The sequence below is a fragment of the Onychostruthus taczanowskii genome, unplaced genomic scaffold, assembly GCF_017590055.1.
Source record: "Onychostruthus taczanowskii isolate IOZ18803 unplaced genomic scaffold, ASM1759005v1 scaffold3, whole genome shotgun sequence".
NCBI lineage: Eukaryota > Metazoa > Chordata > Aves > Passeriformes > Passeridae > Onychostruthus > Onychostruthus taczanowskii.
In genome coordinates, this window is record NW_024500349.1 from 11,194,964 (window position 1) to 11,306,188 (window position 111,225).

At 40.2% G+C, this 111,225-nt stretch overlaps 1 protein-coding gene across 2 annotated transcripts; it reads right to left on the minus strand.

The window, feature by feature from the left end:
- Positions 1-23,761: 23,761 nt before the first annotated feature.
- ZNF438 (zinc finger protein 438) lies at positions 23,762-74,580 on the minus strand. Of its 2 annotated transcripts, XM_041408870.1 has the most exons (7): positions 74,465-74,580; positions 72,236-72,317; positions 71,693-71,745; positions 43,425-43,485; positions 33,288-33,392; positions 27,132-28,971; positions 23,762-25,558 (listed from the first exon to the last, which is right to left on the minus strand). In XM_041408870.1, exons 4-7 carry the CDS (start codon positions 43,450-43,452, stop codon positions 24,946-24,948), a joined length of 2,586 nt encoding a protein of 861 aa, XP_041264804.1. In that variant the 5' UTR covers positions 43,453-43,485; positions 71,693-71,745; positions 72,236-72,317; positions 74,465-74,580; the 3' UTR covers positions 23,762-24,945. The 2 variants fall into 2 exon arrangements, with proteins under 2 accessions (XP_041264804.1, XP_041264805.1); XM_041408871.1 differs by lacking the exons at positions 33,288-33,392; positions 43,425-43,485 and adding an exon at positions 47,829-47,831 and having other exon boundaries at positions 71,692-71,745.
- Between the last annotated feature and the right edge of the window lie 36,645 nt (positions 74,581-111,225).

Below are 111,225 nucleotides of genomic sequence, written 5' to 3' on the forward strand. Positions count from 1 at the left end.
TTTTCCACAGCTTTCCCCCTGTTGTTTGTAAAGGAAAAAAATCTGTGGAACAAGATCAAGAGTCATAAAGTGCCAGGAAATGAGTGGTCTTGTGGCCCAGCTTACAGGAAAGTGAGTGGCTCATGTTCCCAAGCTGGGATAGCTGCCTTGGTTGCTGACATCTTTCTAGTGCCAGGATCTGGCTGCTGCAGTAGAAGGACGCAGCAATGTGGGCTCTGTGGCAAAGCACTGGATGAAAAGTTTCTTCCTAATGTTAAAATTGACATCCACCCTTTAGTCCCATAGGTGCAGAGAGAAGAGTTCTACCCAGTTACATAGTTCAACCAACTGGAAATGCAACCTTCTTAATCTTACATCCAATACAGTTTTCAAATTATAATTATACAAGCATTGGAGTCCTTAGGACATGGTGGTTTTCTGTTTGGTACCAATAATCAGCTCTGCAGGGAGAAAATCACCAAAATTTTAAAAAACCTCTTGACCCAAACTGTTTTGGAGAACTTTTGGAAACTTTTTGGAACTGTGACCAGACAAGTCCAGACAAGAGGAATTTGTGCCTGCTCTGCTACAGAGGTTGAGCCATGACATCTCACTGGTACAGCAGTGCTGTTGGGAGAGGGGCCTGCTCCCTTCCATGGGGACATTGCAGCAGCAGTGTCTGTGCACAGGGATGTGTGGGAGCTAAAGGCACAGAGGTGAAAAGGTGAAAGCTTTACACAGATGTGTGTAAAGCTTTCACCAGGCTCTTCTGGACAGCATGGTGTGTCCTCTTTTGTGCACTGGATGTGTCATTTCTCTAGCTAAGTAGCAGCTCTGGGGACAGAACTGCCTTCCTGCATGCATGTGCTGTAAACAGCATGCTGAATATTTGTCTGCACCTTATCTAGAAACAGGCAAAAAGAAGAAGAGTATAGCATATTTTGGCAGCAACTTATGCCACGTGGGCAAGAATATGCCAGTTGTAGGAAAGCCATCCTATTGTTTTTTTCCACCTCCACTCTAGCTGAATCCAGGTCACCAGTGCAACCGCCAATAGATGTATGCTTGGGCACTGTGGAAGGAGAGGGTTAGCAAGGGTCCTGGGGTGCCAAAAGGCTCCTAGTACCTCCTTTATTGACTTGTTCAGTCCAGAGGCTTCCTCTTTTGCAACCATCTTCTCTCTTCTAACATAGAGAGGGCCAATTTCCATATGCATTAACATTCCAGGGGCATCACAGGAGCAGCAAATCCTTTGAAGGGTAGAGAAGCTCTTTCTAGCTATTTGCCCTTGGAGCCGATTCCAAAGCAAATCTGCATCTGAACAACTGTTCAGTGACTAATGCATGAATTGTACCTTGACCAGTTGCAATATTGCACTCAGGATTTTTTTTATATTCTGTTTCCACTGAACCAAATAGGATTTAAAGAAGCGCGGTAAGATTTAGTGAAACGAGGGCTGTGTTTGGAGCCAGGGCTCAAGTGTTTTCCCTTCCTTTATGGTCTATTCAGATATAGGGAACACACTTTAAAAAATAGAATTTCTCACTCCCATGCACAAGGGAGCCAGCGTAGGTGGGAAGAAAAGGTCACTGCCTGCTCAGCCCTTGCCCCATTGCACCATTTCCCTGCTGGCATTGCTCTCAGCCATTCCACAAGCATTAACAGCCTTTTACTGGATTACTCTACTTTCTATCCTGCTACACCTTTGATCTCCACTACACCTTGAAATATTACATTTAAAATGTAAAATTAAAAAAAGAACTAATTCCATTAACTCAAAATAGGTCTCTAATTGACCTCTTAATGTGGTGTATTTAACATGACACCATACCATTTTCATATGTAAATGGGATGATTCTTAATAATTCAGTGCTTCTATTTTCATTCTATAGAATACATCTTCAAGGGAGTCAGGAGAACATTGTGAATTTCTGTCATTTATCACTCTGCCACAAAAATTTAACTGCAGCTGCCAACATGAAACAGTGCATTTTACACCTGCCTTCCTATGCTTTGCTCCTGTGGTGCACAACTCCAAAACCTGTGTGCTTTTCTTATAATAAACATATTGGAAACTTGAATGTGAATATACTTTTTCCTAATCTGTTCAGTAGTAGGAAGAGGAAGGTGCTGACAAACAGCATTTCCCATCGCAGGATTCAGCTCAGACTCACAGCTATTCTGAGGAATAAAATGTGCACAGAGCAGAACTTGTTAATTTGATTCCATTTCGGGCTCGTATGCAGCATCTCCCCGTGCCACCTCCCTCTCCCCAGCCAGCCCATCCCCTCCACCCCCCAGATGACACTTCACATTTAACCTAAACCCTCTCAGATTAAGCGGGCATGTAATTTACTCCCATTGCAGTTGCGGAGATGATGTAAAGGAGAGTTTGTTTAAACAGTGTTAAGCCTGGAAACCCGCAGGAAAAAACCCTGGTCTGGGCTGTCAGCAAAGCCTTTAATGTGTATTCAGTCTTGCATTCATCTGGGATCTGTGTATGGTATTGATTGATGTTTTATTACTGTTTGGTAGATAAAAATATTGAACTTAAGAACAACTCAATTGCGGGAAGGGCTTTATATAGTCATCACAACATGCTTCTGCTGCTGCTCTGAGTGTAGGAGGCAGGGTAGTTTTCTACCACTTAACATGTAAAGTCTAACATATTTTAAGAATATGATCAAACTGCAGCTTTAGAAATCACTTTAAACATAAAAAACAACCAAAGAAATAAATCCATAGTCTTTTGACAATTTCCCTCAGCTAAACTATTCCAATATGCTATTTTTACTTTTATTATTTCTTTCTGCCTTTGGCAGCACAGGTCTTTTCAACCAGATAGGGTATAATGGACCATGAAAGCAGGATACATCCTCAGAACCCAAATGTCAGCAGCAGTTAAGGTGAACTGCTTCATTCTGAGGTGCAACGAGTTACTTTGTGCTTCACTGGAAACCTCAGCACTGGTGGGAGAGAGGGGCTGGGAAAGGAGGTGGTTCTTCACCGAGATGGATTGTGACAACCCTCAGGCCACTGGTGCCTCCTCGTTCTGTGAAACAACAGCTTTGTTAGAGAAGTACAAGGGAAGGTATCACTGCCAGGTTTGCACTGTTTCCCCCTCTCACAGACTGTGTATTTTACACAGCTGACAGTGCATTTGTTACAGACTACCTTCAGATGTGTGCCAACAGGACATACTGGAAATTGTGCACCCAGACCAGAGGATTTCTTAACCATAGGCCTCTGACATCTGCTGCACACTTGTTACACGGCTGGAACATGAACAGAGCTTTTAATTTTGCTCTTTGATTTTTGCATTCCTGTTTTTAAATGCTGTTTGTGTAATTTATGCCTTGCAAGCCCACAGAAGTTTGGTGGAAAGGAACTTCTTTATTTGAACTCTCTGAAGTGCAATATTTCTCTTGGCTTAATTTTTCCCTCCTTCTAAGCTTATGAATTATCATCTGACAAATTGGATCTGTTCTTTTCCAGCAAGTTATTTGAACACATACTTGTAGCTGTTTTTAAGAACAGTACAGCTTTCAGATAACTTCATTGTTATTTTATGTGCCAGATGTGGTTTGTTTTCCACAGTTGGAGTATTGGAAAAATGTTGCATAACCACAAACATCCATCTATTCTTTTACAAATAGAAATTAAAATCTACAGATAAAAGGTAAGTGGATCATGCAGAACCCAACACTGCCTTATTTCACTTGTCTCTTTGTGCTGAAATAGTTCGGGCTTGCAGTCACCTCCCTGCCAAAATACAAGCTCGTCACTCGTCTTCCCTGTGCCTGGGCTTCCCCAGCCATCCTGCTTCTCTGCACTCCAGTGACTGCATTTGACTTAACATGCCCACTGACCAGAAGCATCGAAAGAAATCCTTCTTTACTCAAACCTTCAAAGCAAGTTCAGTAAGCCTTTTGGTTACTCTCCACTGACTGTGTCACCCACATTAGCAGATTTACTTTTGATATTTAAAGTTTCATTAAAAGCTGGGATGTGCCCTGAATTTTATCCATACTCTGTGCAGCCTCTGTTTATTTCTTTCTTTCGGGAGTTGTTACACAGAGGAATACTAGTGTCTCTAACTTTTTATCAAGTGCCTTGAATACCACTTCTGGGGGCTGTAGGATGAACCCATGGAAGGGTTCCCCTAGCTTTGCAGTCAGATTGTACACTGTGAGACTCTCTCTCCCTTCAAAGTAGGTTAAATGCAAACAAACACATTTAGCTCAGTGGGGATCCAACAGGGCAGCCAACACGTGCATCCAGCTGCGAGCTCTGTGAGGTCTGGGTGACACTGACTTTCTTCAAAGGAAAACACAGAAACAAAATGATTTTACAAGTTCCATGAAAGCTGCCTTTGCAGATGATGACTGGAGAAACAGAGGTACCAGTCTGGCAGAAAGCTAAATTTACTCCCAAGCTCCACGAAGGCAGCAACTCATCTTTCTTTGGGAATTGATTGTCCGTGTGTGCAGCACTTGTCACTGTGTGTTCCCTTTGCAGAGTGTCCTGTCCAGGGCAGGCACAGGGTGGAAAGGCTGCCATGGTCCATGCTTCAGCTGAGGACAAGGGGAGGTAGCCCAGTGCAACATGCAAAGCCAGACAGTGCATAAATTACAATTACTGATGAGCCAAATCTGCAGAAACCTTCAAAGCAGCATGCTTGAAACGTTGCTCATATTTTAACATTTTAATTAAGTAGATGTTTTATGTATTCATGCTGTAAGTACTTTATGATCACTGACTCTGCAATCTTCTGGACTTCAGACCTCAAAGATGTAGAAAAGGGTACACCCCACATACAGGAGAAAAAGAGTTTCTTCAGATGACAGAACTCAATATTTTTCAGGTTTATTTTTAGTTTTATAGATAGAATTGATCAGGAATTGGCAGACCAAGTCATTATGGCTTCAAAAAGTTTAAATGTATGCCACCTTGGCATTAGAAAAATACTTAGGTACATATGCAGCATTTTCTGTTTTCAAGGTGCCACAAATGTTAATTAACAAATGAATTTTGCTTGCCTTAGCTAGAAATGTCCCCTGTCACTCTTGGACTTTCCTCCAAAGCCAACAGCAAAGGCCTTTATCATAACTGCTGCAGCAGCACTGGGCACAGATCATGCCTTGACTAAGGGGATATGATGCAATAAAAAGCTTTATAGATAATGAAACCGTCTCCCGAAAGGAGTGCATTGAGGGGAGACTGGACGCTATTACAGGAAGTTATGCATTACCCAGCCCATCCTTCCAGCAGGCAGGACTTTGCAGGCAGCTCTCTGCCCACCCCAGCACAAACCCAAGCAGTTTCCATGCTGCTCACTGAAAAATCCCAAAGGGATTTCACCATGAGGGCACCTGCCCCTCAGAGGGTTGCTGGCATGGGCCTGCAGGGTGGGAGTGGAAAGCCTTGCACTCTGCTGATTTCCATACCCTGAATCTGATTACCCAGGGATTGAAAGGCTTGGAGTGCTTCACAGCCAAGTGCCATAGGTGGTCTTTCTTTGGGGAATATACAGCCTGAAAAATTCATGGGGTGGAGCTGTTGTGAAGGTAGGTTCTCAAACAAGCAGGTTCATTTTAGCAATGCTCCAATGTAACAGCTCCCAGTTCCTTGGTTTCTAAACTATGTTTCATCAGTAATTCTGAGTTGTCCTATGGGAGATAGCAAAGTACAGGAATCATGTCTTGAAAAGAAACAAGAGCTTCAAATCCCTTTATTTATCAAAGATATTCTTGGTGACAATGTAATGAAAGACTAGAAGGAATCAAAATCACAGAATAAACTGAGCTGGAAGAGACCCAGAAGGATCATCAAAGTCCAACTCCTGACCTTGCACAGAACAGCCCCAAGAGTGACACCCTCTCAATGTGCCTGAGAGCATTGTCCAAAAGCTTCTTGAGAGTTTCTTGAGCTCTCACAGGCTCAGTGCTGTGATAACTTCCCTGGGGAGCTGTTCCAATGCCCAGTGACCCTCTGGGTAAAGGACTTTTTTATAATATTCAACCTAAACCTCCTGTGAAAACTTCAGGCCATTCCCTTGGATCCTGTTACTGGTCACCAGAGAGGAGAGAAGAAAACAGTTCTGTCCCTTCTTTTCCCCCTCACAAGGACGTTGTAACTGCAGTGAGGTCTCCCCGCAGTGTCCTCTCCCCCAGGATGAACAGATGAAGTGATCTCAGCTGCTCCTCACACAGCTTCCCCTCAAGGCCATTCACCATCTTTGTTGCCCTCATTTGGTTGCTTTCTCACAGCTTTATATCCTTCTTACACTGTGGCACCCAGAGCTGTCCCCAGCACTCGAGGTGAGGCTGCCCCAGGGCAGAGCAGAGCAGGACAATCCCCTCCCTTGCCCTGCTGGCCGTGCTGTGCCTGATCCCCCCAGGACAGGGCTGGCCCTCCTGGCTGCCAGGGCACTGCTGGCTCAGGTTCAACTTTCTGTACACCCAGGTCCTTTTCCAAGGAGCTGCTCTCCAGCCTCTCATTCCCCAGCCTCTACATCCAGGTTTTCCCCATGTCAGGTGCAGAATCCAGCACTTTGCCTTGTTGGACTTCATGTGGTTCATGAGTGCACAGACCTCTAACCTGTGGAGCTCTCTCTGCAGGGCCTCCCTGCCTTAAAGGGAGTCAACAACTCCTCCCAGTTTTGTGTAAACTGCAAACTTCCAGTCCCATGTCCAAGTCATTGATGAAGATGTTGAAGAGCACAAGGATGGAGCCCTGTGGAGCCTCACTAGTGACAGGTCACTGGTCTGATGTCACCCCATTCACTCTAATCCCTTGTGCCCAACCCACAGGCCAGCTGCTCACCCACTGCATGACATGGGGAGCACAAGGACATTCGTATCACATACAAGCAACAGAGGTGTGCCAAAAATGAGGGAGGGCAGAGTCTTTGGCTGTAGAAAACTCAAAAGTGAGGCTGGGAGCTGCAGAGGTGCATCCTTAGGAAGGTGCGTGGCAAAGTCAGAGTAGAGGAAAATTATTTCAGTGGAACCAGTTTTGGTAAGAGGATTGGCAGACTCAAGGTGAGGCAGAGAAGAAAGAAGATGGAGAAACAGTTTGTACTAAACTGGATCACGAGGTAACATTCTACAAGAAATAATTCTGTTTGTTCATTTCTTTTTGTCTGCTTTATAATTCTATGCCAGCATATCATATAGGTAAATCTTATTTTCCCAATTATTCCTGTTGGCTCTGCATCACTGTAATTGAAGAGTTCTGCTCTTCTCTCAGCATGAGCTCACCGAGAACAAATTGCTCTTACAGAGGAGCTGATGTGTGAGCACATGCTGGGAGGACCTGACAGCACGTGGGGCAGCTCAGCCACTGGCACAGAACCAGCTCTCAGTGAGCAGGGAGCATGCAGGCCTCTTCTAATTACATGACTTCTTAATGTCAGTATCTCTGGGGGGGGAAAAAAACGTGCCTTCAACAGGACATTTCTTCCCCTGCTCTCAAAACACTCTCCAGAGGTGGTGGTATCTAGTCACAGGTAGAACTGGACACTGAGAAATTCAGCAATGTCTGTCCATCCAGATCTAATCACTGCAACTTTTCAGGAATGTTAGATGGGAAGAGGAGGGAATCAAAAGACTGTTGCCCATAGCATCTGCCAACAAACCTGCTTCTTATTTTTACCATCCCATATTTGGAAAACACATTAACACCACACAATATCTCATTGTAGAAAACATTTCTAAGATTCAATTTCATTATTCTGATTCATATCACTGCTGCAATCATGCTGGTCAATGAGTTCTTTGATTCTGATGTTAACTGCCAGTATCTCACTAATTGACTCAATAGAGAGAATTACAGTCACTGGTCAGTGTAATGGAACACTGAATAACCACAACTGTTTCAATCTTTAAAAAAAAGAAGCCTTTAAGGAGCTGAGATAAAGCACAGGATTAAAGGAACAGGCTAATAAAATTATTATAGACTAGATCTGCATTTTCATTCTGACCAGCACTTTGCAGTCAAACACAACACCTTGTGTGTCGTGTATGACAACACTTAATTTTAAAGAAAAGTTCCACTGAGCAGGTAAGCACTACATTGAATTAAAAGGTACCTCTCATTTCCTATAAGATTTTAAATTAATAACCTAGGGAAAATAATTGCCTGACTGCTGAGAAATGATACATAAAGCAAAGTCATAAACGCATTATATGCTCTGTGTATGTATTTAATGTTCCCTCGTTACCCCTGATTACAGCTTGCCATATCAACAAAACACCTGGTCTGGTATTTTTCTTACATTGAAACCTCTTGGCCAGTTGGAATTTTTATCTCAAAAGCAGCTGAAACCTTTGTTTACCATCTCACAGAACATCTTGTTACAGTCTCGTGCTGAAGATCTTTTTCAATGACACGCTTGACGGGACTAACGTGCATGTTCACCAGCTTTCACCTTCGCTATTAATAACAGCACAGTTCCTACCTGAAATGTCTTCTATAATTGTGTAATTACACAGCTCATTTATCCAATTGTTAAGCCAAGAGTCTGATTAAATATTAACAACAGCTTGGTTCTCCTAGTGTCATTAGCTGGAAAGCAACCCTGTAATCTCAGGTAACCCATGATGGTAATTATCCTTCACAGTTCCCCTCAGCTGAAAATCCAGCACAATCAGAGCAGATGAGATTGCCCGGCAGAAAACACATCACCCCTCTGGTCCTCCTCAACACTGCCTGAGCCCTGTCCTGTGTTTGTGGACTTCCCATGACCAAAAACCAGGTACAGAGCGCTGCAGAGGGTGGCACTGGCTGGATTTACTTCTTTAATCCCATGCTGCATGTGAAGAAATTGCAGCCTGATTTCCAAAGTAAATTGTTGCTTTACATCAAAGAAGGGGAAGTTTGGTTTGGCCCAGATATTCCTTCCCATGGAAAACAAGGGCAAAAGTAGAGCATCCCAGTTTGTGACGAGCTGTGAGTGAAGCTCTTGTCCATGGTCTTGCATCAGAGGGGCACATGCCCAGGGAATATCCCAAATTATAGATGACCTAAAAGGAAATGCATAAACCAGGAGCAAGCTGCACTTCCAATGCATTCTGCATGGGAGTATCACAAGGCCCTTTAAAATAAAATGTTGCAGAAAAGAGCATCAAAATGCTATGAACAACCCACAGCAATGGCAGGCAGATGTTTAGCTGTGCCCCCTGAGGAGAGCCCTACGCGCTGCTGCTGTCCCAGCCCTCCCCAAACCCCTGGGGACCCGCCTGAGCCTCTGCCTCTGCCTCTGGGATGGGGACCACATCGTGGGGACATTTGAAACGCCCTGAGCAACGGGCACGGGGGATGCACAGGTGTGGACATTGCTGAAACCGATCCAGAAGATCCAGATTTTCCCAGCTGCTGCGGCAGCGTTTACAGACGACTGCCTGGAGCAGCAGGGCTTTCCCCCCATTAACATCTTATTAGGATGAAAGGCGCAGTTTATACTCCCAGAGTTATTGCTTCCAGCCTGTCTGCAGACTCAGGTGAAGCCGTGCATCTGGTTCAGGTTTTCAGCCTTTCCGTTGCAGTGGGGAGGACGGGATCATAATTCCTGTGTGAGGAGAGCAGGGCTGGAGGTGGCTGGGCCGGGGGGGGCTGCCACCTATCGAGCTGGGCCACCAACACTCTGCTGGCATGAGCTGTGCACAGCCCCCCGTGGATCCCCTTTCCCGGGGCAGGGAGGCACAGCAGGACCGCTCCGGCACCCCGGGATATCGGGCACAGCCACCCGGAATGTCAGGCACAGCCACCCCGGGATATCAGGCACGGCCACCCCGGAATGTCAGGCATGGCCACCCCGGAATGTCAGGCATGGCCACCCCGGAATGTCGGGCACGGCCACCCCGGGATGTCAGGCACTGCCACCCCGGGATGTCGGGCACGGCCACCCCGGGATGTCGGGCACGGCCACCCCGGGATGTCAGGCACTGCCACCCCGGGATGTCAGGCACTGGCACCCCGGGATGTCGGGCACGGCCACCCCGGGATATCAGGCACGGCCACCCCGGAATGTCAGGCATGGCCACCCCGGAATGTCGGGCACACCACCCCGGAATGTCAGGCACGGCCACCCCGGGATGTCGCGCACAGCCATCCCGGGATGTCGGGCACAACCACCCCGGGATGTCAGGCACTGCCACCCCGGGATGTCGGGCACAGCCACCGCAGCCGGGAAGGGGCGGGTTTGGCTCTCGGGGTGCTCCGGGAGCTCTCCCAGCTCCAGGCAGGGCTGCTCCGGAGCGGGGCACGCACAGGGGCCGTGCAGCAGCTCCCTGATCCACAGCTGCTGCTGCTCCGGCTCCCAGCACGGCTCTGCCCGGTGATGAACGTGAAATAAGATTTGCAGGATCAGAGTCAGAAATCAATAAGCTCCATCAGCTAGGATCTAGCAGCTGTCTGAAACAACAGGTTACAGCAGCTGATAAATACTTTAAGGTGGAGGAAATGAATTAAAAATAAGACCAAAACATGATCATAAATCATGCTCTCCAGCTGCTAACACTACATGGGGAACAAAACCCAAGAAATAACCACATTCAGGTATATCCCTTGAAACACAGGTAGTACAACCTCTCCAAGGATGGATAGATACTTTATAGGGAGGACAAGTTATGCTACAAGTGACCAAATAGCTCCTTTTTTAAGTTTCAGCTGCCAGGTTCTTGTCATTCAGAAAGCTGAATTATCAATTCATATATTCCTTCTGAAATCCACTTCAGAAAATCCACCCCTCTGCATTAATCTTTCTCCTATACTTACACCAATTGTGTAAATAAAGGATTCAGTGAAATACTATAGATCCTCAAGACTCTCAGCCTCAGCAGGGATTTTTTGGAAGCAGAGAAAATGTTTGGGCTCACCTTATCAGCATACATCTTGCAGGTGGGACATGCTTTAGGAGATGCTCTTGTCTGAGAAGCATTGAGGAACCCTCCATGGCCTGTAGCATATCAGCTGAGGCTTCCTTCTCCATCATTTTCTTCTGCAGCCAAAGCTATTAAAAATGGGTTTTAAGCTAGCACATATTAAATATAGACAAGGAAGACAGAAGACCAAAGAGTCTGAGAGGCAGGGGTGGCCAGTGAGGCAAGCCTGGAGATATCAGAGCAACCTCCATCCTGTAGGACCAAAGTGGGAATTTCCCAACTCCTCCAGCCTGGGCTAGGACAAACCACTGGGACCTGGCTCTGCCAAGGCAGGCTGGGGAGATGCCAGGAGATTCCCTCTCTCTGGAAGTGTTGCCTCCAATCCTGTGAGGGGGAGACCCAGCACTCTGTGAGAACTGACTTGTCATTCATGTGTCACAGCAGCCAGGTACCTGAGTGGCACAGGTCACACACAGGGGGACACTCTGCATTCACCTGTGGACAGCAGATGTGGAGCTGCAGGCTCATGTGCTGCTGTCCCACTGGAATCCCAGAGAGAGTCGGGGCAGATCTGCAATTGTAGCCTTTGGGGATGAAAAGCACAAGAAATATTGGCAAGGGCACTTGTTTGCAGCTCTGCTCAGTGCTTTAGCAAGCTCCTAAGGACTGCAAAGATCGTCTCAGGAAAGGAGGCTCTGACATGGCCACCATTCCTGCAGATGTTTCTGGCTCAATACAGTCTTTGTGCCTTATGCCAAATAAACCACTTAAAATGATGTTGTTGGTATTTAAACATTTGTAACAATTGATCATCAGAAAACATCCAATAGGCCTCTGATGAAGAGTCAAAGAGGTCACATGTGAAGCTAGATTTTTGCAGCACATCACTCACTGCCTTCTGTACTGCTGCAAGTAGCTCTACTGAAAAATAAAACCACCTGGAGGAACAAATTTGTTCAGCTGAGGCTGATCAGAATAAAAGGGTTTGTTTGTTTTTTTTTCCTTCTGGCCTTGCACAGACATTTTACAAACAAAGGCTTTTTTCCAAAACAGCGTATGGATCTTCAGTGACACTGATACTGTGTGCCAGGGCCTGCCTGTCCTCTGGGGGTGCAGAGGATCACAGATCGTGGTTGCTGCTCTGCAGCAGGACTGCCCAATTCCCCAGAAAGATGTGAGCTGCCTTTGAGAGGCCCAAAGCAGCACCTGTTCCAGCAGCACGTTAGTTCCAGCCAGCAGAGCTGTGTGATCTCGGGGAGCCACCTGCAAGAGCCCACACAAAAACGCTCCCCAGAAACCTTCCAGCCTCATAAACCTCTCACAGACCCCCAAAGGCCATAAATTCTGCAGGGTCTCTCACAACTGTTTCAAAACATTTAATGTTTTCCTTCTGCTCTGTGGTTTCACTGCCCACAGTGGGATCTCTGCACCCACCTGATATTGAGCCTGGAAGAGTTTTGCTCCATATGCCAAAAACTGCTGTGGAATGGAGTTAATTGTCTTAGCTGATGGCTGTCTAGATAAGACATTGAACCCACTTCCTTATAACATGATTTATTTCAAATTAGACTGGGAAAAAAAGCAATTGAGGTAAGTATTTGAATCTCGGTTTTGAATTTCGGTTTCTAATGCCAGGCTTTAAGATAGTGGTGGAACAGTTTAATGGCATCAGCTCTGAACTGAAGAACTTGAGTGTGGGACAAATATAATATTTCTCTCATAAACATAAAAATGCTGTTTAAAAACCAGCACCCCAAACAAGGAGAAGCAGCTTGTAAGGAAAATGCCTCATCCTGTCACCTCAGCAGGAGTAAACACTGAATGAGTTACTGAAAACAAAACTGATTAAAAATGCAAAGTTCACTTGTACAGGAAAGAAAGTGTAGGAATGTGAACAAACCCAGCTGGGCCATGAGAACAAAACTGAGAAAGGGGAATGGCAATGCAAAGCTGTAAGTGCCTGAAAAACCACCTGAAAAAGATTTTGTTGCACAGAAACTGGGAATGACCCCCTTGTTTCTGCTGCCAGACATCTATCAAACACAGAACATCGGTATGTGAGCCAGAACTACATCATACAGAGGGAAACCCAGGTAATCTCAACAATTATAGCTGGTTTGGTCCATTCTCAATATTGAACTGTGATTTGGGAGCGTTTATGAAGTCAAAAGAGAAAGACATGAAGGTTGCTCTATACACCCCAAAGTTGTCAACCCTCAACCTCATCTCCCAGCATTCCTCAGTGAGATGAGCGACCTTTTGTAAGTGGGGTGCACTGGGTGTAAATAACCTGAACCTCAGTGAGGGGGTGCCACACAGGAGCCAGGCACTGAACCAGGCACTTCTGTCGTGGGCAGGAGCAGCCCCAGAGGAAGACAGCCTTGGGCTGTGCTGAGAGAGGAGCCATCAGGAAAGACAAGCTACCACCATTTTCAAAGGATCAGAATTTCAAGTTATTTTATTGAATATCATTTATTAACGAGGTAGGAGAATCCTTATGGAATTCATGGATCTGACAGAAGTTAACTGGTTTAAATAAGGGAGATTGGAATACCATGCATGAGACCTAGATGACTTTGTGGGTTTAAATTTTAGGAACAGATTAAACTTGACTGCACCAAATGTTCATCACACACCTGGAGACTCCTGTGTGGAATTGTAGCTTTCACATGGGGACTTACTTGGTTTGACATCTAAAGGGGAGAGCCTTAGCTCACAAGAGGATTACAAGCTACCAGCACAGTGAGGCAGTATGGAAGGAGATCAAACTCTAGGACCTGAGAAGTTTATTCCTGTTGCTCTGAGCTGCATGCACAGCCACTCATGTTTCTCCTGCAAGGGGCTGGAAAAGCCTCATAGTTCCTTGCTGCCTGCAGCTCCTGTGGGAGCTGCCATGCCCTCCCAGCACGGCAGAGCTCCCAGGGATGTTTGGCAGCCCCTCTCTCCTTGAGTGCCAGCTCAGGGCACTCACACCTAACCTGGTGCACGAGAGACAAAGAAATGAAATCATGTGAACCCTTGTGCTGTCTCCAAAACTTGGCCATCCTTGCAGCAGGGCAGTGAAAGAGATGCTCTGCTGTTCCTAGCTTGCCACCATCTCCAGAATCCTTCCCCCCTGCTGCAGCTGGCCCAGGGCTCAGTGGAGAAGGAGAGATCCGTGTGCTCCTGGCTCCTGCCCCTCAACCACAGTGCTCGAGGGCTGAAGTATCATAATGCACCAAGCTGAGCTTCACATCAATTATTTTAACATTAAGCCTGTACCAGATTTCACTAGCAAAGCATTTCATGTGAGACAAAAATATTCAGTTTCCAGCAGTGAGTCATGTTTTTCTTATTTGGGCATTGATGGAGCCTGTGATGGGAAGTGCTGAGGAGCGAGAGGCTCGGTGTGCTTGTACCTCTGCCCTTCCCTGGACACACATCTCCCCAAAGGAAAAGGGATTCCACTCTATGTCCATGGGTGCACTTCACTCAGTGGTGCCCACCACTTGGTTAAAAAATATACAGGTTTTTGTTAATTTCTAATACCTTTTCAAAGTTTCTGGTACAATGAAAGACTAAAAGGGATTTTGGTGGAAAGGACTTCTATATGCAGAGAAGAGGAGGGTACAGATAGAAGGACAACAAAAAATACTGCTTAACACAGCTTAGCACTTGAGAGTACCAAACTGCTGTTACATTTTCGTGGCTATTTCTGAAAGTACATTACAATCTTACTCTATTTGAAATCCCTGAAAACACCTCCAGACCTGCTTGTCTTCATTAATTTTCTTATACTGTGTATGAAATATCAATCAATAACCAATGCTACAAATGAGAAACTCTGTGTGAGGGAGTTAAAAACCAAAGCAAACCATGTGGTCTTTGAGTTTCAAAGTAAGAAATTTCTGTGGCCACCTGTGGCTAGTCAGTTTTCACTTATTAATTTCTATTTGGCATTAGATGCTCCTGTTCTTTGCAGAGACTGAGATTTTTTTTTACTCAAATGACAATGAGGAAATTTTTCTGCTTTCTGCAATGAGCAGCCAAACCCCACTGCAGTCAACAGGAGCCCAGGGAGCACAGTGAACCTGCACTTGGTGAGGGTCTTGGTGAGGGGATGGTGCCATGTCTGAAAGAGAACACAGGATGCATGGAAAAGCTCCTCACTGACTTTAACCTGAACTGGGGAACCAAATACACTTTCCTTTTAATTTCCTTCTAAAACACTCTTTTCCTTTTAATCCCTTGCAATGATTTTAAAAATACGTTAAAAGTTGTATGTAAAATACCTTTTTAGTTATCTTGCCTTCACTCTTAATAAATATCTAGCTCTAGAAATATTTTAAAATTTCTTCAGGTCCTCTTATGCTTTTATTGCCCTGGTTTGGTACCTTCTGCAAAATGCGATTTGGTGGGTGAGTTCAGACCAGTCTATTCCAGCTTATATTGTAATTGCATACAGCAATTAACATCTTTCTCCATAACTAAGTAAATAAAACTATTCCTTGGATTTCCTCATCTTAGACTTCTTGTCAGACTCACTCTTCGTCCCCTAATTACTTATAACCAACCAGTGAGGACATTCACTGAAATCCAAGTAAGATTCTTGTACTGATATTTGTCTTTAGTTTTGATTGCTGTAGTCAGCACTAGGAACAGGACTTTTATTGGTTCACACTCAATTTTCTCATGAATTAATTAGAAGAGATAAGATACATTGCTCCATAATTCACTTATTTCTCCCTTCTCATCATATCCTCCCATAACCTTGCCCTGTGCTGTGGCTGTTGACCAGCAGGCAACAACACACGCCAGAAGGGGCTGGTTGTCACACGTCACACCACAGGTGTCCATCCTGCAAAGGCTTGCAGTCACAATACTATTAGCTGCCACAGAAATTCCCAGAATATCTAACTTTTAGTGTTTGCAGGGTGTGCTGGAAGGGCCTCGCGGTCCCCTCCGCAGCAGCCCTGGCTGCAGGCAGTGGTCTCTGCCCACGCTGGCACCCTGTGCCAGCTGAACAGCAGAGTGAACCCAGCCCTGGGCAGCCACTGCCGCCAGGGAAAGGCAAGGGATGGACTGGGAGGCACAGGACGGGCTGGGCCTGGCTTACCTGGGAGCTGGCAAGCCCAGGGGCTTGGTGACCTTGGTCCCTCCTGAACAAATCCTGCTCTTGAGACACATCTGCCTTTGAGGCTGTGAAAATGTTTCACTTTATTAATATTCCACCAGCTGAGTTATGGAGCAGCTCAAAGCTCTGCCACCCAATTACAGTTCTGGCCATTAATGCAGCAGGTTATTAAAGCCAAGTTAGAGAAGGAAGGGGGCTGCATTTGCCACCCTGCTTTATTTCTCAGAGCTTGGTGTTTAGAAATAAACTAATCACTTCCACTGGACAGCAAGCAAGGCACTCTCTGCTCTGTTGTCTGAGTCTTCAGAAGCATTTGGATACATTTAGAGGTTTATTAGCAAGGGTTTGCCTGTTCAGAGCAGGACGCTGGGTGGCTGTGCTGAGCGATACTCATGTATCAAATCTAACAGCGATGTAAGGAGCAGAAACTTGAAAGGTGAAAAGGTAAATGATGAGAGACTTGGAGCTTCATTTTAATGCCTTTTCTTTTACTGAAGACTTCTGTTGCCAAACACTGGAGGTTCAATCAATTTTCAGACTTAGCAGTGATTAAAGTCCTACCATCTATTCTCCATGGAAAAGTACTACTACGGCATTATGGCAAAGAAAGGAAGAAAGGATGTTGCAATCAGATGCTGCACAGAGAACTCAACAGTGGTTCCAAGTTAACTTCATACCTGCACCTCTCTCTTGCCTCCGGGAGAACTTCTCCGTTTCCCTTAACACAAAGAAGATCTAATCTTTTCTTTTGGTTCAAAAGTTACTCTCAATTATATTGCAATTTCATGAGAGTAGCTGAACAGCAAGACCACTCTACTGTGAATTTTATGTGAAAGTAGTTACTCGCACTCAGAGATCCTGCATGCATTGGGGATTTTTGTTGAGTTTTTCTCGAAGCTTTGTTTCTCTCTGCTTACAGTTTACTTTCTTTTTCCTGTCTTAATTTTTTCAGCCTGGTGTTTGTCAAAATCGCTGCCATATTTCAGGGACTCTGAAAAGATATTGAGTAACAAACCCCTAAATCTTCTTTTGAGTGAGAATGAATCCTAAAAACTTCATGAACTGGAAAGCTTTAGAACAGAGAATGCTTCCCTATGCCTCAATCAACCATATCTCCTAGAACAAAACCTTATTCAGTGCTGAGTAAACAATAATGTACTTCCCCTCTTAAATCTAACCTGTTGATTTATCATCTTATTTTCCTTAAGACACAACTGCAAAAGCAGAATTATTTTTCACAGCTGACAGTGGGAATGCAGAGCCCAGAAGTCAGAGAGCCCCAGAGACCTGACAGTCTTCTTGAACTGCCTGAAAAATGCCTGAAAAATGCAATTCATCTGAACAATGCAGAGAGAAGGCAGAAAAAAGGATGAGCCTAATTGGTTCTGACTATTAAAGTCAGATCTCAAGTTTTCTCTACAGATGTGTACTAGAGCAACCACTATTAGTGTACCCAGATCCCTTTTAAAAGGGCTAATTTGATCAAATGCTACAATAATTTAAGAATATGGCACTGTTAGGAGATCTGCATATGATACTTGACAGTAAAAACCATCAAATGTTTGTCATTGACACCAAATGAACCATTTGGAAGACGGTACCAGCATGGGGCCAAAGGGAGAAGTCTGGCATACAATGAGCCTTCAGAATAGAGTTTGCTGAGCACTAACTCAAACCCAGATTTTATTTATTATGCACAAAATTGACACAAGACAAAAGCTCAAAACAAACAGAGTTCCTACCATGAAGGTGTGGGAGCAGTTTATTACCAAGTATGGATGAAATGAGGTTGGTGTCAGCAAATCCCTCGTGCTGCACACAGTGCTCAGTGTTTCCAAACCAAACCCTTGGCTGCAAGGAGGAGCTTTTGTTGAGCAGCGTTTCCAGACTGGCCAAGCCTCACCCAGGGCTCCCATCACACCTGAGGGAACAGGAGCTGCAGCACTTTCCCTGTGTCCTCTGCCTGCACGTGGAGCTTTCAGATGGATCCTCTAAGGCCTGCAGCTTTCTCATTTTTTTTCAATCTCTCACCTTACATAAGCACTTCATTTATCAGAAAGAAAGGGGGGGAAATCCATTCTGTGTTGAAATTGACTGCCACCTGCATTGCTTCCTAATGTAAGCAAATCCCAGTGGAAAGGTTTAGCACCAGACTTTTCTGCTAGACCAGTAAATCACTCTGAGAAATATCATTTCAACCTTACAAGTGGTGTTAACCAGCAGGAGTGGCACATTTTTTAAAAAGAGATTCCAACAGTGCAACAATTAATCCAGTTTCCTGGAAGAACTTGTGTGACCTCTGAGTATTTCAGGGTTCAGAGCAGCCATACATATATTAGCAATACAATAATAACACTGTTACTGCATTTTAATAAAAATAATTAGAATATATTGTCCAGTGTGACATTAACACACAAGTTTGAAGCATTACAGAGATTTAATCCTTTTATAATTTTGTGTGTGATTGCATGTACATGCCTGTATAGGTGCTGGAAACGCTGCTCTTAAAAGACATGAGACTATTATTAACCTGTGCAGACATTGCAGTTGTCTCCTGGAGAGCTGGTAGCCCATCCATTTATCAGCCCAGCTGTCTCACAAGGTAAAAATAAAATGGTGCTTTCAGTTTAACAGGCTGCAATCAACTCAAGGAGCAGGGCTGGGCTCTGCTGTACTGGGCTTGGGAGTCTAAAAAGTGGATTAGGAGAGTAGCACGTAAAACAGCATAAACCCCCTAAATTCTACCCCAGAAAACTTTGTCTCCAAATATTAATAAAAGTGATTAAAAATAAGTGAGATTTCAAACAGTCTGTACTATTTCTCTATTTTACAGTTCACTGCAATTTCTTTTAATTACCTTGCAATTTAATTCAGTTGAATCCTAGAGCCAGTTCCCCTTAAAAAAAAGTCTTCTTGCAAACTTTGATTAGCTCCAGAGAAAAGAGAGCAGATGACTTTAAATGGCACAAAGGTGGATTTATTGGCAAGTGTGTCAGGTCTGCACTTAGCGAGGAGTTGGCAGATAGCAGAATATGGCTGGACAGGATTCAAACTCCAAGGACTTGGAGCTGAAAAAGGATTTATTTGAATAGCAAAGTATAGGAGTGTATTTGCTGCAGTCAAAATTATTAGAAGCTTTTAAGCAAAAACATGAAGAAATTAAACTTCCTGTGAAAGGCAAGCAACTGCATTCCTTCAAAGGTATTGTCATGGGGACATTTCTTTCTTTCCTCCCTCACTGTGTCACTTACTGCTCTAGCAATAGGAAGGTATATGGATCTCCTTGATCAGGTGTATGTTCAAAAGCCAGATTGAATCTGAACCTGCACAAAATTACTGAGTATTCAGCAAATAAAATGCTTTATTTTTATATTAAATCAACTGTAGAAAAATAAAAACCCAAAAACCTAGTATATCCACTGCATGTGAAGAGTAGGGAGCCTGTGGTCCCAGAAAAAGCAGAGTCAAAGGAGCGTGAGCTGCTTCACAGGACAGACAAGAGCCTTGGCCATGGTCTGAAGCAACAAAGCCAGGGGGTTGTGCTGAGAGAAGCTCACACTTACTGAAGGACTGCCAGCTGAAACTAGAACTTTATTTGGGGTTGTGGGGATTTTTTTTTTGTCTCAAATGTCACATTAAAAAAAAAAAAAAAAAACTAGAACTTTATTTGGGGTTGTGGGGATTTTTTTTTGTCTCAAATGTCACATTTAAAAAAAAAAAAAGTAAAAAAATTGCTTGTGATAGTGAAGTGTCAGCTGACACACTGGAGCCTTGATTACACTCATGACCCTCACACTGGCAATGGACCAGTGGGAACTGCAACAGAAGTGGCTTCCAAAAAGCAAAACCATTGCTCTGCTCCTGGGCTGGAGCTGAGCCCTGCTTTGGGCAGGACGCTGGCCTGGCATCCCCTGCAACCTGTTTTCCTGAAACATTCTGCAAAGGAGTGTCCAGAGCTACTCAGTCCCAGGCTTTGGATGATGAAAAAGAGGGGCAGGGTGAGGCAAGGCAAGGTGAGATCTCAGGCAGTGTCTCTGAACTGCTGCTTTATGCCATCATATCTGTGTGAGACACTTTTATGGAACTTCTCTGATTCCATTATTCAATTCTAACCAGGTGACAGGACATTCTAGGCTTTTACAATGACACATAAATAACCCAAATCACATTCAGCAGCTGCTTTTTCTTATAGCAACACTTAACTTTTTTTACTCTACTACTTATCAGTGTTGCATCTGCAGGAAACTCAGTGAACCATTTTCCTACTTTTTTAAGCACAGATGCAGCTTTTGATTTCATTTTTATGGACTAAAGCTAAAAGATGTTTTCCTCAGAAAGCTGAACGACCACATTGCACATCTGGCAGCAGCTGGTCTCAGCCAGCACGTGGCTCACCTAACTACCAGCATGAAACTGAGACACCAAAAGGAGGGGACACTGGCAAAGGAATCTGTGCCATTTGGAAAAGCTCATGCCTAAGGAAGCTGAGGGTGCTCCACACTGAAGTACCCCACATGGAAGCAGGGTCTGGAACGATGTAACAAAGGGGGTGGAATGCAGAAGTTTAAGGCTTCAGGACTCTTCCACCAAAGCCAGTCATACAGAAGCTTGAACTTACATTCGAAACATTGTGCCAACCTCCATCATCACTCCTTCCCTCACACATTTCCTTCCCTTTCCTCCACTGAAATCTGCTCTAAGGCCCCTAGAAAGTGCTTGAGTATCTTCATGGCTTGGACACAATCTGGACTGTATAACAGCAGAAATATTTAGCAGAAAAATTCAAAAGAGAAGGCATGGACATTTTTTAATTCTTATTTCCATTGGTCAAGAGAAGTAACTCTAGATAAGAACAAACTGTTTGCATCAGTAGAAGATGTGTAAACATCACCTACAGCAGTGTAAGTGTGCAGAGCGAGCCTCATGTGGAACACTTTGCTCACGTATCTCTTTCCTACAGAACTTGCTTTTTCTGGGTTCATCTCTTATTCCAGATGAAAATGGGAAGTTTCTGCAAAGTAACTTCAGAATGATGTTTCTGGGTTTGTCAGCAGCAAAGATCATAATTTATCCCATCATTTCTAATGCTTACACAGAAAAGTCAGTAAAATTATTAAAAAAATGAAAGGGAGAAAGCTTCCTTTGTACTTGACAGCATCAGCAGTATCATATTTTACACCACCTCTGGTACCACCACGTCCAAAAAACTGCCTAACAAAGCACAAATAGAGACATATGTTATTGCCATTTTCAGGATTTCTTGAAGGTTTGTCAATAAGGTATTAGAAATTCACCCACGTCTGAAAACCAAGTTATTTTTACACTGAAATTTCTAGTTTCTGAGAACTTGAGAACTGCAGAATGGTCAGACTCATAGAGTCATACACTGAACCCCAAACCTTGTTTCCCCACATTGTGCATAATATATGTGTGTGTATATGTATATATATATATATATATGTATAATGCTACCAAGACTATTGAGTCCATGGAACATTTCTGCTTGTTTAGAAAAAAGGAGGCACATTTTTCACTGAAACTTGCTTGCAGACTCAGGTCTTCTTCAGTACTCCTCACCCACAAAAATTATGGCAATTTAATAAAAAGTGGAGAAAATCCTGTAATGTGACAGATCAGCTATAAAAGTGCACACTGAAATGAGAACAACCTTTAAGCCATTAGACTTTTCTTCATGAGACCAGATTTTTTCTGTGTCATACTCAGCACACAGATATTTTCATTTTTCAGAGCTATATGGAATTTGACAAGTAAACCTACTACACTTAATAGCATTTTAATCTTTATGCATAACAATCCCAAACCTACATTGCACAGGTTTGATAACACAAACTGACAGCTGAATTTGAAGTATACGTCTCATTCCAAAACAGATGCACGTGTAGGTGGATGTGTTGTAGAAATACAATGTACTACATGGCTGAGCCTAGATAAGCTGGTGATCCTCAAACATCAGCATCACCTGCATGAAATGGGCAGAAATCTGCTCCTTTAAATACCTGTTCATCCTTCTTATGCCACTTTCTTCAAAGAGCTCAGTGAATAGTAGATGAAATAAGTATCTAATGAGGTATGACAGCAACTCCGATTGAGCTAAAAAGCAGCAAGCTGAATTCTAATAAATAAATGAAGCAAAACATTTACTGCCAGCAACTATGTCAAGTTAGACATAGGAAACTGTAGCTCTGCAGCTGGAGAAGGGCAATACTCTGCAAGCCAGAAAAGTGATGGAAGTCCTCCAGCTTTGGTTATTTATGGTGTGATGATGAAGGAACAACTTTCCATGTGAGGAATGGCTTTAAAGTTGAACAGTGGAGCTGAAAGAGAGACTTAATGAAAAATCAGAGGGGAACAAAACTACAGCTACAAAAACAATAACATTCGGTTTAACAATTTAAAAACATAATTTGTGTGCAAAACCAGATGTTAACTTGTCCAGCTTCAAGGTAAACAGCAAAGTGTATTTATAACAATCCTTCTGCTGGACAGCAAACACGTACTACTAAAAGTTGCAGTATATAAGGCTCACTTCGGGCCTTCAAATCTTATCAAAATGAACACAAATGCCAAACAAACACATTTTAAACAAAGGACACATCTGTATTTAATGCAAAGCTATTTTCAAAAAATACCAATCTTTCATAATCTACCATAAGTGTAATAGCCTGAAACATAAGAATGCTTTCAGGCTCATAAAAAAAAAGGCTTCTAATTTTAAACATTTATGAGGACACTGAGAAGTGGCTTAGAACCATGCTTTAAAACATGTTTTCAGGTTTTGAACCACTGAAAGCTGAGACCCCTTTACCCATTTGGCCTGGAGAAAGGGAGAGAAGTACAAAAATATGAGAAGACTGCACATGAAAATTTTGACTAAAGAAAATGCAACTGACTCCCTCATTCTAGTCCCTTCCTCCCACCAGCACTGACTTCCCTCTCCAGGGAAAGTGCACCTCTTCCCTGGTGACCACCCCAAACAAATCATCTACATCACTGGCTCTGATGCACCACTATTTTTAACAAATACCTTTTGAAAGTAATTTTAAAGGGCCACTCTGCCATGGCTGCTGCTGTTCCTGAACAGAAGGGACTCTGTCTCAGTACTGAATTTATGTCAGCTCATTTTAAACTATACCTTGGGATGGGTGATTTAATGTTCACTCTAAAAAAATATCATGATCAAAACTTTTAAATGGCTTTTCCCAACTCATAAAATGCATGTTTTATGCTGGGAATGAACTTCCCTTTGCCACAGTGTAACTATGGGAAGGAGGGATTGTTCTCACATTTCTGTTTCATGGAAAACACCCTGCTGTTTGATTTTTGAAGTTAAAGGATTAAGTTGCAGAGGCAAAAAATGCTGCTAAATGCAACACACTCTACTAAGTTAAATACAGCCTCAGTCTGATGTGAAACACTGACTTTAAAAACAGCTGTTCCTGTCCAAATATGCCAGTGAAAATAAATATGAATATATTGTAACATTACGAATAATGTATAATATATCGTAACATTAAAAAATGAATGTGTCAAGAATAAGAACAATTACTACTTTTAAGGTAATTCAGCATAAAAAACCCAATATATGAAAGCAAAGAAACAGCTACAAATCTGAATTTATAGCAACAGATTTGAAAGTTTTGAAAATCCATGGGAAAATACAGTTCTATGGGCATTTTCTTTTTGTCTTTTGTTATTCTTGATTCCTACCTTACAGTTCAACTTCAGGGCAAAGCACCACACCACAAGAAATCACATTCAAAACTATTAGGTCATCAAAACTGCCTTTACTGTTAAAAACAAAACACATACACAAAATATTGCAACAGCTTGTGGAATCCCACTCAGAAAGCTCAACACTTTTAGACCTCTTCTCATGTTTTCATGACCATAATTTTTGCAAAACAGTGAGAAGCAACCCAGGCCATTTTAGGCATGACTCTTTTATCACTGCAATCCCTCAATTACAGCTGATCACAAGAAGGAATGAATAAAGTGGTACTGTAGGGACAGTGCTGCTGTATTTTTCTTGTCCTCTGATGTGCTCTGACTTCTGCTGGAGAATGATGTGGTGATTTCTTAGACTTGCCTCCATGATTGCTCCCAAAATAATTCAGAGGAACATAAGGCTTTAAGCAGTTTAAACTTCAATTTCAAATTGGATTCAATGGTTTCAATGACCTTTTCACCAAAACCAAGCTCCAGAACTCCACCCTCTTACAGGACCTGCCCCCTTGGAGATGTGCTGGGCTCCATCTCAATGGGTGGCAACAAATCTTCAACCCGAAAAGGTACAGGCATAAAAAATACATGTGAGGTTTTTACTCCTAAAATACAAATACCTTTGCTGTTACCAGGACAGAAAAGAACACCAAAAACACCTGCAAGCAATGAACATTTTTGAAGACACTGAAATCAAGAAAACAAGAATCAGAAGTTCTTAAATTATAGACTATAAAGCTCCTGAGTGCTAGCTGCATGTATGCACATTTAAGTGATGGAGAGAACTGCATGGAAATATGCATTTACCACAAAATCTGGGAGCACAATTGGGACCTGACTTCCAGTCAGGTTTTTAATTGGATTTAAGACTAAGATTTCTTCATATAAATTGATTTATTTCTGTGTGTACAGTATAATTTAACTTGCAAATATATTTCATTGAGGTTAATAATTAGTATTGAGTATTTGCTGTTATAAAGTTCCTTAAGCATGAATTTTAAGTACAAAGATTCATAATCAGCTTCCATGTACCCATCTGGAATGATACAGAATAAACACATTTTCTAGTCACCAAAATAAGGGTTAATATGGCTTTTTAAAAAATCCCCAACAAACCCAACTAACAAACCTTTTAAGTGATACATCTGCTGAGTTAGTTTAGCAAGACAGTGAAAGAACAATTTGGTAAGGTAGTTCATGTTTTTCAGAGCATGGTAGAGTTGAGCTTCAATATTCACCATTATCAGAAAGTTCAATAATTCCTTGTTTTGATACCAAAGTAAAAATTGTCCATAAAGTGGAAGGGTCTTCACAATTATGATGAGTCTGCCAATGATTACAAAGATCCTCTTTTCTTCCAAATAACTGTTTGCATAAAATGCAGTTATAGCCTGCTTTTGACCAAAATTCTATTTTTTTTCTTTGTGGGCCAAACCCCACATTTTGCATCTCCTTAGAGGCTTCACTACTTCCTGACTGGCTTGGTTCACTTTTAGGTACAATATTGGCATTATTTTGATGGTGGAAGTACATCTGTCTCTTTGGTTTTGGAACATTATACAGCTCCTCCTGATGGGCACTGCACTTTGCTAAATGTCTCCTCTCACTGTGCTGTTTCCACACGTGGGTTGTGTGTTTGACCAGCTTCCCCTTTGTTCCTCTGCTTCCTTGCAAAACCCCTTCCTTCACTCTTCCCTGAATCTCTTCTCCATGACAGCACAATAAGTGAAACTTCATCTCACCAAAAGACTCTGCAATAAACTGGCATCGACCACATTTGACCTGTAATTTCACTCCTCCCGGGTTATGGAACAGGTCCTCAAAATTGCACTTATTTCCCCTGTTAAAAAAAGGAAATACAAACTATTTAAATATTAGCCAGGCAGAGAAGAGGGATGGCAATTTCTGTCCTTACAAGTTCCAAGAAGAGATGACAGTCATTAAACACTTTTAATTAAAAAAGGGCATTCTTTCTACAGTATCTAATTCATATGGAAGAGGAAAAAGAAAAAGAAAGTAAATAAATACTAGTAAGGCTGATTAGGAAAAAACTGAAACCAAATGACACTTCTGAGTTTAAGAATTGCTTCGAAAATTAGCTTTGGTGCAAATAACCCTTTTAACAACACCATCCTTTAATACAAGACTGATAATTTTTGTTAAAGTTCCTGATTCAGGGGAGGTCAATCCAAATATTTCTAGTGCTGTGCTAGAAAAGTGAAAATTGCTATTACCTGTAATGTACAAGTAAGAGAAACCTACTTGTTAACAGTGAGTGATCTAAGTCAATTTGAGGCAAAACCACCTCCCTTTCCAAGATGGAAGCTGTGAAATTTCTAAGTTTCTTGTCTTTTTTTTCTACAAGTTGGTAACATAGTTTAGAAAAGTTTAAATACTAATAGGCAATTGGACAGCCCCTCCCCTTGATTTAGGACAGTTCTGTAGTATAAAGGATACACAGGCAGTCCCTGGTTAACACAATCAAAACAAGATCTCCTCAGACATCTTCTGATAACATGTGCAAGAAGGACTTTATAGCACTGTGCATTTATACATATTAGAGAGATTACCCAACAAAACAGATAAACTGAATCATTCACTGTATGACAGCTACTAAGACTGACAGAAAAGGACTGGTATTTCTTAGTCTCAAGACTGTAAAAGTTTCTGACTGATGCTCCTGAGAGTGGAGCTATGAAAAGTAAAATGAGTAGAATGGAACTGCAGTGAGGAGCTACATTGAAGCCCCGAGTGTTCTTCAGTGAAAATAAATGCACTGGAACAAACAAAAAAGGCAACATTTATACTATATCAAGAGATTTCACCTCAAAATAATAATACAGAGGTAAAAGTATGTTCTATCCATCTTAATACACTGCATGTTAACTTTTCTATTCGGCTGAGTGATTGCAAAAGCAGCAGTAAACTCATGACAGATTAGCTCACAGCATTCCCTAAAAGGAAGTGGCATAATGACATTTAACAGGGAAAGCACACTACAGGCTAATACTGAAATATGAATTGTTTTTTGCTTACTGCAATTGGTTCCCTTACCTTCTAGGGAAAACCCCAAAGTGGGTGGGACAGAAGATGAAGCACTAACCATGAGAAACCAACTGACCCAAATATGGCAGTATATTGGGTGTTACTAGAATATATGCAAAATTATTTTGGATATTCAAGTGTCAATAATGATTTATAGACAATCAGCTAATGATTTAGCTGATTTATAGTAAATCAGCTAAAATATACTGGTTGGTCTAATGGATTGACTAGATTCAAGTGGAATATTTAAACAATTAGGAATCTCAGTGGAAAAATGCAACAGTTTTCATAATGGTGAGGTTTATTAATTTCCACTGACAAATGTGAAATCCAGTTTTCATTAGCATTTAATTAGTGAAAACTCTCACCTCTCTGCAGCTTCTTCTGCCTCTTTTACATTCCTGTCTCTCTTCTTTAAAGTATCTTGCACCAGTTGCTCGCTAGTGTAGGGCTCTGTGCTGATAACAACCCTGTGGACTTCTCTGAGGTGGCCAAAGTACACTTTTGCATGGCCAAAAACTTTAGCACAGAATTCACAGCACACCAGCTTTTTGGATTTGCCTTCGTTGTGATGAAGCTTCATATGTGTGCTCAGGCTCCCAGAATGGATATATGCCTTCCTGCAGATCCTGCAGCTGTAGGGCCGCCTGCTCGTGTGCGTGTTCATGTGGTCCTGGAGATGGTGCTTGAACTGGAACGTATGGTTACAAACATGGCATCTGTGCAGCGCCTTCGGGACGGCTGAGCAGGTATTTCTGCTCAGATCACTTGATTTAGCTGATGTAGGGTCACTGTGCTTGGAGCTTACATACTTATTGGTGAGTGACCCATTTAACAATAAGTCCTGCTCGCGAGACGGCGTCTCTACGACTGCTGCAGGAGTCAGCGGTGCGAACGCCTGCACAACCACCACCGGTTTTGGTCTGATACTGCGGTATTTTTTCACTGCTTCTGCTTTATTGTCTTCAGGTGTCTGAATATCAACCTTTGCCCTCTCTCTTCCTTCTCTAAACTTATTAATGATGCATTTCCTTCGCTTGGCCTGAAAAGCCAATAAATCTTCCGGGGCTCTTTTTTTCCTGCCTCTTCTTTTAGGAGTTGCACTGCTCAATTTTTTAAGACTGTCGACATCATCCTCTTTGCTGGGTGGAGAGAAGGTATTTTCTCGAACGGATTGTTTGGGAACTTGCGTAAATGATACCCCTAATTGCTTATCAAAGGCTTTGGTTTTCAAACATGGTATCTTTTCACATTCAGATTTTAGCGAATGACCAGCTATGTCCATAACATTAATATTCTGCTTCGATTTACAGAACACTGAATTTTTCATTCTGGAGTAAGGCAAAATAGGAAGTTGTCCTTTTGGTGCTGATGGAGCCATCTGAATTGTACTGCCAAAAACTGTTGATGACAAAACAGCAACAGGACTTGTAGAATTTGTGGGTTTTTCCTTTAGTTTCTCAGATGTCAGGAGTGACTCTCTTGTGGTTTCTGATGCTGTCTTCACAGAATGTAGACTTAGTTTCATGGGATTAGTTGTACTTGATATCTTTGATGGAGAATCTTCAACTACAGATGGTCCAGAAATATTATCACTAGCAATTTTAGTTTTGTTCATTACAAGAGATCTAGATTCCACACGATTGCTTTTATTCAGTAATGTGGCAACTCCAATTTCAGCTGAGTCACAGTCCGCTATCATCACCTGCTCAGCTGAATCTGAACTAGAATGAGCTTCAGGACACTCTTCAGGTGGAGTAGTCACGGGGGAAGTCTGTGATGAGATCAGGGCTTTGGCAGGAATCTTGTGACATGCACTCAGACCAGAGATTTGTGCTGGTTTTCTGTCACTCAGCAATTTATTCCTTACAGATTGGTACCTGGGGATGGGCAGCTTTAGGTTTTCAGAGGGGGCCACAGTTGACTGCTGAACTTGCTGCGTTAGGGCAGGCGCAACACACGGCACAGCCAGCAGGGAAAACGTGCCCTTGTGAGCAGCCACCTGCATGACAGCATAGTTCTGAGCTGGCACCACCAGGGGCTTAGGACCTGAAGCTGAAATTGGTGTCATTGGCTCAGGCAAAGATGACTGAAGGCAAGAAACCACTCCGGATGTTAAAATTTTTGGTACCATTTTTGGAGCAATGGTCCTAAACTGACTTTTCTTCTGAAAACTTTGTATTATATCCGAAGGGGATTTCTGTTTATCTGTAAGAATAACATAACACAGATGTAATATGATACACAGTATTTTTGAAAAATTACTCTCTCAAAAATAAAACTGCTTACAAAGGACACTATTAACACAAGATTATTAAAAATATTTAGGTATTTAAATGAACACCAAATTAAATCTAGAATTGCAAAAGTTTCACAGACAAAAGCACTGTATGAAGCAACATGCTTGAAAACAGATTTGCAAAAAAACCTCCTGTTAATCAAATCTTAATTGAATGTTTCCTTCTAGGTTAGAAACTACATGACATTTCAGAACAAATACACCCATAAGCCTCTGGTAAAGCTGCGAGAGCATGCTCACAATATTCTGCTGGAAAAACAGGGACAGGATTTAAGCTCCATGACACAAAACTTCTCTGAGCACCAGCTCTGATCATCTATCTCAAAAAGAATCATGCCATCTTTTAGACATTCTCTACTATTTAGAATTTGTGGGTTTTATTAGATACAGACCAAAGTTTTCCTGATGGAGTCTTAGAAAAGTTACTGCTACAAAACATGCAAATAATGTACAATAAAATCAAAGAGGACTTGAAAAAATATGTGAATATTAACTACTGTCAAATACCCAGTCACAAAAATTACTCAGGTGCCACTAATGCGCAACAGAACTACTGCAGTAAATTATTTAAACACTTTCTTGAAAGATGTAATTTATCAAGGTTATATAAGAATTTCTTCCTGTTTCTATTTGTGTTCATAAAAGTTGCAAATGTTTTTAGTAAAAAATGTGAGGATAATTAAAACAAACAAAAGGAAAACAATATAATTCATATGATTTAATATGCATTAGGCAGCAAAGACACCTGCTGGCCTTTCAGACTCCACAGAAAAGGAGTGGATAGATAGTTAATTGTACCACTACCATTTCATCTATTGGTCTCATTACTCTCTCTCAAATACAATTATAGATGCCTCCAGTTCTCCAAACCTGGAATAGGTTTCCTGGAAAAATGGAAATTGCAACCACTAAAAATTCAGCTACAAAGATTCCAGGCAGAAAGGCAATTTGGACATAAGCAAAAATCATTTGAGAGGAATCACATTTGAACTGAATACATGAAAGTAAATGCCTCAACCTTGAAATATTGTAGTACAGTAATTCCATAGGAACGTTTCCATTCCTTGCCATTTTAAAGACTTGTATTACAAACACATTTATAGTGATACTGAACTTAAAAAGGTAACTGTGAATTAGTACCAACACTGGAAACTCCAGTAAATTTATCTTAATCCTGGATGTTCTTCTCAGACATCACACACTTTGCAGCAAGCACTGCAAGCTACAGACCTATCATGTTTCATGACCAGAACTCCTGGACAGATACATATGCATATTCATGGTGTGCACATGTGCAGTAAAGCCACTGCCTTCAGGACATGCTGGATTCACTGAGCAATCACATATAAACTGTGCAGTTCATATTTAGTAGATCTGATGCTTTTCAAAACTCTTTGATCAGCAGATTCACAGAGCAATAACTATGCAGGGCATAAGCCTTTGATCCTTTTATTGCCATCTATTGCATGTTCATTATGCACTTTCTTTATACTCCAGTTAAGTGAAACTAATTTTATTTTTTTTTTAATCTAGTCACTAAATATATAGAAATCTTTACATTTTCAGCTACTAAGATTTATGTTAGTCGGATGATGATTTGTTTCCCACAAGGTATCTTCCTGTTGCTTTTGAGTAAACGATTTAAGTAGTTGAGAAGAAGATAAAACTATGTAAGGTATTGTAATCACTAACCAAGCTAGCCCTGAACTTCAATGATAATTACAGCTCAAACCATATAGCTTAAATACAGCAGATAACAAAATAAGGGTACTTTCCTTTTAGGGGACACAATCAGTTCTTATTTCTCCAGATTATGCTTGTCAGACACTGACAATAAAGACTTCCTCCAAATCTGCAGCTATTTAGCTCGCCACAATATTCAACATGAAGATGTTTCCATTCTCTCTCATTTCTCTTGTTCCTCTCCTTTTTTATTTCAAAATTTCATTCATTGATTTGCATGTAACTTTTGGGAATGCCAGCATTTAAGCAGATTACTACCCCTGCTACTCCAAGTTACAAGGCACCCACTCTTCCACCAATGGTAACAGGAAAAGGTGGAAGGTTTGCTGTGGACATGTCACCTCTACAAATGGCAGCCATAAAAGCAAGGTTAATTTGAACTTAGGAGGAAATATTTGTAGAAATAATGTATAGCATTAGTTTTAAAAACAACCATATGTTTCTCAAATGCATTGACTTGCCTAATGCAAAATTAAGCAGTAAAATTACTTTTCTATAAAGAATCTCCACATATTTTCTCAGCATTCCACAGGAGAGTGTTGCTCTAAAAGCCAAAACCTTCATCAATATGAAACGCAAGATGCTCTTTGAAACAAGGTCTGTTTAGATCAATACCTTTCTTACACAGGTAACACAATACTAAGAATTGATATAACTGTTTGAGAAGGGATTTTTATACAAAAACTTTTTCCAACTACTGTAATTTTATCCTAAGTTTTCCAGGTTGTTTGGTACCAACCTTCAGTACAATTTTTTTTTTGTCCCCCCACTTTTTCACAAGTTAACGTTAGACATTCTAGTGCACAGTTATTCATTGCAGTGCTTCTGGTAAGCAAAGGAACACTCGACTTTGCATTTCCCTCCCCTCCAACACAGCTACTGTAGTTAAGCTGCTTAGCCAGTGCCTAAATATAGAGAAGGGCTAGGTGCAGACTAGCTGCCTGATGATGCTTCAGGCTCTGTTAACATTTTGCCTGCAGACTAGGAAAGCTGACTGGAAGAACTGGTGCAAGACTACTTAGCATCCTGGGTCAGGAGAAAGCAGCCAGTCAATTCACAGACTGGAGGTTCTGCTGACCCCACCCAGAGCATGCAAGTACCATCAGTGACCAAAATTCTGTTTTCCATTTATAGTTGGTGAAAAGCTTCCACAATTTCCTTTGCACATAGCAAGTGCTATAGTAATTCATGTCTTCACCACACTGAAGGACTTGAATATGCTCTGGCTGGCTGGCTTGTGCAAAGGCAGCTTGGAAACCTCACATGCATCTCTCAGGGACATTCTGTTTCTTCCAAATTATTTCTGTCTCTGATTCAAAGGACTCATTTTGACTTGTCATCTGTGACCTGAGAAAAAGCCTTTGTGCCTATGCAATCTCATTAAGTCGTTCACCTAAGAAGGGGAAGTTTCAGTTAAGGGAGGCTCTGCAATGGCATTTATGAGGATGGCCCTTCATTTTAGACAACACTCTTTCCACAAGTAAATCTGCAAATCCTTCACTGGAAGGTAACAATTTTTATACTTTCTTTAAAATTTTCATTAATAACAAAAGAAAGCATTAGATTTGATATCTGAAGGATGTGAAGCTCATTTTTACCTGCTGTGTTCTCAGTCTTTCAGATGAGTGTGGAATTGGGACAACAGGTAGACACTTTTAAATAATTACACACAAGGCTAAACCAAATGCAGTTCAACCTATTTACTTTAAAAGTCTCTGTTAAAAGATTAATGGTTACCATGCTAGGACCTGCAAGCATCAAATCCCTCAGATACCTGCAGGATGTCATAAGCTTTCATCCCTTCTAAATAACCTTAAAATTGTATAGAAGTGGACAGTGACACACCAACACAAAAATCAATGATGCATTAAATTCTCTGATAGATCCATGCTAGGAAGACTCCTCTGGAGGAAATGGAGCTTCCATGGGGTGCTGCTTCTTCATGGTTCCCCTGCCTTCCCAAGTCATCCAAGTCTGGTCTACCTCAGCCAGTCTGCCTTATTTGCACTTCCTTTATAGTCTGTTCCCGATGTAAAGCACACAACATTGCTGAACTCAGATGCCATAGAAAGTATCCGAAGAAATTTAATTTTCAGTACTATCTGGTCAATTTTGAAAATAACCACCAAACAGCCACCACAGGAACCACTGAGTAGCAGTGTTCATTTTTAAAATAATCTTTGCAGGTCCACCTCAGTTGTGCAGGTATGTATATCATTTGTGTATGAATTGACACATGAGAGAAAATAACACCAAAAAAAGAATAATCTTGTTTTGAAGGAAAAGACAGAATACAGATGAAGATTAATGAGTATTCAATGAATATTAATCCAGATGAGTCTTTTGCTGACTTTAAAAGGAAGAGTATCTTTTCTGTGGGAAAGAAAAAAATGCACAACTGTCTTAAGACACAACATTAGATCTTTTTCTGCCAATGATAGTTAATAATTCATTTTGCCAAATCTCCATACACACTAAATACCTGTGGATACTGTCTTTCCAGCACAAGTTTCTTGCTTTTGCTGACCCAGCATACTTTGTTGGACACAATGTTTCTCTGCAGGATTAGCATGCAAAAAAACACCACCTGCAAAAGTGCTTCAGTTATAAATAGATCCCAGAACAAAAAAACCCCCAAACAACCAAACCCCCAAAACCAACAAAACCCAGAAAAAGACAACACAAAATGGTAATATAAAACATTAACTTCCAGTTAATGCATTAAGAAAACTATGGCTTTTTGCTCTTTGCCATTTTTCTCTCCTCAAAATGCACTTTAAAATCTAATACATTGCATGCCAAATGCAAGGTGATAGCTTAATGATTGAGTAAAGCTGGTTAATGTGGCAAACAGATGGGATGGTTTAGCTTCAGTGTCATGGCAGACTGTCAACAGCAGCAAAACAAAATGCTTCAAAAAATGAAGAATCAGTAGCTTTATTGAGTAGTTTTAACACAGGGACTAAATTCTATGCTCATTTACACTTTCCATAATTCCATGCAAATAAACTGCAGATATTATAGAAAACGGAATTTGGACTGCTTTATTCAAAACCAGTTTTGCTAAACACCTGTACAAAGTAAGATTAGGAATAAAACCTACACACCATGAGTTTCCAGATCTATACATTACAGCAATTAATTTGCATTTGTTTCTACCTTTGTTAATAATAACTACCTGGGTGGAATATTCTGTTCTGGGTATTTGCATCAGAAAATTTTCTAAAATTAATTTCAGCAGAAAACACCAGCCATTCTCAGTGTGTCTGCATTAAAAAATTAAAAATAAAGAAAAAAAAATAATCTAGTGACACATCTGTGCATCAGGTGAAGACCTTCATATATGACACAGCAATGTCTCTTTTATCTCTGAAAAGCTACCCAAATTAGGCAAAGCTGTAGACTCTGGGCATGTGTTCAGTAGACACTTCAAGCAGCTAACTTTTCCAATGATTACATTCTATTGAGTGTGCTCCTGCTTCAGGCTGGATGGATTTTCCCTGAACTATGGCTTTAGGTCCAAGCACCCGAGCTGGAAAAAGGAAATGGCCTCTCCTTATCTCTGAACTGCAGAGCTGACAGTGTGGAAGAGAAACAGGAGAATATACAGGGCAAGCAGAAAAAGGACAAGACTTCAAAAGTGTCCAGGCCAAAGAGTCAGGGTGGGATATGGGAATTAAATGCAGACTTAACTCAGGTAACCAACATTACACGAGGTGGAAAGAGGAAGCCAAAAGAGGAATCTCACATTGCCTTTTTAGTATTCAATTTTTTAAAGAGTATTATAACTATGTTTACATAAGAGTGCTTTTGTGCAATTTAAACTGGCTTAGAAAAATAAACAATATAATGAAGTATTTTAATGCAAGATTGGAAAATCTCTGTAGACCATTCACATAAACACTAAGATACAGAATGTTCAAATACACTTAGAAAACTTATTCTGGTATTCCAAAGGAGGAACAAAATAATTTGTTAAAGTTCTAGAAGCTTTAAGCTGTATCTTTAAAGCTATATATAATTAGATCTGATTTGAACATAAATGTGATTTGCTAGCTGTGCAATAAGCATTTTATAATTTAGAAAAGTCCTCTTTACAGACTGTGCAAGTTTATTATTTTAAGGGATTAGGATTATAGGGCATTTCAAGAAATTCTGTGAGTAGTGGGATGCTTTCTGGATGCCTTAAATAGTCTCCAAAAGACTCTTCTTAGCAGAAGAACACACTGAAATAATAATACTTTTTTTTACACTAATTGGACTCCATTAAAGAGGATGTTCAACATTAAAATTTCTAGTGGCGTTTTTCAGCGTGGGAATAAGCTACAACTATTTTTAGCATAAACTGTCACCTTGCAGAGGTAAATCATACAGTAATCTAAGATTGTGGGTATATAGTTTGCATTTAAGAAGACCTCCAGTTTCCTCTCTAATTCAGTCTTCTGTTTTTGCCTGAAACATCCTTTCTGCACTATTAACCATATATTGATACATGCTAAAGTTTACACAGATCTAACATAACTTAAGAAAACAAAAATTAGATTACGCCACTTTCTCAACTTCCAGAATTGCTTTCCTCTGTTGTTTGACAGTGTACATAGGAGAGGTCTTTCACACAGTCCTTTTCTCCACATTGGAGAGGTACAGACTCTCTTGATAGATGGGCTATTGGATGGATAAGGAATTGGCTGGATGCTCATGGTGAACAGTTCAATGCCTGTATGGAGATGGGTGACCCGTGGTGTCCCTTGGGTCCATACTGGGACCAGTGCTGCTCCATACCAGTGACACAGACAATGGCATTAAGTGCACCCTCAGCAAGTCTGCAGGCAAAAGCAAGCTGAGAGATGCAGCTGGCACACCTGGAGGATCTGGACAAGATCAAGAAGTGGGAAGCTCATGAGTTCCTGCATGTGGTATCAATACAGGTGGGGCCAAAGTGATTCAGTGCAGCTCTGCCAAGAACTTGGGGGTACTGGTGGATGAAAAGCTGACTGTGAGCTGCAAACGTGCACTCACAGCTCAAGAAACCAAACAGTGTCCTGGGCTGCACCCAGAGCACCGTGGGCAGCAGGGCAGGGAGGGGACTCTGCCCCTCTGCTCTGACCTGGTGAGACCCACCTGGAGCACTGCATCAGCCCTGCGGCCCTTGGCACAGGAAAGACATGGACCTGTTGGAGCAAGTCCAGAGAAGGGCCACAAAAATGATGAGGAGGATGGAACACCTCTTGTATGAGGTTAGGCTGGGACAAAGATGGGGTTGTTTAGTCTGGGGAAGGCTCCAAGAAGACCTAATTGAGGCCTTACAGCACCTGAAAGGGGCTGAAAAGAAAGACAGCAACACTTTTTTACAGTGCTTGCAGAAACAGGACAAGGTGTAATGGTTTTAAAAATAAAGTAGATTCAGACTAGATACAAGGAAGAAATTTTTCACCTGCCCACCACTCACACCAGCATCTTGGCTTCAGTATCTCTGTTCCCAGAGAAAAGTATAACATAAAAAATACCCATACTAAAGCAGACTTGTTAAACACAAGTTAACACATTGTGAGAAATTTAGTCACTATATTAGCACCATTGGCAACAGTAATAATTAAGATATAATTTTTAATTTCTCATAGATTTAGATTTGATATATTTCTGTATTGTCCCACCACAAATAACTTTTAAAATATGTATTAAATACTATTTCTGCACGGAACCACAAGTGGCCAACAGCTTTGAGGCAACCTTTTTGAGTTGAGACCTGAAACATATTAGCCACACTATTCAAAAATCACTATAGGTAATCACTATAGGTGAATCATTATTCAAAAGCAGCTTCCTATATATATAATGTGGGCAATGCATGGCTTAACACAACCTCCTATTATAAAAAGCCTTTTTTGTGCTACTATATAAAGGAAGAAAGTCTTCAAAGTCAGAATACATGTAAGAGTCAGAATACATATACATACGAGATTTTTAGACACTTTTGCAGTGAATTTAAAATACATTTATTAGCAGATCTAAATGCTTTTTTAGCACCTCTCATGCAGTGTTTGTGAGCTTTAAAAGCTTTCCATTTTTCTGAAGGCACAGCCTTTCAAGTTATAAGCTACTCATTTCATATTAAGGTCAACAAAATTAATAGGTCTTAAGCAGATCAAAATATTTTCATATCAAGAAATGAAAACTGGCATAAAGAAAGCTAGACATAAAGAATCTGTAATTACTAACAACCTTTTCCACCTTTACAGCTGAAGAAACTACACAGATTTTTCTCACTATGGCAGTATAAGAACTAAGGGCTCAAAATGGTTCCTGGCCTCTGCAACCACACAAATAAGTGACTGAATTTAATTTCTATTTAAGCACAGAACTTCTTTTTGAGAGACACTGTTAGATACATCATCAAAGACTGTATTTCAGCTTCTTTATGCCTCTGCTAGTTTCAGCAACCAATCATGTCAGCCTCAAAGTGGGCATTATCTAGGAACCTTGGTGATCTGATGATGCAGTTGAGTAGAATGGAAATTATTTTTCTGTCACTGCAAGTCCACTGGTTATCTTTGTTGGTTTTGCCCAGTCATTCTGCTCCATATAGGACACCATCCCTGAAGATTTGCAAAGCAAAGCTGGATTGATGCAGCCACTTGGGGGAACTAATTGTTCAGAAAATAGTTGAAGGAGGTGATGGAAGCATTGGTCATAAACTAGTAATTGATAACCCCCAAGCAGCATTGCAAATATAAATTAAGTACTTTAGAAAGTGGGGATAAACACCTGTAATTGGATTTTTCAAAATTTCTGAGAGAATTGCCAGTAGAAATTTCTTTTAGTGAGCTTCAGGAAAGATATGGACCTAAACAGTAATTCATCCACTGTAAAGTCAATGTATAGTTATTTTTAAAGGGTCTATCAAAATCAAATCAACATGGACAAAATTTCAATATGCCTAATGTGCGGTAGTAATTAATGGACTTATTTTCTCTTAAGTACAGGAAACAGTAACTACCAAAACTGCTACAAAAATTAAGGCAAAATTCTTCGAGAACTATGCAGCATGAAAAGGTCAAGTAGAACCATTTAATTAATAAAATCAGAAAATAGTTTCTGATTAGATTTTTACTCTTCTTTCAAAAAAGAGAACACATCTACCTCCTACTGAGAGTTCAACCCTCTTTGGGACAGAAAACATGTATGTCTCACTTCAGTAAGGGAATTAGGGCTCTTACTCCCAAAATTTAATTTTTTTTTAAATACTGACATGCAAACAAAAGAGAACACAACAAAAAAGGAAAAGTTTTATTCCTGTTAAAGAGTACTTTTTTGTTGAGAATCAGTGCACTTTTTTTCTAAAGAAAGACTGTTTTCAGGAGAAAACAAGTAATTTGCCACTTCAGCTCAATACATATTTTACTTGAGGCATTAAAAACATCTGCATGGTGACTTCTGTAGTACAAACCTCAAAAATGTTCCCTCATGAACTGAGGATCAAAAGACTGCCAGTCTTGTCTTGGCCTATTTTGAGTCTTCTGTTATAAATTATACACTAATTTATCACTCTCCAAAGAAAGGGCAGAAAAATTGTTAAACTCCAAGGATAGCTGGAGAGTATCTTCTGAGGAATTTTTTTAATAGGTAATTTCATTGAAAATTACCTAAGTAGTCTAAGTTTTGAATAGAGAATCCATATCTAAGGTTTTTGTTTGCTGTAACTGTGCCCCCTTTTCTTTCTTCAGGAGCCAGATTTCTTCAGAAAAACTCCCCAGCTCTAGCTGAGATACACAAAACATTGCTACCTGTAGCTAATTCTGCTGAAGATTAAAACTAAAATAAAGATTAAAGGATCTCCACAGTATGTATATTTTTTCAAATATAGACGGATCTGCATAGCACAGGAAAACTAAAACATCTTCTGGAATGCTATGGTCCTGGCTAGACAAATATTAATTTTCGTAACATATAAAATTATCACTTGCTGCTGAACTTGGACACAGCTAGACCTCACTGGCAGTAGGATGCAGCAGAAAACAATTCAAATTACAGTATCTGACTGATTTTCCTCCCTCAGTGCACAATTACAATTATTTGCAATGCTTACTGGCATTGCTAACTTGCCCATACCAGCCACCATGCTGTTTAAAGGCAGCGCTGGCTCTCAAGGGGCTGGATGTGCTGCAAAGGAGCTGTGGAATACACTGCTGACAGGTGACAATGGATCAGCAGCGGAGGATGGAAGCGAGGGATGCCGCCCTTAGCCGGCCCCGGTGTGCGCAGCCCCGGCCCGGCGCTGCCGTGTCCGTGTCCGTGTCCGTGTCCGTGTCCGTGCCCGTGTCCGTGTCCGTGCCCGTGTCCGTGTCCGTGCCCGTGCGGCGCACGGGAGCCGGGAGCGGGGCCAGCAGAGGGAGTCGGTGCCCGTCCCGCCGCCCCGCTCCGCAGGTGCCAGCCCGGCCCGGAGCCGCGGCTCACGGCCACGGCCCCGCTGTCGGTTTCAAACAACACGCAGGCCTAATAATAGGCCTAATAATTTGCCTAATATTTTTGTAATGTTAAATACGGCTTGTCCTGAAAAATCCCCCAAGCTGCAGAATCGGGTACAGAACCGCACCCAACCTCCAAACAACTTTGTGACGAGTTACTTTAGTATTTCAAAACATTCTACCTCTGCAACCTCTTCAGTCAATTCATTGTTTTGCTTTAACTTCAGAGCAACCTAAAGCTAAGCAGCTGAGCCCTCCTGTTTGAAAGTGATTACTTCTATTAGCATCTTCTATAACTGCAGTACAATTATTGTGCTTGAGATTTAAAAATATCCCAAAATGGCACGTCCATATTACTAGAACCACCAGTATTTACACTAGATGTTCTTCTTTCATTAGACACATGAAAACAAAGCACTGTTAACCAATATATTTTCGCATCCCAAGGAATACCCTGAAATCTTTGTCAAACTTTCTCGCTTTCATCATTGCTCAGCTCATCACACAAACCATCTGCATAAATAAAGATGCAAGCATCTGCTGTATGGCAAATGGTCTCAGGGGCAGATGTTTTTATCCTTGCATTCATGTCACTGGCTTGGATACATTATTTGAACAGATGTACACAATCTGAAAGTGTCGTGTCCCACAGTGAAACGTCTCCAACTGCTTTCTATCAAAGTACATAAATGCTATTTGCACCTGCATTTATGTTAATGATACAAAGGCAGCAGGGGTTCCAGCAAAGTGAGATCTGATGCTAAGAAACACATTTACAAGGCTAATGGAAGTTTGAGATCTCCCAGCACCAAACAACCATACTAACATGGATACAAAGTGTGCAGAACAACACTTGACCTATGATTCTAAAAAAGTTAAAATAAATATACTCAAAGAACAAAACTATTACTTTAGCGTGTGACACCCTTCTCCAACAGATATTTAAAAAGACAAAACCTATTAGATAAATAAACCAGGACAGCCTTATATTTTGCAAAATATTGCTCTAAGATATACAATTCTTTCATGTTAGAGTAATTTAACAAAAATATTTTATAAATCTGACAATGCCATCAGTATTTCAGTTCACCAAGGCACAGCAGTATTGTATGCCATGATGGAGCATTATAAAAAATACCAACACTTGCTCAATGGTAAATATTTAATATAAGTGTGAATAGTCAAATACAATATGCTTCAATGATTGTTGTCATGTCATATGTTGTTATATTAATGAAATGATAATTTCATAATCCTCAGGAAGAAATAAAATTTGACAAGTTAGATACTTATTGTTCAGAAAAGTGCATCTAATTGAACATGGTGCTACAATTGCTTGCTACTTAAAACATAGTCACGCTTCTTATAAAATATTTTAAAACTGAGAAAAATACAGATATCTTGAAGGAGTATGGATTAAATTACAGAACACCTGCTATTACATGACAAATGGCAGCAGTGAAGTGTTTAGCTGTCACTCAAAGACCTTGCACTAATCATTACTTCCATACTTAACTGAAAAATAACAAGTACACTCAAAGTACAGAAACACTGACAAATATGCCACATTGAATGTAACTGATGGATAGGTTCTATTTCCAATCTCATCTATTTCCTAAAGTTTTATTTGTAAGAAATGTACCAACATAAGAGTTGTACATAAATCATCACAAATCACTACTACCCTGCATGTTTTCAAAGTGCTACATTTAAGAGAAACGAGTGATACTTGATATGAAGACAAAGAAGTATCACAGTAAAAAAAATATACGGAGACTAATGTATTTGTAGAGTATCATCATTTCACACTGATATAGCTCCTGGTCATGATCTAGGGAGGTCCAGCAGAGATCTCGACAAACTAAGAGAACTGGGTAACCACCAGCCACATGAAGTTCAACAGGCAAAGTGCTGGATTTTGCCCCTGGGATGGAGCAACCCTGGATGCAGAGACTGGGCAATGAGAGCCTGGAGAGCAGTGCCACAGAAAGGGACCTGGGGGTGCTGGTCCATGGCAAGCTGAGCCTGAGCCAGCAGTGCCCTGGCAGCCAGGAGGGCCAGCCCTGTCCTGGGGGCATCAGGCACAGCACGGCCAGCAGGGCAAGGGAGGGATTGTCCTGCTCTGCTCTGCACTGGGGCAGCCTCACCTCGAGTGCTGGGGACAGCTCTGGGTGCCACAGTGTAAGAAGGACATAAAGCTGTGAGAAAGCAACCAAAGGAGGGCAATGAAGATGCTGAATGGCCTTGAGGGGAAGCTGTGTGAGGAGCAGCTGAGATCACTTGGTCGGTTCATCCTGGGGGAGAGGACACTGCAGGGAGACCTCACTGCAGTTTTGTGAGGGGAAGAGGAGGGACAGGCACCAATCTCTTCTCTGGTGAACAGTGACAGGACACGAGGCAGTGGCCTGAAGTTGTGTCAGGGGAGGTTTAGGCTGGATATCCAGAAAAGGTGCTTCACCCAGAGGATGGCTGGGCACTGGGACAGGCTCCCCAGGGCAGTGGTCACAATACCAGTGACACGACACAAGGGAATGGCCTGAAATTGTGTCAGGGGAGGTTTAGGCTGGATATCCAGAAAAGGTTCTTCACCCAGAGGATGGCTGGGCACTGGGACAAGCTCCCCAGGGCAGTGGTCACAATAGCAAGCCCAAAGGAATTCAAGAAGTGTTTGTACAATGCTCTCATGCACATGGTGTGACCCTCCGGGGTGGTGCTGTGCAGGGCCAGGAGTTGGACTCTGTGATCCTTGTGGGTCCCTTCCAACTCAGGATATTCTGTTATTCTGTGACTTCTAACATGGAAGCTCACTTCCAAGTTTACCATTCCCTCTAGGTACAAGACAGTAACAGGATACTGACTGACTGGAATGAATTTTGATTTAGGGACAAAAAGAAAAAGCCTTCAAAAAAGTTTCAAAGCAAATTCTTAATCGATTTGAAGCTTACATACAGCTTCACAGTCTACATTTTCCTATTACTATTCAGAAATGGCTTTAATGTAAGAGTATAACTAGGGTCAAATTCCTGTTACTTAAAGGAAAAATTAAACTAATGCTTTAATTATTAGAATTGAGTACTTCAGTCACAAGCATGGGAATGTAGAGCACACTATGGAGTGGGCAGCTTTACTCAACAGGAAGTACTGTCTTCCATGAAAGAATAATCCCAAGAGATACAGAATTCATCAACTGAGATCAATCAGAATGACATGCTTCTGGAACAGCTTCCTCAGAATTATTATAGCATCATAAAAATACTCAGTCTCACAAAACAGGTAAAGTATAAACTTATATGACAGCAAAAGCTCAAGGCTTCAAATAAAGTAATAGATAGTGCTCTTCCTAATTAACATAAGTACTAACAATGGAAACTTAACTGACAACCAGCAATGGTTCTGAAAGGTCCATTAGAGCTGATGTCATATCCATCAAACGTTCACTCACATTTAAGTATCATTAAAAATTACATTCATGTTAAAAATCATACTTAAACATTAGCATTGAGACACAGATCAAAAGGGAAAGGAAACTGAAGTTACAGCTACACATTTAGAGGCTTGAGAATACACAAATACCCTTATTAATAACAGAGGGGGAAAAAATCAAGACATAACCTTAGTGAAAACTAAATCAAATTAAAGACAACTTTTGAAGAAACCACATAGAAGAAAGAACTAAACAAAAAGAAAAAAATAGTAACAACGGGAATGCTGAAGAAAAGGCATTTTTAAAAAAAATAAGTTAATGTTTCTTCCTGTTTCTGCTAACTGTGTAGCATAATTGGCAGATAGATTTTGACCCCATTTAATATGGGGATCAAATATAGCAGGGATTTTCAAACATATGAAGATTTTAAAAAAATTAATAAAACCTGAATACTTAATTCTGCTGAATCAAAGAAGAAGCAGATTTATGCACTTCAAGTTTCAACTACAGGTGTTAACAGTAATTAGCAATGCCCTAAAGAAGAATATAATTTTAGCTATTGTAATTGTTTAAAGTGATAAATGCTGCAGTTACAGCTTTTTTTTTTCAAATCATACCACAGCAGAATACTAGACACAAGTAATATAGTGATTAATAATAATGATATTTCTTCAACATTTTGAATCACAAGCATCTAATTTCTAAATAAAGTATAGAAAGCATACTATACCTGCAGAAACTGTTAACGGATTCTGCATTATGCCCTTTAACAGTTACGACAATGTTCCTAAAAAGAAATACAGATACTTAGAAGCTCTGATAATTTTTTACAAACTAACAAAAAATGAACAGGACAATGGCAATAGTTTCCAGACTTTACTTCGGAATGGATCCCAATATGTCCATAGCTCTCAAGAAAACACCACCAGAGATTTAAACCAAGGGTTTCTTTGGACCCCCATGTGTGCTCTCCATATTTCAACACTACTAATTTAGGCTTTTTGTGATTAAACAGCCTTCTTAAAGCCAGGAAAGAGGACAGTCATGAATCCCCACATGGCAATACATTCTGAAGAACCACAGACAATATAGGGTTAAGCAATCATTTCCCTTCAAACATGCAGACCTGTTGGGGAGGATCCAGAGAAGAGCCCCAACGCTGATCACAGGGTTAAAGCAACTCTCTATGAAGACAGAGCTGGGGCTGATCAGCCTGAAGAAAACAAGGCTCCAAGGAGACCTTATAGCACCTTCCAGTACCTAAAGACAGCCAACAGAAAAGCTGGAGTGGACTTTTTACGAGTGCATCTGCAGATAGGACAAGGGGTATTGGCATTAAACTAAAGAGGATCGGTTTAGATTAGATACTAGGAAGAAATTCTTTAGTGTAAGGGTGGTGAAGCACTGGAACAGTTTTCCTAGAGAAGCTGTGAATGCTCCACCAAGGCCAAGCTGGATGCAGCTTTGAGCAGTGTGATCTAGCAGAAGGTTACCTGCCCAGGCAGGGCTGCTGGGACTCGGTGGGGCCTTTAGGGTCCCTTCCAACCCAAACCATTGTGATTCTATGTGACTGCATGATCCCACATAGCTGTCTGACCAGCAGACTCTTCCATGGATGCTACAATCGAGACACTACCTTGCTCTTGTGAACCAAACATTACACTGCCACCTGTCCTGAATGCGCTGATGGTATTTACAGCAAGATGTGACACACTGCATTTGACAAAATGGTTTTACATCAAATGGCCACCCAGTAAATTCAGAGTTGGCTACTTCTCTCCAGTGCAGTTGAGTGTGCTGTTCAAGCTCTGGTGAAGTGGGATTCAACAGTCAGGGAAGAAAGACACAGGATAATACAATGACAATATAAAACTGCTGTTCTCCACTTAGATTTATTTTTCATAAAATGGCCTAGCTTTTGGAATGGCTGCATAATAGTTTGGTTCAATGGAACACCACTAACATGTTAGACATCACAAAGGGTATGAAGCTCTTGTTCTCCTGATGCAGCCAGAGGCTTTGGGAAGGTAACAGAAAAGTCCATTGACTGACACAGATGGAACTAAAACTTCTTGGGGGTTTACTCAGATCTTGGCTTTCATATATACATAGTGAACATCTACAACATTCCCACAAACAAAGCCAGCTGTACAGATGTGGAGATTGCTGACTTTCCTGACCAATTTAACAGGCACGAGAATCTTACACCAAGGACATGCCAGACATGCACTTAGGACACATATTTTGACCACATGATGTCCCAAAGACTAGTTTTGGTTAAATACAGAATGCATAGGACAAATAGTGATGCAAGTACCAAACAAAATAAGCCTTGAACATATTTCTTTACTATCATGCAATTAACTCTCAAAAAGCAATGGTGAGGTTCTGGAATGGTAGCAGTAAAAAGAAAAGAAAACCAACTCCATTCTCAGGAAGTTCAACATCAAAGCATGGATGAACAATGAGCATGGCTGCTGTGAGGAGACCTCTCACACAGCAAACAGGTGAAGCTCTCTGGTACCTGTATCTTCTGTTCTGAGCCATAGCTAACATGCAGCTCTGGTACATCACCCAGCACCTCCTGGCTGGGGCTCGCTGACGCCCATCAGCAGATCCCCAGCTGCCTCAGAGAGCCTCTGTCCGTGGTACTTAAGCAGCCAAGCCATGAGCTGTCAGGCCCAGCACTCGCACACTGGCTCATCTAAATGCAGTTTGATGTTGTGGGAACATACAGACAGCTCCCTCTGCACATCCAAGAATGGAACAGGCCACACCGGTGTAATTTTGGAATGGCGAGACACTTCCAGAAATCAGTGTGGGTTTCCAACTTGTCTGTCACCACATTTTAAGACATCCTTCTTTAAGGCCATATTGATCAATAAGAGCTTTTCAGAGAATCAAAGTCTGAAGTTTTTCTTCCCCCTTAGTATTTACAGGACTTCAAAACACTCTGAAACCTTTAAAGCAACACATATTCTTGTAAAAACAATTTGAGAAATTACATTCAAATAAAGCTTCTCAAAATTATTATTTCAAAGTCACATTGTTTTTACATTTCCATGTTCCTTCCCTGTGTATGGGAGCATTAAATCATGTTAAGAGGGTACCCCATTTATAGCTATCATCTACTTTTAGAATTATAACAAACCAGACTTCAGGATGCAGTTCAACAATTCTTAGAATACTATGTGGAAACAGAAGCTCCAGATATTTTTCCAATGTTCTTCCCAGACACATTCACAAACCCTAACACTACAAATACAAAATTGGATCATATAAATCCAAACATTTTATAGAGGCATCTCTGATTTGAATTCAACTCTAACTGCAGCAAGGTAATGGTATTAACCTAGAAAATCAGTGCTTATTTGACAGACATTGATCACCCGCTCTTAATAATAATCATAATAATTTTAAAAGAGTGTAATTTCTCCAATTAACACTGATAATTTCTTTTAGCAATTAATGAATAGTATTTTTATTATTGTTGTTATATGAAAGTACCTTTCACTACATTTTATATTTGGAGATATTTAATAAGTAACCTCTCTTTTTGGAAAAACTGAAGAGCTCAAGATTCTGAAATCAGGGCAAATTCTTATCCTTTCAAATCTTTCTATCCATCCTTATATATATTGCTGTGTTAAAGTATGTTTTCTTTGACTACATATAGTTTACAAAGCAAACCATAAACATTGTGCATTGGTCCCATCTGTGTTTTACACTGTTTTCAAATACAGCAATTGTGATCCTGTCTTTTTGATCCTTTCTCTGACAGTTTTTGACACTTTCTGCTAGGCTCATGTTTAACAGATATTTATTATCTACACACATTTTATGCACGTCCTAAACATAAAATACAGTCTCATCAAAAAGTTCTGTACAGTACATTGATTGAAACTTTTAGAATTTGAAGATTATAACATCCACAAAACTACTTATGCCTGCCCTGAGCAGGTTTGGGGGTATTTTTCCCACTTCACTATAAATCTGACTTGGTATGACTACTTCCCATTAAAAAAAAAAAAAAACAAAAAAAACCCCCAAAAAAACCAAAACAACATGCTGGTGTTAAAAAAAAGCTATGCTTAGAATTAAAATTATTAATTTAATTTTGTACCTCTTTTACATTCTTACATCCAGAAAAAATTTTTGGCTGGTCAGCAACTAATAATTCAGTATGTCCTGATGTTCTCATTGAATACTGAAGAGGCAAATGTTCTTTCACTGTTTCCTGGTTACATTTGAGTCCAATACTGGCTCTTTCCAAATACACAAATTTCTATCTGCCAATATCATAAATTATTCTCCACTTAAGGTCTTATCAAAACAATGAAGATTTAAAAATTCTATATAATCTTAACATTTGTTTTGCTCAGTATATAACTCTACCATAAGACACTAAATAAAATCATTCAAGTCACAGTATTCCAGAACTCAAATTAGTTTTCTAGAAATCTGCTGCTGACTACTCAAAGATGAAAAGAAATCTATTACAAGAATTTCAAGTGAAGTGGCATTGAAGTTGGACAGAATTAGAAAGTAAAAACCTCTCCTAATACCATAAAATAAGCTCTATCATGCCTGTACTATTCCTTATGTTACCAGAGAATGAAAGGATAAATTTCACTATTCCTAAGAGGCAAAAATAGCAAGCAAACTGGAAAAAAATCCCATACTGTAACTCAGTCTTTAACAATCAAAGGAAGCAGAGCATATACATGTAATAATTTCAAAGCAATTTTCACAGGAAGATACCCACAGGTCTTTTATACGAAACAGGTGTCCTGATAGACACACCGAATATGAATATCAGTTGAACCCAATTAACCTAATTCGATGCTTGTCCATACTAAGACATTTATCTTAGATGTTACACAAAATCCTTTAGGATATTACAGAGAAAGCGATAAATAGGCTGTAAAGGTTATGACATTAATTTTACTGTCATCCTCATGCTTTAAGCAGACATCAAAACTAAAAACCTCATCCTCTGGGAAGGAAGAACTACCTGAAAGTAATTATAGGACTTATTATCATAACAGTATTAAACTAGACCACTATGACCCTAACCAAATTTATTTTTGGTACCTTTTGTTAAAAGAACAAAGCTTCTCAATGACGACTGCACCTTCTAATACAGTGTACATTAGTTCAGGCACTGGAAGAAAGCATTAAATCAAATCTTGTAACTTCATATTAAGCTTAATTATGAATTTTAATTTAAAACTAAGCATGCAAAGAAATATTATGTAATTTAATTTCAGAACAAAAACATCCAGGTAAAAAGAAAAATTAAATACTTAGTACAGTTTAGAAAAGACATTCTCCTGACAGAAGCCCATGAAATGCCCATTTGTATTTCAAAAGCAATTTTATTCACTTCATTTTTCACACCTGTTCTTTGACATACCATGCCATCTTGTAAATGAGTGCCATGCAAACAGTATTTTCCCATAATTTAGAAACTTTCCAACTGAAACCAAGTTCCCCAAGAAGCCTGAATGTATTTAATCAGCACAGCTTCCAGGAAAGTTGGCAAAATCCATTGTTATATAAAGGCCAAGTTAGACTTGAAATAAAAGATTAAAACATTGAAGCTATGAAAAAATAGAGAGGAAGATAAAATGACAGACACAATGACTGACTAGCGTAACACACAAAAGCATTTGTTCAAGCAAGTGTACTTGCCAAAGCCTGCAGTGCTTGGCTACTTTATAAAATCAAGCACAAGGCATTAAGCCAATTTGTTTAAAAACTAAAAACCCCTCCAAAATCCTAAACCCCAATAACCAAGCAACAGCTGATTTGCATTTCTGAAAGCCTGCAAGAATATTCTGCATTTCACTATTTGCATCTTCAGTCTCAAATGTCTGATTTACTCCATGTTTTCTATTTTTTGTATTTTTACATCAGGAGTTAATCCTGTATCAGATCCTAGTCTTCCTATTCTATACCCAAAGAGACATGCATGTAGTCACAAACAACAGTGTCTGAAATTGCTCACTGCTTGTGTTTCCATACTTAGATAATTCATCACGGAGAAATGCGTGTCCATGGCAGAATTCTTTTGGCTGGGCGCATTAGATGACTTCAGCAGAACCACAAAAAGAAAGAGAACAGTACAAACCCAGCAGAACCTAAAACCCAGGCTATTTTTAAACTTTTGGTCATCCTGTGAGATGGACCAGTCCGAGCGCATTTCCTGAACTTCAAGCCTTACATGCACTGAATGCCACAGCGGCAATCCTGGACAAAAATGCTTCCCTTCATACTCTGCTGGGTGATGTGGGGAATGGTTGGCTGGCAAGCCCACACTCTGCCCATCTGTCAGAGTGGAACTGTGCCTACACGACAGGTTCTATGCCACTTTCAGTAACATGTTGCTGAGAATAAAAGCTTATTTATGAAACAACATAGGGCAACATCAACGTTCGGCTTAAAATAGCAGGCAAATGAAAAATGATTGCTTTTCTTGAGGAGATAAGTCTTTTGAAATCAGCTTGGAGGTTTTTCACTTGTATGAATAAAGACTAGCACATACACTGCAAGAATTGAGGCTGTTCCACACATTTTCTACTATTGTGGACAAACTAGCATACAGTCTCACTAATTATTATTTTACAACTAGAACTACCTCCAAAAAAATGTATTAAAGTGAAATTTCTCAAAAAGACACTGGGAGAAGAGAAGGCTAAAGAAGGTACAATATTGAGTCTTAATCTTATGAAATGTATGTGTATTAAAGTGTCCTGGAACAGTTTTTATGACTATAAATAACCCCAACTATTTTCCATTTAAGAAAACAACTCCATTCTGAAAAAATTCAAAAGACACTGGTTACCATTATGCCTAATACTAGCCAATTCACTGAATGTCAAAAAATAACATCTTTTTTTTCCCAAATTTCCAATTTAAAAAAGACAGATTGTCATATTATGTTTTCATTAGTAAATCCCTTCTTGGTAGGAGTGCTCTGAATGCTACAAACTGGAGACCCATGTAAGTTCCATGTCTGGGTCAGTCATCTTTGCCATTACTTTATACTAAAAGGCCAAAGTTTCTGATTTAAAACACAATCTTGGTTATTACTGGTGTGAACGTAACTGTGAAATGATGAATCAATACAAATTGACAGATTTTGTTCTTGACTCTTAGGACAGCTAAAAAAATAGTTTTGGAAAATACAAATTTCATTTTTAAAACATACTACATGAACTCTACGCTCTCCATAGTTCTTACAATTTAAATTCAAATTAACTTAGTATTTAAAACAAAACAAGAAACAGAAATGTGTACCATTCTTAGTGACTAATCTAGAATTCATTTTTAAAATTCAAGCAGCACAGTTCCTTCTAGTCCTGTTCCTCCCCACCACTACGTTATGCTGGTTCTTAATTAAGCACTCATTTATTGCTTGGATCCAAACTGCCTAGAAGCTTTGCTGAGATTCTCAACAATGCAGTTTCATAAGACACAATCTGTGTATCTTGCACTTCTGTTAGCAATATGTTATGTCATTCATAGTGGAATTGCAGCACACCACTATGGTTTTCAGTCTGTAATACCTAATTAAACTCTGAGACTTTTTGACTTTTGTCCATAATTAATTACTGTTTTGATCTGATAAGACCAGACTACATATTTATCTCTCACTGTGTACCTGCTGCTGTACATTAGCTTTCTTTTCAGATAAACAATATCACAAACACTAAAACAGCCATTTCACTGGAGTTACACTAAAACTTCACAGAACCAGACAAACATCTGTGGCTGTGTACACAGCTCTCACAAAATCATTCAGATTGGCAGAAACTGCACAAGGTCATCCCGTCCAACTTCCCTGCTGAAAACAGGGTCAACACTGGCCTTACAGCTTTGTCTGGATGAGTCTTAAAAACATCAACAACTGCCTCTCAGAAATCAAATTTTATTTACTAACTGACAGCAAAGGGTAGCCTCAAAATGACAGCAAAATTTGGTTTACATATATAGGACAGATTGTTCCATCAATTCCTATGACAATGCTCTTATCACACTTCAGAATTACCTAAGCCCCCCATATTTAATATTTAATCTATCAGTTATGCTGATGGATTAAAGAGAATTTCAGTTATTGGCAGAGAATAAAGACATTTTGTAATAAAATGCCATACATACTTTTTATTTACCTAATGAATAACCTGTTTTTACACTACAGAAGTCCAGATTATTTCAAAGAGCGGAACGAAGGTACAAAGGTACCAACCAAAATAACTAAAGAGGACTACAGGAAGGACCAAAAAGACCCATTACTTGTACCTTACTTGTTTGTTGGTTTTTTAAAGTCTTTCTCTGCTTTAACATTTGAAAAATAAGCTATTACTAGTAGTGTTACAGCAGTGTTACAACTTCCAGTGAAAGCTTTAAGATTCTGTTCATTTTAAGACTACAGAAAGAACAAGCCAGACCTGCAATGATGAAAGGAGAGCAAGTTCTGTTTAATTTGATAGCCCTAACATATTTTGGAGCTATTTGATACCTCAAAACATAACCACACATACAAAAAATTTATTTGAATGTGTCAGATAACACAGCCCTAAAAATTCCACTGATAATCAGAGGATTAAGAGCTACATTCACCCACACAATTTTGACTGATTTAAGTTTGAAATGTGATGCTGAATTCTTCACAGAATCACAGATGGCCCTGAAGTTTTGTAGAGACTAAACAAGAAGCAGTCAATCACTTCTTCTATTTTGACCGAAGTATTTTGGGTTACTTCAACACTAATCTGCATCTCTCTGATAAAACTTCCTGTGTCATTCAGGAAGGATTTTGTACAGGGTTTCATTATTTTCATATAGTCTGGGTATGTTGTCAATGTTCTACTTAGAAGAAAAACCTACAGCTGATAAAAAGCAAAAAAACACTCCAGGCTTTGCAAGGTGAATTACTTTTGCAATTCTGACTAAAATAATGGAATTATTTATGATTTCACAGCTGCAGACTTGAACACAGTACTCACTTCTACCACAGTACCAAATAAGAGCATCATCTACAGCTGTTTCTTAAGAATTTCCATTGCAAGTTTCTTAAAAGGTCAAGAAAGCTACATTGTGGCATTTATAAAGTTTGTGCAGCAATATCCTCCATACTTCATAAAATGCAGTGCATGTTTTTAAGTTCAATATATTGTATTCACAGACCCAAACAAAACAAACATTCAAGAACTAACAAATAAAAATTAAAAAATAACACCCATTTACTATGATGTGCCCAATCAAGCAAAACATGACCTAGGCCAAGATGTGATGTGCTTCGAAGAAGTTAAAATTCAAACTGCCTACCCACTGATGACTCTCTGTCTAAATTCCCTCTCAAAAGGGCTCACATCTAACACACATTCAAACTCCTAAGACAGAAGTCAAAGAAACAAAGAACAGGAAAATGGTATAGCACCAAAAAACTAACACTGCCACATGCTTAAGACCATTAAAGCAAACTAAATTCTAAGGCCTAACAAACAAAGAAAGCTCTTAATTTGAATTATACACTGAACTATTTAGTGACTTATGTTGAAGGAAGAAGCCTGTTTTCTTCAGCTGAACTCAGAAGCAACGTCTAAGTTCTACTGAAGAAGTAGAATTTATTTCAGCACGTGTAACTATTGTGAGGCACAACTGGTCCTTGCAGATAGCCCTGTAGTAAAAAATATTCCAGATAAGGAATCAGGTGTTGTAGTAAGAACTTGTTCATCTGTTTTGGTGCTACACTAATTCTGCCCCAAACTATGCCTCTAATACTGCCAGCCCAGATTGTTCCAGGGCTAAGGATGGCTTTTTTCTGGATAGCTGAGTGTCTAGTACACTTCAAAAACACATATACTTTTAAAACTAGAGATGTAAATACAACACTTGGATTTTTTTTAACAATACCCAACATTAAAAACATTGCTTAACTATGAGTTGTATCTTATGTTTCCCAAACACAATCTTACTCACCAGAAAGGAATATGTGTTTAACAGGTCAAACCTAAAAATCCTGTAAAAATCTAACGACTAGCACAAGCAACTTCCATCTTAAGCAGCTTCCACCTGCCTCCCAAGCATATATTAAATTGTTCTACATTGGAAGAATCATCAAACAGTAAGCTGACAAATTATAACATAATCTCACTGAATCACCCTCATAAAACCCAGAGTTCCAAATTTAGTGCAAAAATTAAAAGGTCACATTTTATATAAGTTCTGTCACAGCAGATGCCTTAAGTGTTAAAGAATATTGTGTAAATTTTATACTTGTAGATAAAAAGAATTCCCAACATACAACCAATGCACTCAAAATCATCTTGCATAATAAAGGGCAGTTCAATATCCACAGCTGAAGATGTGAACAACAGCTCTGGAACCCTCATGAGAGCTGCAGCCAGGGAAGTGACAGCCCAGCTGAGAGCTGAGCACAGGCAGCAGAGGCAGCATCTGCCCTCCCTGTTGCTGCTGTGCCCAGACTAACTCATAGAGAGCACAGCAGAGAGGTTCAGCTGCTCACCTGCATTGTTTGCTCGGTCACATCCCTCTCATTCTCTGGGAAAGGACTGTCACCACTTTGATGGATTCTCCTGCATGGAATGTCCCAGTTCCCTGGCTGGGAGCTCCGAGAGCTCTGACCCAACTGAAAAAGCAACTGCTGGGTTGAAGTGACTAATGTGTCATTTACTTTAAGAACAATCAGAACATAATAGAGTGTATTTGCTAGTCAATCTGGTATACATACATTTTTTAATACAGATAGCAGAATTTGAATAGGCACAAACATTCCAGACAGCCAGTTTTGGTGACATGCATTATTGACTAGCATCAAGAAGTACATAAAATATCAGCTGTTGTTCAAAACTGGTACACCATTCCTAGAAAATATACAGGACAACATATTCTATGATTTATTTAAATTATTCTCTTTCTTGCAGTCTATTATTGTCTATCAGCACTGTGTTACTGATGAACCATACTTATTAAAAAAAAAATTCACACAAAGATACAAAAAAGAATAAATCAAAATACAACCTGTCCTAATTTACTGCCTTCACTCACTTAGCTTGTATTGTTCTCATTGTGCAAATAGTCCTTGCCAAAATAATTTTCATTTTTGTATCCACCACCCTGTTTGTTGTTTGAAAAATGTTAAAGGCAAAGAGCTTCAAAGACTATCGGACATTTTTAATGAAGTGTCCTTAAAACATGTTCACGGAGAAAAAATGTGAAATAAACATGTCAAAATTATTCCTGGATGCTGTCCAGCAACCAGCTGTGGTGTGCAGTCTATGCTAACCCTGGGAACATTCTTCTTTCTCTATGGGCCTCCAGCTTTGTCTTCTGTTCCTACGGATATTTGTATTCCAAACGCATTCAGTTAAATCTCAAACTAAGCAAGACCAAACTGAATTAGTACTTCAAGAGGAAAACAATTAAGCATGACCAAGCTTTTAAAGCAACTAGGTTTTTTTGGTTTTTTTTGTTTTACACACAGTACCTTTTCATTAATTTACCATAAAAGCCATGCTGTGGGATACCTACACTGCTTGAGTCATGTCAAGCCTTCAAATTCTAACACTGAAGTTCTGCTCACTTAGAGCAATTAAATAACCAAACATCTATTTTTTTGAATAGCAGCACTAAGTCCTACTTTATGTCCGAATCCAAACTTCACTAGTCATGCTCACTGTCTGTAGATTACAGCAGAGTTCTAATTATTTAAGACACTACTCACGCATGCACATAAAGAGTGAAAAAAAGGTGAAGGTCACAAAAGAAAGGCTAAGGAAAAAGTGGGCCTAATGCTCAGGAGAGAAGGTGAACAAAGCCATGGAACTGGCTGAGGCACTGGTAAAACATTACCAAGACTAGATGAAGATGCAGCTGTACAAATCCACAGGATCAGAAGGATGCATTCAGTAGTGCTGAGAGAGCTGATCAGCATCACCACAAGGATGCACTCTATCATCTTTTAAAAGTCATGGCATCAAGGGAGATTCCCAAAGATTGGAAAAAGGCACATATGTATCCTCAAGAAAGGCAGGAGAGAGGATCTGGGGAATTACAGGCCACTCAAGTCTAATATCAGTTTACAGAAAGAAGTAACCCCATGCAGAGTACAATGTAGGTCTGACTTGCCCATTCTCATCAGCATTAATTATGCAATTCTCCTTTAAATCTTCACTGACACCATGCTACTATCGGCCTTTTCAAGGTGCACCTATTATACTTTCTAAATTTGGGCACATTAGTTCCCCTTCACCTCCAGCCTTCTAAAATTTCTCCACTGTTCCATGATTTGTTAAAACTCAAAATGAATAATTCATACAGCTTCTAAGCTTTTTTTCTTTTTTAGTATCTGTAGGTGTCAGTGCAGCAGATTTAAAAACATTTAACATTAATAGTTGCTGGTACAGTGATAATACATTCTTCCCATCACTAATGATGGAGGTGGTGAGATGTAAAAGCATCATCCAGCCTCTTTCTGAATACAGAACAAAATATTTATTGAATATTTATGCCTTTCTCTGCAGAGCAGAAATTTATCATCCTTGCCCAGTATTGGACTTCTATCACTACTAAGCTTTTGTACCCTTCAAGAACATCCTCTATATTTAAAGAGCTCCATTGTACTCCACTGCCCACAGATTTTTATTAATAACTTTACCTCCTTAATCTCCTGTCTCCAAGCCATAGAGTGCTTGCCATCATCAGCTCCCCATTCTTTAAAACTGCATTGTTTCACTCCCTTCCTACCTTGTTTCAACCAAACAAATCATGTTTCCTAAGAGAAGAATTGTTCTGGGAGTAACTAAATGAACAAGTAGGTGTCAAGCAAGTCACATTTTTATGCTCAAGTACTCCTTGTTTTTTAAGTCTGCTCTTCTTTTAAAGAATAAAGCTGGAGGTATGCGCATGCAGAACTTGTTCTTGGCTCCCAACCTGCAAAATTAGATCACAGCTCCTAACACACCTGTTCTATTTATTCTACATGCCTCAGAAAGAAAAACCTGTACAGAAGACAACAGAGTGGCTTTTATTTATTTGAAAACTGTCAGATAAATATGGAGAATTATTTTTGAAGTTTCAAAAATTGATTAGTGGCCAAGTGATTTATCAGCACAAGCTCCCAATACCTGCAACAGGCTGAATTATCATAATTTTTCTTTACTGAATACAGAATGACTTTTAAGAAACTGCTCATCTTTCTAGGATCTGAATTACATTGATAAAAGTATCCAATATATTTTTTCCAGACATAAAACACTGGCACAGTACTACTCTACTTGTCTTCTGAATGCTGAGAACTGTTCAAGCAGGCAACAGAACATTTAATATACAAGATCTCAGAAAAGTCTGTAAGGTTTTTCATTTTTTAGAGGTTCTCTAGTGAACACTCATTAGGCATGTTTTAACATACAAATTATTTCAGTCTGCTGTAATTTTCTTTACACAGCTATGATTTGGGTTTTTAAGCTATTATTTTGCTTTATCTCAAAAACTTTCACTAAATAGCAAAATATACAAGCCTGGACACAGAACATGGTATCTTTTAAGATTTATATAAGGGTTTTAATATGGAAAGAACACTACCATACATATTTCTGTGAAAACAAAAATCAGTGTTCTGCCTTCCTTTGCAGCAAAGCAGAAAACCCTGGATATTATTTCTATCACATTCACTTCTGCTCTTCAAAGTCATTCACCTTTCACTAGTAGTGAAATAATGTTACAAACTTCGTAGTTGTGAGATGTGCGCTGGGTGCATGCCAACAATCTGCATCATCCTCTGTATCAAACATTGATTCACCCAGCTCAACTACTTCTTTTTAGGGCACTGGAAGGGAGGAGGGGAGATTAAAAATAATCGTGATAACTGCCAAAGACATTTTGCACTTTTCTTCTAAGCTGTTTCTGATCTGTGTGAATTCACTTGCTGCATGCAGGCCTCATGGCCCGCACCATGTAAATGTCAATGATCATGCCACAAGTCAGAACTGAATTAACCTTAAAAATGAAACACAAAATTGCAGTGACAAACAGTTCCCTTCAAACCCACAGTCCTGTAATGAATCTAAAAAAGTAAGTATTTCCATTGATGACAGTTATCTTCAAAGACAAACAAGTATGTATTTTTTCAGTATTTCTGGCTATATACGTATTTAATTTGCAAGTATTTTTAAAACTGTTGACTGCAATAGCTGCAGCACCTATGGTATTTATGTATCACGAAAACTCACAGACTGGAAGTCAAATTCATTTTATATAGATGCAAGAATTGAGCTTAGTTTTCTGAAATGTTAAGTTTGGGATGGGAATTTTAGAAGAAGCATCCAATAAGTAAAAAATTTAGACAATATGTATACATCTACCAGATGACAAAACATAAAATTACTTCGAGCATGAGAGCAGATGACAAGAACAGAACTCTTTCTATACAGGAGAAACACATATATAATAAGAATACACTGTATTCTGTTTCCTAATATCTTTCAAATTGCTAAATACCTTGTAAAGTTCTCTGTTTTCATCACTGTTAATCTAAAACCATAAAATTCAAGACTTTAAAACACAGAATCACAGAATATCCTGAGTTGGAAGGGACCCACGAGGATCACAGAGTCCAACTCCTGGCCCTGCACAGCACCGCCCCGGAGGGTCACACCATGTGCATGAGAGCATTGTACAAACACTTCTTGAATTCCTTTGGGCTTGCTATTGTGACCACTGCCCTGGGGAGCCTGTCCCAGTGCCCAACCACCCTCTGGGTGAAGCACCTTTTCTGGATATCCAGCCTAAACCCCCCCTGACACAACTTCAGGCCATTCCCTTGTGTCACGTCACTGGTCACCAGAGAAGAGATCAGTGCCTGTTGTGTCGTGGAAGGTTTAGGCTGAATATTATAAAGGTTCTTCTTCCAGAGGGCGGCTGGGCATTGGAACAAGCTCACCAGGAAAATGCCCACAGCACCAGCCTGACAGAGTTCAGGAAGTGTTTGGACAATGCTCTCAGGCACAGGGTGTGACTCTTGGGGCTGCCCTGTGAAGGCCCAGGAGCTGGACTTTGATGATCCTTGTGGGACCCTTCCAACTCAGGATATTCTACGATTCTTTCTATGTACCAATGGCAAACTACATAACTCATCAACGTTCTAGCAGTTGATTAAGAATCAACGTTCTAGCAGATTCTTAAGAATCTATCATATAGAGTTCAAGTCAAGAAAGCCATGGAGATAAACATGCCCTTAAAAATCCAGCCACAAGGTGCTCCGTGACTAAACAGCTTGTGAACACTGAAAGTGAGAAACCACTGCATTTGAAAACAAAGCACCTTCAGTTCTACCAAATGTGCTATTACACCGGATGTGTGTTGCATTTGTTTACATGTTACATTTTATAGCCAGTTTCAAACTGTGGAACTTACTCTATCCTTAGATAAGTAAAATTAATTAATTACTATCAAATCCTAGACATATTTATGCATTTTGTCACAACAGTAATTTACATGTCCTTCCTAAGGGAGAATAACTCTGAATATAAAAATACATATGACTACATTGTCTGAAAGCTGAAAAGCTCCCCTAATTCAAATCATTCCTTATTTCTACAGGAGCTTGTTAAAACCAGACTTTCTTTCTCCGAATTAATTGCACTTAAGGTTAGGTTCAGTTCTTCCCTGCATCACAGCTATATGCATCACCTTGCCTCTAGTACATTACAGACATCTAAGTCCACAAGAGTTCTATGTTAAATCACTAGATCAACATGGACACACACACAGAGGACAAACAGAACCAGCTTACACCCTGTAACATGACTTCTGTACAAAAAGCAAGAGGCAATTCACATAGACTCTGAAACCACAAATTTTTCATGGAAGAATTCATTACCACTCAGGGTACTTTCCACCACGAAGGTGAAATTCATAATAGAGAGTCTGGTCAGCTACATTCTAAGTATTTTACAAAATAAATGCAAAACAGGTTACCTTTAATTACAAAATAGCAAGTAATTCTTCTCTGCCTTCATCTAAGCAGAATCAAAATTAAACAGATAAAATGAATGGTGAGATGAACTATACATCCTGTTAGATCAAAAACAGGCCTCAGGAGAGCTTGCCTCTCAACTAATTCTAAATTCATCAGTGTTTCCATAATATATAGTCAAAAGTGAGCTGTTTTGGAAAAAAAAAATGTTTAAACACAGTATTACCCTGCTGCACAGAAGCCTATCATGCTTGCAATATGTTGAACACATACCCAAGTGGATATGCAAAGGCAAACCCACTTCATACAAAGTGTCCTAACGAATCTCAAGTAGCTGAAGATGACAAGCAGGCCACAATAAAATGACTGTGTAACTGGAAATTACAAGCAGCATCTTTTTCTGAGTAGTTATACTCACCTAGTGCTTCATGGTTTTTTTCATGTAACTACTGTATAAATACTTTATGCCAGGACTGGATTTCTCTGTGTTGAATAATACCCCATAAGAACATCTGGGTTCAACAACAACAATAGACAGATCTGACAGCCCTGTTCCCAGTTACATGATGGAGTATGCAATTAAGAACTGGGCAGCATACTGACTGCATTCCAATTGTAACTAAGGTGTCAAATTTAAGACTTCCTGAAAAGATTAAAGACATTTTCATTAAAATATATTCTTCCTATCGTTCACTAGCATAGCAGCACAGTCAACAACACACAAGCCAACTGTTTTAATTTCTATTTATATAGTAAAGCACAGGCATTTGAGTGCATGAGAATTAACTAAGAAAAGGGCTCAAACTGATACAATTTATTACCTACAAACCATTTTCTTCCAGGTATAATCATACAATCTCATTGAGTTCACACCTGCACATTCACAAGACTTCAGTCAGTCAGTTACTGGGAAGAATTCGGAGTAACGGTGTTGCAAGTACAATAATACAGCTAAACAAAACAGAATTACTTGCAGCCTGAGAATTTCAAAAAGCAGCCAATTAAATGTACAAGTTAGTAAGACTAGGATTATGACAGAAAAGTTACCTGTAACAGAATAATAAGATAATGAGATGACTCTTAACTGAAGTATCAAAATTCAGGCAACTTCTTGAACCAACAGAGCACAGAACCTCCAATTACTTTCTCTGACATTGTCAGTAACAAAAAAAAAAAAAACAAAAACTAAAACAAACCAACCCAACATTCACCAGTGTCAATGTATCAGCACATTACAACTCCTCAACCCTAAAAAAACTCTGCCATCATAACCTTTCATCTTTCTTGGCACTGTGAGAAAACAGCATAAAGGTCATGGAAAACACACTTCACTCACATTCTTACAGGTGTCTCCTCCACATTAAAGCTGAAGAGCAGCACAGAAAACCTTTTGGTGCCTTTGCAGAACAGAACACTTCAGTTCCCACACCTCTGAAGTCAGTAGTATACAGTCACTTCTACTTAAAAACAAAATAATACCTTGGGTTTAGTTTATATACTAAAATTGAAAATCAGAAGAAACACAGGATAACTGAACTATGTAAGAAAGACAGAACTGAGTAAGACTCTGGGTTTTTTTCTTTTTTTAAATATGCTGCTACTGCAAGGAATTCAAAAGAAAAGATTCCTGAAGGCTCAGCTAAGTAGTTCTACATTCAAACAAGCTTAAAAGATTTGCCAATTATATGGTCAAAAGCAAGAAGCTACAGTCAAAATCAGTCTTTTTTTATATCATAACCTATTTTCCAAATGTATTAAGAAAATATAATCTTCAATGTGAACTCACAGTCATTCAACCAAAATTCAGCAAATTCTAAACCCACACACTCGATTTGTGATGTATTTTGGCTGCTAAGTCTGATTCTAAAAGAGTGATGTGCTACCTTATTTTTATTTTTTAAAAGATTTCTCTTGGGATTGCACAGCAAAGGAATGAGTATGTAGCCTATCTTACACAGGAAGGAGAGATTTTTATCCTCAAAAAACAGGAGGTTCGCCCACATGATCACCTGGGACAAACTTGGCCAGTGCAAGCAGGCTACAAGGTTATAGGAGCCTGGGAATGTTTAACATCAAGAAAGTAATTACAGCCCAGCAAGATCAGAAGGAATTACACAGGAAATGTGAACAGTAACCCTTTCCTGCCAAAAAAAAATCATGAAAAAGTGAGCTTTCAGCTGCCAGACTATAAGGCTGCACAAACCAATTGCAAAATGCAGGAATGGAAAAAACACTATATATTACTAGGCTATAAATTCCCAACGATGTGATAAAGCCACACCTCCATGAAAAGAACAAAACCCCCGATCTTTCTTCCTGCCATGTATATGCAGTGTAATTAAAGCCCAGAAGAAACATGAAAATGTTGCAAACATCACACAAGAATGGTCAGTTGTCTCTTCTGGAATTTTCTTTTAAATTTATGCTGACCAAACAGTGTTCCCTTTAGAAGATGGTGAAATATCTTGCTCTTATTTAGTCAAGAAAATCTCTGTCCAAAATATGCAGGGCATTATTCAAGTAAGAATGCTAACTCTCTCAGCTACCTGTTCCATAAAAATTAATCTCCCAAATTCTGAAATAAACTCCGTAACTCAGCAGAATGAGCTCAAAGTACTCCATGTATTTGCTGGTGAAACAATTTCTGTTCTCTAGGGACATGGGGGAATTTGAGTGACCTGACTGTAGTTCAGCCTAGTTAGAAAGCCTTCAAGTGTGATATTGGAAAGTGAACAGTGATCACACGCCTGTCCTTCACACAGAACTGGGATCCATTTTAGTGAGACAGGATTTTTTTCCTAAGCTACTCAATAAGGAAAATAGCATTCCTTCAAATCTACCAAGACCTAATGCTGTACATAACCCCAGTCAGATAAGAGATGAGCAATAAAGCAACCAAGCACTAGTGTTTTTATTAATTTATTGATTAAAATTACCATAAATATATCCTCATTAAACAAAAATAAGCTCCCCTAAAAGGAGTTCTAGTGTATATCTGCTCTACTGAAAAATAAAATTAAAAGATACTTTTACAATTTAAAAAAAGAATCAGTGAATTATCTTATTTGAGCAACACACTTCTTTAGCTGTTCTTAAAATTACAAATCACAAGAGCATCATGACACATTGAAGTGTCAAAACCAGGGTATCACTTTAGCTTCTTTTCTTCCAGCCTTGTGACTCAGGTGTTTCTCTCTACCTTCCTTTACTACCAAAGCCTTTTTTTTCTCATCTCTTCTGTTGGATTCTGTTTTGTTTCCTTTTCCTTGCCTTCACATCTAAGGTGAGTGGGATTTTGCAATCACTAAAGCCACATGCAAAACCACTTCCTGCACAGCTGAAGTCTACTCAGCTACCTGCTCAGTGGACTCTCTAAATAAATAAAATCAAGGGGCAAATAAAGAAGAAAATACAAAAGCAGCACACAAGAATTTAAACTACGGGCATGCAAATCGGGCAGAGACAGCGCAGTAAAGAAGCAACAAGGACAAGAAATAATTGCTGACATTACAGCCTGCACAAGTTACCATAATTCCCATTCTTCAGGAGATAAAACTGAAACACGAAACAATTATATTTTCTATTATTTCACTGAGATGGAAGCTGAAAAGAGACAAGCACTGTGACCTCACTCTGGAGACAAAGGGAAAGTTCCATCTTCTCCTGCACACTAAACTTAATCCCACTTCTAAGGGTTGGTGATTTGCAAAAATAAACTGAACTAGCTTTCCCAGTCAATACACGTTCTTCAAAGATTAAAGTCACTTCTCCTAAATTTGTCTGTCTCCACAGCAGATTAAAGATTTAGCAGTACAATATTCATACAAGATGTTAGCCAAAAAAACTGTAGTAGTGGATGAGCCACTAGTTTTTCAACAGCTATAAATGCTATAAATCCATCTACATGAAGCACATAACGCTGTATTGTGTTTGTTCATTGGTTCAGAAAAAAAAATTTCAATATTGTCGCAAGATATTCTGTTTTCAAAGGACTTGTACGTGTAAAGCAAAAATACTCCCCGTGATACTGTGTGGTTTTTTTCAGTTCAATGTGTTTAAAACCACAGCCTATTTTCAGCCAGGTGAGCTGACTGAAGTCTGCCAGAAGCCAGGAGCTGCCTACAAGGGCTATTACTGTGCAAATGCGTTGGTGGCAACAGCCATGGGAAGGGTTCCCTGTACCTCCCAAGTGTAGGCAGCACGTCAGAAACTGAGCATTCCTCCCAACACAGGAATTTGCAACTGACTCATCTGCTGCACCCTGAAGCAGCACTGTGGCTCACAGCACTGGGCACTGCACAGGATTCCTTTGCAAATCGACATTTTCCACCTGGCCACATCTGCTATTTGTGAAACCTCTGTAGAATTTGTATCTGAAAACCTGTAGTGATCCTTGTAAAACCCTTCCAACTCAGGATCTTCCACAATTCTAGCGTACCACTACAAGTAATGCTCTTTAATTGGGAGGTTACTGGCATTCACCTTATTTCTAGAAAGAAATGTAATCAATTTTAAAATCCTTAAAGTAAAAAATGGCATATTTTGGGCCTGTGGAACCACTCTGTAATGAAAAAGTGAATTCCAAAGATACTAGTTTTGAAAATTACTATGTTTCTAAATACAGTTATTTGTAATATGACTAGATCTCAAAAGAAATTTAAAACTTCCTCTTTTGGGGACATCTACAATCAGCCAACATAACACGAGTTAATATTCCCACCCAGTGCCTTCCTCACTGCAAGTATACACATTAAACATTTTATCCTTCCCAATCCAGAGCAGCTTTCTAAAGACAATTACCAAAAACTAAATTATCAGGTAACTACACTACTGACACACAAGTCTTGGAGAGAGAGAGATGCCAGTAAAGAACACCTGAAACCATTCTCTGTAAATATCCTCAATCAGGCAAGCATGGCTGCTCTCTCTTAATCATTACTAACATCTATGAGTTCTTTAGGTTTATCTATTAATTTTGCAATTATTAATAAATATTTTGAAAATGGTCTTTCTAGCGTTTCATGTTTGAAAAAATATGAAGAGAATTCAAATAAATCGTTTTCATTACTGAAAACTTCAAAACATAATTCCACTTTGACAGAAAAAGTTCACATGCCCAAATTAATTACATCTCTCATCACTGAAAACCTTCAGGGTTAAATAAGGCTCAGGATACTTATCCTGTCCCATTCCCCTGACAGGATACTTGCAATAGTCTATAGTCCACTTTACAAATTCTTTTTTTCACTTTTTGTTTTCTAGGGGAAAGATGCTTTACAAAGATGCTTTTTTGATGATGGTCAAATTAAAACCCATTATTCCACAACATCTATAACTAATATTTTATAGTTTTTGAATTTTTTTTTGCTTTTTCAAAATGAACAGCTTCCTGGAACAGGAAGAGACTTACCCAGAACAAACCAGTTGTATATTCAGGAGTTCCCATCAATTTTGTTAGCATTATTATTAACCTGAGGAATTTTTATGCTTCTCAAAAGCTGATCAGCTAAATCTTTCAAAGGTATCTACATTTTTTGTAAGCGTAGAATAATTTTAAAATGGAAAAAGAAAAGCAAGTTTGGTCCGCTTTAATCTTGAACATGAACAAAACTTTCTTTCAAAACTGAACAGAAATTTCACTTTCCAATGAACAGCAATGTTTTATACCAAATATTTGAAGATTTTTAGATGCAAAAAACATCTTCAAAAAGGTTTCAAAACTTTTGCTGTGAATTAAATCAATTATACCTTAATAACACCCTAGACCAGCTCTCCTCACAATACCCAGCTATCTTTAAACCATGCTAGTACATTAATATAGGTTAGACGCTTGCATGAAATTATTAAAAAAGAAATAAAACAGGTACAACCTTGTTCTAGCCTAAACACTCTACAGTTTCATGCTTCTTTTGAAGCAAAATTTTATCATGTAAAAGAAACCTTACAAATAATTAATTACTTAAATCCCCTAATCACAGACTTTAAATACAGAATCCACAACATAATCATTTTTCTAACTTTTTTAATGTGGTCACAAAGTCTTTCTGACACAAACAAATTTGACAGCCAGGTGAAAAATAGCTGTAAGAAATTAACTTCAGGGCAAACATAAATTATGTTAATCAAACACACCAAAACTGTTAGTTTTACCAGCTCACCTTAGGCAGTACATGCTCTAAACTGGTCAGAGGTGAAAAATTCTGCACTGGACTAGACTAACTCAGTGTCTGAATAACCCTCCCAGCAGCTGTTGCCCAAACCTGGCTTCCTTATCATTTAGGAAATTCAAAAGGCATCACTCAATCCTCTTGGAGCAGCTCTGACCACAATTATCTCCAGGCCTGTCACTTTCAAGTCACTGAAATTAGCTGTCTAACCAAGAAACTCAACATGTTATAGCCAACAGGCAAGTTAGTCCCGTGATCTTTTAGCAGTGCACTGACATTTTCTTCAGCAAAAGACATGGGAAGATTTGTTCTCCAACCTGAACAACAGCACACTTTACTCAGGACTTTGTAAAGGAGAACAGAGCATGTACATTATATATCTTACACATATGATGCTTCTGTCAACGGACCCCACTATACTAATTGCTTTTTAAAATAAAGTCAGACTTCATATTCTTACTAAATTCACAATAACATACATTCATTTTATTTCAAATATCATCTCTCCAGCAAATTATAAGAGCTAGAAAAGAGTTCAGCTTCAGCACCAGAACAGAAGACCCAAAGCAGGAGTCAACGTAGTTTACCAAAACACTAATACAAGATCAGTGAGTACCATCTCAAGGAAAAGCAGATTTATTACTGTCCTCCCCTCCAGATCACTGTGTAAATAAAACTTTTTCCTCACAGAAAAAAAAAATTCCTCCAGAAATTATCAAGTACATCATTCTACACGTACAACAACAGACAATTGGCACAATTTTCAAATACAGCAACATGTAATCAAAATTATGTAAATATGATGTAAATTACATAGTATTTATGTTTTTATAAACTACACTGTGGCAATATATACTCTTGCAGTGCAAGTAGATGATGAATGAAAAACAAAGATGTGAGAAAGAAAGAGAAACAAGAGAAGCAAGCAGTCAGGCTGCTAACTAACAAACTACACCAGGTATTTTCAGAAAAGGCCCTTAAAAAGGTAAGATTTAAAGAAAGAAGAAGCCACCACTGATTTTTGGAGCATTGTGGTAATCTACAAAAGTGAAAAGAAACAATCCAAATCAAGAAACTCCTCCAGGATCCCACATACATCTGGGGCCCACCTGATTATGTAAAGAATGGCAACACGTAGTGGTAGATTTTAAATGCATATTTTTCAAGTAGTGACAATCCAGAACAGCAAAGTTTACTTTTCAGATGTTCCAACCCTAAATAATGTTTAAAAGTTGACTGTTACTTTAGACTTATCATCCCTAGCAGAGTAGCTCTCAGTTACTGAAGTTTTTCTGCCTTGACAGGGGAATTCCATTTCTAGGATTCACGCAGAGAAAATGTTTCAGTATAAATCGTGGCTATTCTAAGCCAGGAAAATGTCCCACGGATTGCTAAGCTACCACCGTTCAGGCAAGTTCCCTGTAATTAAGGTATCAATTATAATTTCACAGGCATGTTTTATTTTATAAATAAACTCTGTTTCCACAATTTGAGCTGTGGGAAAGAATGTCTGCGTCAGTGCATCAACCCTTGCAGCACAGCAAGTTTTGAACAGAATATCAGCTGTAAATGTTATAATACAGATTCTAGCATGGAAAAAATAGGAAGAAGAGCTCCCTCTCACCCCCAAATTCCCACAAGCCTTCTGAATTTTTTTATTCCTGTCATGGCACCTCCGTGACATCTGCTCTTTGCTGCTCTAGAGCCAAATACAACAAATTTAACTCAATCTGCTGCTAAACACACCAAAAGTAAAAACTGCAGCCTGCACTAAAAGGAGACAAAACGACATTTAAGTGGGAATGAGGAAAAGCCAGTTCTGCAGTCTTTTCCTGTTGAACACTGCTTCTGATGCTTTTATCACAGACTTTTATATTTGAGTTTGATAGAGACTGAAAGCAAACAGTTTCTAGGACTTGATCCATGCCAAGAGAAAAGACTGGCAAAGCGACAAGCATGCTCATTTAATTAAGATACCCCCACTGCTATTTTTATGACTTTTTACATACTTGCTGGGAGTTGGCAGGCTGACACAGAAGGCCAGCGTTAGCTCATTTCATCCTCCCAAAATATTCCATCGCTCTAGGTACAGAACAAACTTGTGTACTGACTCAAATTAAATTACTGCATGAACACCAACTTAATGCACAAGCCCAGGCAATAGAAAAATCTAACTGAACAGAACAGTGTCTCACAAGTAGCGAGCCACAAAAACAAGTGACCTATGTAAATTCTTTCCAATTTCATGAGGACCCTGATTTTAATCCCCAAAACCTCTTCTCCAATATCCATATCTACAAGAGAAACAAAGTAAATCAGTGCATCCTACCAAGGAACCTGACATATTACCTAGTGTGTATCTCACCTAGATATAACCAATACAGGGAAAGAGAACAAATTAGTGAGATGCCGTAACTCCTTCTCCCATAAACAAACGAGGGATAGACTTCATTCCTTTACTCACACCATCAACACATGGTTTTTAGATGAGATTTATCAAAAATCATGATGGAAAAATAATTATGCAAGTGACAAAAAGATGAGGGATTATATTCTTTCAGGAGAAAAGGTAACCTGAGCCTGTGTAAATATTCTTGCACTCTAAATTATCTAATTTCTATTAGAATTTTTCTGAATTAAAATTATCCCTAGACTGCAGAGCTCAGTCTTACCAGTTTATCAAGAAATAGATCCTCTCCAGTTTCCTTTCTCACTCTGTCACCCTAATTTCACAGAATGTCCCTTTACTCTTTTAGCACAAACCAACAAAACAAAAGCTTCAAACAATTCATCTTTCTGTGTACTTGTGTTATACTTCTCCATATTCACTGCCTTTCAAAGGCCAAACAATCTCTTTGTTTTGTCCAATTTCTCTTTTTAAAAGCAAATTTTCATCCCCACAGATTCCTTTTTTAGACTCTTCCCTGATTCCCTTCTTCTCTACATCCTTTTTAGAGGCACCCAGCACCACATCCACTGTGATGGCATTCTGTGTAACAGTAAGATACTGATTTTTACCATAGCATTTTATACTCCATCACACTTTGTTTAGTTTGATTGCAAGTATGAACACGGGTATCAGAAGTAAAGAGAAGAAATAAGATTTTTAACACACAGTCCCCTACTTTGAGTATGTGGCATTACTAACATGCCAAGACACCATTTCGGGCCAGGTAGTCTTTGCTTTTTTGTCCTTCAGCATAATTTCTTCTTTGTATCTCACCCATTACAGACTGCAAATCTTTGTCATTTGCCTATCAGGGTACCCTCCCAGAAAGAAAATCACTTGTTTACAGGTGAACACAAACATACACTAAGCAAAGGTAACTGCCCAGGACTGTTTGCTTTTAGGTCTTCAGTGAGGACCCAAGCATGCTTCAACACAAAAAACAAGACAGTAAAAACTACAGCAGACCTGCGCTTTGAAAAATAAAGACTCTAATAAAAAAATAACTCATACTATATGGAAGACAAGAATATTCTGCATCCTACTTATTCTACCTGAACTATGGAAAATATATAACAGCTCTGAATTAATTTATTAAATACCATAAAATATAATAGATACTATATTGGCCCTTACAAGGTACAACCCAGCCAAACTACACAAAAGTTTCCAAAAACACACTGCATTATGTTTATAATTTGAAGATTTAAATTCACAACAGCCTATCACTATTTTTCTCTGGAAGCTAAAAAACCCAAGAGAATCTATAAGACTTTTTTTTCTCAATGATGAACAATATTGTAAAGTTTGCTTAATTTGCTGTTTAGGGAAAAAACATAATAGAGCGATTGACCTGACTCTCTGTTCTTAAACACTCTCCTAAAAGAACAAACTATTTGTGAAAATAACGAAAACCAGCTGAAGGCATTTGGGTGGTCTCCATTTGAGTCCTGTAATATAGAACAGTTCCTTTTTTCTAAATCCAATACTGATTTGTTTTCCTGCTTCAGTAAAGCCTCAAAATCTGTTGATGACAAAAGCTACACAACCTACTGACCATCCATATTATTTTACTGACAGGCTGCTAACTTCCAAGTGCTCGATACATCACACACTGAGTAGCAAGCACACTTATATACACAACAGGACTATGCAGGTTTCTATAGACTGATCCTTTCTACTTCCCTAACAGTATTTTGAGGGGTAGTATAGTTTTATCTTTAGGACACTGCACATAATTAGCGGAGACCAATGTTGGGTAGATCAGCCTTACTGCCCTGCTTCCTAAAAGCATGGTCTATCTTAGTTCTTCACCAACAGTTCTGTTTTGATTGAGCTGAAGAAGAGCAAACACTGTCAGAACTTCATGTCTTGGTGTATGTAGCACTCTTTGAAAGGACTGCCTGATATAAGTCTGAGATTAAACACCCTCACAACCAGCAGACTGTAATCTCTCTTAGAGAGTCCAACCAGTTATGGCCAAAAAAAATCCACCAAAATAAAGTTCTATGTCATTTAGCAGAAGACTGAAGTGTGCTCCAAACTATAAAAATCAGTAACATTTTTTGTAAAATCCCTATTTTCTACAATTCATCCCAAATAACCACAAACACACATATAAGAGAAGTGAAGTGGCAAAGAAGCACAGGTGTAGCAGCAATATCAGTCTAAGCTGTAATTTGTCACCATATATCATTTTTCAGAGGTGGCCCAAGAGAAAGATCCTTTGAAGAAGAGACACAGTCCCTTGCAATTGTCCTTAACAGCTGAATAATGCACCAAAAATTAAGACAATGCACATTTGAGGGGTTTTTTGATTTGGTTTCTGCTTTGGGGTCATGTAAAACCATTAAATAATTCCTACAGATGTTTCAGCATTCAGCTACTGGTAACAAAGGGCTTCATGAAAAAGACTTAGTATGGGAACACAGCTCTGACTGCTCTGCCACCCACACTTGAACAGCAAAAATATTCCCTGGAACTGTAACTTACAACCAAGCTAATATCCAAACCAATTTCAGTGATAGATCTTAGTAAGTTTCCCAGGAGTTATTTCTTTCCCCACAACTCCTTTACCTATCAAACAAATTTTCCAAGCTGCTTTTCCATCTCTTTAGCACCTGCTCCTCCTGGCAAATACCCAAATGAGCCACAGGAACACTCCTGTCTCCCCAGTGACTTGCTGTGACAGAGGCTCTTCAGCAGGGCTGAGACAGCCCAGCTCTGAAGCTCACCACATGACCTCTTCTTGGCATTAACCATGACACTTTTTCTAAACCACAATCCTGGGTTTAGACTTTCTGAAAAACAATAAACTGCTAAGCCACAGAATGAAACATGATGCACACACAGAAATTAACATCCTATAGCAGCCTCTAAAAGTAAAAATCACACTTCAAAAAAAATGATTCAATACTCCACAATTTTACTCTTTATATGATTCCATGAAAAAAAAAATCTCATTATTATGCAAAAAAAAAAGTTTAACCATAAATGAAGTGACCACAATGCATTACAATTCTGAAAGACGGACAGAGCTATTGATTACATTCTTTCCTTTCCATCTGTGCAACAATTCAAGGTAAACTAACAGCTAAGCACTAAACTTCTGGTATGAGGACATCAGCCAGCCTCCCTTCAAGCAAGGCTTTCAGTACGGTACAGCCTTCAAAAAGATGCAAAGAGAAAAAGAACAGTTCACAGTTTAGGTAAGGAAAGCATACTTTCCTAAAGTGGTAAAAGGCTGAAGTGACAAAGCAAAGACAATCTTTCCTTAATTGATGTCCTTTCACATCCTTGTTCAATACAAGTACAGTTCTACCACAGTGAGGTTTATGGTGTTTTGATTATGTTCCTGATATTAACAGGAGGAGTTACCAGATTACAACATATTGCTACACAAACCATGCTAACTTTCCTACAACATTCAATTACACTATAAATACCCATGAAATCAGTCCTTTAAAAAAAGTAATGCTTGAATACTACCGGCACTAAGTTTAATCAGCCAATTAGGAACAAACCAATACCAGCAAATACAGTACTATAATATAATAAGTCAAAGACACAATTAGCAAATATCACACTTTGTGTGATATTTGAATAGGATGGTTTTGACCCAGTTGTTCTGTGGTTTCATGAGGTGACAAGACCAACAGTCATAGAGCAAATACAATACAAAGACAACAGCATTCTCAAAATGCCACTTTAAGCTGGCAGTAACAATCTCTTTATTACACCAGCACAAGAAATAATGAAATTTAAAAAACAATCCATAACTTTTTATTTTTGAAATTGAAAAATCAAACAATTGTTTAGAATAAAATAAAGATCTCTGTCATATAATTTAATGGTGGTTACATTGTGAAGAAGTCTATAACTCATTTAACTTTGACAACAACATTTAAATATACTCCATGAGAAAGGGCTCAATTATTACTCAAGCAGCACTGTTTCTATTATTTGCCAATGTTAGTCTTGTAAAAATATACGGTCATGTTTTAAATTTGTTTTTAAAATAGCTTTTTAAGTAAAACATGTTCTGGATCTCTGTAAGTGAATTAAAACGCCAACATGAAGTATGAAGTCTTAGCAAATAAGGCCCATGTCTTGTCTTGACTGCAAATAAGGATGAGCATCAAAACACACTTTCCTGCTGCTGAACCACTAATATATTTTATGGAAATTATGAAAACAATTAGTTTCACTGGAGTACAAGCCCAATGGAGTACACCCTCAATGACCTTAAAGAATTTTAAATGGGCAAATAAACAGCAACTCAAACACACAGGTAAAAACTGTCTTTGTACTTAGATGGGCACAGAATCAAAATCAAAAATACTCTGCAAAGATATTAACTGCAATTTTTCAACATACCCACCTTTGTCCTGCTGCTGCTGCTATGACCAATGAAACATTTCATCCATCTTAATTCCTATTTCAAGGAAATAAAAAACAAACAAAAACAGAAAGTTCCAATATCTCAGGGAATACATTTAGCAAAGGACAGAAAATCGTATTTAATAGAAGAGACAAACATTTTAGGAAGCAGTGAATAAACAAGAATTCTAATAAAACATGTTTACACACAATACAACAGCATCTCCTCTGAGGTATACCATACATTAACAGGACTTTAGAGTAGAGAATACAATAATAAATATCTGAATAAATATTGCTAAAATAACTGATGAAAGCTCATACATTTATGATTTTTCCATGCACTTTTAAAACTCTGAAGTTTCTTTAATTGCAACTCCAGTAATATTTCCAGTCAGCTTCCAATCCAAGTTCTACATTCAGCCCTTGGCTATTTCACTTTGACCTGACACCATCCACCTCATTAGGTGCAAATAAATACATAAAACCATCACCAGTTTCATACAGACATTTAAAACATTAAACCACTTCTATAAATGTTTTACCTGTGCACATAAAAATGCTTCAAACAGTCCAAGTCACTGATGAAGAACACTCCTCCCACCTAGCACAACATAATCCTTGAACCTGTACATCAAAAACATATGTGTGACAATCACTACAGATTTCTAAGGCCTCAGTGAGAAAGTCAGAAATATCACATATATGCTCTCCCTGTCATTGCTAGTTCTGATATTCTCACTCACAAATGAGATGCAGGAAACATAAGAAACTAGTACTTTCTTCATTAAATGCTTTTAAAAACACTTCAATTACAACTTCAGCTACCCCACCATCTAGTTCTTTAACAGCCTGCCCAAAGGCTAAAAACATTTGCATAGTGCTGGGTTTCTTCTGATTCTCCAGTTATCATTACTGAAGAATATCTTTATAATTAAATACTAAGAACATTAGATCATTACAAAAAATATTTTAAATATATGACTTGTCATAAACTTTATTTCTCCCTTTTTCCTTTCTGTCTTTTGACAGACTATAAATTGGAAAAAATCCAATTATTCTAGCTACTGAAGCAGAAGAAAAACATGCACTCATCCCTGATGTATTTTGCTTTACATAAAAGCAACTTTGGAAAAGATTAACTTAAACTATCACTAAAAAAACTAGCTACAACCAAGTTATTGAAAAAACAAACAAAAGAACAACAGCTCAGTACTTTGCTGAATAGTTCTGTGAGGAAAAAAACTGCACATAAACTATTGTGATCCAAGGGAACTGTGCATTTACCCTGTGTTATCCTCCTCTTTCCTTTTTATTAAGAATAATAACAGGAAAGACCACTTTTAATGGCATATTACAGGTTCAAATAAATTATTACAAGAAAATTCAAGACTATAATTAGCTTAACCATACAGCATTTAAGGGCTAGGCTGTTGACTGAGACTTTAATACACATTAAAAAGCTTCAACAACAGTTATGTTGGAGAAGAAAGGAAGTGAGCACAAGACATACCACACCAATTTTAATTTAGGTATAGAACTACGTAAATCTTTTAACAGAGCATGACTTTTGGGCAAAATAAATTGAAACAAATCAATCTTTCATATTGTTTCAAATCTGCTGCGTTGTAGACATTTGCACAGTCTTTTGAAAACTCTTTTGACTGAGACTTTAATACACATTAAAAAGCTTCAACAACAGTTATGTTGGAGGAGAAAGGAAGTGAGCACAAGACATCCACATCAATTTTAATTTAGGTATAGAACTATGTAAATCTTTTAACAGAGCATGACTTTTGGGCAAAATAAATTGAAACAAATCAATCTTTCATATTGTTTCAAATCTGCTGCGTTGTAGACATTTGCACAGTCTTTTGAAAACTCTTTTATGTGGTTTTAAAATGCCTCCCTCATTCTACTATCTATGCCATACACATCTGATCACTTGGAACCTGGGATATGTTCCTGATGTCATTATTAAAAGTTCCAATGGATTCATAAGGCGACAGGCCTCAGTAAGTTACACACGATCACTACACACATTCAGCGCATCCCTTTCTGCAGCCACAGGACAAAACGCCTTTGGCCACAGTTCCTTCCAAACCGTAAGGAGCCCGAGAGGACTGCGCATCGTATTTGTACTTTTATGGAAGCAGCAGCAGCAGCAGCGAGGTTATGAAACATCGCTCAGGCCTCGGAGTCAAGAGCCGGGCGCGCAGCTCTGACTCACGCTGGCAGGGACCGCGCAGGAGCCAAAGGCGGCCACAGACCCTGCAGGCACCCGCGGCCGCCCCTCACAGAGGTCACGCTCCATGGCCACCACAGGGAAAAGCGTGAGCTGTACAAGCAAACATCGTGACTTGTAGGAACCGGTCATACGCGGCCTTTCTGCAGGTCTTTTATTGTAACATCAGAACCGGCAACGGCAGTCACGCCCTCCCGCAGCCTCCGCGCTCGCGGGGACCTATACTGATACCCCGGGCCGGGCTGTGACACCCCCGGCCGGGGCTCGGGTGGCCGCGCTGGCTCCGGGCTCACTCGGCGCCCCCGGCCGAGCGCCGCAGGCTCCGCACCGCCGCTCCCGGGCTCCGGCGGCGGGAGTCGGGCGGGTACCGCACACACCTCGGCGGCGCGGGGGACGCTGCCGAGCCCGGCGCGCCGCCCGGCGCCTCGGCCGAGCCGCGGGACCGGCTGTGCCGTACCGGGGCGAGCCAAGGGCCCCGCAGGCGCGGAACTCTGGCGGCAGCGCCCGGCGAGGAACCCCTCGGTCTCACCGAGTGAGGGCCGGAGGAGGCACCCGCCCCGCCGGGAGCCGCCACCTCTCCGCCTCCTGCTTCCCGGCCCCGCGCCGCCAGCCGGCTCCACGGGCGGGGAGAGAGCGGGACAGCCGCGCCCCGGCGCCGCCCGCCCCCAGCCCGGGCCGCGGCCCCACCGCCGCGGGGGCGGCGGGGCCGGGGACGTGGGGCTGCGGCCTCGGGCAGCGCTGTGCTGAGCCAGGCCTTCCTTGCCCATCCCAGCCAGCCACTGGCGGGGGGAAGCTGCGCTCCCAGCCGGTCCCCGAAACTGATGGTTGTCAGGCAGTGGGATGGGGGTTTTGCGGGGCAAGTCAGAAAAAGGAATCTCTAAAAAGTATAGGGAATGTGCTGGAAAATAAGCGTGAGGGACTTGAAAGTGCTGGGTCAGAGGGGGCGCAGATGGCTGAACATGAGCTGACTTAAAGGCCAGTGGCATCCAGGCCTGTATCAGCAATAGTGTGGCCGGCAAGATGAGGACAGTGATTGTGCTTCTGTGCTTAGAGTGGTGAGGCCGTGTCTCAAGTACTGGGCTTGGGTTTGGGACCCTCATTTCAAAGCAAACATTGAGGTGCTGGAGTGTGTCCAGGGAAAGGCAGTGCAGCTGGTGAAGCATCTGTAGACAAGTCTGATGGAGGAGCAGCTGATGGAGCTGGGGATCTTTAGTCTGGAGAAGGAGAGGAACAGGGAGGACCTTACTGCTCTTCAGAGCTACCTAAAAGGAGGTTGGAGTGAGATCAGTGGAGGTTGGAGTGGGGGCCAGTCTCACAAGTAACACATGATGGGACAAAAGGAAATGGCCTCAAGGCTGTGGCAGGGAAGGTTTAGTTTGCATATGAAGCAAATGATATTGAGGATCCTCACAGCCTCACAAAGCACTTACAGATAATCAGGCCCAGCTAGCATGGGTTTATTAAAGGCAGGTCCTGGTTGAGCTGCCCTTCTGTGACAGGGTGACAGTGGATGATGGAAAGGCTGTGGATGTGTCAACCTGGACATCAGTAAAGCCTTTGACACGATTTCTCATGGCATTCTGGAGAAACTACTGCTCATGTCTTGGATAGGTGTGCTCTTCATTGTGTAAAAAAGTGTCAAGATGGCCAGGTCTAGAGAGAGTTGGTGAATGGAGCTACATCCAGCTGGTCACTGGTTACCAGTGGTGTTCCTCAGGGCTCAGTGTGGGGGTCAGGCACATTTAATATCTTTATTCATTATTTGACTGAGGAGACCAAGAACACCCTCAGTCTGCATACACAATTTGAGCAGAAGTGTTGATCTACTGGTGGAAGGCTCTGCAGAGGGATCTGGGCAGGCTGGATCCATGGGGTGAGGCCAGTGGTACAAGGTTCACAAAAGCCAAATGCTGGACCCTCTGCTTGGGTCACAACAACCCCTGCCATGCTACAGGCTGGGGGGAGAGTGGCTTGAAAACTGCCTGGTGGAAAAGGACCTGGGGGGGACAGCAGCTGAACATGAGCCAGTGAGTGCCAAGGTGGGCATCAGTCTCTTCTGCCCCTTCAGGGGAGAGTTAGATTGGATATTGGTAAGAATTTCTTTTGCAGAAGGGTTGTGAAACACTGGAACAGGCTGCCAGGGGCAGTGATGGAGTCATCATCCCTGGAGGTGTTTTAAAGATGTTTAAAACGGTGTTTAAAAGACATTGGGCTTAGGGACATGGTATCGTGGTGGACTTCATAGTGCCGTGTTAACAGTTGGACTCAATGATATTGAAGTCTATTCCAATCTAAATGGTTCTATAATTCTATGGTTCTCTGAAAGGAGAAATGAAAGTGTGACAGAAATAGGATAATATGGGATTTAAGAGAAGGCTGAAAGGAGAAGTTTTTTGGGCAGGATAGAGGTGGAAAGGCACAGAAGAAAAAAGGGAAGTGTATAATGTGTAGGTGTGAAAAGAGAAACAACATTCAGAATTAAAAAATAATCTCTTTTCTTGACCTTCTTCTAACCATCTCTTCTACCATGGAGATGTTATTTGTAGGGAAGAAAAGGACTTCTGTCTGCACCACTTGAAAGTTTATTGGACACTGAGGCCACGTCCTTTTCCAGTCTCATCCTGTGATGCAGGACTGTCTTCATGAGCTCCTCTTGCATGTGCTCTGCTAGACACCCCCATCTCCCAGGAGCCTGCACTCAGCACAGCTTTCTGCCATAGCCCTTTGCTGGAAGAAGGGGTGACTGGGATCCCCTAGCCACAGCTAGAACAAAGAATCTGTGGAAAAGCATTGGCACAGCTTCTGGGAAGTGGGAGTAAGGGAAAGGAGGAAATGGTGCTAAGCTAAGGATTTAATTCTTATGGTTTTTGCTGTCGTGTACTTAGCATCATGATGCTGCTGTGGTAGTAAGTCCAAAAGCACCAAAAGTGGAAAAAGAAATCAGTGTGGCAGAAGATAGAAGGAATGTGCAATGTCTTCCAAATATTCATATTTCTTTCCATGTACCTAAGGCTGAAATTTGAACTGTGTAGGTATAGACAGTATCCTCACAATTAGAAATAGATTTGAAATGTTTGTGCAGTTTTCTGAAAACCCGTTTCTGCAGCTCGCTGCAAAGTGACAGCTAAGGAAGCAGATATCCTGAGTACCTGACACTTTTTTCTAGTGTAGCCAAACAATAAAAAGAAGTTAAAAGATTGGGCTCATTTTGAACTCAGATTTCCTGAAATTAAATGTGAATTAGAATTAGTGCTTCTGAACATAAGCACAGTTCTGTGAATACAGTAACTGCATCTTGGCAAATGAAATTTGTGGTGATAAAACAGGCTCAAAGTCATTTCAGAACATTTATGGTATGATACTTTCCTTCAGTCATGTGTTCCACTTGGAAGTTCTGTATCTGAAATAATTGTTCTGGTGCTTCAGAATACTTCCTTTAAAAGTCATTGACAATTTCAACAGGAACTAAAGCTTAAAAATAAACATACTTATTCTTCACCTTTATGTACCACTAAAGCTGAAGTGGTTTGAAGTTACAGAGCTTATCAAATGCAGTGAATTTGAAGGTGAGTCTTCTTAATGGTGTTAAATAATTATATTTCCTTTTGGATTTATGCAAGTCCTAACTGTTGCTTAAGCAAAAGTATTACTCTATCCATTGTATGTACTGCCTTTCTGAACCACAAATGTGGCATAATGAGCATACATGGTTCTTGATATATTACATGCCACTTGGAGAGACACAAATGTACTTTCTAATGTGTACATGTTTGTGCCTTTACTAACTATTAGTTTTCATTTTAAAATACAGTAAAATGCTACAGTGGATTTATCTGTTGCTGGTGAAAAAGAAGAGAGATCTAATGACAATATAAACTTTATGTATAGACAATTCTCAAGTATTCACAGAAAATATCAGTCATTTAGAGAATGTATTAATTTCCTCAAGTCTTACTTCATGATATACTGTAGAAACTTAGTAGCAGTGATAATTAAAGTCAATCTGGAATATCAAGTTCTAAAATAAAACTGGGAAAAATAATTCATTGTGATAGTTGAAAATATTTTTGTGGTGTAGTACCTCAACATCTGAGCTTATAATATTCAACAGTACTGTTTCCTGAATACTTTTCAGAAAAGTGTGTCAGTGATCTCTATCTTATTTTACAGGCTTTTGGAAAAGAGTTTTTCTCAAAAGCGAAGTAATAGAATGAGTTCCTGCTTAGAATTGAAAGTAAGCAGACCTTAGTCACCAATAAACAATACCATAGGAAAAAATGAAAGCTGTGATATTTGATGAAGATAATACTTTTTTTTTACAACCTACAGTGAACAAAGAGCTACTGTTTTAAAGATTACATTGGTAATGATTTAGAAGAGTGGTAGTGTATTATCAGATAAACTGAAGAGTATAACTACATGACTAAGAATTTTATGATGTACAGTATTAATGTGCACTACTTAGAATTTAGGGTAATAAAAAATCCATAGTTGCAATGCTCACATTAATTTATTTTTTTATTTAGCAATGTGTTATATTTTCAGAATTAAATCAATAGAGGTGTTTGCACAGCAGTGCTTTTGCCATGTATCAGTGCAAGTGGAAATGCCAAAATGTGGTCATAAAGAGGTGAACCACTGTGTTCTGTGGTACTGTGAACTGGAGCCTGTATGGGGACAGCAGGGGCAACAAACAACTGTAATACTTCCCACCCTCCCATAATCTGTGAAGTTTTAGAACATTAATTGTTACCTTGCTGTCCTCTCTTGCACTTCAGTCTGCATGGAGGAATTTTACATCACCTGTAAAGAAAATCCTCCCACATGCAGTAAGGTATTACTGCATAGTACTAGTTTGCTTTAGACCAGGCAGAGAATCATTTAGGCTGATGTTGGTTTAGATAGTTAAGTTTGTAGTACTTCAGAATACTGTCATTTAAATATGATGAAGGTACTTAAATCCACTGCACTAGAGCACAGACTCAAAGAAGTTGGGAAACTTGGACAATACCAAACACAAGCTTTGAAAAACCTCTTAGTACCAGACTTCTCCTGCTTCCTACAGATTAGGCCTCCGGCTGACTCTTTGTACCTTTTAAATGTAGAAGAGATTTAAGCTTTAATGTCTGCACCTCCGTTCACCTACCTTTGAAACAGCAGTGGTAATTCTGACTTAAATATTGTGATGATACATTAATAAATATGAGCAAAACTCTTTGAAGTTGAAAAATATAATGAGATTTAAGTACATTCCTTTTTGTCATGATTAACCTGTCAGACATTAAGTGCTGAAACACTGCTTTTGGAATAAAAAAAAAAAAAGGAGAAATGCCAACTGAGATAATAAAGAAGCCGAGATCCAGATCAAATAAGCATAACAAGCAACTAAAATAAATACAGGGGGAAAATCCAAGGGACAGAGCAGATCAAAATTTACAGCTCAGAAAAATGAGAAGAAAAAAATCTGAAACAAATGCTACTGGAAATCAGAAGGGCGGTTAATATGCTACTAAGAAACATCTTTGCATGAGATTCAGAGTGAATGCATATTAAAACAATATGTCAGAGAAGTCTAGGCAGCAGTTTAACTCCCACAGACTCAAACAGATCAATGGTGCGCTGCAAATTCTTGTTTCTTCTCTAAGAGAAGCCTATGGCACTACCTCAGATATATGAGCTCAAGTACCTCTGGTGTTAGGGGATGGCCAAATGGAGATTTTCAGGTAATGGTTTTGATCTTATCTTGAAACAGACTGGACAAGAAGACTGAGACTGGACAGAAGCCCATAAGTGAAGTAAAAAGTCTTCAGTCTGCTGAAGTGGGACAAGATAGACTTGCAGGAGTAGGTAGAAAGAGGAAGGACAAATTCATAGTCAGCAAGCAGAATAATCTTGCACACATGAACATGCCCTATTCCAAATCCTAGTGGGATTAGAGATGCTTAATAGTAATATTTTCCCTTACAATAATGTATATCTGCAGATTAAAGGCCAAAAGCATATATCTTCATTTGCACAGAAGATGGGAATCCATCACTGCTGGTGGTCAGCACAAGTAGTCAAAACAACAGCACTCTTTATGGTTAGTCACCCACCTGGCCAGAAGGAGAAAGTAAATACACTGTAATCACTCATTTAGTCCACCTCTTGTTCTGTTTTTTTTTTATTAAAAAAGTTGGACACACATAACTAAGAACTGTATCATCATCAAGAGCATGAAGGCCAAAATCAGGATGTGATTTCTCAACCTCCTAAAATTCTTTCAATGTAGCTTTTGTGTTGTGAAGGCCAGAATTTATGTCCTTTATTATTGCTTTATGGAAGAGAGTAGGAACAAATTTTAAGTATTTATTATCCTTCTTTTGAGGTGACACTTTCAAAAGCTTCTAAGAAATTGTTAAATAAGAAAAATCTCTCTTTGAACTGATTTTGTACTAGCTTAGGTTGACTGATTTTTCAGAGACAGCAATAGATTTCAGCAACATGAAAGGCTTGACTGGTGATGCCAAATAAAAATTATTTTTAAAAACCTACAAGCTGCTTGTTCTAAAGTTTTCATTTTGTGCCCAACAAGTTGATCTCTGTCCTTCAAGGTAGTAAAGTACTGTGACAGGCCAAGAACACATAGTTCTTGTCTCTTTTTTTGTTTTTCTTAATGAGAAGCCAAGGAAACACACATGACTTAGAGGAAACCTGCAGGTTTGCAAGCAGGAAGAAGCAAACTCCCTTCTTTCAGTATCACGGAATGTTTTTTACTATTACTGGGGACTAAAAAGCCTCTGCAAAGCCTCTAAAAGAACTATAACTTTGTGAAGGACTGAAAAAGAATGCAGAACTTTTGAAAATGAAAAAAAAAAGATAAATATATATAGAAATAAAATATTTTTTAAATGGGATTATAGAAAAAATGAAATTATACTTAAAAATGAGGGGGAAATAGGCTTTTGCAAATAGAATAAAGAAGGTGAAGGGAAACTGAAAATAAGCACAAGATTAAATGGGCATGGCAGAAATTAGTGATTCAGAAGTAGTGAAGATACTGTTTCATATTCATTTAGAAAGGAATTTCCATAAAGGTAGGACAACTTAAATGTAACAAAAGGTTTATAGAAATAGCTGTTCCTAAAAAGCAGTCAAGGAAACATTTGAAAAATGTGCAGAGTTGTAAGTCAGTCAGCCAGCCCAGCTGCTATGCATCCTAGGGGATAAAAGGTATTTGCTGTGAAACTTCCTGTAGCACTGTCAATGAAGCTTGAAAAGAGGGACAAATACTGGAAGACTGAAGAAAAAGTCAAATATGACCTCTTTTTTTTTTCAATGAAAGCACAGAATGCCCTTTGTAACTGCAATCCATACTTGACCACTATGTATCTTATTCTACCAAAGTTGTACAACAAGAGTATGCTGTGTTCCAGAGAACAGGATTAAATTGCTTTTGCTTAGAATTTTGTGTTAGTTCATGAAGGTGTTATTCTGACAGTGAAAAGATGCTTTGTAAAAATAAACTTTTGAATGAAGACTCAGCTCACAGAGAGCCCATTCAAGGCAGTGAGTAGAGCAGGAACCCTGCACTGACAGCAATGATTTTAACACCTGATGATCTGTGGCACAGATACACTGTTGGCTTTCTAGATGGTTTGTCACATGTTCACATGAAAATCTTTATTTGTGTGGGTGTTTTGCAATACGTCTCTTATGTAATACAAGGAAGTGCCCCTCTGTTTCAGTTTCATAATGCAGAAGACTTGCACATTGGGACTTTGCTTCTTGCAGATAATTGTGCCAGGGTACGGTTTGCACAGGACCTTCTGGGAGTGGCACACATGCAGCTGTGTCTAGCAGAGCTGCAGCATTGAGGGTGAGCAGATTGCTCTTGAATCAGAGGACAGACCATTGGTTTTAATGAACATTGCAATCTGGATTTGTTTTAAACCATCCTATAGATATCTGCAGAGTGTATGGGAATGGGGTGTGTGGGAGATTGGACTACAAAGAATTTTTGTCATTTTAATCTTAAGAAATTTAAAATAGTCCTTTAGTACCTCTTGAGGCAGTCCTTGCTATTTTCTTTCTTTCATTTCAAGAATTAATTTGAATACTTTATCTGTATGCCACTCAGTGAGCAAGAAAATGATAGTCTCCTTTTCCACTGAGGCAAGGAAGCCTTAATGTTTTCTGCAGGGTTTCTCAGAGAATCCCAGCCAGTCTGTTCTGCCCAGACTGACAGTTAAGACGGAGGCTTCTGTGAGAGGCAAACCATACAGGAAAAGGATCCTGGTGTGAAAAAGCTCAGTGTCACTGAGCTACTTGCAGTCTTCTCTGGAAAGTTTTTTTTTTTCCTTGTCTTCTCTTTATAATATATATTTAAAGTTGTGTTTGTTGTTGTTTTCTTTTACCATTACTGGCAGTCTGTCATTTCTACATCCCTTGTCTTCAGTGTACTTCACTACACAAGAGAGTTATAAATACATCTAAATTTATTTGGTCGACTTCTGTGTTTATACAGTTCCCACTGAAGTGAGGTCACTGAGCTAGAGAACTGACTCTCCAACTGGTTCTCAAACCCTTGTAGCATCTCACTGTCATTCTTGGCACGTGAAGCATGACCTCTTGTCCCACAGTGGCCAGGCATATTACCAAGAGGTTTTATCATAGTCACTTAATCCACATTTAATTAATAGTATTTTTTTCACAGCAGTGCATCTACATGGCAGTTTTATTTTTCATTTCCATTAATAACTCTGTGGTGTATGTATAAAAGTGAGAAATCAGAGGTCCCTGTAAATGCTTACGTTTCTGGAAAATTATAACATGGGGGAAAAAAATCCTATACTGAAAGCTATAGTCAGATTTTATGTACACCTATTCCCCAACTGAATTAAAAATCATGGGAACCAGCTTCAGTCACTATGAAGTATCATGTGCTGAAACCTCATCACATCAACACATCACCAGCTAAGTATAGAGTAAACTTCTGGATGCAATCAAGTGACCCATGGCCTTGGCAAAGATCTAACTTGGAGTCTCATGGGGAAATAATTTCTGGCTCTTAATTTAAGACAAAGCCAAAGGAATTGAGCCCTTCAAGTGCTACAGTTAAAACCCAGAAATCCCACTTTGATTTGAATAGTGAGCTTCTCAGTTGCTAGCAGGTATGTGTGTAAGAGTTAGTGAGGCACAGATTTCCTGCTATTTTGCCCTTAATGTGGAAAAATCAATCACCCTCTTTAAACAGCAGACTTCAGATAAAACATGCAGTGCTCAGTCCTTATGAAAAGGCTCTCTTTTTCCACGACTTTGATAAGCAGAGGAAGTTAAAGAGAATTTTAACCTTTTTTGTGAGTACTTTTGAAGTGACTGAGGACCTGATTTTCATTTGCATCAAGGCTTCTGCATTAAGCTTAAAGAACCTTAAATGGGCATAAGCTGTAATTAGGGCCAAGTCCCCTGTCTCTCCTAGCTCAAGGTATGTAACGACTCTGAATCTTTAATGGCTATAGATGCAGCTCCAGGGGAGTACCTCTGATGTCCAGAGATTCAGCTCTAGGGAATAGTGACAGCCTGGCAACAGTCCAGAAATATGATTAAACAAAAGTCTGTCCTCTGAAACCCCTAGAAAATCAGTGTTTAAAAACATTAAAATTTTATTATTATTCTTTATTCAGGATTCATTTCACACATAAATATGAAACCAACTGTTATAGTTTTCAGTTGGTGGTGAAGAAGCCTAATAATTTTCATAGTTTCTTATCAGAGTATTTTACATAGATCATACATTTACTGTTATTTTATTTTTCATATGTATTATTTGTACATAGGTATATAAAAATGTGTTAGTAAATAAGGTCCACAAAGAAAAGCTGTAGCTGCTTTAAATTAGAGAATCCAGTTTACATGTTTCTTTATGATTACAGTGAGTGCATAATTTCAGAAGGTGTGGGGGAAAATGATCTAATGCTCATATAGTGCCTTGTGATCCTCAAATAGAGAAATTATACAGGGGCAAAACCTGACCTGAGCTTTAAAACCATAGTAGTATGTTCTTAAAAGGGTAGCATGAGGCAAGAAAATAAGTTGTTCCTGTAGTCTTAAAATTCCTGCACCTTGATTCCCTATGCATTTTTCTACCTCCATCTCATTCATTACCATCCTGATATTCCCAGTCTTGCAAGGGACACCAGTATTTTGGCTAGCAATGCTTGGAGCTTGCTGGGTCATCAGCCAGCTGCTGCCACCCAAAATATGGCACAATTTATGTCCAGCTAATCCCCTCAAATGGCACAATTTTATCTTGCTGTTCTCCCCTACCTGCGTATTGCTGCAAAACCAATAAGAATGTCATTTTCTTTGATACTCCTCTTTCAGATGCAGACAAAGTTCCTCTGTGGATTTCTCTGTTACTACCAGGGCACTAGCAGGCAAGGAAAAAAAAACCAAAACAAACCACACCACCAGATGAAAAGCAGTGTTGCAAATACCTCATTTCCATGGGCAGCCAGGTTAAGAAAAGAAGCTTATAAAGCCTGTGACCATCCGGCTCCTGGACATGAGCAGCCCAGCACTGAGAGGAAGGAAAAGAGCAATAATACTGAGCTGTGATTCTTCAGTGCAAATCCTGTGCCAAGACATCTGTGTCCTGAACAGAAAGAAATGGAACCATTTTGGTAATCTGTCTCCTGGGTTTAGGGTAAAATATGTCACAAGAAGGATGCAGGATATCCTAGGGAGTTCTCACCAATTATAGTACACACAGTAATGGCAACACAAATGGAGGTAGACTTGGTACACTCATTGAATCACTTAGCAGATGTAAGAGAGAAGAAAGGAGATTTCTGATGTCAGGAACCTCGTGGTGTCTGGTACAGAGGACAGCAAAGGAATCTCCCATGGCTTCTTCCCCCTAGACTGGTTCCAGAGCAGCAGGACATGTCCATATAAAAAGTGAGGAGGGCACTTTTGTTTGGCACAAGAAATCTAGCTAGAATTTTCCAGCTTTTGAAATAAAACTAAAGCAAAGTATTAGTCTAATAATGGCAAATATAAAACATAAAAAATAGTATCTTTATTATTATATTTAATAAAAAGTGTCATCTTGATATATGAAATAAAGTTTTTAATAAAAATCCCAGGTATTCCTAGGGCCACAAATTGTGGAAGGTGGGAGAGTATTCCACAGAAGTACTGAAATATGCTTTTCTTGTAGTGCTGTTCCCTGCATATCTGCTAGGAGGTAGGATACTGGAATAGGAGAATCTGTGGTCAGAAAAGCCTTTTATCAGTCTGTTTGTTCATACTTCAGCTACTGACATTTAAGTTGGATATTTCATACTGTAGTCAAAGGAATTATTCAGTAAAGTTCCCTTTGATGGCAGTGGTAACATATATCCTGCTGTTTATTTTCTTCATATAAAGCAACAATTATATTTTAGTTTATGAGCATGCATTTTACATAATTTATGTTACATGAAATGGAGAGTTAGAACACTGTATCTAGAGATGAACTATAATGGTTTTATAGTTGCATATCTGAAATACAGGCTGAGTGTGAAGGAGTCATAGTTTGATTTAGTCTTGGAAGGAAAAAGTATATGTTCTATCACCAGGTTTTTCCCAAATGTCACATAAAAAGGGTTTTTTAAAGCATCACTAATTAATTGATATTGAGACTCAGTACCTAAGCCTTTTATGCATAATTGCAGTCCTTTACAGGTGAAATTGGTGGATCTGAAAAGAAACCAGAGGTTCGGATGTATATATATATATGTCTGCTTAATATTTTTATTATTTATATCCTTTAGACTGGAAAACATAGTCAGATTTATGTTGAAATTAAAAAAAAATCTTGGAAACAGAAGGCAAAAGCTGAACTTTAGTAACTGTCACTAATGATTCCAGATTGGATGCTCTCATGCATAGACTACTAAGCCAAATGAAGGTGCATAATAAAAATGTCACTGAATTGAGAACGTTAATTTTTCAGGAGATGTTGAGTTGGTAGTTGTCTTTTTTATATATTTAGCTAGGAACACATACCAAAGCATGTTCTAAGTTATGTATAAATAACTACACCTTTCCCCCATGCAGAGAGAGCATGTCTCACAATTTGCACTGGTAAAATTTAGGATGACAGAATATATACAGTATAAAAGCAGAATATGGAAGAAAGACGGTTTTGATTTTTAACATAAAAACTTCTGTCTATGGAAGAGAGAAAGAAACAAAGCTTTTTATTAGCACTCCTAATTGAAACAGGCCAAATAATAAAGTGTACAGAATTAGAAGGCCTTTTTACAAGGTAATAGAGAGAAAAGATTAAAAAAGCATTCAAAAAGTATCCAGGAATACTTTTGGGATTGGTAATACTTTTGATGTCCTTGGGGGACATCAGTGGGCAATTCCTGGGTATGTCTACTTGGGGTCATTCCATTGGATTAGTTTAGTCATTCACTGAAATTATAGTAATTAAAGAGGTTAAACAGAAGTGCACACATACCACCTTGTTTTTTTCACCAGTCAAGATGCTTTTCTTATTAATCATACAGTCTCTATAGCTCTCTGTCTATACATTAATAAATCCTCCAATATTCCATGAGGCTATTCCATAGTTGTTTTTCTAATGGTGAATTCCAGGATGCCTAACAGAAACTACAGAAATTTGGAAACTGGACTAAAAAGTACCAACTCCCATGATTCCTGTGCTGGCCCCTGCTGATTTTGCCAGGATCACCTGTGGCCTGCTGACAGGCAGAGTAAGGGATGCTGCCCAGCGTGTCCATCAGAGTGTGCACACATTGGCAGGAGGGCAGCAGACTGGTTTGGCAGTGTCATTTCATCAGGTTTCTGAGGACATGGGAATATTGTTAACAGAGAAGAAGAAAGACAAGGACTGAAGAGCAGTTTTTCTGGACCCACTGCCCATGATATGCCAGATAGCAGAGCTCCTGGAATAGGTGGTGAAGCAAAACTCAGATGTCTGGGCTTCCCCCACTGCCCATGATATGAGATGTGCTTGTAGACTGAGCCAGCTAGCAGAGCTCCTGGAATAGGTGGTGAAGCAAAACTCAGATGTCTGGGCTTCCTAGCAGATTATCAGAAAGGTAAAGGAAACTCCTGAGAAATCTGTGTCCTAGGAGTCACCTAAGTGTTGTGGCACCAGAGCAGCAGAATGAAAGTTGTCCCCAGTGCAGAAGAAATAGGTTGCCCTTGCTCTTTGGGGTGCTGGCTGCCCCCACTTACTGCCTGTTAGTAGTTAACCAGGTTGGGGCTGGCAGATCAGCTTCTGGGCTTGTTGCCATGGAAGATTGAGATGTTTCTTTGAGCAGTGCTGCTCTACCAGGTGTATACACAGGAGGAACTGGCAACTCTTCAGAAAGCAGAGGAGAGAGATTTGTGTCCACTGATTTTTGGGAGCAACTTTTCTGCTTCATTTGCTCTGACAGTGACTTCTCAATGTTTGGGTTAGTGACTCGTAGATGGAACTAAATGTAGCACCTGGGAAGGGCAGGACTGACCTCTGCAGTAGTCCATGCACATGCATGGCTGGGCATTAATGATTACTGCCTAGCATCTATGCCTAGATTTACCTCAGACAACAGCAGAGTTTGAAAAAAAGAGTTCCCATGTAGCTGGCACAGACACTACTTAAAAACATGAAATGCTGAAATGCTGCCATCCATTTCAAGGGCTAAAAAAGGAGTAGAAAACTTGCTTGCTGATATTCTTGGTGAGAAAATTAACGTACAAAAAGACAGAAAGTACCTTGATAAGCCTTTTGGAAATAAAGCCTAAGGATGGCATGAAACTACATGGGCTGGCAGAGACAGTGACAACAGAAGCTGCTCCTTAGTAGGCTGGACACTTCAGAGAAGTTCACTGTAATCTTCCCTTCTCCCTACATCTACTCTTGTTTTAAAATCCTAATTCAGCCATAAAAAACTTTAGTTCCACTTCCTCCACTTAAATGAATTAAAAAAGGCTCTTTATACAAATTCTGATCCCAATCCCACATATGTAAAACAAGATTAACTTTGTTGACTTTAATGGCATCAGTTGGGGCATACTTTATTGAAACCCATCAACAATTAGATCACTTGGCTGAAGTCAAGTGCATAAATAACAAAGGTATTTCTAGTGCTTTCTCTGCAACCTGGTTTCATTTGGCTGTTCCTGGAGTTAATCTTAGCCCTGAGTTCAAAAAGACCTGGATTTCACCCAGAGGTGTTCCATCAGCATAAATCTGGCCTAAGTGATACCAGAATAAGCTCTACCAGCTGAGTGAACCATGCAAGCATCTTTCAACTGCAAGTTTGGGGCTTTCAGTGCACCTGTCTAGTACTCTGCTGAGGCTGAAAGTGAGCGCATTTCACCAGTGATGGGAAAACAAGAGAAGAGAAACCTACTTGCAATTCCAAAATAACTACATGGAAAAGCATTGCTTAGCAAAAACTCCACACACATCCTTGCATAAGTATCCTTTGTCTCTGAGCAGGTCTAGGTTGTAGTGAACTCCTTGATGTGGAATTTTATTTTCAGACCACTGCAGACAGGTTTTTTTTTCAAAGCAACAACTGTACTATTTACTGCATGCCACAGCTGTTTTTAGAAAGAATTGCTACAAAACATAATTTAAAAAGAACTTACATGTAAGACCCACAAAATTCTAAGTATTCTTACCAAATAGTACATATTTCTATCAAAAAACACTATTCCATTTTTCTAAAATAACAGTATTATTATATAATTCTTTACTTCTGTAGACATCAATGTTCTGTTCTTTTCCTGTATGTTAATGGGAAGGGAACAAGAGGTTGCTTTGATTCTGGACTATCTTGTCTCTATCTGTTATACTTATCGTGCAAAATAGATGCAGGCTACTGTTGGGTACTTGAGCAGCTTTCTGTGCACATTTTGAAACTGGTTTGCCCAGACAGCTGCATATGAAACAATGTGTGGGAAAAGCAGGCCCAAAACTCAACTGAAGACTTACCTGGACTGAGGGCCCTACCACCTTTATGACATAAAGCAACATCATTCTATTTTTAATGGAGCCTGTTTTCTGTGGATAAGGTTGTGGCCATAGGGGTCCTCAAACTGCTATTGCTGAGAAATTTTATGTTGAAACTAGAATGGGAAAAATAGTCTGATATCCAAATTCTTGTTTGATTATACTGAATATTAGTATAATCATGAAGTGTGAATCTAAAAGGTGAAAACCAGCTTATTAAAAAAAATGCTATGTCCTTTGTTTCCTACTCACAAGCATCTCTCTGTCCTGAATCCTGGGCTAGAAATCTCTTTCCATAGAAAGTTTTGCGTAAGACATGCTTACCCAGTCTGGTAGTAAATCTGCCTTGGTCTCTACACATGAACAAAATACACTCTTCTTAGTCTTCGTTATGACCATAAAGAAAAAAAGAATTATGCATTTAAACACTCAACATCCATTTTAACCTCATCTAACTGTGATTCCTGATTGTTCAGTACCCTCAGATGTGTGCATGCTGCTCCTAATGGGTGAATTTATGCCAGTGCCATATTGAGCAGCACTGCATTTCCCTGCTGAATAGCTATGCCAGTTTTCAGCTGTTGAAAGGGCACAGTTTGAGGCTAAACATTCTCATTGTCTGTCTGTCTGAGGTGCCCAGAACTACAGGGTTTTTTTGTGTGCTTTTCATGGTGAAGTATGGGCAGGCCACTGACTGCAAAAAAGTCCTCTAATTTTTAATTCTTTAATACTGTTGTGTCCAAAAAGTGACAAAACACAGAGGACTGAACATAAATCGAATACCTCTACCTTTAGTTAAGCAAAGCTGTAGTGCAGATAGGTCTTGAAAAGGTTGGAAGGAACTCCAGCATCTTGTCTTCTTTTGTTTCACTTTTTGCTGATGTGTGTGCCAGCTTTTTTTGTTCTTTTGAGATAAATGCAAGCAAATATATGTGCATGCTATCTCCAATGTTATTTTATATAACTCAGTCTTTACTTGTTGTTTATATACTATATATAAGCACACAAGAATTTTCTAGCAGAAAATTTAAGATGACAACTGAAAAGCTACTTCTAGGAGAAACAGATATTTTCAAAGATGTGAAAGCACGACGTTAGGGAGCAAAGCTCTAAGCAATGTATGTTATTTTCTCACAGACCCCTTTCCTTTTCTACTCCCTCCTTTGCCTTTATTGATGTTACTTCAACATAAACAGCAGTGCTCTAGGGTAGACCTCAGAGCCCCAGTTCCTACCAACCTCTTCCTTCCTTATTCTCAGTAGCAGAAGCTACTGCAAGGTTACTTTGTGATCAAGAAAAGAAGTTTATACAATGCCCCAACTCTGCAGCTTTCAACTGTTCCTCATTTTTCCAGATTAGTGCCTTAATTAAGTCCAAATGTTTTTCATTTTCTCCCTTATGGTCCCTTCTGTGAAACCTGATGCTGGCCATGGACACTGTCCTCTTGTGACCTTTTCTCTTCCTGTTCCTGCTGCTGGCTGGCTTTTAAATTGTGAGCAATTGTAGGAGGGTGATGGTCGCACACTTTTTTGTCTCTTCACACACACAGGGGGCTGTTCACTCTGTTGCTAAAGTCAGAATCAGTCAGGACTCAGCTTGCTTTTCCCCTTTTCTATGAGGCAGAAGAGAGTGAGAAGAAAACAGATTTTTAGCTGCTGGATAAAGCAGTTCATACCATTCACTTGAGTCATTCTCTGTATAAACTTTTAATACAATGCAACAGTAATTTATGACATTGCATAAAATGTATAAATGAGGTTTCTGAAGTCCAGCTATTGGTTTCAAGATTATCATTTTTAGGCAGCTTTCTTGCAAGTTTGGCCTGTAATTTTACATGCATTATTTCAGCAAATCACATGGGTGCCTCTGAGGGCAGACAGAGAGCTCCAAATATTCAACACAGAGGAAAGAGCTCAGTAGAATGGAAACACAGAAATTTTAACTGACTCATTTAGAAATTTACCTGTAACAATCAAGTACAAATTTTGCCAATACAGTATGTCAACAGAGCTGAACTGAAGATAACAGAGGAAAATCAAATTAGCTAAGAATCTGGCCCAAGTGATTAAGGAAAGAGAAACTAAAGAAAAACAAAAAAGGGCTTAATCTTTTGTTGTGGCGTGAGTAGCCTCAGTTACTGGAACTACACTGATGCAAAATTGGTTTATGCAGCAGAAAAATCAAATCATATGTCAATTGGAATTGCATGACTGATGGTAAACATAAAAATTAAGCATGAAAACCATGGTTAGAGACAAAACCATTGCAATGGGAAAAAGATGGCAGTAGCATCCTCAGCAGCATTTATCTGCAGGAAATAAAAGTGAGAATTTCTAACACTTATATTTTATCCTAAGACAATATCTTGCTTCTCAAATAAAACTTTGTATCACTAACCTCATTTCTCTGTGTAAGGTGTAATAGGATTTGTAGAAATCATGCAGATGTGTCCACAAAAACTGCAAGTTCCAGAAGATGAATGATGTACAGAAACAGTAATTGTTTATATTTTCCATGCAAGATTTGTTCATTGTTCCCCTCAGGGAGACAGATGTGCAGACTGCATGTGCTGAGTGAAATGAGTACTCCTTCCTTTTTGACACCTTTAAAATTATTAGAATTAAATCTGTACTTTGCTAAGTGAAATGTTTCAATTTAATCAAACTGTGCTGTCATGACCATACGTACATTAAGAGTTTAAGAGCCCTACTTTGCCCTCAGCTAATCCCTCACATATGAGGTTTTCATGGCTAAATTGTCTCCTGTGTAAGTAATCAAGTACATATGAACTTTGCTGCTAGGGAAATTGAGCACAAGTCAAAATCTCTCAGAATGAATTGCTAAGAACAGCAGAGTTAAGGAAAGGAGGGGAGCTGGCCTCAGTCATCAGGTCCTCCTGATTCTCTCTCTTACCTTGCAACCTACTCCAGTGAAAATCTTAAAGATGAACAATCTTTGTCTGCTTCTGTAACAAGAAAACACATTCAATCTGTGTGCTCCTGCTGCCACTCCTTCAGTCTTCTAATCATTCTCATTATTACATTTTGAAAAGTGAACACCCATCATCTTATATTAATGCTGGTCCATGGAATAAGATGCAAGACCTGAAGGATAGCACCACTGTATAAGTGTCCGAAAAGTATGCCCAGCAGGAATAAAAATGGCAATAAAGGAACTTCCAGCTAAGAAGAATTTTGTAGGATCACTGGAAAATGTTGCAATCAAAAATCAGGGAAAGCAAGTGGAAGAGTTTTAAATTTTAGGGAGGTTAGAGGTGTATTAGCCAAAGCAGGACCACTATAAATTTTAACGCTAAAAATTCACAGAAAGAAAATGGTACAGGAGGAAGATTTAACCCTTTATGTGATGAACACACACATAAAGGGAGCATGTGAACAAATTGCAACGCTGATTAATAAATGAAGCACAGTTCAATAAAAATTGAATAAATGCCTAGAAAGATAGTGAAGAGGTCATGTAGTCCACTGCTTTACCCACTAATAGGAACTATTTCTGATGGCTTCTGACAGTTTCCTTTCTTACCTAAAAACCTCCTTGATGTAAAATCTGTGATGTCCCTACTCACAAACAACATATACTAGCTTTCTACTGCTTTACCACTGAAAGTATTACTTAATATTGAAATTAAATTTTTTGCTATGATCTAAATTTATGGTTTAAAAAAACCCACCAAACCTCTCAATGGGTTTTGGGAGGGACTTTTTATCTATTTGAGAATAATTTTGATTTTCCATCACAGCTCCTTTCCCTCTGTTTTCTGTGCTGTTTATGCTGTGCAAGTGTTTAATTTTAATTCCTTTGGCCATATTTTGCAAATAGCTTAACCAGTTTGTTCTCTTTTTACAGTGTCTATAGTTTCTCTCATGTGGAATAGTATATGCTTAGCAACACTTTTTGAGGAATTTACAGCTGTCTTTGGTGCCCATGCTCACTTAGCTACCTGCTATCTATTAGTTTATTGAAGCCTCCAAACTTCTAGTCCATCATCTTCTTTTGCTCTTCTTCCTTGCCTTTTCAAGAATCATATACCCTGTGACTCCAAGCTTCCTCTTACATCTGTAATGTTTCACCTTCACATTCTCACATCATTCTTTACTGCTTAGCTTCAAATCTGGAAAATTCTACAATTTTTTAAAAAAGAATTGCCAGTAATTCCAGGAACTCACTGGACATTGGTGTTCTGTTGCATTCTTTCACTAAGGAATACCTGGATTGTTAAAATCTCTCATTAATATTATATCCTGTCCTTTGGCTTATTCTGATTTTTGGACACAAAAAGCCTCAAGTCTTCCTTGTTTAATATTTTGCAATCCTTGCAATCAAAGCCTTCATATTCTTTTCCCCTTTTACCTCCTCAGAGATAGTAAATTCCTCCACATTCTGGATCTCCCAGCACAGCTGTGTACCCTTGAATGCAGGGCAGTTTATCTAATTTTTCCTGTCCTTCCAAGCAAGCTAATACTTCCTTTATTAATATTCCAGTCATGCCACCATCTCAGCACAATTCTTGAGTATATTGGTGAAGGCAGTACCCATTAATGAGTTAAAAAAGTCTTAGTGCCTTTAAGAAGATGCATTTGGTGGAAACCCCAAGGACTTAAAAAACTGAAAAATAATTAGAGGAAGTCTTCTGAGGAAAAAAGAAACTCTCAGAGGAGCAGGACAGAGCATGGAGAGTCCACATCACTCACCTTGAGGCAGGAGCTAAAATGAGACTGGATAAGTGCTCTGAGAGACCTGAGAAACCACGAGTGGCTGTGCTTGTTGGACACCACAACAGGGAACAACAGAAACATTCACTTATATAGAGAGAACCCAAAGAAAACGAAGTAAGTATGTTAGGAAAGGAATATTTTCCACTACCTACAAGGAGAGAAATCTTTGGAGACATGGCTTGTGCCAAATATTTTCCTATGCTTGGTGCATCAGCAGGACTCTGGCAGGTGTCCTTAGGAAAACAGAGCACATGTTTGTGCACATTCTGCACCTCCTCTGGGAGACACTGTTTCTGCAGATGGCTGTTTGGGTTGTGTTTGGCACGCTCAGCATTTCACAGGACAACACAGAAAAAAAAAATGGTAGTATTAAAGGGTATTAAAGTATTAGGTGATATTCTTACCTGGGGAAGACAGTAGAAAAGCATGACCAGAAACTGAGTAGACAGAGGTTTACCAAAATACCAACAGTAAATACTGTTAAGCAGAAATAACAGATCTGGGAGAAAAATTAGGATGTGAGTAGGCCACTATAAAGCCATTTCTGACACATTTGCTTGAAGAGGCAAGAATGCTGAGGACTGCTGTTGTGGTGCACTAGTTTATTTAGTTGGTTTTTTGCACTGGGTGATTGGGAGTTTGCACAGAGTAGTTTTTATATTGCACTGAATAGCTTATGTTATATCATGTGGTTTGTTATCCCTTTCCCCCATCACATGGCCTTTCCATTACCCCAGTACCCCCTGGTGGTCTCTCCCCTGGGTTACCCCTTCCCTCCCCACTCCTCAGTGGTATCCCATTGGCTGTGGACCTCTCCCTCTGTCCCCATTCCCCGGGGTATAAAAGTCCCCTGCCATCAGGGAACACCCTCTTTCTCCCATGGGTTTGTCCACCTGGTGTGTCTCTTGGAACAAAGGAGAACGTTTTCCACGTTGAGAAGGGCACTTCTCAATCTTTTACCTTCATCTATGAACTATCGTGTGGGCAAGGGTCCATAGCCGGAGTGGACCCCAGCAGCCCGGCAGAAAACACGATATTTCAGACAGCATTCCCCAGCTCCAAGGCAGCAGCGTGCTCCTATGGATAGGGGTGTCCTGTGGCTGTGGCCACAGTGCCTCGTGGCAGGCAGCCCACGGTGGCTCAGCAGGCCTGTGGCAGCTTGGCTAGCAGATGGATGGTTTTAGGCAGTGGCTTTGGCTGGAGCATAGCTGTGCTCTGGCACTTGTGAAGCCAGGGACCAGTAACTTAGGTGTGATGGGTACAAACAGAGATGGTGCCACTGCAGTCATGTAGAGAAGGAGGCTTCAGCCTGAAATCAGGAGTGAAAAGTAACCATGTTCTGTAAAAAGCAGAGGCTGTTGGGCTGACCATAAGCCATTGTCCCTAAGGACCTAGTAAACTTCCTATAAGGATTTGAAACTCATTTTTGCAGCTATATTTTTACCTTTGATTTAAAATCAAATGCAATCTGGGAAAGATTTACAGCTGCAAATATATTTTCTATACCACAAATAGTCAGAGTGGAAAAACTGGAATTAAATTTCCTCTAGATCGGTCTGTTAAAACAAAACCGTGCAGCCTTGGACAAAATGATTGTCAGGAGCTCCAGTTGCATATTAGGCAAAGCACCACCATGCATTTTTGTACACTCTTCTCTAAATAATCACAAGTGGTCTTTGTTGGTGACAAGGTACTTGGTTAGGTAGACCTCTGGTCTGGCAGTGGTTTGTTTCTCTGAACTATTGATGGGAACAGAAAATGGTGAAATCCATGAGCAGTGGCCCATATACAGCTTATTTTCTCACCCTGCTAAGATGGAGTTCTTGTTGTTTGGAAGTATTTTGTTTAAAGGTACTGAGCAGTGATTCCAAAGGCACCATAAAAAATGTGCTTAAAAGGATACATGAAAGTCAACCAAGGGACTGAAAAATCTAAGAGAAGGACCAGGGATGTTTTATATTGGCCTTAAATAAACAGTGCCATTGTGGGAAGTTAAATATGGTAGCATCTGCCAAAAATACTACTCAAGGAAAAGAGCCTATGTTGGTAGCAAAAAAAATATCTCCCCCTCTCTCCTCTCCTGGCATGAAGCAGGCATGGGTTTGTTTATGTTGGCTATATAAACTTCATTGCTCCAAGAGAATTACTCTCCATTCCTGAAATGGACTCATTTGAAGATATTAGAATAAGAAAAGGACAATCTCATGTAGTAACTCTGTTTCACTGTAGCTGAGTTTTCTCTGTTATCAGACCTTGTGCTTGAGCTGACACAGAGACTTGGAAGGGTGAGCAGTGCAGAATTAGGACCCAATCAAGTCATATTTTTCAAGAGAGCCTCATACAGGCAGAGACCCCAGGAGGGTGTGCCATTTGAGTCCCAGAACATAGTACAAGCAAAACAAAAAGGTTTACAACCAACCTGAGAATATGAGACCTGGGGAGCACAATTTGTCCCCTAACTGAGGAAACACAGTAGCTGCATTTTACAGCTCCAAATTCAAGAGGTCATTCCTGCCTGAGAAAGTACCAGTATGTGCTTAATATCCATTGAATACCTCTGTAATCTGAGCCTCAGCTGGTCCAACAGACAGGTCACAGAGGAAAAATACCTTCAAAACACAGAGATTTGCATGCAGAAGGACGACGCTCACGTGTCTAGAGAACCGCAAAGGGCAGAAGAGGTACAAAGACTTTGCCTAATGCAACTGCAGCTGAACAATGACTGGGAATCTGCTTCTTACATAAAGCAAAATTGCACAAACCACAGTTTCTCCTCTCTGGGAGTACAGAGAGCAGTGGAGCTCACCTCCTGCCTGCAGCCAAGTTAGCCATTTTCTGCAAGGAGAACATTACATTTAATCCAGCAGGGAGGTCCCCACTCAGGTCTCTTCCGAATGCTGCCTTTCAGCTTAATGTTTAATCATTCAAGCTGCCCCCATGCCTTTATGAATACAGTATGAAAGGGTTGGAAAAAGAACTGTTTCCCTCTAAGATTCATTGCCATCAGATAAAACTATGATATTTATGTGGTGTATTACACTAAAGAAAATTGCTCTGCTGGGCATAGCTCAGTGCTGGCAGAAACTGTGAAAGAGACGTTAAATTACTGGAACTGCTGTGAAAGACTGAAGAAATTTGTTATTTCAGTATCATGATAAGCAATATGTGCATTGAAATTCTATTCCATGGAAGACTATATACTAACATTCAATCAATAAAACCTTTTGTTTTGTGGGTTTTTTTCCCCCAGGGATTTTATTCAGGTCATGCCTTAGAAATGAACAATGAGCATGTAAAATTTAAACTTTTACATTAAGTTGCTCAAGACCTGAGAAGACTGAGTGCATGTGCAGAAAAATGAAAAGGATCTTCTATTCTCCACTTAATCATGCTGGTTACATTTTTCTATAGTTCTGACTTGGCAATACATGAAAAGTAAACAATATTTATAGCATTAAAAAAATCAGTTGCCATCCTTTATGCTTTCAAATGTAAGATGCAAAAATGCCACAGGCTAAGATTTTTATTCATGCAAACATGTATTTTTATGTTTCAAGTGTTTGTCAAGCCAGAAGAGTATAAAAAATTGATTTTGACAGTTAATTTCTAATCACCTCCTTTATCATCCATTGCAGTGCAGTAATAAATCCTACTTCACCTCTGCCTTGGACTCTTTATTCTGATCACTGCGTTTCCATGGCTGTTGTTTTCATACCTCAACCTCCTTTTCTAGGCTCTAACACGTGCTTCAGGATCCATTGTCAGAGTTCCACTGTCTTGCAAAGCCCACAGACACCTAACACTTAGAAATATTACATTAACAAAGGGAAAGGAGGTCTGTAATTAGATTTTTCTCAATGTATTTAGTACATTTAGTGATGTATATCTTTTTACCATGTCATCTTCTGACTTGATTCATACAAGAAAATGGTTAGCAGCTAATAAAATAAGTTGATGAAACCTTTACAGGATCACTGTGTCCAGCAACAGCCCCCTGGGCCAAAAATGGCTTGGGAACAAGGACAGCGAAGCTGTAATGAGAGGGAACGGAAATTCTACTTTGCATAAGGAGGCCAGAAGAACTTGACATATTTAGTGTAGGAAAACAAAAGCTGATACAGAATGTCATTGCTTTCTATAAATACACCAGGAGGTTAAACATCAAGGAAGGAAAAGATCTTTTGAAGATAAAGTACAGTGTTGGCACAAGAACAAATGGGCATACACTGCCCGTGAATGTATTTTAACTGGAAGCTGAAAGACATTATGTAGCCAGCCAGTTGAGCAATCAACGCTGGGAGAGCAGACTTCCAATGCAAGTTTGGGGGCATGAGAAGGTTTGTAAGATGGAGTGAGAACAGCTGAGGAAAGGCATTGTGTGATGTGGCCTGGGGCTAGCAGGGGACTGGGCTCCAAGACACAGGGGGTCCTTTCCAGCCCTCTGTTCCTTTGTTTTAATTTTTCCCAAAGGTATTTGGAGATTCTGCATGGTGATGTCTCACAGCTGGTAAAGGATATGGCTCAGAGAAGAAAAAGAAATAAGCAACATGTTTTAGCTCACCAGATGTATGTTATTACTTTATTCCCAATTCACAGGAAATGAACAATCACTTAGTACTGACAGGTACATACTGGAACTTACTATCTTTCTTTTAAACCTTAAAATAATGTACTACAGAAGTTTAGCATTAACCTTAAAGCAGATTTCACATTTTTGCCAAGGTTACTGTGATATCTTATGAAACCTATGGGGGAAAACAGAAGAAGGAGGCAGCAGGCAGAAATTATATAAATTGCTGCCAGAATGGCTGAAATGTTAGCAAGGTTAAAAAAAACCCTATCATCCAAAGCTCTTCTGCTCGCAGAGAAACCTCCATGAAAGGTCTCTTGGGAACTGCAGGTTAGGTAGGTCTGATTTTCATTGGGGTATAACCCAAATTACTTTCTTAATAGACAATTAGACAAGACAAAAGTAATGGTAAAAGCAGCAAGTGTCTCACTGAATCAAAGGACTACAGTTTGTTAACTGCATTAAGTGGAATGTGTTACAGCTATATATGGGTAGGTCCTTTCAGGTCTAAGACAAGGTCAGTGTTGTTTACCAGGATGATTCAGTTTGGCTTTTTACATAACTTTTTAGTGTTTGCCTCTGAAGAGGTGAAGGTTAGGTATGATAGCAACTAAAGAAAAACTCAGGCCAATACTTTCTAATGTTTCTAGAGAGTTCAGCATGCCTTTCCTTAAGAACAGATAAGGCTGGGCACTCAAGGGCAGGCAAGCACCCAGCTCTGTCAGCAGGCAGTTTGTCCAAAGGAGGAACCTGAATGGCGTCTGAGAGCAAGCAGGCTGCTGCTCACAGTGTCACCGTGCCCATTTTCTGCTTTTCCACTGGGCAAGTCAGTGCCAGAAGTGACATTGGAAAATCTTGGTTTTCCCAGATACCCCTTGAGCTGGCAAGTCAGGATGATTTCTAAATAGCAAATGGAAACAGAACCATTCAGGTTGAATGGGTCTTCTGGATATCACCTTGCCCAGCCTGCTCTTCAAAGCATGATTAACCTGCCCAGCTGAGGTTTGAGTATCTCTAAGAAGAGCTATCACAATCTCTCTGGGCAGCCTGGCTAATGTTCAGCTGTTCTTACTGGGATTTCTTCTCCCATATGTCCAACTGGAATTTCCTGTTCTTACATTTGTCTTACCTGTTATCTTCCTGGAGCTTCAGGAAGAGTCAGTCCCATCCTCCCCTACAACCATTCCCTAGGTAACTGAAAACAACAGCAAGATTTCTCCTGACGTGTTTCGTCCACCAGACCCAGCAAAGCCAGTTCTCTCAGCTTCACTTTATTGCCTCTTGCTTCAGCCCCTTGATCATCTTGCTGGCCTTCTTCTGGACTCTGGCATGGATCAGTGTTTCTCTTGTACCAGGGTTCCCAAAGTGGACACATTATTTCATACAAGGTCTCATGATTGTCAAGGGGAGGAGAAGAGTCCCTTTGATCCCATGGTTTTACCCTTCTTGTTACAGCCCAGTATGCAGAGGGACCTGTGTTCCCAGAGGACACACAACTGACATGTTTAACCTGTTGTTCACCAGGACTGCCAGCTCTTTTCCTGGAACAGTCTGGCTGTTGTGTGTTGGGTTAATTCAGCCCAGGTGTAGTTTTTGTGCTTTCCTTTGTAGAACTGCGAGAGTTTTGTCATGGCCCATTTCTCCAGCCTGTCAATGTCCTCCTGAATGGCAGCTCTGCCCTCCAGAATACTGACCCCTCTCCCCAGTTAGATATTATCTGCAAATCTGCTGAGAGTGCATTATAGATTATTGTCCAAGACACTAAGGAGTACATTAAACAGCATCAGCCACACTGTTAAGTCCAGTAAACTACTCAGCTGGTTATCAGTTAGACTGAACCATTGGTTAATTTTCTTTGAGCCTGAAGATTCAGTCAGTTTATCACAGATCTTCAGGTCTCGGCACCTAGTCCATATCTCCCCCGTTTGGCTACAAGGATGCTACAGGAAATAATCTCTGAAGTATTGCTTAAATCAAGAGAAATGCCATCCATTTTATCCCACTCATGTACAGAGCCAGACATCTTATCTCAGGAGGCAACCAGGCTAGCACAATTTGCCCTTAAACAATACATTTGGTTTTTATTCTGAATTACATATTTAAGTTCTGAAATTGACACCTTTTCCAACATGCTCCCTCCAAAACTATATCTCACATCCAGAATATCATTAATATGATTTGGTTTTACGCTTGAGGCAGGATCAGCAACCCAACACTTTTAAATCTCTGTCACCAAGACTCAGAAGCTGTCCTGAAAATCATCCAGATCTTTGCTCATTAATCTTTTCCAACATCTTTAAAAATAAGACTAAGCAGAGGCCCCTGCCCTTCCTTTATTCATTCATTTTAGGTGAGCCAGAATTAAAAGATACAGAGAGGAAAGCCAACTTCATTTTCACCATCAAAAATATATTTTCCCCTGTGTGTAGTTACATTTGTTTCACTAGAATCTATAAAGTCTATTTTCCTCTTTTTATGTTATGCTAGAAAGGATATAAATGGACTAGCACCTTTTTTGGGGGTTATGCACATTCTCATTTTCTTTTCACTTTTTTTTTTTTTGGGGGGGGGGGGGGGATGGATATTCACGTGACTTTGGCTAAACTGAAGTCTTGCAAGTAACTGTAAGGCTGAACTATCTGCAGGTAATTTTTAGTACCCTCAGAGGAATGCAGTTAACTTCAACTCATCTCCAGTCTGAGTTGGTGCTTTTTGAAGTAGGTCTTCTTGTGGTGAACAGGAAGACTATGAGGGTTTTATTATAGTTGGCTTCCTTTACTGCATTAGCGTTTATATTTTCCCAGTAGAAATCCCCAAATTGAAAATATAGAGGTGTCAGCTAGCACCACTTTATTTAAGGTTGTGTCAACATTTCCTATAAACGTTGTTTTTCTAGGGTTTATAACTAGACCGTAAAAATGTGCTCAATGCAGAAACTTGGCATAGAGGAGTTCAGCCTGGGAGAGAATTTTCACAATTAAAAATTGAAAAGTCCACTCAGCTGGTTTTAACTAATATCTGTGTAATTAAATGGAAATTAGTTGATTTAAAGATGCATTTTTACAGCATAATTCAAAGCAAGCATTTATTTAAAAGAATAAATTCACCAGGGATTATTTCATTAATGTTATCTTGTTGCACTCAGTAATATTGAAAAAGTCAAAATTACTGAGGTATTGCACACTAGGAAATAGTGACTACATCTGCAAGTGCTGGTTTGTATAAGCCTCTTTGCTACACATAAGGAAATACTTTTAATAGGTGGGGCTAATAGTGCATAATATGATGTTTGCACAATATTTCCTATTATAAAATCACATTTTGACACATTGTCAAGTTTTAATCATTTGGGATGCTATTTTATATTCCAGGTGTATGCCTAAGGCAGAATTTTTTGAAAAAAAATTTGTCAAAACAGTTTAGCAGATTCTGGAAACAAGAATTGAGAAAATATTTTGGTTTTTTATATTAAGAAAAAAAAAATTATAGCAAACTTTTTTTTTTCCAAAAAGGTCCAGTTCCTCAGAAGTTTGTAGCAGTGACTCAAAAGGCAGGAGTGGAGCAAAGCGGCCTTTTCTGTTGGGAAATGCCTGTTGCTGTTTTTATAGAAGTCTCTTATTTAGGTCCAGTTAGAAACTTTTGGAATAAAACCTACTTTTAGGTTAGTCATACTAAGTTAGAAACTTTTGGAATAAAGTTAGAAACTTTTTGAATAAAACCTACTTTTAGGTTAGTCATACTAAGTAGAGACATTTTAATTTAGGAATTAATATCTCCATACCTCCCATCTTTAGGGCACACATGCAAGTTTCTCAGGGCTGCTGGAGGTGATGAAAGAAGATGCTGTTTGTCCATGGAGAGTGACTGCACATGTTCTGTCCCCTCACAGCTCCTGCCTGGCACAAAGCTGGTACGTGCATCATCTTCACCCTGGGCTGAATGTACTCCATCCAAAGTCAAAGAAAGTGGATTTCTCTAATTTTGGTTGCTCAAAGTAAAAGTCAGGGATGGGATGAAGAATCCCTGCCAACACTGAGGCAGTGTAAACAAGGAATTCTTTGGAGCTTCTGGAAAGAAGGCAAAAACTTGACTAATGGAAAACAACAAAAAAGATGGTGGAACCAAGAAGTAGCAACTGGTTAGAAGTGGGAATTCACTGACCAAAGAGGGAGGGGTGTGACACTGGTGGGGGTCTGGACTCCTCAGGTAAGAAGACTGAGGTTGAGAGCCAGGATCTGGGACTGTGGCAGATGTTGAGAGAGAACTGGGAAAGAAAAAAAATATTCTTCCTCAAAAATATGTGAGCTTGTATCTCCAGTGGTCAGGTTAGGCCAAAGTTTTAGACACACATTTGAATTTCAGAGGATGAATTGTGAACTTTGAGTATGGAGCCAAGCACTGCTCCAGACAGTAGCAAGTCCTGAATGGTGACTGGTAAATCCAGGAATTCATCATCTGGGTGTTTTTCTCTTTTTCTAATACTTTAAAGACACTAAAACTACATTATGGTTTACTGTCAGTGTCATTTTTTTACCATATGCAGTTGATGTGACTGAAGTAAAGATGTCCAGCCATCCCTGGGGAAGAGCTGCTCCCCACAGCTGGGGAGAGGACAGGAGGACAGCATGGACTTCTGAGTGGGAGCAGCAGAGAAGTGCTTGCAGAGCAGCCTCCTATAAAGTTCAAGGCAATGCTGTGAACAGTCCTAGGGTTCTTGTTCCAGATGCAACCTAAAACTTGGTCTCCTAAATATCTTTCTTCTGAGCAAATAGCAGAACAATGGCAGAGTGAAAGATCTAAGAGAAATCTTTGTTGGTGTTGAGCTCCCCGAGTTGGAAACACTATATATACCAATTAAATACAGCCTGGCTGCTTGAACTGCTGTGTTTTAGTAAGCAAGCAGTATATCACAGCAACACCTGAGGGTGCTGCTTTGATCACAGCCTGCCAGCATTTCCGCTGTGAACTTTGTTTATTAGAGGTAGGCTGCAAAAGATCTCTGCTGAAATTTCAGTGCAAAGCCTGTCCCAGTCATCAGTTAGGAGAATCAGGAGGATAGAAGCTCACGTAATAATGTCATACTCCTAGGTGGGATTTTCTTTTTAAATCTGAGGTTTTTCTCCTTTTCTGGAAACTAAAGTTTCTCTGCCATCTTCAAAGTGCATTAATCCTTACTGCATACTGAAGAAGAAAATCAAACATCTGAATTATTAACAGAGGTGCTTGAATGGCTGAAAAACTTCTCATCAAATTTTTATCCATTCATTTTGTACAGTTTTCAGGACACAAATGAAGCATTCCTCATTCCTGCTGGACTCTGAGGTGGTTAAACCACATCGAACTGAAATAAAAGACGGGGTGGGGGAGAGAAGAGAAAGGAAGTGTCACATCCTCCGCTGTGAATAGCTAACACGCTCACAGCTATGCTGAGCCGAATGCTCAAATCCTTCATCTGCCTGCCTTGGAGCGGGCGCCTGGGATCGGGTGTCTGTGCTGCGCTCGGATCGGTGCCTCTCACTGCCGCCTCTCTCCCAGGCTCCCCTGCTGAAGCCGCTGTGCTTTGTATGAGCTGATTAAATATTCAGAGGATGGGAATGAAAAGGGCTCTGCGGCTTGGGGTGGGGGTGCTCATCCAGGAGGCCGGCTCCCAGTCCCCGTGCCAATGAATATTTAATCGCTTTGTACGAAGTGGAAGAGTTTCAAAAGGAATCCCTGAAAATCTGTAGCTTGGCAGCTCGGGTATTTAACCGAGAAGAGTCTTGGGTCAGAGCCCCTTTTCAGTATTGTGCGGGAGAAGGGATTTAGAAGTAAAACCCTGAGAAATGCTTTGGCCGCTACAGTCTTCAGGACGCAGCTTCAGGGTCGTTGTGTGAGAGCTGGCTTCGGCAGCGGGCTCGGAGGAGGGAGCGCTGTCCTTCCCACCCCAGTGAGCCGTGTGTGCCCCGGGGGCTCCGTGTGAGCGCTGCCATCCCTCCCAGGCGAGGAGCGCTGGGCGCCCGCACGGGCCGAGCCGGGGGGCTGAGCTTCGCCATGGCCGCACTGCCACCCCTGAGTCCCTCAGGCTTTTGCACTGGGGCTGTGGCTCAGCAGCGTCGTGTTTCACCTTCCTGAAAGCATTCAGCGATTTCCTTGGGCGGTGATGAGGTTGTGTGCTTGCTGCAGGTGAGGCGCTGCCGGCTGAGAGGACAGGCTCTGAGAGGGTCCTCCCTGATGGGGCTGGAGCTGTAGTGTTGGACAGCTTCTGCTGAAACGTTCTTGGGAAGAGATTTTAGAGAGCCCAGCATCTTTTACTGCTACAATATTCACTGTTAGACAGCTTCTGCTGAAACGTTCTTGGTCTGTGGCTGCCCTTGGGAAGAGATTTTAGAGAGCCCAGCATCTTTTACTGCTACAATATTCATGAGAAAATAAAAGAAAAGGTAGTCTGCTTTGTGATCACAGCAACCTTCGCTACATATTTTTATAACTGCATAGGAACAAGTAACTATGCTATTATAAACTGGAGTCAATTTGTATCTACACCCATTTGTAACTATAGGTACATGTATACATCAAGTAATATATACATACGAGTGTACACGTGCATCTCTGTCGATAAAACTCAGTGTTTGCACAGTCTGGAAGTGATCATACCTGGCTATCAACAAAGCTGTCCTCCCCAGCACCCTGCCAAACATTGCCATGGCTTATCGTATCACTTTAGCAATCAAACGACAAGTTCATTGTGGATGAAACCCCAGCCTGGATTCAAAGAAATATTTACAGATGTGCTTAACTTTCCATATGTGAAACTCCACCCCTGTTTAGTAACACACTTGATTTCAGCAAGATCCAGCTGCTGCTCCAGGGCTGACATCCCTGGCTGTGCTGATCCTTCTCTGCAGCAGCCTGGCCACACCAGTATTACCTGCAGGTTATTGGGTTTTTGTAGGAACTTGACAAAAAGAGGACTAGTTGTTTATCAGTTTTTGTGCTGTGGGAGAGAGAAGCTGCAAGGCCTGAATAAAGGACACCAGCGGGGCTCCCTCCATCCTGCTGCTGGAGCCCCCACTGCCTGCCCGTCCTGCAGCACTCACCCTTCGGGCTGAGCTCCCCGGGAAACTGAGGCAAGCGCTGCCCAGAGCTGCGGCTGGGCTCCTGGGCTTCCCAGGCTACACGTGCTGAAGGGCCCGGCCTCTCTGCCCTCCCACAGGGCTGCTGCTCCCCCCCGAAACGTGACCTGGGCCGCATCCTCATCTGCCTGCATCCCTCCTCTGCCGGGTCACGCTCCCAGGGTGAGAAGCCGGCCCGGCTTTGGAGTGAAACCGGAGCCCGCAGCCCGGTGAAGGTGACCAGATGTCGCGGTTTCACGGCAGCGGTGCCCCCGGAGGGCAATGGCCCGGTCTGCCAGCCCCCCCGCGCAGATGGCCAACCTGGAAATCCCACCCAGCGCTGCCGCGTGGGAGATGCCGATCGGCCAAATCTGCTGCTGTCAGCAGGAGACAAAACCTCTCCCAAGCCGTGCGGCTGGCGATAAAAGCGAGCGGGCGCAGGAGCAGCCCCGCGGAGGCCCCTCGGGAACAATGGCAACCTTTTCGGGAGCCGGCGAGGCAAAGCTGGACAAAGCTGCCCCCAAACTCCAGCTGCTGCCTCAACACAAAACAGGGGGGGCTGCAAATTTGGTTTCTTTCATCTAAATCCTCTTAGGCGGTGCGAACGCGAGGAGCAGGCGAGCACCCTCGCGTGTCACGCTCCCTCCCTCGGCCGCCAGCGCTCGCAGCCTCGAGAGCCGGCCACAATTTGTTGTGGGTTTGTTTGACTCCGTAGGAACGGGGCGCTTTCCGTGGTGGGAGCGAGCAGGGAAACAGGCGGCGAAGGGGCATGGACGGTATTGACCGGAGAATTTGTGCCTGCCTTGCGCTGTTTTGCCTGGAAAAGGCTGAACTTTTCATGTTCTGAAAAGCCAGATGAACAGCACAAGTCATTAGTCACCCAGGTATTTACAGTGTTTTTCCTATTTCCTTTCTCCCATGGCCTCTGTGGTCAGCAGTATAAAATTCCTAGGCACTCCCACCTAAACACAAGTTTCCTGTTTATGCTCTCAGTGGCTTTTATGTTTAGCTGTTAAAACCCGTTGTCTAAAGTACCATAAAACAATATGAACAGAGACTGCAGGTGAGCAAGCAGAGGGGGGAAAAGCAGAGGCCTGAGCAGGCTGCGCGGAGGCTGGTGTGGCCAGGGCAGCGGGGCTGGGGAACAAAGGAACAAAGCCCCGTGGCAGCCGGGCTGCTGCTGCTGCTGCTGCCGCTGCTGCTGCCGCTGCTGCCGCTGCTGCTGCTGCTGCTGCTGCCGCCGCTGCTGCTGCCGCTGCTGCTGCTGCGCTGCTGCCGCTGCTGCTGCTGCTGCTGGCACCTCCGCCCGAGAGCGCGCTGGCTGAGCTCCCTCACCTCAAATCAGCTGAGAACACCTGACATTAAAACGTAGCTGGGTCAATGGGTAGTAAGAGTCATTCAAGGTCTGCGTTATTGAATAACGTGGAGTTGTTTAATTTGAGTTATGACACTTCTTTTGCGTATTTTCATTGCAATAGCGTTGCACTCACGCTGCTCCTGTTTGGTCTGGCAGCATTTACTTCATTGTACGCTCCTCCTTTAATGTGGGTAACGTCGGCTTCATCCTGAAACCCAGGAGAAAAGTTGTCAGCAAGAGCAACGCTGAGATTCTCTGGAGCTGCAGGAAGGGAGAAGATCCAGCTGACCCTCAAACCCACCCCTGGAGCCACTGCAAATTCCTGCCCTGCCACAAGCTTTCCTACACCTCGGTCAGAATGCACAAACATTTTAAAGTTATGCTGACATCAAGAACATCCAATTTAAGACACTTTGTTGTGACCACATGAGGTCATAATTTCTGAAGACACAAAATATGGTAGTGGTCACACCACAGATTTAGATAGCTCTTCCCAGAGCCTTTAGGTAACTTTATATCCATAGCTATGTCTATATCACAAGGTAATATTATACATTGATCAACTCATTTTCATCAGCCTCTCAAATATGCCAGCTGTTCAAAATAACATTTTCATTGGCTTTTATTACCATTTAAATAAAAATGAATAATTATAAAAATATAAAATAGACCTCAACCCACCATAAAATTTGTTATTAAAACTAACAAGATTTCTGTAAAAAACTTTTTATACAAAACAGTGTGATTTAAGGGCCTTTGTCAATGCTGTCCTTAATTTTTTTTTTGTTGATTTGTTTTACCCAGACACTTACAGCTATTTAAACATAGTTTTGTTTATTTAATTGTATCACACATTATGTCATTTTTTACTACAGACACCCTTGACATTTAATGTATTTCATCCAGTAATTAGTAAAGAATAATTAAGCTTTTACCACTAATACTTTTCATGATCCTGTGTCTTCTAGAGCAAGACAGAGCAGGAATAGCAAAGTTTATGTTTCAGATAGTAAGATTTTTTTTGCTTTCAGGTTATACATCAGTAATTTTATGGTTTCTGTATACAAAGCAAGGACTGGGATGAAACCTGTTACAGAACCTATGTGTTCTCTTACAGAGATTAGCATGAGTGAGTAATAGATCCACTGTTTTCAAAATCACAACATACACAGGGAGATTATTTTATGTGCATATATAATATTTATAAATACTTGTGAACTATATATTGCATGGGTTTTTGGGTTTTGCTTAATAAAACTAAAAAGGGTCTAACATCACAAAGTTTTCATATGCAATATATGTAGCATCATTTCAACAGCTCTGTTTGTACTGGCAACTCTCTCATGAGTGACGTGTCACTTCACAAGCTTTTTTAAACACTCTTTTTTGAATACAGATGGTCTTATTTACACATATCATTACATTTTCTCTGTATGATGCACAGTGTAGCAGTGGCCACTGTTCCTTTGTCTATGTTGAAGGTTTGATTTTTTATTATTTTTAGCCTAACTTTCAGGCCCTTCAGCAGCCACACCACGGGAGCAGTGTGCTACCTGGAGCATGGCACAGACTGAACGCGTGTTTGTCCTCAGTGGGCTTCCAGAGCATGATTTAAGTGTGTGTTTCACCTGGAAGACATTGGGCTCATCTCTTCCAGATCCACTCCACAAATGAAAAGAAAGCAGAGGAAGTGGGGGCTGCTGGGACATTGGCTTTGGAAGTTGGCTTCTGGCCCAGACTAAAATGCTGGTGTAGATGTACCAGTGTTCAGGTTTGGATCTTACTGTCATGGTTCCTTCACATCTTCCATTTCAGTACCCAGACTTCAGAGCAGTGTGTTCCCAGATCTCGTCTTCTGACAACTCCTTTTCAGCCCTGCTCAAATGAGCCCCTTCCCTGCCTTCCCTGAACAAATTTACATACTCTTCTCCTGGTCCCCAGCTGACAGCACTCTCTCCCACTGCAGAGAGGGGAAAAAATTTGAATATTTGCAATATTTGAAAGTGCCTCCCTGGCCTGGCTGTCAATGGAAAATTAACTTAATTGCAAACCAAGCTAATTTGTAGATATGATGAAGCATTACAATAGGAGACACATGGGGAAAAAAAAAAAAAGAGATGAGAAATCTTTCAAGAAGCCAACACAAAGGAAGTACTTTCATGTAGTCTTGATTCTGCAAATCACTTTGGTTTCATGCTCAGCATCCCAGAGAGGCATCAGCACCTGGAGTGTGGTAGGCAGAAGGTAGACAGGGAGATGAGTCACTGGTGCAGGAACACAAGAGGGGAAGCCAGAGCATGGTCTGTGGGAACCTTTGAAGGGAAAAGAAAGTGTCTCTGCTGACAGAAGGCTACAAATCTCCATGCTTGCTGCAATGTGTGCGTCCGACCAACAGCATCATTCTAAGAGCAGCCAAGGAAGCATGAAGAGAAAAAACTTCTTTAAGAAAAGCAATCTGAAACCTGTATTTAATTATACAAGCAATAAAGCTTTTACCAGTGCTGAGGCAAAACCAGAGCTGGCAGAATGCAGAATGTGATCTTTGCCTTGCTGCTACTTCTCAGGTGAAAGCAGGCAGAAGTTTCCAGCAGAGTACATTTTATTTCCACTACAGGCCTCTATGCAGCAGGTGAGGACCTTTTTGTGTCCCTTTTCCACCCGTAGCAGTGACAACGTGCAAATGTGTAGTTGACTCCTCATCTCTTAGGAAGTATGGCATTCCCTTTCTCCTGTCACAGAAGTTCTAATGCAAATAAAAATATAAAATAGGCATGACAAATCTGTTGTTCCCTTGTCAGGTCACTAAGAGCTGTGTTCCTGAAAGCCAGAGAGCTTTTAGTAGCCCTGAGGGAGCCCGACAGTCTCCAAGCTGGAGGTGCAGGGGTGGAGCTGGGGCAGAGGAGGAAGGAATGAGTTGGTTTCCTTCTGTTCTGAGCACTCAGGAGTTCCTTCTGAACTGAGGAGCGCTGTTCCTCATGGTGGTGCAGCTGCCTGTGGTGGCTCTTGCAGGCAGGGCTGTGTCTGCCAAGCTGCAGCTCCAGAGCTGAATTGTCCCAGGTGACTTGAGGCTGTCCCAGTGTCCCACCTGGGCGATGGTGTCCCTGTTGTGGCCGTGCTCCCCTCAGTGCATTTCCAGAAGCATCTCCTACCAGTCACTGCGCTGCGAGGGGTTGTGCTGATCCCAGCAGGCAGGGCAGAGGGAGAGGAGCATCTTTTCTTTGGCCTATATTCCCTGCCAGGATAGAGTCACCCCAAGAGAGGTTTCTGTGCGAGGGACAACTCTCAGGGAGCAGCCCAGCTCATGCTGCAGTGAGACAGCCTTGCAGCCATGCAGGGAAAGCCACTGCCCTCATGCACAGGCACCTTTATAAAGAGAGCATTCCCCCACTTCCTCCTGGTGCTGCATGAAGTCCACAGAAATTCAAAAAGTTTCCTCTCTCTTCTCTGGCTCATCACAGAGCTGGTCCTCACAGCACCACAGCTGCAAATTCAAGTTTAAAAGACAAGTGTTTTCTGTACCAGTGACACTTAAAAATGGAATACCAATATGGGTCTGGACACAAATCTGATTTTCCCTGGAAATACTTGGGCTGGGCCCATTTTAAACTACAGAAAGTAAAATTGCTAAGTACGTACTCCCTGCCTCATGTAGACATGCTCCTCCTTCCTCCCTGAATTTCACACATCTCTGATTAAAGAGGAAACCAGAAGTTCCACTTTTTGCTGTGATTGTGGCTACTGTATTTGCATTTTGACTCAACTGATATTATGGGTGGTCCAGCTCATACAAAAAGCTTGATTTGTTGTACCCTTGAACTACAGCTGGGTGGATCTTCTGTAATGAGACTTGAAGCCAGGTGGACACAGATACAGATCACAGGCCAAGTCGGATTTGAATTTGCAGAGAGTCACAAGGCTTTCAGCAGACATGGACCAGTTTCTGCTTCCAGGTGGGAGTCAGACTAAACTCTGGCTTCGTCTATTTTTTTTTTGAAATCTCAAAACAAAGCACAGCTTAGCAGTTGGAAGAAGTTTGGCTTCGTTCTTACAAATTTAATAGCGAAAAAATCCATGCAAATGAAAACTGCACAAAATATCTTCAAGAACCCCTGAAGCTAGCACTGTTGAGATTAATTTACTGTCCCAGATTACTTCCCTAGTGTAAGTACACAGTGATTCCTGCCGGCCGGCTCCCTTGAAGTCAGTAGGAGTTTTGTAACACGTTCCATTGCTGCAGTCACTTTCCATTATCCATGGGTGGCTTCTCTGTTGGCAGATAAGCTGCATCCTGGGCCTGAGCCAGCTCTGTGCAGCTCAGCTGAGATGGAGCTCTGAGCTCAGCCCTGGCCCTGCACACCTCTGGGTGACCATGGAGCAGACCCTGGAGCTGGCTGGTTGGATCTGCTGTGAAGGCAGGGAAAATTTCAGAGGATTGGGAAAGGGGAAGGATGGTGACAGAAAGCAGCAACAGGCTTCAAACAAATAGTTAAAGTCCTTTAAAAACAGTTAATATGGAATGGACCCATTTAGAA

What these genes read in the sequence shown, in the direction of transcription:
- ZNF438 (XM_041408870.1), bottom strand. Translation starts at nt 43,452, where the DNA reads ATGCAGAATCCGTTAACAGTTTCTGCAG. An exon ending in TCCGTTAACAGTTTCTGCAG is followed by an intron (nt 33,393 to 43,424) that starts GTATAGTATGCT and finishes GCACTTTTGCAG; the next exon opens with GTGGTGTTTTTTTGCATGCT. An exon ending in GCAGAAGAAGCTGCAGAGAG is followed by an intron (nt 25,559 to 27,131) that starts GTGAGAGTTTTC and finishes TTTTTTTAACAG; the next exon opens with GGGAAATAAGTGCAATTTTG.